The sequence below is a fragment of the Dermacentor silvarum genome, chromosome 1 (assembly GCF_013339745.2).
Source record: "Dermacentor silvarum isolate Dsil-2018 chromosome 1, BIME_Dsil_1.4, whole genome shotgun sequence".
In the NCBI taxonomy this organism is placed as follows: Eukaryota; Metazoa; Arthropoda; class Arachnida; order Ixodida; family Ixodidae; genus Dermacentor; species Dermacentor silvarum.
This window is the reverse complement of record NC_051154.1, coordinates 198,203,367-198,347,545: the sequence shown is the minus strand read 5'-3', so window position 1 is coordinate 198,347,545 and position 144,179 is coordinate 198,203,367. Positions and strand designations below refer to the sequence as shown.

Below are 144,179 nucleotides of genomic sequence, written 5' to 3'. Positions count from 1 at the left end.
CTCGCGCTGTGAACCTAACCGGTCAGCGCTGCAACCGCTTGTAAATACAACCTGTAAATAGTTGCCCGTCTTACTGACTCGTTCTTCGCGTAACATTCTGGTGGAGGTGGAACGTTCCCCGTCCTCGCCACGGAGCTCCGAAGCGGCCGCACCGTCGTCTTCTCAGCCATGGCTTCCGATGGAAACACCCCGTCGCCACCTACACCTGCGGCGCCTACCCCAACGTACGTTACGGTTTCTAGTCTCCGTGATCCTGGGACATTCTCCGCCCAAAATGGCGTTGACGTCGACGACTGGCTCAGCATGTATGAGCGTGTTAGCCGAAGCCACCACTGGGACCCTACCATCATGCTTGCCAATGTGATATATTATCTGGACGGGACACCGCTTGTCTGGTTTCACACCCATGAGGTTGGGATATCCAGCTGGGACACTTTCAAAGAGAGGCTTCGCGACCTCTTTGGCAACCCGTCAGGTCGCCAACAGGCTGCGCGAAAGGAGCTTGCTACCCGTGTCCAGTCGTCGACAGAATCGTATGTCGCCTACATACAGGAAGTGCTCGCGCTTTGCCGGAAAGCCGACGAGCACATGACCGAGGTTGACAAGGTGGGCCATATCCTAAAAGGCATCGCGGACGACGCCTTCAATTTGCTCGTCTATAACGACGTCTCTACTGTCGACGCCATCGTCAAAGAATGCCGCCGCTTCGAGGTAGCCAAAAGCCGCCGCGTCGTCCCACAGTTTTCCCGGCTCCCAAACACCCCTGCCACGTCCTCTTGCTCCGCTGTTCCTGCCACACGACCTTTTCAAGAGAACGTCACTCGTATCGTTCGCCGTGAGATTGAAGCGGCGAGTCCGGCCCCCCTTCATCCACGACCCCTCGACGGTACCTTTGACCCAGCAGCCCCTACTATTTCCGTCATACAAGCAGTTGTGCGGCAAGAAATTGCAAACCTTGGCATCCCTACCACCTGCTCTGTCTCCCGACCTGATTCGGCACCCAATCCTATGTCCTCAACCTTTCATGGCCAGTATTTCGCTCCCAGACCACGCAATCCTGCTGAATGGCGAACACCTGACGACAAACCGATCTGCTTCCGCTGCCACCGAGTTGGTCACGTATCCCGCCACTGCCGCAGCACCTGGATGCCGCCGTACTGGAGCTCATTCCCTGCTCCTCGCCAATACGCCGACGCTCGCCGTTACTCACCTCGCCGTCCGTACTCTCCTTCTGATGCCCCTGACAGCCGCTCCTCCGGGCGATCGCCGTCGCCTCAACGCCGTCGCTCCCCGTCACCCCAACCTCGCCGCTTTTCCTCGCCAAACCGCCGGACGGAAAACTAGGCCATGCAGCTCTTGGAGGTAGTGCTGCATCCCGTCCGTCCTGTACAAATCATCCGCTGACGCTCCTCACGAACGCGAACCTAATTGACGTAGACGTGGATGTTGTTCCATTCAAGGCATTGGTTGATACTGGAGCCCAAGTGTCCATAATGAGCGCTAATCTTTGTCGTCGCCTCAAAAAAGTTCTTACGCCTGCCATCACTCGGGCCGTAAGCGTCGCCAATGGCGCCACTGTTGCCGTCAGTGGTATGTGCACTGCGCGCGTAGGAATTGCTGGCCGCCACGTTCCAGTCCTGTTCACCGTGCTGACCAGTTGCCCTCACGACCTCATCTTTGGGCTCGACTTTCTGACGACGCATTCTGCCCTCATCGACTGTTCCACCGGTACGCTGTGCCTCGAGCTTCCTCTTGTTTCCGACGTTCGCCCCGAACAACCGAACACCCTCTGCAGTACAGCGTTTGTTCGGTTACCTCCAAAAGCCCTAACCTTCGTCGAATTGGCCTCAACGGCAACCGTGCCTGATGGCGACTATGTCGTTGCACCTATTCGTGACGTCCTCCTGGCGCGCGACGTCTCTGTGCCACAATCCGTCGTTACCCTTGCCGCTAATCGGATGTGTCTCCCCGTCATCAATTTTGGCTTGACGAAGCAAGTGTTACCTGAAGGCATAGTGGTGGCCACGCTCCGGTCTGTGACAGACGACCACGTCACTGCTTTTGCAGCCGACGCGTCTCCAGATCCTCCTGATTACCCACAGGATGCCTTGAACCTCGACGGCCCATTACGTCCCATGGTCGCTCCGGACCTCGCCCCTGACCAAGCAGCCGCCCTATATCGCCTTTTGTTGTCCTACCGCGACATATTTGACACTGAAAATCGCCCACTTGGTCAGACGTCCCTTGTTCAGCATCGGATAAACACCGGTGATGCTGTTCCCATTCACCGCCGACCGTATCGTGTGTCCACGGCAGAGCGGCAAGTTATTCAGCAGGAAGTAAACAAGATGCTCGCCAAAGGCATTGTTGAGCCCTCGTCGAGTCCTTGGGCGTCGCCGGTCGTGCTCGTCAAAAAGAAAGATGGCACGTGGCGTTTCTGCGTTGATTACCGCCACCTAAACCGAATCACTAAGAAGGACGTTTACCCTTTACCACGAATTGACGACGCTCTTGATTGTCTTCACGGTGCCAAATACTTTTCGTCCATTGACCTTCGATCTGGTTATTGGCAGATTTCCGTCGATGAGCAAGATCAAGAAAAAAACGCTTTCGTTACTCCAGATGGCCTCTACCAATTTAAGGTTATGCCGTTCGGTTTATGCAATGCCCCCGCCACGTTCGAACGGATGATGGACTCTCTGCTTCAAGGTTTCAAATGGTCAACTTGCCTTTGTTACCTCGACGACGTCCTCGTGTTTTCTCCTACATTTGAGACGCACCTTGAGCGCGTTGCAGCCATCCTTGACGTCTTCCGCAAGGCTGGGCTCCAATTAAACTCATCGAAGTGCCACTTCGGGCGCCGACAGATTACAGTGCTCCACACCACACAGACTGGGACCTCACTCTGCCGTTTGTCACCTTTGCCTATAATTCCTCGCGCCACGACACAGCCGGCTATTCCCCATTTTTCCTCCTGTTCGGCCGAGAACCAGCACTGCCCCTCGACAACTCTCCCTGTTCACGCGGCACCCACCATTGAATATGCCCTTGATGCCGTCGCCCGCGCTGCTCACGCAAGGGAAATTGCCCGTGTCCGCCTTCTGAACTCCCAAGAGAGTCAAAGGCGTTTGTACGACCAGCGACACCGAGACGTGCACTTCCGGCCTGGTTCTTTGGTGCTTCTATGGTCTCCGTCGCGTCAGGTCGGCCTGTCAGAAAAACTGCTGTCGCGTTACACAGGCCCCTACCGAGTGCTTCGTGCCGTGACTCCCGTCACATACGAGATCACCCCTGACGCCCCATCTGCTCCCCAGTTCAGCGATATCGTGCACGTTACACGACTGAAGCAGTATCACCCTCCCAGTGATGACATTTAGACGCTCCGGGACGTCGCTTCTGCCGCCGGGGGATTATGCTACACGCGTGTGGTATTTGATTGTTTGACCGAGGCGCGCGGGCGCCATCACTCGAGAAAAGAAGAGGAAGAACGAGCTGGGCTCGCGCTGTGAACCTAACCGGTCAGCGCTGCAACCGCTGTTGTAAATACAACCTGTAAATAGTTGCCCGTCTTACTGACTCGTTCTTCGCGTAACAATATATATAGAAGAATCACCCCGGCAACTGTGACTTGCGAGTCGCTACCCTGAAGTTGCTTGTAAGGTTGCCGCCTGGTTTCACGCTAAATAAAGGAAACCAGGCATCTCTGCTATTGAGTCTCATTTTCCAATAAAGTATAAATAAACATATTCCTACAGTCCAGACAGATAAGCCACGCCCGAATTTGCGTCTGCTATCTCGCACACGATTCCCTCTCGCTGTTCTTGCATTGTCCGTGGGCTCTCGTCACATAATTTCATAACGATCGGGCACTTCTGGGCACTAATTGCTGGAAGTCGGAAGAAAGAAAAAACAACAGATGCGAAGACAGATTAAAAAAGTTCAAGCACTGACTACCAATTGGTTTATCAAAGATGAGTGTCACAATATGTTGCAAACCCAAGAGCGCGACACAGGGCACAAAGAGAACCACAAGACAAAGCGCTGACTAACAACCAAATGCTTTGTTTCCAGAGGCGGTATATAAAGGCATGCGAAGGCACACATAAAACAGGGAAAATGATCAGCATGGAAGATATCTACTTCTTTAGTCAATAATAACGGGGAAGGGGAATGGTCGCGTATGATAGGGGCTTCTTGGGCACGTCGGTGGGCTCTGCTAAGCATTGTATTCGTGCGCAAAAGGAGATATATGATGGAAGGACACGCGCACAAAGCATCAACTATCAACTGATTTAATTATTCAAAGAGCACAACACAGGGCACAATATCTGCGCACGCGCAGGACAAGACACAGCTTGTGCGACAGTGCTATAGTTTTTACAAATTGAACACAAACAAGTGCATCTCTGCAGAACATAAAGTAATCGAAGTGTCACTGAAGCACGCGGAACCTTTCTTTCTCATAAAATGTGCCTCCATGAGAACGCGTGCTGTTTTATTGCCATTCTTGGTCACAATATTAACACTCGAAACGCACGGCTCACAAGCAGGCCTTGGAATGCGCGCTAAGATGAGCACCATCCAATTTATTTGAATTGTTTGAATGCTCTTTAAGACGATGATTTAAACATCGGCCTGTTCGTCCCACATACACATGTCGATAGAAAACCCTCACAGCACAGCGCACTAAGTGCTTGACGTGTTTCTCAAGACATCTTTGTGTCGGAGTACTCGTCGAGCTTCTCTTCACCTTATGAAGAATGGATTGCGCCACGGCACGCACGTGGCATTGCTTCCCTATGCATGGAGTCGGCGCTGCGGAAGTCATCTTCTCCCAGGATGCAGGCTAGCGTTTCAGATCGGATTAACAGGCTTTTAAGAGCCGGCTTAATTCCCTCAATCGGCCCTGCGTGCCGTGGCCGAATCACCGGGCACTTCAGGTTCTGGCGATGAGCTTTCACTGGTCTTTTATTGTCAAGAATGTGCCTTTCACTTGTGGCCAGAAGCTGCAGCACTCAAACGGGAGTCGCGGAGAAACAGTAATAAAACCGCTTCGTTGAGATGAAGGGAAAATAAAATCTATAAATTGTCCAAGTTTCATCTTGTGTCGGAGCACCCGGGAAACATAATATGATGGCTAGTTCCCCTATCACAGATCTTCAAGTTATCTTGCGACAGTCCTGAAGCGTTAATACGATACAGGACGGCACGCCTATATAGGTCAAAGTAAATGTTGTGGCAATATCATCGAAATTAGGCCATTGCGCTACAAAGTGCAGTGTTGCTCGCTGAACAATGCATGCTGTCGCCCCCGCAGGTACGGCGGCTTGGTGTCGGTGTTCGCGCGCGAGGTGGTGCGCGCCATGAGCCCGCAGAGCGTACTGATGATGCTGCGCAGTCGCTCGGCCTTGCACGCGGCCGCCAACGAATCGGCAGCGTGCGAGCCCAGCGAGTCTCCCTGGGACCCACCGAACTTGGAGCTGGCCGCGATGGAGCTCACCTTTGACATGTGGCAGTACCAGGGCGGAGACTCGTACCTCAAGAATGTCAACTACACGGCCGCTCAGGTGCACACGCTCAATTTCTCGCTATTTGTCCCTAGATGCATACTGCTTTTCGTTTCATTGGCGGTGCCTGAAAGTTCACCCTTTAATTTCCGGGCTACTATACTCCATCTCACAAGCTGGTTGCAGCATTGTGGGAGCTACACGATTTCTTAGCCAATAGGAAGGCCGAACGTCCCTCGAGATGTGCTCATCCGCGCCGCGTCTGCTTGCCATCCTGTTACATGCTCCATGCATGGTTGGTGGATTGACGCAAACAATTAACGTTTCGACGCCGTAACCATAATGCTGCGTTTACATGCATGCGACTGCAAGGCTTCGCTTTACCTCTACGCTTTCCTGGCAGTTACCGTGCAGCCTCCTTTGCAAGTAGTGCGGGCGAATGCCCTTACAAATGTTCACCTGCGCCAGAGCGTCTGTTCGGCGTCTACTTAGCGTTTACTCGCTACCGTCATCACGTACCAGGCTAGAGCGGGGTAGTAAATTAATGATGCAGTGAATAATTAGGCTTTTATAGCGTTCCACATCGTCAACGCATCACCAATGTTAATGCTGCGGTGCCATCTGCTAACTAGAAATCAAACCAGTTTTACTGCTTGGTGCCGTCTGTAGTCCTAGCAGCGTGAAAACAAACAGCCGATCTCAATAATTATGACAAAACATACGTAATGATTTGACCTCAGCTTGAGATGTGACTTAGCGATGACTGATTTTGCCGCTTGCTTCTTGCTGACAGGGCGGAGAGCCAGTAACAAACGCGAATTTGTATCGAAGCGGGTGGTCGGCGCTGTATGGGCGCTGTCATGTTGCCACGGTTAGGGTGGCTATTACGGTTACCGGTGGTAACTGCCACATTAATTCACGGTGTACGACGTGCATGCGCAAAGGTGCTAGCATGTCAGGTATCGCTGTCCGTCTCATGTTGTGAGCAAAAGTAAAACTCTCTAGTTAGCCAATAATCAGCCAGTTACGCTCGGAGCTATATACCGCTGCGCAAGTATATTGCCAGTGTACGCCTCGTACCTTCGGCAGTGCTGCAACGAGCTTGTGAAATGGAGTATAGGCACATCTACGGCGGTTATAGCCAAGCGGTTACAGCTCATGTCTTCCAAGTTTCCCCGGCGAAAACCACCATCGATCACGATCATAAAAATCTTCTTCTTCTTTCTGGGGTTTTACGTGCCAAAACCAGTTCTGATTATGAGGCACGCCGTAGTGGAGGGCTCCGGATTAATTTTGACCACCTGGGGTTCTTTAACGTGCACTACAACGCAAGCACACGGGCGTTTTTGCATTTCGCCTCCATCGAAATGCGGCCGCCGCGGCCGGGATTCAATCCCGCGATCTCGAGCTCAGCAGCGCAACGCCTTAGCTGACTGAGCTACCCCGGCGGGTGACGATCATAAAAATATAATGCGCACTAGTTTCTTCTACCTTCTCTTATATATATATATATATATATATATATATATATATATATATAGAGAGAGAGAGAGAGAGAGAGAGAGAGAGAGGAAGTTGTCCATATCACGGATACAGCGCTTGCACCTGTTACGGACTCTTCACCTTCATGCGTGAACTTGGCCATCGCTGTAGACTACGTCCTGCGTCCTGGTCACGAAGACGTTGTAGCCGTAACATCTAGTCAAATCGCCGACGGAGACGCTCTAGTCGCCCCTTCTTCCCGCTGTACTTCTTGCGGAATTCTCATTGCCGCCTGTCTCGTCCGGTTTTCACGTGGTCGCGCCCTTCTATCTGCTTGCAACACGACCCCAGATCCGGTGATGCTTCCCAAATGAATGACTGTGGCAACCCTCGCCGACACTCAACCTATCTCTATAGTCTCGCTTTGCCCTTCTTCATCGCCAGCACCAACCTCAGGTTTGGATGATTCTTTCCCTCCTCCAGCCGTTCTTGGTTCTGACCTAACAGCCGCGCAGTCCGAAGCCTTACTGGCGGTCTTGGCGAAGCACAAAGCCTGTTTCGATAGCTGTTCCCCTGTGTTGAGCCAAACTTCTGTGGCCACACACCGCATCAAAACCGATGGTTCCGCTATAATACGACGACGCCCCTATCGTGTAACGCCGTCCGAACGAAAGGTCATTGAGCAACAGGTTGCTGACATGCTTGCACGGAAGATAATACGACCTTCATCGAGCTTCTGGGCTTCTCCCGTTGTTCTAGTAAAGAAAAAAGATAGCTCCGTTCTCTTTTGCGTCGATTATCGAGCGCTCAATAAGATCACATGCAAGGACGTATACCCGATACCTCGAATTGACGACGCTTTGTACACATTACAAGGGGCGGAGTATTCTCCAGCCTTGATCTTCGATCAAGATATTGGCAAATTCCGATGAACGAGACTGACAAAGAAAAGACCGCATTCGCTACACCAGACGGACTTTATGAATTTAACGTCATGCTTTTTGGCCTTTGTAACGCTCCCATCACGTTTGAGCGCATGATAGATAACGTATTTCGTGGACTAAAATGGAAGACCTGCGTCTGTTATCTGGACGATATTGTCATCTTTTCGTCTAACTTCAGTCAACATCTTCATCGATTAGACGAAGTTCTCAAGTGCCTTGCAAATGCTGATCCCCAGATCAATACAAAAAAATGCAAATTTGCTAGCAGAACGATAAAAGTTTTAGGCCACGTCGTCTGAAAAGATGGCATCCAGTCAGACCCCGAAAAGATTAGTGCTGTTCTCCAGTTTCCTCGCCCCCAGCAGCAAAAAGATCTACGTAGTTTCCTCTCGATCGGCTTGGTGTCATATTTTCGTCGATTTGTACGCAACTTCGTTGCAATAGCAGCTCCTCTACACAAGCTATACTGGTTACCGGTGCCTCTTTCACATGAACTAACGACTGCGAGTCGGCTTTTCAAGCTCTTAAGCAGCATCTTACTTCCAGACCAGTGCTTCGCAACTTTGATGATCGAGCCCCCACCATACTCCATACTGACGCAAGCGCACAAGGTATTGGCGCAGTAGTACTGCAACGTAATGCAGCCTCGAAAGAGCAAGTCATCGCATATGCCAGCCGAGCACTTTCTCCAGCTGAGCGTAACTACACCATTACAAAGCAAGAGTGCCTGGCTATCGTTTGGTCGATTCAGAAATTTCGCCCATACCTTTACGGCCACCCCTCCACCATCGTCACCGACCATCATGCTTTGTGTTGGCTGTCATCAATGAAAAACATGTCAGGACGCTTAGGACGCTGGATACTCCGCTTGCAGGAATATGACTTTACAATAATATACAAGTCTGGAAAAAGTCATCTTGACGCAGACGCACTGTCTCGCTGCCCACTCTCGCTCTCTCCCGGTAACGCGCCGTCGTCTTCTCCACCACGTCGTTCCGATGCTACGCCTGCCTCACACGAGCTCTCGGTATCGCCCCTGGACCAAGTTACGCTTTCATCACGCTCTGATTTGGTGTTGCTTCAGCAGGCCGACTCCTATTGTCGAACTCTCATGGATCGCCTTAGCGGGTTCGCCGAACCACCCAACAGCCGCTTGCGACGCCAGCTTCGACAATTCCGCCTGCAAGGTGGCGTGCTACACCGCTACGTTTACCACCCAACAGGTCACCGGTGGGTTCCAGTTCTACCTCGCTGCCTTCGCCTGCGAGTATTAGAGGCACTTCACGACGAAGTATCGGCTGGCCACTTAGGCTTCCACAAGACTTACGACCGCATCAAGACCCGCTGCTTCTGGCCTGGCATATCCACAACGGTGGCCAAATACATTGCTTCTTGTGCGTCATGTCAGCACCGCAAACGCTCGACATCCCCTCCAGCCGGTTTACTACAACCTCTCCCTTGCCCGGACGCACCTTTTGAATTTGTTGGCATTGATTTATATGGTCCCTTGCCTTTGACACCCTCCTGTCACCGTTGGATTGTCACTTCGGTCGACCATTTAACCAGATACGCCGAGACTGCCCCTCTGCGATCCGATACCGCGTCTGAGGTCGCTGACTTTTTCTTACGCTCCATCGTATTGCGCCACGGGGCTCCTCGCGTTCTTCTGAGTGACCGCGTGAAGGCGTTTATTTCACAAGTTCTCGAGGAAGTTCTTCGGGCCGCTGATACCGTGCACAAATCTACTTCTACCTATCATCCGCAAACTAATGGCCTTACTGAGCGCTTCCACCGTACGCTGTCTGACATTATTTCTATGTGCATCCGTCCTGACCACACTGACTGGGATAAAATTCTTCCTTTTGTGACATTCGCATATAATACTGCTATTCAACGGACTACCGGCTACAGCCTTTTCTTCCATTGTGTATGGACGATCTCCTTCCACCATTTTCGACAGAGAATTATTTTAGCACCTTCTTCGCCTCATGCGTCCCTTCCTGAAGATTTTGCTGCCCGAATTGCACATTGCCGTCAAACCGCCCGGCAAATTAGGCACGGAAGTTACCCAAGCTGAGCGCAAACGTCGCCTTGACAACAAACGCCGCGACCTCCGTTTTCACCCCGGAGACCAAGTCCTGCTTTGGACTCCAGCCCGAACTCCAGGCCTCTGTGAGAAGTTTCTTCAACACTACATTGGCCCATACACCGTTGTACAGCAAACATTTGCAGTCAACTATCTCGTCAGCCCAGTACGTACACTCCGTCACTGAATGCCGAAATTGTTCATGTCTCGCGGATGAAGCCCTTCACTCCACGTTTAGACAATCTCTAATCTGCGGCCAGGCTGGCCGCTTCCATGACGGGGGAAGTTAGTGTAAGCACTATTAACGTACTTAGTCGTTTTCATTTGTAGATAGCCATCATCACCTTCCCTGTTCTTCTTCGCGCATGAGCTGGGGCGTTTCCATTTTGGCATAAAAAGCGCTTGACAGCTTGGTCGGTATCGGTCTTATAATATATATATATATATATATATATATGAACGAGAATGGAGCCGAGGGGCCCGATTATTATTAATCATATTGACGCGTGCTCTATGTAGACATTTAGACTACGATGACGATATGTGCTTTAACGTGCTCCGTGTAGTGGGACAGGGGGAACTCGAAGACGAAGAAGACGTCTGTTGTTCTGGTGGTCTTTCTCCGTGCGGGTGCGAGCCATGATAAAGGATCATCATCATCTTTTTCAACAGGCTGTTCCGCTGCCGTCTTGCTCCGCCGTTGTTTCTTGTTCGCGTTGAACCGCGACACTGGTGGAAGTGCTGGGTACACAACCCTGCCTGATGCTCCGGACTCCTCCTGGGAGCCGTTCATCCAGCCCATCTCCAATTACAACTCCTGTGCATAGCTTCAGTCGGCGGTTGCTAGGCCTTGCCCCCGAGCTCAACCCCCTACAAGAACGCTCGTCCGAGCCCTGACTACCTCTGCCAATGGCAACCGCCAGCCTGCCACAGGTTCCACGAGACGTACCTGTAACGTGCCGTAGTTGGAGTGATAAGACTGATTACGACCGATTGTGTCGGGAACGCACACGGGTTTATTTGTGCTACATCGCAGCCATCTTGGAAGCTCCCCTGCTCTCTACCAGGGTTGCCTTCCTACATTACAAAAGGTGCTATGCATGGACACTACATCATCCCCTCAGGGAAGGAAAATTCAGTTTTGTTCAAACACACAGTAGAAAAAGAAAAATGCACTTTTGTTCACACACAGTCTTTCAGGCGCTCAGGTCGTTGCCTTGTTCTTTGGGGGTACCGCTGTGAGGCGGTCTTGGTAGTTCCTGGTGGAGCTTCACCAGGAGTAGCTGTGCTGTGGCTTGGAAGGTCGCTGTTACTTGGCACAGCTGCATCGTCCAGATCTGGCATGTCGGGCTGGTCCTGGTGTCGTTCCATTTGAACTGTGCTCGCATCTTTGAAGAAGCTAGAGTTGCGACAAATCGACACTCCATCTCTGGATGCTGTGATTTTGGAGCCAGTGACTTTGGTGATTGCGTATGGGTGGGGGTCATAGTAAGACGAGAACTTGTTTGACCTGTCTTGTTTGCAGAGGACTTGTTGTCCAACCTGCAGCTGGTTGTGACTGGTGTGTCTCCGAGAGTCGACGTACTGCTTGTTGTACGCTTTTCTTTGGGTGTCATTCTGTCTCGCCTCAGAGTGAGCTGAGTTCCGAGTATCAGCAGCAAGTGTCGGTAGAAGATTCCTCATGGGTCTCCCAAATATAAGTTCAAACGGAGACTTTCCTGTGGAACCATGGGGTGTGGACCTGTAAGCCAGGAGGAACGACTGAAGCTCATTGGTCCAATCCAAGTGGCTGACACGACTTGCGAGTATTGACTTCTTGAGGGTGCGCATGAATCGTTCGGCTTCCCCATTAGCCTCTGGCCACCGTGGAGTGATGCGGTGATGCTTGAATCCGAGCTCGTTAGCGAACTCTGCAAAACTCTCACTCTGAAAGGGTGGGCCATTGTCTGACTTTACAATTTCTGGACAGCCGAACTGAGCGAATATAGTGCGCAGTTGCTTGATGACTGTAGGTGCTGCAAGAGTGTGTAAGATGCTAACGACTGGGTACTTGGAGAAATCATCCACAACTACCATGGCATACTTGCCATCAGGGAAAGGGCCAGCAAAATCTAACGCCAGTTCTGTCCACGGGCCTTGAGGAAGCTCCTGAATTGGCAAAGGGTCTCGATGGTGTACTCGGAAGTCCTTTAGACAGCCCACTCCCTTGAAAAGGTCTGGGTAGGCCACTCTCGGATCTAGTCTATTTGGCACCTCTCCCACACTGTACGTGATCTGGACTAGTCCTAGACGGGAAGCTCCAGAGAAACTAAGTAGTGGGGTACAGTCTCCGGACACAACATAGACAGTTTCATGGCTGCTGCTGTTCTTGTAGGTGATGAGAACGTCTAACTTTCCGAGTAGCGGTAAAGGAGAATTTGCGCCATAAGCAAATACTTTCTTGGACGTCTTGGACAGCGTTTCCGTGCTCAAACGCTTTTTCAAGCTATTCGAACCGATGACAGACATGGTAGCACCAGTGTCAATGGTAAAATGGACGGTCTCACCATCGAGTTTGAGATCCACCTGGGGAGAGGCCGTGATTGGGCGACAGTGAGAGGAAGTCATGAAAACGTGTTCCTCACTGTCAGGGCTGCTTTCCCGCACGACTGCATGCACGGTTTTGCGTGTTGAACGACACACACTAGCAAAGTGTCCAGTTTTGTGACAAGCATTACACTGTTTGCCAAGAGCGGGGCAACTGGAGCGTCCCTCACTATGAGGCCATGATTTTCCGCAGTTGTAGCATGTTGCGTCTGTCCTTTGATGGCGCGGAGGCTCGCGAGGCCGTGATGGCGCTTTCCCGTGGTACTTCGGTTGATGAGGTCGCGAGGTGTGCTTGGAGTTCACTGCAAGTGTAGACGCTGACACTGAGTTTTCTTTGTACTGCTGACGTTCTTGCTCGATCACAGAGATGTTGTGCTCGACCTCTTCAAACAACCTGCCTTGTTTGAGAATTCCTTGCAAGTCGAGGTCATGCTGCATGGCATACCGGCGTAGACGTGTTGACACTGTAGACAGGAGGATTTGATTCTTGATTTCGGTGTCGGCATCGGCGAAAGCACAGTGCTGAACTAGCTGTCGTAGTCTGGCGTAGAACGTGTCGAGTGATTAGTTTTCCATTTGCTTGGCTTGACGGAAGTGGTAAATCTCGAAGGTAGGGTTCACTCGGGGTGCAAAATAGCCATCGAGCTTCTTGCGTGCTGCGGTGTAGAGAGGCGTTGCGTTGCTGGAGCCATCGGTGCTTGAAACGGTAGACGCAGTTGCGGCTGCGGGTGAATCAGGTAGCGAACAGTAAATGTCATAAACTTCTTCACCAACGTAGTGTAGTAGTAGGGCCGTCTTCCGGGGCGTCGGCTGTGATGCCGCAGGCTACGATGAAGTTTTCGAAGCGTTTCACCCACTTCAACCATTCGGTGCCGACGTTATTGGCGTCAGTGGCACGCGCGTCGAAGAAAGGAAACGAGGGAAGCATGATGTGCGCCATACCGCAAAGTAGAAGTTCGGTCGATGTGTGCTGATACCTTCGTTCCGTTTAAAATAGTTGCTTGGCAGCCTTCACGTAGTTCAGACGCATCCTCGTCGCCATTGTAACGTGCCGTAGTTGGAGTGATAAGACTGATTACGACCGATTGTGTCGGGAACGCACACGGGTTTATTTGTGCTACATCGCAGCCATCTTGGAAGCTCCCCTGCTCTCTACCAGGGTTGCCTTCCTACATTACAAAAGGTGCTATGCATGGACCAATGCCTCCTATAAAAAGGAGGCGTTGGCATGGACACTACAGTACCACAAGACAGCTCTACTCACAGTTCGTCCCAGGTAACCTTTCTGCAACCACTGATTCCCGATCGCTTTCATGGTGGCGCACATGAAGATGTTGAAGACTGGCTTGACCAGTACGAACGTGTTGCCAAGGTGAATGGGTTGACTGCTCAACAAAAGCTCTCCCACGCGCATTTCGCCCTTGACGGTAGCGCTCGCACGTGGTTTGAAAACCGCGAAGCCAGTTTCGCTACATGGAATTATTTCCAACATCAGCTAATTGAAACATTTGCGAGTGTCGATCGACGGGACCGTGCCCAGCAACTAATTGAGTTGCGCTTCCAGAAAGCCAATGAAATTGTAGCGATGTTTGCCGAGGACATGGCCCGCCTGTGTCGTAGAGCTGACCCTCACATGCCTGAGGAAAAGAAGTTACGCTAGTTTATGCGTGGCATAAAAGAACTGTTCGCCGGACTTGCGCGCAATCCACCGACTACCGTGGCGGATTTTATAAAGGAAGCCACTGGTATTGAACGCGCACTCCATCTAAGATGCAGGCAGTACGCTCGCTTGCCCACCAGCACTCCTATCAACACCGCCGCAATGACCGTTAGCAATCAGAACTCCCTTCGTGATCTAATTAGGGAGATTCTTCGCGAAGAACTTCAGAAGCTCGGGATACCGGCAATGGGCACACCCATGGCGTCAGTCGCTGAAGTCGTACGTGAGGAAATTAGGCAAGCGTTCTCCGCAGGCGATCCTGGTCACGAGCAGCGTCCCCTAAGTTATGCCGATGCTGTCCGACGTCAACCAGCTGTTATGCCCATGCGGTCGCAACATCAGCCGCCGAGAGCCACACCTTGGTCATCACCACCAGAGGAACCTCAGACACCCACACGTCGTGCCGATCCCTTCCTACCGCCAGCCGTCATCCGCTGCATTTTGGTCACCGCCACAAGACGAGACTTCGAGGCGCCCGCAAATTCGAAAAACGAACGCATGGCGCACGGTTGATAGGCTCTGTAACAGGAAGCTCTGTTATCACTGCGGAGGCATCGGCCATATTTCCCACCATTGCTGGTACCGCGACGACTCATTTCGACCTCTTCAGTCCTGGTCTGACGGTCGACGCACCAGTAACGACTACATGCTACGCCGCGACGACGCTGCTTTTCGAGGTCCTCCGGTGGCGCGCACTCTGAACGATGACTCTCTGCCTAACCACCAGACCGATTTTGGCTGACGGTCACGCTCTCCGTCCCCTGCTCATTCATCTTCTCTGAATGGACGTGCCTTTGCTGACCTCCGGGGAAAGAGGTCGCCCAGCCCACGCCGGGGAAACTAACGGCGGCGACCTCTGGGGGTAAGGTTGCGGGCCGGCAACAAGACGATGAAAAATCCCCAATAATCTTGCCGCAAGACGCCGTGAAACCGACACACTCTGATACCGACGAAATTGTGAGCGCAGATCTTATTGTTTCCCTTGACGGACAGCAAGTGCGAGCGCTAGTCGACACTGGTGCCGATTAGAGATGGGCAAAACGGCATCACTTCAGTGAGCAGCTCGGAACGGCTCAGCTCACTGAAATGAACCGGTTCATTTCAACGGCTCACCGGTTCACTTAAACGTGTAACCTATGTTAAGACTATTCTATAGTTATCTGGTTTTGAAAAAAAAAACGATATATGCATAATTTAATAACCGTGTTATTGGTATTTTCGCTATGTTTAGAGAATATTTTTACGTATATTAAAAGTGTGAATTTTTAGTTGTAATGAAACTTTCTTTTCTGATATTGGGGATAAAATGCTTATGATACTGTGACAGGCAGAATGCGACGTACTTTTTTCAGAAAAAACATATTTAACTTCATCGTCATTACAGAAGCTTGTCTGTTTTTTGTGGTACTTTAAAATCAACTTTTGTCAAAATAAAAACTAAATGATTGTACATTATGTTTCAACTTTATTCATTTATTCACATACGTACGTTCACTATAATATGAGGAAGCTGTAACGCCATGCAAAATTAATGTAGAAATCATTTCTTGAAGGAATATACAAAAATCATACGAAAGATCCACAAAACTGCCGCACGTACCTTTCGTTTTTTTTTTTTCTCTAGTGCACGCGTGATAATGGCGATTATGCCATCATACGCCAGGACAAAAAAAAAGAAAAAAAGAAATGAAGTTCTATTATAACACAACAGATCATTGGCCTCATTTTAATGACGTGCTAATGATAGACGCTCAGAAAATGCACTGAAGTGGATGTCATAGGCGACATTTTCATGACTACACTAATCAGCACAAATGAAGACCAGGACGTAAACTGTACGCTCACCTTTTGTATTTAAAGACACGGAAGACCATCTTCGAAGTGTTATTGGACCAGCGCACGATGTGCGATCGGTGAGAGTCATCGTTCGAACAGCAGCAGGCAACGAACGGCACCATCCTTTGCCAATTAAGACTTCTTTACTTCTTTCCATTGGCGAACAGGCCGCCAATGGAAACTGAACCTGGCAACGTTCAACACGCGCACCCTCTCGACTGAGGCTAGCTTAGCAGGACTATTTGAAGAATTATCAGGCATTGCCTGGGATATTATTGGCCTTAATGAGGTTAGAAGAACTGGTGAGGCTTACACAGTGCTGACTAACGGCCACGTCCTCTGCTACAGAGGTCTTCCAGATAAGAGAGAATCCGGGGTAGGATTTCTAGTTCATAACAGCATAACGGGCAACATTGATGAATTCTACAGCATTAGTGAGAGAGTAGCAGTTGTCGTAATAAAGCTGAATAGGAGGTACAAAATGAAGGTAGTACAAGCCTACGCCCCAACTTCCAGTCATGATGATGAAGAAATAGAAAAGTTTTATGAAGATGTCGAATTAGCAATGAGAAAGGTGCAAACTCAGTATACTGTAGTCATGGGCGACTTCAATGCAAAAGTGGGCAAAAAGCAGATTGGTGAGCAAGCAATTGGCAACTACGGCATCGATTCTAGGAATGCAAGAGGAGAGATGTTGGTAGAATTCGCGGAAAGGAATAGGCTCCGAATAATGAATACATTCTCAGGAAGCGCAGCAACAGGAAGTGGACCTGGAAAAGCCCTAATGGAGAAACAAGGAATGAAATAGATTTCATACTCTCTGCCGATCCAAGCATAGTGCAGAATGTAGAAGTGTTAGGTAAGGTAAAGTGCAGTGACCACAGGCTAGTGAGGTCTAGGATTTCTCTCAATTTGAAGAGAGAAAGAGTGAAATTAGTCAAGAGGAAACAAGCCAACCTAGACGCAGTAAGGGTGAAAGCAGACCAATTCAGGCTGGTGCTCGCAAACAAATATGCAGCTTTAGAACAGGAAGATGAAGATAACATAGAGGTAATGAATGAAACCATAACTAGGCTGATCTCAGAAGCAGCAATTGAAGTGGGAGGTAAGGCACCAAGGCAACCAGTAGGGAAGCTCTCCCAAGAAACAAAGGACCTAATAAAGAAACGTCAAAACATGAAAGTGTCCAACTCAAGAGATCAGGTAGAATTTGCTGAACTGTCGAAACTGATCAACAAGAAGAAAGTAAGGGATATTCGAATTTATAACGTGGGAAAGATTGAGGAAGCCGTAAAATATGGACGCAGCATTAAATCAGTAAGAAGAAAGCTTGGAATAGGACAAGGCAAGATGTATGCACTGAAAGATAAGCATGGTAATATCATCAGCAATTTAGATGACATAGTAAACGCAGCGGAAGAATTCTATACTGACCTGTACAGTTCCCAGAGCACCCAAGCTAGTTTCATTCGAAGTAGCTAGTTTCATTCGAAGACTAGCGATGAAGTTAGAAGGGCCTTGAAAGACATGACCAGGGGAACAGCTGCTGGAGAAGATGGAATAACAGTCGATTTAATCAAGGACGGAGGAGATATCATACTTGAAAAGCTTGCGGGCCTTTATACGCAATGCCTCACGACTTCTAGTGTACCAGAAAGCTGGAAGAACGCCAACATTATACTCACCCATAAGAAGGGAGACGTCAAAGAATTGAAGAATTATAGACCCATTAGCTTTCTCTCAGTATTGTATAAAATATTCACCAAGGTAACTTCAAATAGAATCAGGGCAACACTTGACTTCAGCCAACCAAAAGAACAGGCTGGCTTCAGGAAAGGATATTCTACGATGGATCATATCCATGTCATCAACCAGGTAATAGAGAAATCTGCGGATTACAATAAACCTCTCTATATGACTTTCATAGACTATGAAAAATCATTTGATTCAGTAGAGATACCAGCAGTCATAGAGGCATTACGTAACCAAGGAGTACAGGATGCATACGTGAATGTATTGGCAAATATCTACGAGGATTGCACAGCAACCTTTGTTCTCCACAAGAAAAGTAGAAAGTTACTTATCAAGAAAGGGGTCAGGCAAGGAGACACAATCTCTCCAATGCTATTCACTGCATGCTTAGAAATATTCAAGCTCTTAGACTGGGAAGGCTTAGGAGTGAGGATCGACGGCGAATATCTCAGCAACCTTCGGTTTGCACATGACATTGTCCTATTCAGCAACAATGGAGACGAATTACAACAAACGATTGAGGACCTTAATCGAGAAAGTGTAAGAATTGGGTTGAAGATGAATATGCAGAAGACAAAGATAATATTCAATAGCCTGGCAAGGGAACAAGAATTCAGGATCGCCAGTCAGCCTCTAGAGTCTGTAAAGGAGTACGTTTATCTAGGTCAATTACTCACAGGGGACCCTGATCATGAGAAAGAAATTTACAGAAGAATAAAATTGGGTTGGAGTGCATACGGCAGGCATTGCCAAATCCTGACTGGGAGCTTACCACTGTCGTTGAAAAGAAAAGTATACAATCATTGCATTCTACCGGTGTTAACATATGGGGCAGAAACTTGGAGGTTAACAAAGAAGCTCGAGAACAAGTTAAGGACCGCACAAAGAGCGATGGAACGAAAAATCTTAGGAGTAACGGTAAGAGACAGGAAGAGAGCGGTGTGGATCAGAGAACAAACGGGGATAGACAATATTCTAGTTGACATTAAGCGGAAGAAATGGAGCTGGGCAGGCCATGGCTGGGCAGGATGGATAACCAGTGGACCATTAGGGTTACATAATAAATACCAAGAGAAGGGAAGCGCAGTCAAGGACGGCAGAAAACCAGGTGGGATGATGAAGTTAGGAAATTCGCAGGCGCAAGTTAGAATACGCTAGCGCAAGACAGGGGTAATTGGAGATCGCAGGGAGAGGCCTTAGTCCTGCAGTGGACATAAATATAGGCTGATGATGATGACTTCTCCCCTCGGTGGCATCGGGTGCCACACCACAGGACACAAAAAAAAAAAAAAAAAAACCAAAGGGACTGCTGCTCACACCACACACTACGAGCGAGTACCAGTAGCGCGAGTCTGCCCACACCGGCCACCATTCGTCGGTCAGAAATCGAAACCCAGCAGAAGACCCAGCTCTGACGGAACGGTTCGGCACGGCTCATTCAAGGAGAGTGAACCGGCTTCCTCACTCCGAAAGAAACGCCGCTCACTTACTGAACCACGGCTCAATCGCTCTTCAAAAGAGCGGCTCAAAAGATCCGGCTCGTTCCTGAGCGCTCAGGAGCGAGCCGCTCTTTTCGCCACGGCTCCCTCGCTCTTCAAGAGATCCGGCTCGCTCCTGAGCGCTCAGGAGCGCGCCGCTCTTTTGAAGAGCGAGGGAGCTGTGGTTCAGTAAGTGAGCGGCGGTTCTTTCGGAGAGAGGAAGCCGGCTGGGCTCTCTCTCGTTCAGTGAGCGTGAGGAACCGTTCCTAGAAAGCGCTCAGGAACGAGCCGGATCTTTTGAGCCGCTCTTTTGAAGAGCGAGGGAGCCGTGGTTCAGTAAGTGAGCGGCGGTTCTTTCGTTCTTCAGCCGAAGGCGAGGGGGTGAAGGTGGCTCTTGCGAGGAAGGGTGGGAGGGCAGTTGCTTTCTCGTACGGCTAATAGATGGCGCGGAAGTCGCACCCAGCAGAAGACACGGCTCTGACGGAACGCATCGGCACGGCTCTCTGAACGCCAGAAAACCGGCTCCCTTTCTCCAAAAGAACCGCCGCTCACTCGCTGTTTAAAAAGAGCCGTTCACCTTAAGAAAGTAAAAACGCCCTGGATGGGACCCCACATAAGAACTGCGGGTGGCCAACTGCTCATGCCTGCTGGAAGCTGTAAGTCGAGAATCACCATAGGAGGTTCTTCCTTCGTGGCAACTTTCGTCGTTCTTCCAACATGCTGTAAAGATTTAATCATAAGCATGGATTTTATACGGGAATACGGCGCCATAATCAACATCCCAGATCGCTTGGTTACGTTTAACAAGAGCCCTGATTTAATTCCCTGCTTAACGCCGCAACGCAACTCCTTTCGTCTAACCGAAAACGACGTGGTCGTCCCACCTCGGTCATGTATCCTTGTTTCGGTGGCATATGTGACGTACCATTCGATTGTGAAGGAGTTGCAGACCAAGTAATCCCCTAGTTATTTACTCACGGTATCTCCGTTGCACGAGGCATCGTAAATATCACAGATGGGCGCACGAACTTGTTGTTAACAAATTTTAGCCCCGAGCGACGGCACCCACCAAAGGGCACGGCTGTGGATTATTTTGACGATGTCGCTGATGTTCGTGGGTGCTTTTCAGTACTAGAAGAAGCGCATGCGCAAGACCCAACACATGTGCTTGACGTAAACGCTACTTTACCGCAGCACGAGCGAGAACGGCTTCTTGCGCTATTGGCCGAGTTCCACGACTGGTTTGCGTCGACGTCAAGAGTCGGTCGGACGCCCCTAACCAAGCACCGCATAATCACAGAGGACGAAGTGAGACCGATTCACCAAAACCTTTTTTATTGTGTGACCCCAAAAGAACGCGAAGCGATACAACAGCAGGTAAACTAAATGATTGAAGACGATGTGATTCAGTCTTCCAAGAGCCCCTGGGCATCGCCTGTAGTTTTGATCAAGGAGGACGGCAGCCTGCGTTTTTGTGTGGATTATCGAAAGCTAAATCAGGTTACAAAAAAAGACGTGTATCTGCAGCATGCTTCCCCGCATAGACGATTCACTTGATAGGCTTCGAAACGCTCGTTATTTCTCTTCCATGGACTTAAAGAGCGGGTATTGGCAAATTGAAGTAGACCCGAGAGACCGCGAGAAAACCGCTTTTGTCACGCCAGATTGACTATACGAATTTAAGGTCTTGCCTTTCGGCTTGCGCTCTGCACCTGCTACTTTTCAACGGCTTATGGATACCGTGCTTTCGGGGATGAAGTGGAAAACCTGCTTAGTCTTTCTCGACGACGTCATAGTGTTTTCCGCAACGTTTGAAGAGCACCTTGGACGCCTTGAAGCGGTTCTGCAGTCTAACGGTCCGCTGGCCTCACCCTAAAGCCGGAGAAATACCACTTTTGCTTTGCGGAGCTAGAGTTTCTTGGCCATGTCGTCAGTCATGCGGGAGTCCGCCCGGATCGTAAAAAAATTGCCGCTGTCGCACAGTTCCCTGTTCCTTCTGATAAAAAGGCTGTCAGACGCTTTCTGGGCCTCTGCAGCGGTTTATTGCAGACTTTTCTCGCATTGCGCCGCCGTTAACTCGCCTCACGTAAAATCCCTGTATAAGAAAAGTACCGCCATCTACTCTTTCCTCCGCCGCCTCCTCTCCTAATGCGCTTGCTTTTTTCTGTACTTTTTGCTTGCGAAAGCCAAGTCGACGGTGGCGCACCTAGTAAGTCCACGTTGAAGCTTTCAGGCCGGGCCACGGCCGGGCTCGACTGGCGCGCGCGCTCGTTTCTTACGGCCTTCTCACCCGTCGGGGAAACAATGGAAGAGTTTCTCAGCACGTTTCGCCACCCGTCGGCGGTAGGGGCGCTGCGACCCTGACCCTGCTAGACCCTGCTCCGCGTACATGCGCTTGCCTTCGCGCTCGCACGATCGTTTTCCCGCGCATTTTATTCGGTGCTCTGTCAGTTTCGTTCAATATGAAGTAATTTGTGGGCTCCGCGCCCAAAAGGACACTAATAAAGTTCTTCATCCATCCATCCTGAAGACGGTCGTACAGCCTTTAGTACGCGCGGCCACAGCCAAGACTTGGCGCCGTTCATTGCACATCCGTATATAACTGCTGTGTGATGATGTACTGCTGTCTTCCGTATTGCAAGTCCCGTTCCGGAAAAACACCCGGTGCTTCTTTGCACCAGTTCCCAAGCAATGAGTTTCTAGCCCGAGTTTCTAGCGCTTTTGGACAAGATAGCATCAACTAATAAAGGGGAATTATAAGATGGACATAACAAAGATCGTAGCCTTCTCCTCCGGATGCGCTACTCGGCAAATACATAATTTCACTATAACTCCTTTTTCCTCACGGAGCAACTATTTTAAGTATTCTTTTTTTCCGCGCACAGTAGTGGACTGGAACCAGCTGAAAATTATGTCGTCTCTGCGCCAACATTAACTTCTTTTTTATCATGTTTAAAGTGACATTTTTTTGTTTGTGCCATGTTTGCAGTGACAATGTTTTACTTCTTCAGAGTAACGTTGCGTGTGCCCAACCTGTACGCTTTGTATTTATTCAAATAACAGTTTTCTTTATTAACGTGTGCATTTTCTGTACATACCAAACCAATGTATTCGTTATGCTTGTACCACCCTGCTAAAATCACCGCATGGTGATTGCAGTATTTATAAAATAAATATAAATAAATAATAGCGTTTTCTATTTCGATAAAGCCTCCGCACACCTGCCACGCAGGAATGTACTAGAAGTTCTTGAAAGAGCAGTGCAGCCCTATTTACAACGCGCTCCCATCTTGAGCTGCCCTGAAGGTGTTGACGACAGTCATGCGATACGATCCGCAAATCGAGAAGTTTCTGAGAATACTCCTTGTAAATCAGTCAAACCAACTGACTGAAGAAAAGGACAATCCCTATGTAGTACACAAGTCACAGGAAACACTTTAGATTGTAATTGTGAATTAAGACACATTTGTGAGCTATTGTGCCCGCAAGTTTTCGCCTGAAAGTATGGCGACCATTGTAAGTGCATACGAGCAATAAATATTTATTTTCATTCCTAAAAATGCATTTGATGGCGCAGAGCTATTCTCCCGGCGCATGCAGCCCCAGTAAATTTAAAGAAGCTCGATGTATTAATACAGTTACACTGCATCCAATTATAAGAAGCCTAGATGGACCATTTACGAGTCCTCTACAATTAGGCGACTTGTTCTTGAATGCACGGTGAGGTAAGAAGCGCGCCGGACCCAATCTTCCAGCGTTGCGCGCGCTGCACGGATCGGCTGGGAGCAGCTGAGCAAGAGGGTGGGGTCGCAGCGCCCCCCTCCAAGCAGCGGCGATAGGCATGAACTAGCCCCGATGCGAAGGCCGTAAGAAGCGAGCGAGCGCGCAGCAGCCGGCGACTGCGGCTGCGCAGAGGACTTTCAAGATGGCTCTGAGGCGGAAAAAAAGAAAATATAAAGAAGTGAAAAGCGCGCGCTATCATTGTCCAATCGGAGATACAGGAGAGAGAGAAGCGGCGTTTATCAAAGGATGGCGGTACTTTTCTTATGTAGGTACTTTAGCCTCACGTAAAACCCCTATATATAAAAAGTAGCGCCAACCACTTCCCTCCTCCTCCGTTCCACTGTCACGCTCGGCGCAGCCAGTGCGATCAAGGCGCGATATCGACAGTGGCGCCGTCTACGTCGGGCCTGCCGTGGCAGACGACAGCTAACGCGCTACCAGAGGAAATCCGCGAAAAACTTCGATCGCGCCCTGCGGAGAAGTTTTTGAGGCACGATTTTGCTTCGTCAGTCAGTAACTGGCATGAATAATGCCGTTTTGGAAATAGCAACGCGACGATGCGAGACGGCGCAAGTAATAAGTGTGCAGCAAGCGTTTGCGCTCGCCGGATGGTAAACAAAAAAAGCCTTTTGCCCTCGCCTTGTCGGTTGCGGCAACTTAAGGCGCAGCAGCATGCCATCACAGTTCTTGTCCCTAACACGTTTGATCCGTTTGTGTGTTCAGCAATTTCGTCGCACAGGCCCGAGAATGGCGGTCGGGGCGCGCTGGAAAGAAAAAAAATATATATATATACAAAAGCGCAACGCTTCTTCCACGTGACACGGATTGGCCAATGGGGGAACGGAGGAGGCTGGGGCGACAGGAGGCGGCGAGGAGGAAACGCTGGGGTGAGCGCGGTGGCGGCAAGATCTAAGAATGGCGCTACTTTTTATATATAGGGGCTTTAGCCTCACGAGAGATGACGTTGCGTTTGTATGGGGCGACGAACAGCAAGCTGCATTTAACGATTTGCGGAACCGTTTACAAACGCCCCCTGTCCTGGCCCACTTTGACGAGACAGCTCCGACAATGCTTCACACTGATGCCAGCAATGTTGGTCTCGGAGCTGTTCTTGTGCAGTGCCAGGAGGACACAGAAAGAGTGATCGCCTATGCAAGCAGAACGCACTCACGCGCAGAAGCAAATTACTCTACAACCGAGAAAGAATGCCTCGCCGTGGTATGGGCGGTTACAAAATTTCGCCCTTATTTGTAAGGTCACCACTTCAAAGTTATCAGCGACCATCATTCACTCTGCCGGCTCACAAATCTGAAAGATCCTTCCGGGCAATTAGCACGTTGGAGCCTGAGACTGCAAGAGTTTGATATGACGGTGCTGCACAAGTCGGGGAAACGGCATACTGACGCTGACTGCCTGTCTCGGTCACCCATAGAATCAGCTCCTTCGACCGATGAAGAGGAAACAGCATTCCTCGGTCTTCTCGACACGTCTACCATTGCACAACAACAACGTGACGACCCTGAATTGCTTGGCCTGATTAATTTCTTGGACGGACGAACTCAGACAGCACCTAAAGCTTTCACAAGAGGATTATCCTCGTTTTGCTTAAGGAACAAAGTTCTATACAAAATGAACTTCTCATCGAGCGGATCAAGCTATTTGCACGTCGTTCCTACTGCTCTTCGTAGGGAAGTACTGGAAGCATGCCACAACGAGGTCACTTCTGGGCATCTAGGATATACGCGAACACTGAACAGAGTGCGACAAAGATATTATTGGCTAGGACTGCCCGTTGCCGTGAAACATCACGTTCGGACCTGCCTAGATTGTTAGCGGCGCAAGTCACCTCCAACGAAACCAGCCGGTTTGCTACAACCCGTTCAAGTATACCGCAAACGCCATTTGACCAGATCGGAATGGACCTCTTGGGTCCACTTGCTACCTCTACTACTGGTAACCGCTGGGTTATTGTAGCAACTGACTATCTTACTCGCTACGCCGAAACAAAAGCTATCCAGAGAGGCACGGCAGCAGAGGTGGCCCGATTTTTCGTAGAGAATGTTGTGCTGAGACATGGCGCACCAACCATCGTCATAACAGACCGAGGCACCGCATTCACAGCCGCACTTTTAGATCACGTCCTGATGCTCAGTGGCACAACTCATCGAAAGACAACAGCCTACCATCCACAAACAAACGGACTAACAGAGCGCCTCAACAAAACACTCGAAGACATGCTTTCCATGTACGTGAACATAGAGCACAAAGATTGGGACGAGATTCTGCCTTATATCACGTTTGCTTATAACACGGCTAAACAAGGAACTACACGGATGACGTACTCCATTCAGCCTTGTCCACAGACGCGAAGTAAGGACGATGCTCGACGCCATGCTACCACACGAACCTGACGACATTGCCATGGATGCCGATGCATTTACCCAACGTGCAGAAGAAGCCAGGCAGCTCGCACGCGTGCGAATACACCTGCAGCAAGAATACGATGCAGGTCGCCATAATGCCCGTCATAGGCCTGTAACTTACGACACCGGTGACAGAGTATGGGTCTGGACGCCTATTGGAAAACGGGGACTATCCGAGGAGCTGCTGAGGCGATATTTCGAACCCTATAAAGTGCTCCGCCGGCTAAGTGATGTCACATACAAGGTCGTTCCAGATAGCCCTTATTGCACAAGGCGCCGCCAACACCGTTCTGAACTTGTGCACGTAGTGCGCATGAAGCCCTACGTCAGCGAGTGACTGTACGAGGGACTTTCGTTTTCAGCAAGCGAACTTTTTGTTTAGCATCGGGGCGATGCTCTTTTCGAGGGAGAGCAAATGACGCGTGCTCTATGTAGACATTTAGACTACGATGACGATATGCGCTTTAACATATGCTCCGTGTGGTGGAACAGGGGGAACTTGAAGACGAAGAAGACGTCTGTTGTTCTGGTGGTCTTTTTCAACAGGCTGTTCCGCTGCCGTCTTGCTCCACTGTTGTTGTCTCGATCTTGTTCGCGTTGAACCGCGACAATATCATATATTCTGGCGATGAGCTCGGTTCCCTCAGTTCCCTTTCTTCTCGTTCATTACATTACGTACTCGTGAGTCGTGATGCCTGCGGCAGAAAGGATGTTCCCCATCCACCGCCAAGGTTTGCGAGTGGTGGCGCTGGCTAACACTCCCAGGGTTAGTTCTAGCAGCAACACATAAATACCCGAGAAAGTGGATGGGAAAACGGCACCGCGGTATATTTCTCACTTGGTAAGAGCATCGCACACGTAATGCGAAGACGTGGGATCGTTCCTCACCTGCGGCAAGCTTTTTCATCCACTTTCATTTCCATTAATTTAACATTTCTTTAATTCAATTAGTAAGTACTAGTAATTTCCCCTATGTTGTCCTTGGTGTCTTTGTTGGTTGGCTTCCTGTGATATAATAAAATCGGGCCCTTCAGTTCCCTTTCTACTCGTTCATATATATACAGGGTGTTTTTTTTTTAGCTGCACCAAATTTTTAAATTTAGAAAAATGTAAATCTTAGTCAAGTTCTGTTTACCATTCGAGTGTACGGATCAGTAGCGCACCCAGGATCTCTGCCAGGTGGGGGGGTTGACACTTGGCCAATACCATCTAAACAGCACTAATTTCAATTTCTTCACGGGAAATTGTCAAAAAATGCGCTTTTTGCGTACTCGCATACGATTTCGCCTCTTACATCTTCGTTGCAGTACTCAAAGACGCAAGGAAAGAAAAGGGCCGGGCTATACAAAAGGGTGGGTTAACTCGGCCTCAGGGGGGGGGGGGGTTACAACCCCCGAACCCCACCCCCGTCGGTGCGCCACTGGTACGGATTGGCGGCCTCTAGATACAGAGCAATTTCCGCACTTACGTGCGTAATTATCGAAGTTACGCTAATTAACTTTCTAATTAACAACAGTAGGTGGCTACAGCAAATGAGTACATTGGGGCCCATCCTCGACACTACCTATCCCAAAGATCAAATATATATATATATATATATATATATATATATATACAGGGTGTTTCACCAAACACTTTCAAAATTTATTTAAGGTTGCCTGTGGCAGATAGCCCAATTCTAGTTAATGAGCTGGTCAACTCGAAAAGGCGGACATTACTTGCACAAAAAATTGAAATACATAATCGACTAATCAACAAAAATTCACTAATTAACTTTTAACTAATTACCTGATGGCCCATATTGCAATTTACAAATTGTAGCCGTGGGGTTCGCAAGGCGGATCCACTTGGAATTAATTCTCAGGATGACAGCAGTTTCGAGATATTAATTCCCGAACTTTGCGGAGAAATGCATTGGTGTTCCAATTAATTTTGTGCTTCAATGCATAAAGCGACGTTTTGTTAAGAAACTAACTGAAACGCCAATGCATTTCTCCGAAAAGTTTGGAAATTTATGTCTCGAAACTGGTGTCATGCCGAGAATTCGTTCCAAGTGGATCCGCCTTGCGAAATCTACGGCTACAATTTGTAAATTGCAATATGGGCTATCAGGTAATTACTTAAAAACTTAATTGGCGATTTTTTGTAAATTATTCGATTATGCATTTCGATTTCTTCTGGAAGTAATGTCCGCCTCTTCGAGTAGACCAGCTCATGAACTAGAATTGTGCTATCTTCCACAGGCAACCTTTAAGAATTTTTGAAAGTGTTCGCTGAAACACCCTGTGTATATATATATATATATATATATATATATATATATATATATGACGTGGTCAGCTAGACTACCTGTGAGGCACTCATCTGGGCACCTTGACCACGTCACGCTTCCCACTTGAAGCGCACCATGGAGTAACGCAGCGCACAAATTGCCAGGGCTGCCACATCGCCAGATCCGAAAAGTGAAAAGTAGTGAAAACCAAAACATCATAAAGTAGCCAGCTGACTGCAGGTGTCAAAGAAAGTAGCCAAAAAGAAGGTGTCGCCATGAGCGATCACGTAAGAAAAAAGAAAGCAAGAAAAGCATTGCAATTCTGGAGCCAAGTGTGAAACTGCTCCATTTGGAGCGGTGTCGTTCAGAATTCTTTCGATTCGTTAAAAAAATGTCTAAAACACACGACATGCTCTCTTTGGCTGGAAAGTTCAGCCTACAAAAATCATTTAGGAGAAATGCCTTCAGGTTACAGTTCGTGGAACGTCTTGTTTTGTTGATCTGTAAACTACAAGGCGAAAACATCAGTTTTATAACACGACAAACACTATAACCTACCGCTCCCCGTGCTCCACATCAAAATTGAGGAAAGAAAGAGGAATACTAAGGGGTAGTAAACATATAGAATTTCGGAATTAACAAAGTGTAGCAATTGCAATACTTATGCAATAGTTCAACTATACAGTTTTTTTTTTAGCTGCACAAAATTTTAAAAAATTATCTTCTAACACCCTTGGTCTAAATTACTCGATGAGGCGACCATTACTTCTATGAGGAATCGTAATGCCTAATTAAACAATTAAAACAATTGTGCTAATTAACATTTCGATTAATTACTTTACGGCACATATTTCAATCTACGAATTCCAGCTAATGAGTATGCAAGGTATATCGACTTGGAACGAATTCTGAGGATGGCACCGGTTTCGAGATATGCGCCATCAAACTTGCGGTAAAAATGCACTGTTGTTCCACTTTTGCGAGCAGCGTCATGAATGCATGTCAAGAGCGTCACTGGCTTTGTGCCGCTCTTCAACTTGGGTCACCGAGTATGTGCCACTATACAACTTAAAAAAAAAACAGCAGTTGGCAACAAAGGCACACGGACCGCGCAGGGATGTGTTACTCCGCCAGCCAATCACAGAAGCAAACATATCGTCGTCATGCGACCTTTTTAAAATCGTGTCGTACTTGATACGACTGTACTTGTCGTACGTGTACGTTCCGCTACAATATACGAGTGAAAACGTATAAAAGTTACGCGCTCATAATTTTATTTTTGTGGTTACCGCCATATGTAGATAACAGGGAAAGGTTAAAGTACGAACTATTTGAAACCTCGCGGAGGAACAGTGACTGACGGTTATGAAGGCGTGGGCGGGGCTTCACTGCAGACTTAAGTTGTAAGCAAGGAAACAATTTTCAGCGTTCGCCATGGAGCGGCGCGCCATGCATTTCGCCCAGGCATAGGGCGCCTCGATGCCAGTACTGTCTTAATTATCAAAGTGTCAATTAGAAAGTTGTAGAGCAACATGAAAAACTCCCGATACAGCTTTCTGTTGCTCAATACGTACTACATAAAAGTGTTTTTTCGAGCATGAAAGAAGCCCGCGAATACACGCAAAGTGCCTCGAGAGGCCAGTCGTGCGGCAATTCTGCGTGTATTCGCGGTGTATTCGACCGATCTGGGCGCATGTGCACGCTCGTGCGTGTACTCGCGCTTCGACTCTTCATGCATTCACACAAAGCTTCGCTCTATACAGATTCCAACTCGTTGGACCGGCAGCAGTTTTTTTGTATACCTTTTTTAATTCTTTTATAATTCCGGCGGTACGCGTCCCTTACCTTGCGTACGCAAAATTGCGTACGCAATGCTCGGTACTATTGGGATGTCCTGGTCATTAGCTTTGAGCATGATTTGAGGGGGTGTGGTGACAGTTTTCCTGCCTCTGCACGTGGGTCTATGGAGAAGTAACTCTGACTTTTGCGGGGAGTAGGAGAGTCCTTTAGGTGTTACGTATTCTGTGACAACTTCGATCGCGCTTTGCAAAGTTTCTTGGATTTCTCCGTCACTCCCTCCAGTTACCCAGAGTGTCACATTGTCTGCATATAAGCTATGCTGTAGTTAAGGGATTTTAGCTAGCTTGCTTGGCAATCGTAGCATGGCCATATTGAAGAGGTAGGGAGACAGGACCGAGCCCTGGGGTGTCCCTCAATTCCCAAGCGAAATGCTCTCCGAGGTTACCCCACCAACGGTGATTGTGACTGTCCTGTCTGTAAGAAAGTCTTTTATATAATTGTATGCTCTGGAGCCAACACCTAGTTTGTTTAACTGGGTTAGGATGGCTTTGTGATGAACATTGTCGAAGGCTTTGGTTAGATCAAGGCCAAGAATGGCCCGGGTATCAAGTTCTGAGCTGTGATCACCGTCTATTATTTGGTGCTTAATTTGAAGCATAATGTCCTGCGTGGAAAGCCTGGGCCTGAATCCAATCATCATGTGAGGGTACAGGTCGTGCACTTCCATGTGTTTGTTTAGGCGAGTAAGGATGATGTGTTCAAGAAGTTTTCCTAGGCAGGAGGTGAGCGAGATGGGTCTTAGGTTCTGTAGCTTCAACCTCTTGCCCGGCTTTGGTATCATGACAATTTTAGCTTCCTTCCACTGTTGAGGGATGTGGCCAGTATCCCAACACTTATTGAGATACTTAGTGTTTCTATGGAGTCATCGTCCAGGTTCCATATAGTTTTGTTTGTTATGCCGTCCGGACGGAGCGGAGTGCGTTCGTGGACCGTGTATGACCTCGCGGACTTCAGCTTCCGTGATCGGTTCGTCGATTATTGGGTTTGGATCTCCCATGTATGCGGGTAAGGACATTTTGGAATGGTTTCCGATGTATAGATTCATGAGTTCGTTAATTAGGTCTGTGTCTAATCCTGGGTAATTATGGAGTATTTTGCCGAGATTATGCCCCTGCATAGTTTTACTGCTCTCGGGGATCGAGTCGACATGTAAGTATGCACCATGTTTTGGCCATGCCTATTTGCGCTTCCATTCCATCACATGCACTGTGCCAGTTTTGGCGGGTTAGCTGGTGAGCATAGTCTTCAATTTGTTTAAGATTGATATGCGTTTGCGTAGGGAGCTATTCAATTTGTGTTGCTTTAGTCGTCTTTCCAAGCTAGCTTTTGCTTCCCACATGTGGAGGACCTTGGCATCTGCCGCCTGGATATTAGCTTCTTCTGGTATGGTTATGGTCGCCTGCTTAACATTTTGTTGTAAGCTGTCGACCCATGCCTTAAAGGGATACGAACACAAAATCTGAAAATTTAACGAAAATGCTGCAAATGAATCCTCAGTGTGTGATTACACCAAAAAGTAGTCACTTAGCTCATTTTTGAGCCGATGGCTTTATTTTTGGCATTTTTGTGAGCGCGCGCCTCGCCGCCCGACCCGCGGGAGTTGGAAGGGATGACGTCACGACAACCTCGTCGGATAGCCAGCCGGCCGGCCGCAGTCATTCGAAGCGCGTCGACACCGCCATAGCGAGCATGGATTCGAGTTCTGGTACCTCTACCAGCGATGAGTACACGTCTGAAGACGAGGACCATTCCAACTTTGCAATAAATATTACCGCTTACGGTTACGAGCCTTCCGCATCAAGTGACGAAGAGCAGGCGGCCGTGGAAGTGCCGGTCAGGTTTTCGCGAACCGTAGCGTGAAGATTTCACTCTGCACCAGACACTTGTGCAAGAATTATTTGTCATTTCCTCTGTAAACTTGCTCTTTCAAGAGCGCACGCAGGCGAGGCAGCTGCGGGGTACTTCAGCACTGCGTGGATGACTGCATAGTAGTTTATGCCATCGGCGTGAGCAACTGTTGTGAGGTATCAGTACCTCCAAGCCTCTCACGTCCACTTCGCCAGCCGCCCGACAGATGGGAGCATCTGTCTGGCGTTCTGCCCATTTATTCTATGCTGTGGAGAAGCAGAGCTGTGTGTGTGTCTGCCCCGCTGCCATGTAGGACTGATCTCGTGAGTCGCGCTCGCTAGCCTTGTATTGTTTTACTATGCTTTGCCAACATTTTAAAAGGCATTACTGCCTCTGTGCCCAGCCTCGGGCATCTCGCCCCAGCCTCACCCTCACACTGCTCAAGAAGGCTGCAAGTGAATGAAAACAATACCGACATCTTTTCGCCTCCTCTTTTCAAACGTGCCACTGATCTTGCGTTTTCGTGAGAAGACCAATGGCACAGCATCAGGCTTTAGGCATTGCCTTTTGAGCGGCATGCTGAGGCTTTTCAGCACAGCCGGGCTGGTCGCATAATCATTGTCGACAAAGTGGTCCGTGTAAATGAAGTAATTTTTTAGAGGTCTCCAGGCTGGGCGTGATGGCTGACAGGCAGGTATCCAAGGTTTACGCACCTTCTCGTCTCTGGGAAACGTGTGCGACGGCGTGTCACGACCGGCGATGCTGTTATTTTGGCTTTAATGTGACGAGTATCTTTGAGTGAAGCCAGACACTACTTACCCCTATTGAGCAAAATGTGCCACAAGGCAATCTACATTGTTAAAATAAGAAAGTCTAACAGCAATTCCTGGGCATTTCCTTCCGCCGCGACGAACGCATCAATACCGAGCGATCGACGACCGTGGGAAGGCGCATGTAAGACGCACCACCTGCGTGGAGCGAAGACAGGGATGTTTCAGATGGACTACGTGCGAAGATCGCTGAAAGGGCTTAAACAAACGCTGCAAGGGACCGACACCCCCGGAAACACTGCGACGGCTCTGGCCGACCTTGGCTGCGCGCGCGGGTGGGTGTTACGACGTCAAATTTCAGCTTCTGCCGGTGGCCGCTTGGAGGCCAGGTGCAACAGAATATTGCAAAAAAAAAAAAGATGCTTCTCGTTCTTTTTTTCAAAGCAGCTTGTTGTATTCATCATATTCAACAGTTTGTTTGTTCCGACGGAAAAAACCACCCGCCAACTTTTGTGTCCGTATCCATTTTTCTCAGGTTCGTTTTTGGTTGGTTGTCATTGCTTAAAATGGTCCCAGTCCGTGATGTGGATTCATTTGCCGATAGGTTTGGCGGGTCCTGTTTGGATTGTGGTGGCCACTATGAAGTGGTCACTTCCCAAGTTTTCTTGCATGTTGAACCGTGTCTCAGTTTCAGATCCAGCGAAAGCTTCAACACTTAGCACCAATGGCGCAAGAAAGCGGCCCGAGTGTTATGCGACGCTTCTAGGTTTCGCTCAGCGAAAGTTCAACACGTATACGTAGCACCCATCGCGCAAGAAAGCGGCCCGAGTGTTATGCGGCGCGTATCGGTTTCGCGTCATACCGTCGGAGAACTGGGCCCGGACAAAGCGCGCGGGTTATGGAGCAAAATTACAGTACTACCGGGAGCTACCGGTACTACCGCCTCGAAAACGGCGTCAATGCGGTCGCTATATTTGACGGTGTTTTTCCCCGTCAGATTTGGCAGGCAGTCTGGCAATACTGGCCCCAAAGTCTGGCAACAGACTTCTACAACACCAGTCAGAACTTTGCCGGACGCATAGCCTGATAATTTGGCCTGACCCCCCGTCTCTTGGAGGGCAATTATGTCTGGAGCTTCGAAATCCTTAGTTTGTAGGAACTGCTGGAGATTCCCTCGCTTGCGGCGGAATCCCCAGCAGTTCCAATGCCATATGACGTACATAGTGCTTTTACCGCTATTCCAGGCCATCGTTGGTCGAGTGGTTGTAAGGCTTAGTTACTTTAATGGGCCCTATGCTGGGCCTCTCAACATTTTTTTCTTTTTTTATGAGCAACGTATATTATGCCGGGTCCTATTGTTACTCATCAATTTTTTCGATTAAGCAACCGGCGATTTTTTAGCAACATGTTACAAAAGTTGGCGACATTTTAGCGAATTGGAAGTTAGGAAAGTTGCTTTAATGGCATTTTAGGATGCATGTTATTATTCAAAAACTACAATTACACGGTCGAAAATGGCAGTACAGTGCATGGGCTCGGTGACCACGATGAAACAATGGTATTCTTCACATATGTGGTGCTCACACCGTGCTTTCGTTTCATTCACAGAGCGGTGACCTTCACATACTCCACACTGTGCTAACAAAATACTTTTTTTTTTAGGGGGGGGGGGGCGGTTAAAATAGCGATTTTAATGGGTTTTAATGCTGCATGTTCTGCACTTTCACTAAATATATTCAATTGGTAAACATTGGAAGCATAAATGTACCAAAACTAATGGCAATAAATTGTATATTGAGATTTAGGATGCAGCAGGTGCATAAACAGACAGACCAACTCTAGAAAAGCTTAAATTTCGGAGTGGCTGGGCTCATTCATGTGAATCTGAACACGCTGCTCTCGTTTCTCACGGCTTTTGGACAAATCAATACTGCATGAAGCTTCCAGGTGGATCAAGGGGCAGAAAAATAGCATTTGACCTACCAATGCCAGCCGGGCTGGAGCACGTGTGGCATCTGAAACAGTAGACATGCGTTCCAGACCTGCCGCTGACCAACATGAAAATAACGCAGTGGCCATTGCCATGTTAACAACATACAGCCAAGCCCATGTCAAAGAATATTGTTCTCCTTTCACGAATGCCGAGAACTAAATTTGCAGGGATGTAGTAGTCCAAGTGCCTTAATTTTCGTGCTAAGAAAATCAGCTTATCCCCGTTTTTTATTATAGCGAAATAGCTCAGACAACGGGACGAGTAAAAATGGACAGGACAGTGTGCTGTCCTGTCTGCGCATATTTTGGCTTGTAAACCCTCGCATCATATGGAAGTTTCTAAAGCAGTTTGTTTTGAGCATTAACACAGACACGTGTGGGCCTTTTATGATCGCTTTATTATACTGAATCATTAGCAACCTGCTCAGCATTATGCTGTTTTATGGCCATGGAGTTTGCATAGAGTGTTTGCCCTCATCAGAAACTGTGACTGTAGAGCTATAGAAACTCCAACGAGGGTTGGTGACATACTGGCAGATTGTTGCCATAAGGCTACGCATGGTATAGAAATCCAGCTTTCTCTCACATAGGTGTCTAGGTCTGATTTAGAAGGCTACAGCAGGTATGTTTCAAAATCACATCACGTGACTAGGAGAGTAAGTGTAATTTAAAATCAAGGGTTGGAAGTGACTCCTAACGAATTATTGTTTTGCAGATTCTCTTCATCACTGCGTGCCATGTGATGTGCAAGAGAGACTCACAAGGAAAAAAAACAGCACCTGGTTGCAACGATGCTATGCGTAACTTTGAACCATTTGCAAGAACTTTCCAGTGTGAGAATAATGCTCCTATGAACCCAGCCAGCAAGTGCGGCTTTTTTCGAGTGCCAAGCCGAACCCCTTTTTCAATGTTATAAACAGGATGCAGAGCACACTGCGCACACAGATACCCATGTGTGAAATTGACAAAATGGAGCCCAGAAATATGACTGCTGCTATAGCACTGCAACTGCACTGCAAAGACTATTCATCAAAAACACTTGATGTTCAGTAAGGTCAGTAATCTATAAAATCAGCTATATTTTTTTTGTTTCTTGAATCTTGCAAATTGAATATTCAAATGATGTATGTCAGACACACTTTGCAACTTGCTATGTGAATGTGCAATTTGAACAAGGGAAAATATACCTGTGGCTACATGGACTTTGTAGCCATGACACACTTCATAGGTAAGAAGTCATGAAAAGTGCCATCCCTGGTAAAACTGCAGTGGCTTATATGCTTCACATTGTGTACTATTGTCAAACAACTGCTCGGTCTTACCACCTTGAATGCACTTCTAATTAAGTGCTGAATACTTGATGCTTTGCAAATTACCTCTGTATGTGAAGTGGCTGAAATAAAGTTGCACGCATACAGTGAAATAATCAATCTGCAATAGATATATGTTCTACTATAATGCATAGCAACACAGAAAAAAAATGCATTTTGGGCTCCCTTGTAGGCGATTCGGAAAAGGATGAACAGGATACATATTGGACATATATATGAAGAATTTATGAAAACATAACACAATGAAGTAAGGGACATTCACAGTATTGAGGCGATAGGTGAGGTCTAGTTAGAGAACGCAGTTGGCACTACTGTCGCCAATTTCCTGGATCTGCTGCAGGTCTACCTAAGATCCACCATTGTTTTACACAATGAAGAGTTCTATATGCAAAAAACGGGATATGCATAGGCTCTCACATTGCACCCATAATGAGTGATTTATTGTTTTCGCACTATGATAGTATCCTCCAGGATCACCTCAGCACAGCAGGTCCTGTGAAAGTGTTAAGTTGACAATTTTTGGGTAAGCCTTTCTGTCCACCCAAATGAAGCCACATCTATGTTCGACCAAGTTTTTGAAAAGTTCAAAAGCATTTTTTGAGGGTTGACGTTTACAAGGAAATTTCCTGAAAAAGCCTGTAGTGCCTTTGTAAATGAAAGCCAGCGCCACCTAGGTGCACTGCCGGAGAAGGAAGAGGAGGGCTGGACCCGGAAAGGGGACTGAAGAAGAATGGTGGTATGGCATGTGCGTACTCTTTGTGCAAATAAAATAGGTTAGTCCATTTAGCATTGGCGTCAGATAGGCTTTTAAGGAGATGCCCTGACCGGGTTCCGATGCTACAAAACCTGGTGACGAGGATGTGCCCTGGTTGAGAAGACAACATAGGCAAGAAGCGCAAAGCCGAGAAGAAGCCACTGAGGTGCACAACGCGTGACACACAAACTACCTACGTGTTGCACGCAGTGCCATGCACAGGAGATACAAGTCCATTCACCGTGCCACGTTCCAAGTAAGCATGGAAACGCTCCTGCCCGCCTTTCTGCCTTTTGATCCACACTCAGGTCCAACATCGCTCGCACAGAGATGGCTAAGATGGCAAGCATGCTTAGATAACTTCCTGCTAGCCAAGAATGTCACAAAGACCGCAAGCAAGCGCCCCATTCTTCTCCACTACGCCAGAGAAGCTGTGTGCGACACAATTCTGACTCTGTCGGACATGGGAGAGAATTATGAAACCACTGTGGCATGCCTGAAGGACCATTACGCACTCAAAAAGAATGCCGTGTATGAGCGCCATGTTTTTCGACAAGGAAGACAGAACCCAGAAGAATCACTCGACCAGTTCCAAGTACGACTGAGAAAACTTGCGGCAACTTGCGAGTTCGCAGAAGTCGACAAAGAACTTGTTTCACAGATAATCGAAGGCACGACGTCCTCCCAGTTGCGGCGCAGCACACTGCGAGAATTGGACATCACACTAACGCAACTGCTGGCAATCGGCCATAGCCTTCAAGTTGCCGAACGCCAAGCAGCCACCACAGAATGTCCCGTGCCCAACGGTGCAGAAGCTCATTGTCAAGAAACAGAATTCTAGTAGAGGTGCTAGCCAGAAGTACTGGAAAGAGCAAGAAGAAAGTAGAAAGATGTTCATGCTATAGAGGTACATGGGCTCACAAGGGGGGCAAGATGAGATGCCCAGCCTGGGGAGCTATCTGCCACAGGTGCCAGAAGAAGAATCATTTTGCCAAACTATGCAAGAGCACACTCACAGAAACTTTTCTTGGACTCAGATACTGGACTCAGACGCAGGCGTTAATGTGATGGGAGAAGAGACTTGGTGAAACCAACTCTAGACCAGACTGGAAAAGACCACTACGCGGCTCGTCCGTATGGTGTCACACAAGAAATCCCTGTGATGGGAATGTTCAGCGCAACATTTCCTGCCAAGGAAACGAGTGTACAGGCAACGGTGTATGTAGTAAAGGGCGACAAGCATCGCTTCCGATTATAAAACAGCAACAGCGTTGGGGCTAATCAAGATAGTCCACACAGTCACAGAAGAAACTTCAGTGGATATAAAGAAAGAATTTACGAAGTTGTTTGGGAAACTCAGATGGCTGAAGAGCTTTTAGGTGAAGTTGGCCATCTCCAGTGACGTGAAACCGGTGGCCCAATAACATTGCAGAATCCCCTTTCAGATGCGAGATGCAGTGGAGGCTGAGCTGAGACGCCTGGAAGACCAGGACATCATAGAACGGGTAACTGGCCCTGCCCTATGGGTGTCACCCGTTGTAATTGTGCCCAAGCGAAATGACAAGGATGTGAGAATATGCGTAGACATGCGAGAAGCGAACAGAACCATTGTTCGAGAGCAGCACTTAATGCCTACTGTTGAAGATGTGATCAGCACCCTAAATGGCGCAGCACTGTTCTCCAAGTTGGATCTCAAGGAGGGGTACCACCAGCTAAAGCTGGAAGAACATTCAAGAATGATAACCACTTTTTCCACCCACTGTGGACTAAGAAAGTACAAGAGGCTTCTGTTTGGAGTCAATGCTGCTGCGGAGATATTTCAGGATGCCATAAGACAAGTGCTGCCTAACGAAGATAGCATCATCAACATCAGTGATGACATCCTTGTCTCAGGCCGCACAACTGAAGAGCATGATCGGCAACTGCGGCTGGTGCTCAGGCACTCAGAAGAGGTTAGGCTCACTTTGAATGAGAAAAAGTGTGTGGTGGCATCGAGGAGTCTGAAATTCTACGGTCACGTGTTCTCTGCCAGCAGAGTCAATGTTGACCCTGAGAAAGTAGAAGAAGTGGCAAAGATGACGCCACCAAGAAATCCAACTGAAGTCGTAAGCCTATTTAGGATGGCAAACTACTGCAGCCGTTTCATCCCTCACCTGGCCCAAATAGCTGAACCACTAAGAAGCCTCACACACACTGATGCAGAGTTCTGTTGGATGAAAACAGGAGCTGTGAAGACCTCGTGCCCTAGCATATTTTGATGCAAACAAGGAAACGTATGTCATCACAGATGCTGAACCTGAGGGAATAGCAGGAGTATTGGTACAAGAAATGCCAAAGGAATGGGCATGCAACACCTTAGCATATTACAGTGATGGGAATGGCCAGAAGCATTTTGGAGCAGGTTTTGTAGCAGGAAAAATGGCAATTTGTGGCAGCTGCCCTCAGTTTTGTAGAAGTTGCAAAAAACAAGAAAAACAGGATGAAAATCGTATTGCTTTTATTACCTGGCTGCCTATTAAATGTATCATACATGCCCTTTAAAAAATGACTAGCCTTAGTATTGCAATAAAATGAAGTGCTAAATCTTGTACGAGCATGAGTTCACTGACATCATAATTAATGCAAGCTTTTATCAAAGGAGCACCAAAGTATGAAACATGATGTGAACAAAAACAAAAAACATAAATGTCAGTTGCATGAAACCTCACTATGCTTTCTTCCATCTGCAGCATCCAAGTGAGAAATACAACTTTTTTTTTTTTTTGTCTTGCTTGAGCAAGTATTGCCTGGCCACTCTCAATATCTGAGAAGCTCTTCAGCTTCATGCCCCCCTGAATCAACCATTCAGCATTTTTGAACATTCGTTCTGTCTCAGACACTTCTTTCTTAGCTTGATTTTATTGCAATAGAAATTATATGGACCCTCCAAACGCATTTCTGCCGTCGCCGTCACCATGATGTTCCGTAGAAAGTGCAAGCCCGATAACATTGTCGCTGTGCGCCACATGCTGTATGTACAAGTGAAAGCTTACGAGGGTCGGCCGACGATAGCGGCTCAATCTTGCGTGTGCAAGGGAGGGAGTGGGGAGGAAGTGCGCTGTTTTCCCTCGCACGTGAGGCATCGGGCGGAGGGGCGTTCTACTCCGGTGGCTGCTGCGTACGGTACGGCCACCCTGGCACCATATCTTGAAAGCGATCTGTGACCTGCGCTCGCGCGGGCCTCATCTTCAAAGCGATCTGAGATGTGGGCAAAGTGCAACTAGTGCCGGTAGAGTTGTGTGCGCTGTGCTTTCGACGTTTAGTTCGCGTTGAAGCAAGACGAAAGACAATGCAAAGGTCAATTCGCTCGCTGCTGTTTCCGCGCTTCTTCACTCCAGCGTTTTGACAGCAAGTTTCCGCGGTCATCGAGGGAGATGTGTTCATGTTTACCTGTGAGCGCGTTACACCGTGCTTGTTAATTTAGTAAGCGAATGTTTAGAAGTTTATACGGCTGATAAAACTAATATACTTACTTCGTATAGCTGTCTACTAATTTGCTATCGCAATCGATGCTTGGCCTTTCAGGCGAAACTTCGAATTTTTTACTCACGTTCCCATTGGTTGAGCTTTGCTCTGCTTCTGTACAAAGGCGCTTTGGTGCTCTCTGTTCAACTGCAATGCACTCTGTATATCGCTCTGCTCACAAAGGTCATGCTGCCGGTGCGAATGCAAGGCCGCAGGGCACGGCGAAAACACAGAATGGGCCGAAGCGCACGTACAACGTCGTAAACAGTCCCACTCTAGCCTAGCACAACCCACGCACTGGATTGTATTGGATTAGCTCGGTTTTTGAATGGCAGGAGATGCAAAGGCACTCTGCGCATAGGGGTAGTGGTAACTGTCGCTTGGCATCGGCGACGAGTACTCTCGGTTGTGGCCTCCCAGATTGTGCGGCGCGGTGCCAGGTAATCTCAAAAGATATGCCTTGGCGCAGCTTTGCCAGTTTCGCTCATTTGTAGCATGGATGTAGCAGCTTTTCCATCAGTGATATTACAGCAGAGCATTAACGCCAACTGAGAGGAAGTACCCTCAGATTGACAAAGAGATGCTGCTGGCCATAGTGTCAACCATTGAACACTTTCGCATGTACCTTGCTGGAGGCAAGTTCACAGTAAAGACGAATCATCTAACTCTACTGTCGATAATCAAGAACCCGAGTGCAAAGCTGTCAGCAATACTTGAACGCCTCAGCCTTAGGCTACAACACTACTCCTTTGACATCCAGCACATACCTGGAAAAGAAAACCCTGCCAACTACCTTTCCAGACACCCACCACCACGAGAGAATGCAGATATGCCCAGAGAGTCAACTGCAACAGAATAATATGTTTCTTTCGTCCTGAAATTTGCTGCGCCTAAAGCTTTGACAATGTAAGCAGTAGAAAAGGCATACAAAAGGGACATGCAAAAAGCAGCTGCTCATCACAGCCCAAAGGATGGGTGATCGGACGTCATCTGATAAACTGTGGAAAGATGACAAGCTCAAGCCCGTCATCCAGATCAGAGATGAGCTAACAGTTGCAGACAATGATGTTGTCTTGAGGGGACCAAGGCTGGTGATCCAGAGAAAGTGCGGCTACAAGCCATCAAGCTGGCTCATAGGGGACACCAGGGGATTATCAAAACCAGGGCTTCTCAAATATGTTCGTTCCAAGGAACCCTGCTAAGCTCCATGAAGCACCAACCCCCCCCCCCCCCCCCGAATTAACCGAATTAAAATGGCCTAATTAAACTAATGTCGAATTATCCAGGGTATCAACAAAACAATAAATGAATGTTTACTACGTCAACACGGTTTTATTTATTGAATGCATCAGCAAATCTTGTTTCTATTTTGCACAAAAGCAGTGAGGAAGCTGAAATTCTTGTCATCTCATGACTGATTAGAGCTAGCAGCGGCGAAGGCCTCGCAGCATCCTTCGCAGCGCGGCCACGGCGCGCATTTTCATCTGAGACACGCTTTTCACTACCGCGCGCACATGCGGTTATTTTTTCGGTAGTGAGCTGGTCGCCAACAAATTGTCCGTCCATCGCGATGTAGCCGGTGCTCTTAATCTTTGACATTTTTGCACTGAGTCAAAGCGCAACTACTGCTTGCCACAACCGCCGCTGACTAAACCGCGGCCGTTATCGACGCAATCATGGACCGCGACCTCGCGGTTCAGAAGGCAGGCGGCCGACGCACGCACCAAGTCAAAACAAAACTAGTTGCCGTAACCGCTGCGGACGAAACTGTGGTGGTTATTGACGCGATCACAGATGGCGACTACGCACTTATGGAAGCACGCGGCTAGTCGCCAACGCGGTGTTACGGGCGGCGATTAACGCAACAATAAGGGCTTTGAGGGCACAAATAAGCACAAAGCATTCCGGCGTTGCTGTCAGTCACGTATCGTGTACGATTGCCGCTGAGGACCATGGTGATGCGGACTGCGCCGCTTCATTTTTGGAAGCAAGCGCCGTTTTTGCTCTTTCGCGGCGCGCATTTGTGGTGCTCCACGCATTAATTTTTTTATTCCTCCGACGTATACGTCAGTGCGCACGCTATCGGCACCTACCCTATCTACAAACGGGAGAAATGCGAATGTTGGTAAGTTACGGCCTCCGGTATTCAAGTGTGAATGCTTAGGCGCGCTGCCCATTTTCGGAGGTTGGGTGGCTACAAGCTGCTTGCGGATTCATTGCGCAGTGCACGCACTGCCGTTACACACTGTGATGTGCTTTTTGACACTCTGGGCATCGGTAATGGAAGTTCTGTGGATCGAGCACACTCTTGTTCTCCATTTTAAACACTTGGCGAGCGCGGGACCACGAAAAATTTATCAGTTGCTCGCGGAACCCCGAGCGGGGGCCTGTGGAACCCCAGGGTTCCGTGGAACCCACTTTGAGAACCCCATGATCAAAACCAAAACCAAACAACTGATCAAAAAGAAGATATGGTTCCCAGGAATTGACAATAAAGTGGAATCAGAAATCAAGGTCTATGAAATGTGTCAGAGGACTGTTGCAAAGAAAAAGTGTTCAGCTTTGTGTATGACGCAACTCCCAGATGGCTCTTGGCAGTCACTGGCAGCAGACTTCGCTGGCCCTTTGCCTGGCAATAAATATGTGTTAGTGGTCGTGGATGAATTTCCCTGTGATTACAACACCGTCTTCATTGAACACGGAAAGTGTCACAGCAAAGCTGAGTGACATGTTCTCCTTATACACGCATTTCTTCTCTGTTTACCCCCCTGTCAACCATATCAGGACAACAAGCATACAAGCCTATGTGAAAAAATCTCTCCTTATCAAAATCTTTTATAAAGCTGCACTGTTTGTCAGCTGTTATTTAACATCTGAGTAAGGAGCTAACATGGCCCTAAAAAGTCAGGTATAATAAATCCTATGTTGTGGTTGGACATGTCACTTTGTATTTAACACAACCAGACAGGTAACTCTGTCAAATGTTTACCGAGGTATTTTTTCGTTCAGTCCAGAAACATAAACCAACCAATGTACTACACCAAAAAACATCACTCAAAGCATCCACAGATTAGAACATACATTACAAAAGTAAACTTTTACTTTTATTCTGGAGTCCAAAGCTTAAATGTGCGGTCAAAGGATGATGTCGCCAAGTATTTCCCATTAGGTGAAATGTCAGCACCCATAATTTTGCCATCATGACCGCTGAGGCTGTGTATTGGAGTCCATTCAGGATTGGACCAGATCTGAAACAGCAAAGCAATATATCAGCAGTAAAAATTGAAGCCTTCGGCATTAATCACAACAGCCACTACTTGCTTTTGCTTAGAAAATTACTACCACATGACACATAATAATTCTATAATACAAAAATTAACTGCCCCATTATTAATTTAATAATAAGAGGGTACAGCTCTGATGGCAAATAACTGCAGCATGAAGAAGTGAGCAGGTGACAATTTTTTGTATTATGTCGCAGGTAGTTTGGCAAACGGACAAAGTATTGATAAACCCATTTAAAGGGACCTTGCGATGTAAATTAAGCATGTTTTTTATTTCTAGTTTGCCTACTATATGACGACAATGCTTCAGCAGCAGTGAAAGTGCCAGGATTAAAGTTCATAACATTTTAGTTTCGCCTAAGAAATCGGTTCCCGCACCGACCTCCGCATCCCACACCAATTTTCGGCAGAAGGCCCACACCACAAGTTTATGCTGCTCATTTTGATTGGTTGAGCATGAAGATCTTACTTTACATTTTAAAGCCATACATGCGAAAAAAAAAATGCATTACTATGTTTTTTCAAAGCTGTATAGTGGTCTCAGCTTTGCACAATATAAATTAAGAACATTTTACAACTGACATATGTGTGCCTGGTCTACATGGTCTACATGAAGCATGTGCTTCACCTTGTGTCGCATTAAGCCCAGTGACGATTCAGGTTCTTCCAAAAGTGTTTCATCGTACAGGACGGCATATAGTGCCTCACTAATTTGCAGGATATTACGTTACAATTCCGTCATGAGAATAACTCATCAGAGCTTTAGCTTGCCGATAAATATATTGCAGCTGTTGGTACATAAGAGACAGGCATGCACAACAGCACTAGCAGTGCTACTTTGTTACACTAATGTCAAGTACAGCACGCCTTTAAACGGCCATCTTTACAGCCTTGTTCTACCTATCCTGCTACTGCAAAGGCGTCAGCAGCAACAATCATTCATGTATACGTATACAATGCACAGTATGTGCACTTACTGCTTCCCCTACTTCCTCTATTTTTGTCATACCACCCATGTACTGCTGGTGAAGTGCAACTTAAGTGTGTGATAACTGTTGTACACGCTTGAGTCCCAGCACTAAATGCTTCAGAACTCGACAAGTACACAAATGGAGTGAACTTCTGCCTATTCCAAACTTGTTTTAAAATATTCCATTAGAGATAAATACTTAAAATACACTGCAATATGCTGTGGCAAACAAAGTTGTTTCTAAGCAATAATTCATCGCTTACATAACTTCAGAGTTCTTATGCAAATCTTTGTGCCAGTCACATACTGGCTTCACATTAAAATCGAGCCTGGTGGAATACAATACATAAGCTGCTCACAAAGCAGTGGGAAACTGGAGCCCACGTGTTTACTGTGGTTGTAGGCAGCACTGTTCCACTTTGCGATTTAAGCTGTTACTAACACTAGATGGTGGAACCAATCTCAGTAGTACTAAGCACGCTGCACATGAAAGAAAGCAGTCTCAGTGCAGCAACATTACAACTGAATCCGCATGCCATTGCTTTTCTCTACCACTGTGGAGGCAGCATTTGCAAAGAAAATTGTTCACTGTGCATACAACAGTCATGAAATGAGACAAGGGCTGGGATAACGCAGAAATTCTATTCCAACACAATTCCTTTTCGCACATCCTCAGTGGTCTGAGCGGCAACCCGCCTAAATTATCACTGCAATCAGTCAATCGCGAGGGATGGATCATAAGGAAGGCATAGAATAAAGTGAAATTAAAATGTACACCATGCCAGCCGAGCTTTCTTTCCTAGCATTTTAGTAGAACAGGCCTAAAACAATGTACCCTAAACTCTTAGTGTACTATATAATTAACGTGTTGTATTATTGTATTCTTGTATTTGTTTTAGCCGTACATGCGCACTCCAGATGCCTTCCCTAGAGATTGTGGGAATCCTCGGGTCCCATGACCGCCACACATGCGGCAAACGTCGCGTTGGGCGCATGAGCGTCAGGCAGGGTGGGGAGAGGGGAAGCTTTCCTTTCGCAGGCAGCGCACAGGAATCGCAAGCGCTATCAGCGCCACCGGGTGTGTCACGTGAGATTCCGCTGACATCGCCCAGATCTCTATCGTCCCAGCAAGCGGCGACGGTGGAAGTCCTCGCCGCCGCTCTCGTTTTCCCGCACGTGGTTAGTCAACCGCGTTCTTGTAGCGGCAATCGTCGCGACTACCCGTATTCCCCAGTTCGTAAGTCGGAAACCCTTCTTTACCTAGTGTATTATTCTCTTCGAGGGAACCCTCAGTGATGTCAGCTATAGCTAGCTGGCCTGCTCGAAGTGTTAGTTGCCGTCGTAATAAATGCTTTCCAAGTGTACACATGGCTGTCGTCTGTTTCTTGAGCTTGTACAGGACCGCGGTTGATGGGCATGCGCCAACCGCGAGGTTCGGGGTGCCGAGGCAGAGGGCCGTTGGCATCTTCCCCATATCCCGCCAAGATATCTAAAGCGAAATGAAACCCTCGTCTGGCCAGAAGGGAGAGTGGAGATGGCACCACCTCCACGGAGGCAACCTTTGCCCTCGGTGATTGGCGAAGAGCAGGGCATCGCTCCTGTTGTGTTTACATCTTGGAGGTAGGGTGGAGTTTCGACGACAAGAGGGGAGGGACTGTGTGCGTGTGTGTGTGAGAGACAGACAGACGCTCTTTACAGACCTGACAGAGCAGACGTTATGTCTTACACTGCAATGTTTTCGTTAGTTCTCCTGTATTGTTGAACAGAATATAGGTTTTCTTTAATTTTTATCTTTAAACCGAGTTCTCTGTCATCAATCTTTCACACATGGCACAATCCAGCAGATAGATAGCCTCTGCTAACACATGAATACACAAAAGATATGCCAAGGCTTACCTTAACAGTGTTGTCGTACGATGTTGTGACAAGGTATTCCCCAGACAATTCTGAAAGAACAGGAGGACTTGAGAACCAATTTTTGAGGTGCACATAAATTTGCATGTTTCATTTGCACGTCCTGAAGGTCTAACACAATTTAACAATCTTTGATCAAACAAAATTTATTACAGTAGAACTCCGCTGATACGTTTTTCACGGGATTGTAAAAAAAAAAAAAAAAACACGCAAGACCCGAGAAATGCAAGATCAGAGAAAGAGGAAAAATTATTTTAATTCTTACATTTTAAAAAATGTCACAGTTCCACACAAAAGCTGAAGCATCAATTGTGATAGCAAATTAGTAGACAGCTATACAAAGTAAGTACAGTAGTTTTATCGGCCGTATAAACTTCGAAATATTCACTTACTAACTAAATTAACAAGCATGGTGTCAGTGCATACAGGCAAACATGAACACATCACACTCGATGAGCACGGACACTCACTGTCAAAACACTGGCATGAGGAAGCGCGGCAGCTGCAGCGGGCGATGTGACCTTCGTGCTGTCTATCGCTTAAACGCAAACTGAGTGCTGAGAACACACAGCACGCACAAAGCTCAATTCAAATGGTCACAAAGGCGAGGCTGAAATACAGTCCCAAGCCAATGAGCAGCGACATTAATTATGATCGTGCGATTGAAGCTTGACTACATCTCACGGGGCAAAACACTAGTAGAAAATTATGCATCCAATACGTCTACAATGGAAGCATTTGAACAAGTACAGACAATTTCATTAGGATAGGAAAATGTGAAGTCACAGGCTCCTTGCTTCCATCCACGAATAATTATGAATACAAAACTGTGCAGGCTTTCTGAAGTTTGCTCATGGCGATGCATGCTCAGATATGCCGAGGTTGTATTACCATATTTAACACTGCAATGTTGTCAAAACTCTCTTATACGCGCGTAGCCATAAAAAGTAATGGCTATGTATATATATATATATATATATATATATATATATAGTGTCAACCTTATAAGATTTGATCAGCAACTTAATTTCAAACTGCCTTTTCACTAAATATTACGTTTTAGCTAGTACCAAAGAAAAACTACAGGTGGCAAGCATGCTGTGTTAGTGAAAAATAAAGTGTGGTTTTTGTGAATCATTTCAAAGCAATGTTGTTTTATCTTAACAGCGAAATAAGAGATGTGTGTTACTACTTATGACACATGGATATGCTACTTCGTTCAAAATCTTAATGAACCCATTGCTTTGAATTCATGTAAAACTCTCAAGGCGTTCTTTTGTAGTGTAATGTGTGCAGTTATAGAATGAGGTCTATAAATATGGATGGGAGTATTCACGGTAGATTGTGACGCGAGATTGTGGCAAATGTTCTCACTTACTACGCTTCATTTGTATTGTTGTGTGCTCAGTATTTGCGATGTCATAGCTTTGTGATGTGAGCTGCCACAGTAGACTACTGCTGCCACAGTAGCTACGAGCCTCCGACGCACCTACACTGCCTAGACTCTGCCCCCAACACAGATCACTTTCAAGATACAGCCCGCGCGACCTGGCATGGCCGCGCAGTACACAGTTGATGCTAGAGTACAATGCGGCCCCATTACTCCGCGGTGCCTCGAACGCGACGCAAGAAGGCACGCTTCCTCCCCGCTTTTCTTTCTTGCGCGCGCGAGATTTAGCTGCGGCCGTCCCCTTGCACACTTTCACTCGCACATACAGCATGCGGCACGCGGCGACGGCGTTATTGCCCTTGGACTTTATACGAAACATATATGCACCAAAACCAATTTTAGATCCCCGGCGCGTCATACACACCATATTTAGATAGCAAATACGGATCTCAAATGCCATGCTTTTGCTGACGGAAACCGAAAATACATCATAGGTGTCGCCCCCGGCACTTTGGGCGGCGAATCCCATCGTCAACCCACCAAGCCAAGTGACCTGAAAAGTCAACATGGCCGCTCGAGCTGGCACAGGGTGGCAGTTCGCAACGCATGATGCGCGGAATGGTCCCACAGTTGCGACGCAACAGCGGGGTTACCAATGCATTGGTCCTATGGGAGCTATGCTGGGACCGACTGAAAACAATGTAACAGCCAGGAAAACGCAGCACCCGGGAATGTAACAGCGGGGTTCTACTGATATGATGAATTTCTTCATCTCTCTAGAGCAGGGCTTCACAACCTAAAATCAACGAGGGCCAAAACCAACACGTCTGGGAGCCTAACAGGCCGTACTTAATGAGGAACGTTGCATCCTTATGGAACGGAGTTCTGTTTGGTGTCATTCACTGACGTCTTCAGCAATGACAGATCCAGAGAGAATGGCGAGTCCTGTAATGCATGTCACACCGGTCCTTGAAGACCGAATATGGCTCTTCTGAGTAAAAAAAAAAAAACTTTCACCGACTTAGGTAATGCCGAAAAAAGGCATCAGTTTCAATGCATTGTTAGCAATGCTTCCGTATTTGATTTTATCAAGGTTCCTACAAAACCGAAGCAGTAGCTGGTTATTCTGCATGCCTTCTTGGTCTGTTGAACACTTCAGGTCGATGCAGCACTATCCACACTGCATAGCAGTTGCAGTCTTCTGGCGTCACCGAGAAAGTGTCGCAAAACAGGTTGGCTCTGTTTCTCATCTTCAAATGACACGAATCACTTGAGTGACCATTGAGGGTTATTGAGCTGTTCTAAAGATTTCTTCACATGCAATGAAGTTTACCTTTGAATTCAAAAACATCTGATATTGATAATTCAACTGATACGAGTCAGAGAGGCAGCATAAGAAATTAGCCTACCAAGCCTTGCCCACTCTTTCCCTAATGCACCCATTAAGCATTGTTGGCCCGCTATCAATGGTTTGAAATGGCGCTTTTCAGACATTCCGTGCTGCTCACGGACACACTGTGGCATCGGATGTGAAGAACTATGTTTTTGTTTCCTAAGCAGTTTACGTTTTTTCCTGCTTGGCGGTGATTTTTGAACACGCTCCGAAGTTTCGTGATCTTCAAAGCAAAGAGAAAAAAATGCCCGCCTCCAGGAGCGGCGTGCGCCCTTCGAGAAATACCACATCTCCGATTACACTGCAGATGTGGCTGATTTTATCGATGGATCAAGCAGCATCGAGTCTGAGGCTGCCTTTTTGTCGGACTTTGACTGTGAGAGCGACGACAACTTAATACAGCCCAGAACATTGGTGGCCGCAGCCCGCCCGGCTAGTTTCGCTTTTTGCTTTGGCCTGTCTTTGCTGTCGTTTGGAGTGCTCGAGAGAACTTATATAAAATGCAAGAAATGCTACAACAGGAAAACCAAGTAGAAAAGAAGAGTTTACTACAAGACATGCAACGTTCCATTATGTTTTACATCCAGCAACTGCTTCGCCACATGGCACGACCAACTGTAATGCTTGCAGTTAAATTTTTGTAGTGGAAGAGCTATTCAATGAAAAAATTAATTTTTTCGGTGAAGTGCCTATTAGACGGCAATACATTTTGTATATCTCATAATTTTTGTTGCATTTTTTTCATAGTAGATACCAAGCGTGTCTTTACAAACTTTGTTCAATTTTATTCCAGAATCTTCATTCTGGAAATTTATATTTTTTTATGGCAGGGGTTCTCAAGCATGTTCGTTTCAGGGAACCCTGCTAAGCTCCATGATGCGCCAAGGAACCCCCCCCCCCCCCCCCCCCCCGAGTTAACCGAATTAAAATGTCCTAATTAACCAAATGTTGAATTATCGAGGGTATCAAGAAAACAATAACCAAATGCTTAACTACGTCAACACGCTTTTATTTACTCAATGAATCAGCAAATTCTGTTTATATTTATATGGCACAAGACCAGTGCGGAAGCTGAAATTCTTGTCATCTCATGAGTCATGACTGATTAGCGCTAGCAGCGGCGAAGGCCTCGCGCGCGTACATCCCGATTATTTTTTCACCAGTCAGCTGCTCGCCAACAAATTGCCCGTCTATCGCGTTGTAGCCGGGGCTCTTAATCTTCGACAGCTTTGCACTGAGTCAAAGCAAAACTACTGTTTGCCGCAACCGCTGCGGACGAAACCGCGGCCGCTACCGACGCGATCATGGACGGCGACCTTGCGGTTCAGAAGGCAGGCGGCCGACGCACGCACCAAGTCAAAACGAAACTACCATTCGCTGCAAGAAGTGCGGAGGAAACCGCGGCCGCTATCGACGCGATCATGGACGGCGACCTTGCGGTTCAGAAGGCAGGCGGCCGACGCACGCACCAAGTCAAAACGAAACTACCATTCGCTGCAAGAAGTGCGGAGGAAACCGCGGCCGCTATCAACGCGATCATGGACGGCGACCTTGCGGTTCAGAAGGCAGGCGGCCGACGCACGCACCAAGTCAAAACGAAAGTACCGTTCGCTGCAAGAAGTGCGGAGGAAACCGCGGCCGCTATCGACGCGATCATGGACGGCGACCTTGCGGTTCAGAAGGCAGGCGGCCGACGCACGCACCAAGTCAAAACGAAACTACCATTCGCTGCAAGAAGTGCGGAGGAAACCGCGGCCGCTACCGACGCGATCATGGACGGCGACCTTGCGGTTCAGAAGGCAGGCGGCCGACGCACGCACCAAGTCAAAACGAAACTACCATTCGCTGCAAGAAGTGTGGAGGAAACCGCGGCCGCTATCGACGCGATCATGGACGGCGACCTTGCGGTTCAGAAGGCAGGCGGCCGACGCACGCACCAAGTCAAAACGAAACTACCATTCGCTGCAAGAAGTGCGGAGGAAACCGCGGCCGCTACCGACGCGATCATGGACGGCGACCTTGCGGTTCAGAAGGCAGGCGGCCGACGCACGCACCAAGTCAAAACGAAACTACCATTCGCTGCAAGAAGTGCGGAGGAAACCGCGGCCGCTATCGACGCGATCATGGACGGCGACCTTGCGGTTCAGAAGGCAGGCGGCCGACGCACGCACCAAGTCAAAACGAAACTACCATTCGCTGCAAGAAGTGCGGAGGAAACCGCGGCCGCTATCAACGCGATCATGGACGGCGACCTTGCGGTTCAGAAGGCAGGCGGCCGACGCACGCACCAAGTCAAAACGAAAGTACCGTTCGCTGCAAGAAGTGCGGAGGAAACCGCGGCCGCTATCGACGCGATCATGGACGGCGACCTTGCGGTTCAGAAGGCAGGCGGCCGACGCACGCACCAAGTCAAAACGAAACTACCATTCGCTGCAAGAAGTGCGGAGGAAACCGCGGCCGCTATCGACGCGATCATGGACGGCGTTGCGGTTCAGAAGGCAGGCGGCCGACGCACGCACCAAGTCAAAACGAAACTACCATTCGCTGCAAGAAGTGCGGAGGAAACCGCGGCCGCTATCGACGCGATCATGGACGGCGACCTTACGGTTCAGAAGGCAGGCGGCCGACGCACGCACCGAGTGAAAACGAAACCACGGTTTGCCTGAACCGCTGCGAACGAAACTGCGGTGGTTATCGACGCGATCATGGATAGCAACTACGCACTTAAGAAGGCACGCGGCATGCCGCCAACGCGGTGTTACGCGCGGCGATAAAAGCAAGAATAAAGTCTTTTAAGGGCGCGATTAGGCACGAAGCGCTCCGGCGTTGCTGTCAATCACGTGCCGCGCACGCTTTCCACTGAGGACCATGGCGATGCGGACTGCGTCGCTTCGTTTCGGTTGGACGCTAGCGCAGTTCTTGCTTGCTCTTCTGCGGCACGTAATTGCGATGCTTCGCGCATATTTTTTCTTCACTTTTTTTTATTCCTCCAACGTATACGTCAGTGCGCACGCAATCGGCACCTACGCTATCTACAAACGGGAGAAATGCGCGTGTTGGTAAATTACGGCCTCCGAGATTTAAGTTCGAAAGCTTAGGCGTAATGCCCGTTTTCAAAGGTTGGGTGGCTACAAGCGGCTTGCGAATTTATTGCACAGTTCGCGCGTTGCCGTTACGCAGTGTGATGTGCTTTTATTGCGATAGCAATTATATGGACACTCAAAAGCAGATTTCTGCCGTCGCCATGAGGTTCCGTATGACGTCAATGGAGATGAAATCGTCGCCGCGCGCCGAACGCTGTATGTGCGAGTGAAAGGGCGCGAGGGGCGCGCGCTTTCACGGGGAGTGAACGCACGGCGGAGAACAAACGCGCGTTCTGCGCCGTGCTCGCTTAAGGGCTGCAGAAGTAAGCGTCTCTTTCCTCCTTTACAATCACCATATATGTAGAGCAAACGCGCCTTCTTCCGACGCGCGAGAGGCCGTGGTGGAGGGGGGAGGGAAGGGAGGCGACGTTTAGCTGCGGCACCAAGTGCCTATTTATATCAGAGGCTCCGGCAACAGTCACCAACGCCGCACGCATTTTGAGCGAACGCGGGCAAAACGCCGACGGCGTCGACAATAGTTCTGCGTGTTGCCGGTGATGCTGCATGTCCAAGTTTATACAGCTGATAAAGCTAATATCATTACTCCGTATAGCTCTCTACAGATTTGCTATCGCAATTGATGCTTCGCCTTTCAGGTGAAACTGCGACAACTTTTTTGACACTCGGGCATGAGTAACGGAGGTTCTGTGGATCGAGCGCACCTCATTTTCGCCGTTTTAACCACTTGGTTAGCGCGGGACCACGGAAAATTTGTCAGTGGCTCGCGGAACCCCGAGCAGGGGCCTGCGGAACCCCAGGGTTCCGCGGAACCCACTTTGAGAACCCATGTTTTATGGCATACATCTCATTAATTAACTAGAAGGAAGGAAACCGAGGGCCACATCTTTTATTTTTAAAGCATTTGTGTGTGATAAGTGCATTCATTCTACTTTTTGTTTATGTATTACATAAAATATTGAATACAGTAGTTCATGCAGAAAAAAAGAAATCTGGCGTAACCTACAAAAAACACCTATTTTCCCCCCGGGAGGGAAAGAGTTAAAATGTGTCGATGAAGAGTAGCATGTTATTTGTATCAGCCTAGCAGAAAGTCTCAATCGACGTCATTGGCGCCAATGTTAATAATTCTAATAACCTTGACTGACGCTTACTCCAAATGTGCCACAATGCGAGAAAATATTTGTCTCTGTTGAAATAAGGTTGAGCCATCAACAAACAAAAGCATCTATTTGAAGCAGGATGTCGAACCGAACACGAAATGAAAACCGTACTGGAACCACACTTCTGGGTGGAATGGAACCCGAACCAATATTTTTTCAACATGCCTAACCCAAAATGAACCTGAACCAAAAAAAAAAAAAAAATAAGTTACCAGTTTGGCACGAAACGGTTCAAGCATGTAAGGCGGCAATGGGTGCTCAATAGTTTGCACAATTGTTCGAATACAGTAACTACTTCTTCAATTGACGCAACTAGCAGATTGTTACGACTCACGAGTTTCGGTGTGTGAGAATGGGGATAGACGATGGGTATGTGCTGGTAACTACAGCCACCTCGGCAGAAACATTTGGACTTCTGAAGTCAACAACGCCAGTTGTGTAACGCGGCCAAAAGCTCAAGGGGCTTCGTAGAATCAAAATTTCTGTTGATGCTCTCAATTCGGTCGCTAGGTCAACTTGTTATGTACTAAAAGTAGGTAAACTAGATAAACACAGAGATCAGAAAAGGTGTCATTGAGGAGTGACATGAACGAGTTTAGCTGCATGACTTCTTGTAAGCATAACACTGCGGTTGCTTATGAATGCCGTCACCTTCTCAGTGAGCAGTAAACGTGGCTGCACACAGCACGTGAAATCTGGTTTTGTTATGTGACCATGGTTCAACGCACGCTAGCTGTTTAACCAAGCAGAGTACAACGCTCTTTCAGTTGTACAACTTATTCGTGGAGCACAATGTGCATACTTTTGACAACTTTGTCCACCCTTAGCCAGCACAAGACTATGTGCCACGCGAAGATGCACAAGAAAGATCAACATATGGTTCAGCACAAACCGTCTTTGTTCATTCTTCAGAAACATCAATGTTTTCACCTGCTTCTTAAAAAGCAACAAACTGAGTCAAATGTCAAATGCTGGCTTCTTTCTTTGCTGCAGAGTAGAAGTTTGAACTTGTAATTTATGTAATACAATATGAATTACCATAGGTCACATGCTAGAGTTCACTCACCACCAGTCCTGTAGAGAAGACCTGAAGAAAAACGAACATGAACCGACTCTGCTGCTGTCAAAGTAGCGAGTATGGAAGCTACATAGACCTCACGCTGATGCAGAGATTCTCACTAATTATCTCTGTCTTTAATGTCACATGAAATTCCCCTAATATTTGTGTAATTTGCAAATTTCAGCCTCCTCTTCACAAAACTTCCGCATGCGCCATGCAGAATACGATAGTGCGCTCTACAGTCTTGCAATACGATAGTACTTTGCAACATATTGCCATGGGGCAGGATAAAATCAACTGCACCGAACTGCTTTGTGGACCGATTCAGTGTTGGAAACTGCTATACTTTTTTATTTCTCTGAACCAGTACTGAACCGGAATGAAATTGGAGCGCATTGAACCTGAACCTGAACCGAAACTGTATTTTTCCAGTTCAACACCCTGATTTGAAGTCACTATCGTTCACAATCACTGTATCGAAACATGTTGGGAAAAGCGCATATTCAATTCAATTATGGACTCTGCGCCAATACAGTAGAACCACGTTAATTCAGATGTCACGGGATCGAAAAAAATGTCTGAATTAACCGAATGTTTAATAATCAAGGGTATCCAGAAAACAATCAGCAAATGCTTACTACGTCAACACGCTTTTATTTTGTACAAATAGCAACACCTGTTGCTATTTTGTACAAAAGCAGTGCAAGCTGCAATTCTCGTAATATCATGACACACTAGCTCTCACAACGACAATCGAGGCCTCACGACATCCTTCACAGTACGGCCGCAGTGCGCGCCTTTATTTGCTACACACTTTGCACTACCGCATGCACATCCCGATTATTTTTTCGCCAATGAGCTGATCGCCAAAAGATCGTCCGTTCATCGCGAAGTAGCCAGTGCTCTTCATCCTCGACAGCTTGGCACCGAGTCAAAATGAAACATCTGTTTGCTACAACCGCTGCGGAGGAAACCATGGCCGCTATCGACGCGATTATGAACGGCGACATTGCGATGCTGAAGGCACGCAGCCAATGCACACACAGAGTCGGAACGAAACTACCGATTGCTGCAACAAATGTGGACGAAACCGCAGTCGCTATCAACGTGATCATGGACGGCGACTATGCAGTTCTTTAAAGGCAAGCGGCCGACGCGCTTACCGAGTCAAAACGAAGCTACTGTTTGCCGCAACCGCTGCGGAAGAAAGCGTGGCCATTATCGACGCGATCATGAATGGCGACTACGCAATTATGAAAGCACGCGGCCAACATGATGGTAAACACGAGAATAAAGGCTTTAAAGGCACAAATATAGGCACACAGCATGCCGATGCTGGTGTCATTCACATACATGAAGGAAGATACACGTACGATTTCCGCTGATGACTATGGCGATGCAGACTCCGTCGCTTCATTTCGGTTGGACATTAGCACCATTTTTGCTCTTTTGCATCGCACATTTGCAGCGCTCCTCGCTCGCTGAGCTGCGAAAGCTGTCCGAATTAACCGATGTGCGGCCAAGTACGTCCGAACTAACAAGAGTTCGATTGCGTTGAATAATGCATACGCCTGCCGGGACGCGCATTTTGCTTTCCGCGGATAATTCCACACACGAAAGAAAAAAAGGAGGGCGAGGAGGATGGCACAGGTCACGCTGGGAGCCCCTTACGCACTATTGGTTATCACCTTGGAGGTCACGTGTTGCCTGCCTGGCTCTTACCATTAGTGCCGGCAACACCGAACTAAGCCGTGACGCGCGCATGTTTGGTTTGGAGAATGCGGATGCTGGATGCCCTGCTTCGGCGCTACCTCTTTCATATGCGCTGATAGTGAATCAAGGGCAATTTTGCCGACTCAGTATTTCTCGACCTTTCTAACGTATTTGATACAATTGATCACTTCATACTTTTTAAAGCTTGAATTAATCGGAATTTGGGGTCCTCCTCTGCTACTTTTAAAGTTACTTGCATAGCCGAATTCAAATTGTCAAAGTTTCTGATACTGTTCTGGATATGAAAATGACTAATTTAGGTGTACTACTAGGGTCCATTCTTGGTCCCCTTCTCTTTCTAATTTTTATAAATGATATGCCGAACTGTCTTACGTACTCCCAATGCATGCTATATGCCGATGACTCGATGATACTAAATTCTGACAATTGCATTTCAGCACTGGTAACTAAAATGAACTCTGACATTGCAAACATTAAGGAATGGTGCAATAAAAATAAACTCCAAATAAACCCTCTGAAATCAAAATTTGTAGTTTTCAGCTCTAGCCAACGTCTCACAGATAGAATACATTCTGCATAATTGGCCAGCATCCAATATTACCGCAAGTGATTATGCCACATACTTGGAAGTCAAGTTAGACAGCAATCTTAAATTCCATCATCATATTGCATGCGTAAAAAAGAGAATGGCTTACGGCATGCGAGTCCTCATCAGAGCACGTTCCCATTTCAATGCTAACACATTATTATCGCTCTATTACGCATTTATTTATTCCCATATGAACTATGCTGTGGCGTCTTGGGGAAACACATATAATACTCATATCATCTCGTTGCAAGTCATTCAAAATCAAGCCATCAGGGTGCTAACTTATAGCTCTTACAACCCTAATGCAAGAGAACTGCTCAGAAGTAATAACATGCTCACTGTATCTCAGATAATTAACTATAATTTGGGCATACTGTTTAATAAACTGATAAACCAACAGCTCCCAGTTGACCTAATTTCAGAATCATCTTTACTGAATGCTAACATTACGAGATTTGCATCTAACAAAAATTTTATCTTGCCCAAAGTGCACACTAATCATGGTAAATTCACATTTCATTTTTCTTGCATTTCATTGTGAAACTCTTTGCCTTTAGTTATAAAAGAGTGTAACACCACATACAAATTTAAAAATGATCTTAAAGTGTTTTTGATTAATTTGCTCTGACAGTTGTGTGCCTTTTTATTGTTCTTGCTCACGTTTCATATTGCTTTTGAGACTTTCTTCTACATTGGCACCTTAGGCTATTTCCACGTATATTTCTAATTTTTCTTTCTTTTCCTTTTTTTTTGCAATTGATGCACTTTTGTATTACAATACATCTAGTATGTACTTTTTTGTTGATGTTGTGCCTGCCAGTTGTACGTAGTTCACGTTTTAAATACATCTGTTCATACTCAGACACTTCACTTTTTTTTTTCCTTGTTGTCTTTTTTCAGATTTTTTTGTGTATTTCAGCTCAACTTGTCTCTTATAATTGTTTTACTTTTTGACCTGTATGTTAATCTCATGATATTGCTTTATTTCGCTGCCATATAGTAATTCCTCTCACCACCTAACCTTCACCGGAGGTCCTAATAGTCTTTGACTATGGGACCTCCTTTTGTATTTCATATTGTTACGGGGAGTACAGTAAAAGCTCGATGATACGATCATGGCTAATACGAATTTCCGGATGATACGAATTTTTCTGTGGTCCCGGCCGAGCCCCATTACTTTGCAACGTGCTAGAGAACGGTTGTTACGAATCGATTTTCAGCCTGCGTCGGTTGATACGAATAAACGCCGCCCCACCGACGGCCGCGAAAGAGAACAGCGCGCAGTCACGCACTTTCTCTCCTTCTCTTTTGGTGCGGAGGCGCGGCGCCGGACAGCGCGGACTCCGCGACTGGGCGCGAAGAGTTTGAAGCGGTGGCGCTTCAAGAAATAAATGCTTTTTACGTACATGTGCCTGAATGAGTTCACCTCTGACTCTTTAATTTAGCTACAGTCGAATCTCGTTAATTCGAACACGCTTATTTCGAACATATTGCGCACCGACAATGCTCTTAGCAGCGCGCCAAATAACGCGGCGGCGCCTCTGACTGGCATTGCTCCGACACCGCCGTAGAGCAAAAGCTCAGGAGAGACCCCTCAATGCCTGCGCGCGAAGGAACGGGGAAAAAAACTGAACCAGCGGCGGAAATTTCCCCCTCTCTCAAATTGCAAGGTCGCCGTTTCTGCATCGCGCCGGAACAAGCGTGTACATGCCGACTAGAGTGTTCTAGACAACCGTATTCTAGCACACAATAGTGCCGACGTTTCAGCCACGCGGATAAAATGGCAGTAAACCCTTCTCCTCTATTTTCTAGTCACAAGTTGACCTTGCACGCTGCGGCAGCAGCGCAGAGGGAAGCAGCGGCGGAGGCACAGTCGGGCCAACGAAACTGCCACACCCGCAAACGCTCGCTTCCCGATAACGGCAGAAAACGAAACTTCAGGGGGCGGCTAAAATAAGCTGGCGCCAGCACGGCGGTGGGCGCGCACGGAGATGTGCGCACGGAGTCGAAGGTGAGAGAGCTACGAGGGAGTTGAGAGGGAGGGCGAGGGGAGCCACCGAAGCGACGGAGTTGACGCGGCCAAATCCGCTTCCCTGCCGCCCTCCTCCCTCACCTTCGACGGTCTCCGCGCGCACCCGTGTGCCGGTGCCAGCCCGCTCGCTCCCTGAAGCTTCGTTTTCTGTTGTTATCGGGAAGCGACCGTTAGCCGGCGTGGGCAGTTTCGTGGCCCGCGCTTGCTATGCGCTTGCGCGCCGCGATATTTCACGACTCGCACCGTTCGTGCATCGTGCTATGGTGCACGAATACTTCAAAAATACGTCCTTTTAATTCGAACAAATTTTCGGGCCCCTTCGAGTTCGAATTATCGAGATTCGACAGTATCTTTAATTGTGTTTCGATGATACGAATTTCGGCTAATACGAATATTTTTCGTGACCCTGTGAGATTTGTATCATCGAGCTTTTACTGTATTTATTTAACAGTAAACGGCTAGCGCTTGTCTAGTCAAGACTGCACAGAGCGCAAAGGTTCCAGCAGGTTTTCAGTCTGACAGGAGAGCCTCTGACCCAGCCCCACTACAACATCTTTGCCATTGCTCGTGACATTATCCCCAGCCGGTGAAGCACCGTCCCATGGCTTGTTGTGGTCAAAATGGATTATCACAGTTGTAACGCGTGAGGCGGGAAACATGTACGATGTCACTTCGTGGTGTGGCAGTCGATGAGGTGGATGCCATGGGAGATATCTCATAGTTGACAGGAGTCACCTGGCACAGCACGCGGTAGGCCCGATGTACCGTGACATTAACTTTTCACAGAGGCCGACACGACGAGATGGGAGCCAGAGAAGAATCAGAGAGCCTGGTGGAAAATCAGTATCCCGGTGTCGACGATCATAAATGGACTTTTGTGCGGTCTGCGATGACGAGAGCCGAGCACTGGCTACTGTGCGTGCGACGAGCGCACGCGTGATGGCCTTGCACATAGGAAGTCGTGGACGTGGAGGTCGAATCAGAAGGGAGCAAGGTGTCAAAGGGTAATAAGGGACGGCGTCCACAGAGAAGATAGAAGGGCGAGTAGCCGGCAGTTTCATGATGCGATGAGTTGTATGCAAATGTGACGTACAGAAGCGCAACATCCCAATCGCGGTGGTCATCAGAAACGTACATGGAAAGCATGTCGCTCAGTGTATGGTGTAGGCGTTCGGTGAGTCCAATGATTTGAAGGTGATATGAGGTGGTGAAGTTGTGATAAGTAGCACAGGATCGAAGTAGATCATCAACCACACAAGACAGGAAGCAGCGACCGCGATCTGCGAGTAGGTGGCGTGGAGCACTATGTTGGAGGATGACGTCGTACAGTAGGAAGTCGGCTACGTCTGTGGCGCAGCTGGTTGGCAACGCTCAAGTAATTGCATATCGAGTGGTATAATCCGTAGCGACTGCAATCCATTTGTTGCCTTTCGTGGAAATTGGAAAGGGACCGAGCAAGTCCAAGCCCACTCGATAAAACGGCTCGGTTGGAACGTCAATTGGCTGAAGGAGACCAGCAGATTGAGTCACAGGTTTCTTGCGACGCTGACACAGGTCACAAAATGTTACGTAGCAGCTAACGGACTGATAAAGGCCCTTCAAGAAATAATGTCGTCGTATGTGATCATAAGTTCTGGAGACGCCTAAGTGCCCGGAAGTGGGGGCGTCATGAAACTGGATGAGGACATCGCTGCGCAGATGATGCGGGACAACAAGCAGGGGTTCTGTATCATCGGGGTGCATGTTGCAGCAGTAAAGAACGTTAGTTAACCTAAAGCAAGAACATGTTGAGTGAAGGGTCAAGGGTGGCGGATTGCAGATGGTCAATAAGAGAGAGCAACGATGGATCTCTACGTTGCTCGTCGGCCACATGATTGAAGTCTGCTATCGCTAAAACATAGGTGTCGGGATCTGTTTTAGTGGAGTCGGATGGTTCAACTGGGTGAGCGGGGAGGCAGTCGGCGTCATTGTGCAACTTGCCAGATTTGTACACCACTGAGAATGTGTACTCCTGTAATCGTAATGCCCAACGGCCGAGCCTCCCTGTAGGTTTTAAGTGTTGAGAGCCAGCAGAGCGCATGATGGTCTGTTATGACCACGAACGGCTATCCATATAGGTACGGACGGAATTTCGCGACCGCCCAGACAAGAGCTAGGCACTCCCGCTCAGTAATGCTGCAATTCTTTTCCGACTGTGACAGAAGACGACTAGCATACGCTATCACACGGTTGGCTCCGTTCTGTGTTTGGGCGAGGATAGCACTAATGCCAAGGCCGCTTGCGTCGGTTCGAAGTTTTGTTCTAGCAGCCGGGTCAAAATGAGCCAGTACAGGTGGTGAAGCGAGGGCAGAAATCAACGACGCAAAGCAAGTCACTTGGTCCGCGCCCCAAGAAAAGGCCACATCCTTTTTGAGTAGGTCCATGAGGGGTCGAGCAATGTCCGCGAAGTTGAGAACAAAGCAGCGAAAGAAGGAGCAGAGCCCAAAAAAGCTGCGTACTTCATGCGTGGAACCGGGAACTCGTGGATGGCACGGACTTTGTCAGGGTCCACTTGGACACAGTAACGTCGACTAGGTGTAATTTAATCTGGCGGTGCCCAAAGGTGCATTTAGATGAATTGAGCTGGAGGCCAGCCCAGCGAAATATGTCGAGAATGGCCGACAGACGAGGGAGGTGGCTGTCAAAGCTAGGCGAGAGAACAATGACATCGTCCAGATAACAAAGACAGGTCGACTATCTCAGACCGCGTAGAAGAGTGTCCATCATGCATTCAAAAGTTGCAGGGGCATTACACAACCCAAAAGGCATAACCTTAAATTGGTAGAGGCCGTCGGGTGTGATGAATGCGGTCTTCTCGCGGTTGCGGTCATCGACGGCAATTTGCCAGTATCCCGAGCAGAGATTTAGCGACGAGAATATTTGGCACCATAGGGCCTCGGTCGAGCGCATAATCAATTCGAGGGAGAGGATACACATCCTTCTTCGTTACCCGATTGAGATGGTGATAATCGACGCAAGACCACCAGCTGTTGTCCTTATACACAAGCACTACAGGGGATGCCCAAGGGCTAGAGGAAGGCTCTCCTTTTGGATGACTTGGCACTCAGCGTGAGATACTCGGTAAGGGTGCTTGTGTCTCCGGTGTCGATGCGGTGGGCCACGACATGTGTACAGCCTAGTGGATTGTTCTCAACATCAAAAACGTCAAGGTAAGAAAATAGGACACCACGGAGTGCTTCACTTTGGGAAGGTAAGAGGGCGGGAGATATCATTTTGTCCAGAAGTGCCTTGGTTGGCGCCAGTATGAGAGGTTGGGTCACGGTCTCAGCGAATGCAAAAACAGTACATTCTTCCAGAGGTGACAGTTCGGCTAGTGAAATTCCTTGAGGAAGAATATGGATCGAAGTAGAAAAGTTGAGGGCTGGAAGCAACGTTCTGTTGTTGGTAACAACCACTACGATATGAGGAAGTGCGATGTTGCGCGAGAGGATAAGCTCTGTGAAGGGAGCGACCACATAGTCACCACCAGGGACTGGGGGAAACGGTGACCTAAGGACGTAGGTAGCAGCTTGAGCGGGTAATCGTAGAAACTCCACGGAACGTAGGCGAGTGTTACTTGATGCGGTGTCATCAGGACACAATGACAGTTCGAGCCGCAAAATGCCAACAGAACAATCAATGAGGGCAGAGTGGGCGGTTAAGAAGTCAATACTAGGGATGGGCGAATAGCGAATTGGTCGAATACTTTCGAATCAAATAGTTCGAATAGTATATATTACATTTTACAGTAAAACCTAGTTAATTCGAATTTCGCGGGACCGAAAAAAAATGTCCGAATTAACCAAATGCCGAATTATCAGGGTATCCAGAAAACAATGAGCAAATGCTCACTACATCAGCACGATTTTATTAGTGTATTGCTATTTTGTATAAAAGCAGTGTGGAAGCCGCAATTCTCGTCAGCTCGTAACTGATTGGCTCACATAGCGGCGATCGAGGCCTCGCGACTTCCTTCGCAGCACGGATTTCAAGGACATGTGCACACCCTGTATGAAATCCCGCGGCCAATGCATTGTTATGCGCAGCAGTAAACGCAATAAAGGCACAAAAATAGGCACGAAGCGTTCCATGGACGTATGATTTCCGCTGATGACTATGGCGATGCGGACTCCACCGCTTCGTTTCGGTTGTACACTAACGCCGTTTCTGCTCTTTTGCGTCGCACATTTCCGGCTCTTTAATGGAAAAACGTATAGCTTTCGACATTTATGATGTATGTATGGCAGCCATGACGTGAAGCATAGCCTCCGAGATGTGTACCGGCCGTTCGTGCCCTTTGGCTGCCTATTTGGGAGCGCCGAATAATTCGAAAATATTGAATCCTTGAATTCGAATCAAAGGGAATAACGAATATAGAATTATTCGATCGAATACTCGACAATACCGAATATTCGTCCATACCAAGAATGACCTCATGTGGGCAAGCATCGAGAACAGTGAAGAGAACTGAAGTGTGATGGCTGGCAACAGTAACGCGTGCAGTGTACATACCAAGAACCGGTGTTCGGGTGCCATCAGCTACTCGCACAGTACGAGAGACGGCAGATGTCAGCACTTTTCGTAGGCGGCATCTGAGCATAGAACTCATAACAGATATGTAGGCGCCAGTATCGATGAGAGCAGTAACGGTCACGCCATCAACGAGAACACCGAGCAAATTGCGTCTTGAAGTAGGGGTCAATAGAGGTTTTGGGGTCCTTGTCGACAATGCAGCCTCACCTTCCGGAGCTGCACTAGCTAGTTTCCCGGGTGGTGTCTAGAGTAAGCCGGAGAGGGAGAGCGACGGCGTTGAGGGGAGCGCGAATGACGACCCTGAGGTGACGGCGATCGGCTAGACCAGTGTCCTTGTGGCGGCAATATTGGCGTAGAGGTCGATTCAGAGCGCGAAGATAGATGATGAGGTTCACGGGCCGGAAGGTGGTCGTCGAGAATAGATGTGCTAGAGTACGGGCCACGATCTTGGCAGCGGTCACCGAGGAAGCTTGGTCAGTAATTCCGACGAGTGCAGCAGTGGTGTGAAATGTGGCCGACGCGAGAGCAAGAAAAACAGATTGGTCGATCTTCAGGCGTCCTCCACTCAGATGGGTTTCGGTAGCAGGGTGTGAACCGGGGAGTGGAAGCGCACATGGGCGGAGAGGCGTGACTGGTGGCTTGTGGAAATAGGATGCCCATATCTGCAACCTCTTGACAGACGAGGGCCTGAATGAGGGATACTGTCGCCACATGGTTGTGAGCAGGTGCCTGATAAGCGGCTGGAGCCATGGCTTCGAGCTCCTGGCGAACAATTTTGGACAAGTTGTTAGGCGTGGAGAACAGAGGGGGCATCACGGGATCTTCGCCCGAGGAGGTCACAGCTGTGTTCGCGAGTCTGTTAAGGTGGTGGTCCCACTCTGGCGGCCTGAGCCCCCCGTTTTCAGTACTTTTGGAGCAACCGTGGCGGCTCTTCTACTTAGGATATAAAGTTGTCATATATACCACAAAAAAGCTTAATTCTTGTAGATTCCAACTATATATAATATAAAGAAATTGATTAATGTGATTTAGAAATAAATGTTCAAGAACAAACATGAGATACATGATTTTTGCAAACTGTGTCTCAGTTGTGACCATACTTAGAAGAAACTACCGCATTTACTGCATTGCGGCTTGCTCTGTAGCTTTAGGACATAATTATCTATTTCCTATATGCAGCTAAATAATGTTGAATTTTTACTTTTGGGATAATTTGCTTTTGAAGATTTCCAAATATCGCAACTTCTGGTGTAAACAGCCCGGCAACTACATGCTCAAGGAAGCTAAATTTTGGATAAATTAGAGTTCAAGGAATTTCCATTTAGGACGCAAAATTTCATTCATGAACCTTTATTAGTTTTCCGAATTATGCGGCCGAAATTAAGCAATATGTATTTAGAATTCAGGTCCTACTTTTGCCCATTTTTGCAAAAAGGTACTAAAGCTATAAAGCTGCTGTTTAAAACTTCCTTTTCAAGCTATCTGCTCCCTAAAGGAGATTGTACACTCCAATGCATTTTTTGTTTTATTGTGCCTTCAGCTGCCAACATTTCATGATGAGAACACTGTCGTTTTTTCTCATCATATGGTAATGCTGATTGCAGCAATGGGCACACCATAGATGTCAGAGCTTGACTGCATGCCATATTTTGTGCAGCTCAGCATTAGAGCATGCGTCCATGCGCACGCACATGCATGCATGCACACACAATCTTTCTCTCTTCGGTAGCCTCTCCGAGAGAGCTACCCACAAGAAAGCACTGAGAAAAATGCCTTACGACACTCGTTTCATTTGAAGTCTCGGTACCTTGCCAGCTCTGGTACCATTTGTGTTCCATTTGTGCTGAATGGGTGCTTGGAAAAAGCAGATGATGACAGAATCTGTGAGTGGCAGCAACAGCTGAATCTAGCAGTGTTGGTGGCGTTTGGTTGACCTTTGTGACTGACATAATGGTAATAGGGGTTCAGCACTATATTAGCAGACAACTTTTCTAGGCTATGAAGCGAAAGCTATGGGGACAGAGCTCCTGCACATGATTGTATTCATACTCAATGTAGTCCAGGCGAGCTCGGCACCAGTTTCAGTTTCTCCGACCTCGCACGAATTCTTTACTTTAGTGAAGGCAGCGACAATTACCTTGGCGTGAATCAATGAATGTTTATACACATCCGATATGTTGGTAGAATTAGCGGAAAGGAATTGGCTCATAGTGCAGGACGTAGAACCGTTAGGTAGGGTAAAGTGCAGTGACCATAGGTTAGTGAGGTCTCGGATTTCTCTCAATTTAAAGAGAAAAGAGTAAAATTAGTCAAGAAGAAACAGGCCAACCTAAGCGCAGTAAGGGTAAAAGCAGACCAATTCAAGCTGGTCCTCACAAACAAATATGCAGCTGTAGAACAGGAAGATGAAGGCAACATAGAAGTAATGAATGAAACCTAACTAGGCTGATCTCAGAAGCAGCAATTGAAGAGGGAGATAAGGCACCAAGGCAACCAGTAGGTAAGCTCTCCCAAGTAACAAATGACCTAATAAAGAAACGGCAAAACATGAAAGTGTCAAACTCGAGAGATCAGATAGAATTCGCTGAACTGTCGAAACTGATCAACAAGAAGAAAGCAAGAGATATCCGAAATCATAACGTGGAAAAGATTGAGGAAGCCGTAAAAATATGGATGCAGCACGAAATCAGTGAGAAGAAAACTTAACATAGGACAAGGCAAGATGTATGCACTGAAAGAAAGCAGGATGATATCATCAGCAATTTCGATGATATAGTAAACTCGGCAGAAGAATTCTATACCGACCTTTACAGAACCCAGAGCAGCCACGCTACCTTCATTCGAAGTAGTGATGAACAGGATAGAGAGGCTCGTTCTAAAACTAGCGATGAAGTTAGAAGGGCCTTGCAAGACATGAAACGAGGAAAAGCAGCGGGAGAAGATGGAATAACAGTCAATTTAATCAAAGATGGAGGAAACATCGTGCTAGAAAAGCTTGCGGCTCTTTATACGCAATGCCTCACGACTTTTAAGTGTACCCGAGAACTGGGAAAATGCCAACATTATACTAATCCATAAGAAGTGAGACATTAAAGAATTAGAGAATTATGGACTCATTAGCTTGCTTTCAGTATTGTATAACATATTCACCAAGGTAATTTCCAATAGAATCAGGGCAACACTTGACTTCAGTCAACTAAGAAAACAGGCTGGCTTCAGGAAGAGATATTCTACGATGAATTATATCTATGTCATCAATCAGGTAAATGGAGCTGGGCAGGCCTTGTAATGCGTAGGATGGATAACAGGTGGACTATTAGATTTACAGAATGGATACCAAGAGAAGGGAAGCACAGTCGAGGATGGCAGAAAACCAAGTGGGGTGATGAAGTTGGGAAATTTGCAGGTGCAAGTTGAGATCAGCTAGCGCAAGACAGGGGTAACTGGAGATCGCAGGGAGAGGCCTTCGTCCTGCAGTGGACATAAACATAGGCTGATGATGATGATGATGATATGTACCGAGTACCGAATAGCGAGCAATGCAGCCTGCGTTGAGAGTCCTGAAGCAGCCATATGACCTCGACATCGATTTGGACTTGGATGCGCAACCTACACTGGTGTCGATAGAGCCGGCACTGCAGTTAGCTCGCTCACGTGTTCATACAGCCTTCTGCATTTTTAACTATATCGCGCGAGAACACTATAATATGGTTGACGTTGTCCTGAAGGGAACATCACGTTAGACGACTCTTGCACAGGAGAGTGCTTAGTGCACTTGAGAGTACTTCTGCTGGTCTAGCTGATTATCGCCGCTTAAAGGCACTAAAATGATGCGTGATGGATGCTCGCGCGATATAGTTAAAAATGCAGGAGGCTGTACATGCTGACCACTGCGATTTCCAGATGGGTTTGCTTAGCTTCTACGTAGATGCTGCAAACACTTGTTTTGTGTGCTTTGACAATCTTTTGTTGCTGAAATTGGTCAACAGTCTCTCAGGGAAATTAATTGGTGGGACAGAAAGTGACAAACGCTCACCAGAAGACGCGGGCACCATTTTGCCTTTGAGGAATACGTAACACACACAACAGTCTCGGATGTGCAAAAGCTCGAAAGGGCAAACTAAAGACACAATAAAATACCAGACACTGACTGGTGAATGCTATGTATCATTTCAAATTATTAGGTGCTGCAAAAAACAAAAATATTGTTTTCTATTTCTCACATAAGAAAATGTGAACAATAGTACGAGACTACTTCCAGTAGCGGTAAAAGAGGCATACTTTGGTTTTGTAGCCTTCACTTTAGAGCCAAGAAAAGTTGTCCACGAGTATGGTTAGTAAGCAATACATAGGTAGCTTCTTGCTTTACAAATGCCAGCATTAGCATGGTGAAGTTTCTGTGTTACATGACATGCTTTTACAAATTTGTCAGTTTCTTCATTAGTGAGACGAAAAAATGTGACCAGTGCCTATTAAGATGCAATTTTGAGTGCCACAGCAATATTAACTAGCTATGAAATTTATATCCACAAAATAAATTGCCTTCACACCAGCAGTGCTTCCGTTTTTGTTCCAAGCCATTTCCAGAGATCAGTGGCCAGTGCATTAGCAGAAGGGTCACCATTGTTGTTTGTTCATTAGAAGGCAGGATACCAGCATGCACTGCATGCTGGTGCACGCAGCACATTTCCACAAGCAAAAGGTGCCTTTCGCACAGCTTTATTTTTTTCAAAAACCATTTCCAATTACCGATATCTCACCATCTCATGCTTGGGCCTCAGTGGACTGTTTTGGTTATGCCTTTCCAGCTAGCGTTTGTATATTGATTGATTAGGTGTGGACACTGACCAAATTTTTGTGCAGGTCTCATGCATGTCTCATGTTGGCAACACTGACGTGTTAGCCAACAGTTGCTTCATAGGAAACATAATTATTTACACTGTTAACAGCACTGAAACCTTTACTTCATAACATTTTTTATGTGAAAGCTTTTTTGGCTGCAAGCAAAACTTTGTTAAGTGATGTTCAACTTCTAATACAGGGGTTCTCAGGTACGTTCATCCCAGGGAACCCTGCTAAGCTCCATAAAGTGCCAAGGAACCCCCCCCCCCCCCCCCCCGATTTAATCGAATTATCGAGGATATAAAGAAAACAAACAAATGTTGCACTATGTCAACACGCTTTTATTTACTCAATGAACCGTCAAATCTTGTTTAGCACAAGACTAGTGCGGAAGCTTAAATTCTCTTCGAAGGCCTCGCGACAGCCTTCGCGGCGCGCGTTTTCATCTGAGACGCGCTTTGCACCAACGGGCGCACCCTCCGGATTATTTTTTCGCCACTCAGCTGCTTGCCAACAAATTGTCCGTCCATCGCGATGTAGCCGGTGCTTTTTATCTTCGACAGCTTTGCACTGAAAGCGAAACTACTGCTTGCCGCAACCGCTGTCGACGAAACAGCGGCCGCTATCGACGCGATCATGGACGGCGACCTTGCGGTTCAGAAGGCACGCGGCTGACACACCAAGTCAAAACGAAGCTACCTTTCGCTGCAAGAAGTGCGGACGAAACTGCGGTTGCTATCGACGCTGCCATGGTAGGCGACTACGCAGTTGTGAAGGCACGCAGCCGACGCGCGCATCGAGTGAAAATGAAACTATTTGCCGCAACCGCTGCGGACGAAACTGCGGTGGTTATCGACGCGATCAGAGATAGCGACTACGCACTTACGGAGGCACGCGACTAGCCGCGAACGCGGTGTTACGCGTGGCGATAAACGCAAGAATAGAGGCTTTAAAGGCACAATTAGGCACGAAGCGCTTCGGTGTTGCTGTAAGTCACGTGCCGCGTACGATTGCCGCTGCGGACCACGGTGCAAGCTGAGGACCATGGCGATGCGGACTGCGCCGCTGCATTTCGGTTGGACGCTACGCCGTTCTTGCTCTTCTGCGGCGCGCATTTGCGGTGCTCCGCGTTTTTTTTTTTTTTTTATTTTTCCTCCAACGCATAGGTAAGTGCGCACGCTATCGGCACCTACCCTATCTACAAATAGGAGAAAGGCGCATGGTGGTAAGTTACGGCCTTCGAGATTCAAGTGCGAAAGCTTAGGCGCGCTGCCCGTTCTCAGAGGTTGGGTGGCTACAAGCTGCTTGCGTATTTATTGCGCAGTTCGCGCGTTGCTGTTACGCACTGTGATGTGCTTTTTGACACTCGGGCACCGTAACTCGGGCATGAGTAATGGAGGTTCTTTGGATCAAGCGCACCTCATGTTCGCCGTTTTAGACACTTGTCGAGAGCGGGACCAGGGAAAATTTATCAGTGGCTCGCGGAACCCCGAGCAGGGGCCTGCGAAACCCGTAGGTTCCGCGGAACCCACTTTGAGAACCCATGTTCTAATATAAACAGGTTCCATTGGAAATATAAAAAAAAGCAATAAGTATATTCAGCTAAGAGAGGTGAGCAAAGACAATGCATACTTTCAAAAATTACCCTTGACACAAGGTTGTGATGAGCGGGAATGGTGTATTCGCACTTTCGTTGCCTCAAGTCCCACAGCTTGATTGTGTTGTCTTCACTTCCAGTGGCCAGAACATAGCTGGAGTCCAACACAGTCAGGTTAATACCATACAAGGAAATTATATATGCTTCACTCTTTAACTCAAACAATTTAGTTTCCATGCTTTAATTAAATATTTGCTCACACAATAAGTGTTCAATAATTGTTCTTGCACATAAACTATACATTTTTATACTAACATACTGTTATTCTGATTCCCAATTCAATAAAGTACAATTGTTGCAACTTTATTAAGATTGTAACATAAGTCATGTCACTTAACCTGCCTCCAATGCTTTGCGCATTTGTTGGCAATAAAAGAAGGTCAAAACAAGCGTAACAATGCTTTATCTATTGTACAGTGAACAGTGCATTGTACAGATGATGCTGTTTACTGAAGGCACAATGCTCAAGTTTTGGCACCATAGAAAACAGTAGCAGAGACTGCAATGCAGAAATTGACAGCAATAGTTATACAGGAAGTTCCTACGAAGACTAAGTAATATTTCAAAATAGCCCTTTTGAAATAAAAGGATGGTTCCTTTGGAGACATGCCGTCAGTGGTGGTGACCACGGGGTGACAGGCGATATGTGGTAATTAGTAACTAATTAACAAATATTAATTACATTTTAAGCTTTTAGTTGCAGCGGGCTAATCGTAATTGGGAAATTGAGGAGAGCTCTCCATAAAAGTGATAACTTTTGGATCTGGAAAAATTTGATTACCCGCAGAACTGTGGCAGGACAAATACTTCAGCAAGCGCAAAGAAAGCCATGCCCCTCGAGGCAACGTTCTGCTTACGTCACCCAGGCGTAGGCAACGAGCACATTGCGGCTCCATACTCACAGCTGTCACAGCGCGCTGGCTGTGAAAAAAATTCATTAAAAAAATGAAACTACAAGTTTAAAGCTAATTATTAATTTGTGTTAATTAGCGACTAATTACCACATATCACCCATCATCCTGTGGTCGCCACCACTGACAGCATGTCTCCGAAGGAACAGTCCTTTTATTTGAAAATGGCTATTTTTAACCTAAAGTCTTCGTAGAAACACCCGGTATTATTATGCAACAGAAGGGACACCTAAGAAACATGCATCACCGCTTCCACTCACCCATTGGGCGAGAAGCAGAGGCTTAGCACAGATTTCAGATGACCATCTAGAAACATGATGCAACGCCCGGTACGGAGGTCCCAGACACGCCCAAATGCATCCATGCCACTAAAATAGATGAAGATAAGTGTAGTTACTTAAACAAAAGATATACTGCAGCTTTCTTAGAAGTTTAGGAACCTAAGATTAGCCAAATGGACAACTGCTTACTCTTCACAGGAAACTTAGGAAGAAAATAATGCTGTCTTGAGGGATATAACATTTCACAACCCTGCACTACGAGTAGACTGTGATGTAGCATTATACCAGTTCATAACTAGTTCATAACTAAGAGTTTTCCTATATTGTTTTTCATTACTCTTACTTCAGTCACAGAAACAAAAAAGATTAATTGGGTTGGCATGTCTGAGACAAACTTCACATAACACTAAAGGCATTGAAAAGAATAAGGAAAACAGGTTACACTGCTGTGAGAAAATTAAAATAAAGCAAGCTTTCATAGAGCAAAGCTTGTGTAATTGCAAAGACTTGAGGTGCAGGCTTCATATGTTGCACAGCAATACACAACATGGCAAATGCTGTGGTGAGCTTCAGTGAAAATGGGAATGTGCCACCTCTGTAGCAGGGCAATGAATGTACAGCCTGGTTATCAGCAGTAAAGTGGTGCCACTTTGCTACATAGAAAACAGCACCACATTATAAAATGAAAAGCCTTTCAATGTCACAGTAAAACCTCATTAATTCAGATTTCACAGGACCGCAAGAAAAACAAAAAAACGACCCAATTAACTGAATGTTGAATTATAAGGGGTATCAAGAAAACAATAAATAAATGCTTCCTACACCAATCTGTCTTTATTTACTGAATAGATTCGCAACCCTTTCTTCTATTTCACAGAAAATCGGTGCAGAAAAGTGGCAATTCTCGTCATCACATGACTTCCATTGCAGTGCGAGCAGTTTGGCCGTGGCGCAAGACCCGTGTCTTCATCCGAGTAGACATGCTTTTCCGAACTGCGCGCACATCCCGATTATTTTTTCGCCAGGGAGCTTGTCGGCAAAAGATGGTCGGGCCATCGTGATGTAGCCTCAGGTTTGATGCCAGCGTACAAGTCACACTAGAATAGGGCTTCATCCTCAACAGCTTCCGTTGTGTTTCTGACATAGTGCCCAGTGAAAACAAAACTACTGCTCGCCTCAAAAACCTATAGCTGAAACTGCGGTCATTATCAATGTAATTGTGAATGGCGACCATGCAGATCTGAAGGCATGCAGCCAACGTGCACACTGAGTCAAAACGAAACTACTGTTCGCGGTCGTTATCGATGCAATTAGGGATGGTGACTACGCAATTCGGAAGACACGTGCGGCCAACACAAAGTCATGTGTGGCAGTTGATGACTATGGTCGCTTGGTTTCAATTGGCTGTTTTTGCTCTTTTTTGTCGCACATTTCGGGCGCTTCACACTCGCCGCGTTACGAGAGTTGTACGATTTAACCGGTGTGCAGTAGACCCAAAGTAACAGGAGTTTGATGCCGTTAAATAATGCATACGCCTGCCGGAACCAAAGTACGTGTCTGAATTAACGAGGGTCAAATTATTGAAGTTTTACTGTATTAAGTCCACTGCAGGACGACCACCTCTTCCAGCAATCTCGGTAACCCCTGTCCTGCATCAATCAACTCTATAGCCACAGCCAGATTCTTCCACATGCCGATGTGTCAATTCGTGTATCTGACACCTATGTCATCGATACAACTGTTAAACAGGTCACACTTACCCAGTAGCAGCCAATGAACCATCACATTGGAAGCTGATGTCATAAACAGCTTTGCTGTGCCCTTCTTGGTGCAGCACCTCTGTTTCAGTTTCCAAGTCTATTAGACGCCAAGAATGATCAAATCTAAAAGAAAAGACGCAAGAGATTTGAGTGTGCATACAGACTAGGAAGAGGAAATGAAAGGTTACATACACACAGCATGCTAAGAAGCGTCCGGAAGGGTGGAACGCCACTCTGGAGACCCTGTGTGGGCACAACCCTCTCAATGTGCTGATTGGTTCTTCACTAAAAACAGAAAAGAGAAACATATAATTGCATAGTGACACAGCTCAGCCTTTAATGTGTGAAGCACTGAGCACAACAAAAGAGAGCAAAAGAACACGACATTAAAGGGGCCCTGAACCACCCCTAGAGCTTGGTGAAATAACATAGTCTGCAGGTGGCATATGCTGCTGTGAACATCTCAGCCATGTTTTGCTGTCGTACGCGGTGCTCGCAAGCGGAGCGCGAAGTCAGCTTTCTTTCAAACGCTCTCTTTTTAACAGAAGCCATGTTCTCCACTCTTTTCTCGATGATTTATTTCATAATAAAGCGGATTCCCATAAGCGGCTTCTACTGCTAGCTGCGGTCGGCTACGTAGCATAGATACCGCGGCTGCCATGGGGTGCTGCCACAAGTCCAATGGCTAAGCGCACTGCAGTACACTGAGAACAAACGTGTTTGGCTTATATTTAGCACGTCGTAGGCACCAAAACCTGAAGTTGTGGCGTCTACGTTAACATCCAAAATGAAATTTGAACTGTGCGCCACGGTGACATTCAGAAGGCGGAGCGTTGTGATCACGCCCCACTCCGCCGTAGCTTTCACAATGCAAGGCATTGAATAAGGAACAGGAGCACAGCGGAGGCTGTGTTTGATTGCCAATAACTCCGCTTCTGCTGAACGCACTGAAGTACTTTTTGCGGCTAAGTATTTCTGAAACAGCCTATTTTCACTTCAAATGCCTATCTCCATTTCGATAAAAATTTGTTCAGGGCCCCTTTAACACAAAAGCCAGGACTCTGTAGGCTGTGTATAAAAAGTGGACTGAAGAAGCGTAAGAGAAGCACTCGGAAGGTATAGCCAAATTTATCACAAAAATCCACACTATCCACCCAACATGCAGACATAAAGGGGACATCCTGGCTAACATTAGATGTTTTAAATGAATGCTAATGATGATGTCCGTACAGATGAAACTGATGCAGTGCTCTTCTCAATTATCGTGTGAAATTCAGGGCAGTTTATTTTTGTATTCTATGGAGTTAGTCAGTTGGCTATGGTTAACTAACAAAAAAATTTTTTTCCAGCTATAATTTCACGTACAACTTTTAAACCATAATGGAAAACATGAATTCTTTGTACCACACTAGCATTAACAAATTTTTCTCTTTTTTCTGTGGAAGAGAAAATTATGGAATGCGATGACAGTAATAGTGCAAAAACGAGACACAGATAGAGGAAGCGAGACACACAAGCAATTGTGTGTCTCGCCTCCTCTGTCCATGTCCCATTCTTGTGCTATATTACTTTGTCATTATGTACCAACAAGCCCAAAACTACTCTTGTCAACTTGAATGTGAGAACTGAATGAACTCAAACAATTAATGAACTCTACTTAGTGCCTAGTTCAGCATCCCCATCAAAGTGAAGGACCTCAATATTTCTTGGCAGCAAGTGACTGTGCGCAATAGCTGCTTTTTAATCTATCTACAGTCAGTACTGCATGCAGTGTACCAATCTCATTCGAGAAATCTCGTGCATTTACTTTGATGCATATCTCGCGCATTTACTTTGATATTACACAGCTGCACATAAACTGAAAAGGGGATGCAAGTGCTCGAAAAGTTATTAAAGACTCGACTCAAGCTCCACATGAAAATTACAACCTTCATTTATGCCTTTCACAGCTAAGACTGCTCCAAAAATCTAACGTTCAACCTAACTGCCAGGCAGCAATACAACAAGCTTTATTTAGCAGGTGTTCAATAGTTTGGCGGATTTGTATTCAACTTCAAATCAAGTTTCGTGTAGGAGTAGCTTTTTGGCACATCTGTGGTGCTGCTGCTAGTGTTACTGAATGTTACATTTTCCTGGAGCATGTCTTCTCTTCCCATGGCCCTCCAAACATTAATTGGTATTTTTTTATTAGGTTAGGTAATCCATAACTAACCAAATTTGTGGATTTATGTACAGAGGCAAAGAAATTAAAAGCCAGTGATTTGTCACGATACATGCACATTTAAGAAAAAAGAAACAGTGCTATTTGAATTGACAGTTGCCTTTATTATTACTTAAATGACACTCTGCGCAAATGGACATTCCAGCAAGTCAAACTCAAGTCAAATAAAACCACAGGTCCAGCTGCGGAGGCAAAGAAGGCTGTTAACATTCTCTGGCAGTACAGAGTTCCTTAGCTCATTAATAGTCATGCCAGCTACAGAGAAGACAAGCTAGCATGGTGTTGATGTTGCCAGGCTGCACATCACCATCTTGACAAACCGTGTTATGTTTGGTAGAAGGTAGTCCTGCACTCACCACCACTACAAAAGGTCCAAGTCGTTGTCAGTTACTTATGGCATCAAGCAATATATAACACTCAGCTTGGCACATGGGATCTGTTTGACTGATAATTCATTGTCTAGCCTCGAAAACAGTTTCCACACATTCTCGGAGGCCCCAGAGGCTTTTGTCGATGCATGCCAGGCTCTTGAAATTTGTAGCCAGCTCAAGCCACAACAAACAGCCAGCTCGTAAACATTGTAGTGTTGCCATGCAAAAAATTTCTCATCAACGGAATGCACCAACAACGCCTTGAAGTAGAAGATAAACGCCAGATCGCAGTCATTCCTCATCATGGATTTCTTGAGCCTCCTTCCTCGTTCAAGCACCAAAGAAAAGTAAAATGCCTCTGATTATTTTCCGTATTCCTGGCTAAGAAAAAGTGCTGCACACACAAAAAGGAATAGTAAAACCAAGCATTTCAACAGATTTTGCCGCAAGTGGAGTGTGCATATGTGGGCGCAGTGGGAACATGTTCCCTTTCATGCAATTGAGCAAGAGAAGCGAGGGCGTCAATGCCGGCGCTTGGCTGATTTTGGGTATGTGAGCTTAACCGATTAATCATGATCAGAAACGTTAGTCCCACTTGAAGCTTTACTCGATTAACCTTGTCTTATTCTCAAGGTTAATCGATCAATAATGCAGCCCTGATCAGATGAAGCCTGCAACTACAGCGATCTGTGAACCTGTGTACACAAGTGGGATTTCGACACTGCTGTCATGGACATAAAAATCATTGCAGTTGTAATGGGCACAAATGACAAAGAAGGAATTGTGGAAGAACCCCAAGAAATATCCTCAATGTCAGAGACCCAAACCATTCTTGGTTTCAAAACAGGCTCAGCATAGTGCTTATGATATGCATAGGAACTTTGGAAGATAAGACATCTGGTGCATGGAAGAAATGTTCAACAGCCACTACTTGTGTCCTTCTTTGCTCCAAAATAAATGCTGTAAAGTTGTTACTATCAAGCACAGCTTTGTTTCAGTATGTACATTTTATGAGCTCCAGCACTGTTGGAGTGCAAGATCACTTGCAAGATTACTATGGCAGTCTCACGAAATCTCCACTTTTAACAAAGTACCACTTACAGTAAAATTCCATTTCCCAACCCAATGACTTCATTAAATAATATGTAGGTAAGCCATAAGGCACAAACAGAATTAGTACCAGTTTATTTGTTAGGGTCACAAATATGCACACAATGTGAAGTCCGACTCCTTGATCATTGCCACGCAGCTTTACTGACAACTTTTACTTTACTATCCCCACACACTGGCCACGAGTAGTGGTGATTGTCGTAGCCAGGGAAGGGAGGGGGGATCGACCCCCCTCCCCCATTTTCCCACGGAACACACACACACACATGTATCCGTTTCAAGCGAGGACGTACAAGTTTAGCACAAAATTAAATACGTAATAAGAAAAAATGGCGTGGCGCATGCGGTCGTGATAGTTCCGTAGTTTCGTTTTTGCTCCATGCATCATCGCGCGCGCCTTTTCCTCTCTACAGTGTTGCAGTATTTGGTTGCGTGTTGCATGGCTCGAAAAACGGCGACTTTGTGGGAAACAGCCAGAAAATGCCTCGTGTGTAGTGTTGAGGGCCGTATAAACGGCGCAAGGTGCTCGCTCAGGGGCAGCAGCATTGTTGACCCGACTGCGTCTCTTCATGTGGTGCCGCGTGATGATCCCCGGCGTTCGCAATGGCTCAATGCTCTGCCGGCAAAAGAGCCAGAGAAACCGATGGTGTGCTCTCTGCATTTCTCGCATTCGGATTACGCATATAAAATCCTGCACTCTGAAAGTACCTTGGCGTGCCCCAGAGGCCAGTCCTTTCTCGAGCATCTGTCCCATCAATGTCGCCTTCATGAAATCCCCTACTGATGCCCCTGCAGCAACAAACTGGCGGCTCGGTGAGTGCTGAATGTCATTAAAAAAAGACACGAAAGAACCATACTGAGTTCGAGCGCAACTTTCTACGCTTGTTCTGTTGGGAACATCGTCGACTGGCGGACCGGCCGCCTCGCATCGACGAAAACAAGGCTTCGCTTTCCGTAGGCGCGGCCGGCTGCTCACCGCCATTGTACGCGGAAACACCTACCGCGCGAGCATGGAGGATCATTTCGTGCTCCGTTTCACTAAAGTCGCACAAATGCAGTCCTGCTTCCCTGGCGAGCTCTTCGTTGCAAGGTTCAGCGTCAGCAACGGTATCCATCGCGGCCACAGAACACCTAAGCAAAAGTCGCAGCCAACGCAAATGCAGCGGCCATGCAGCCTATGATGGAGCGAGCGCCTCGGCCGTTTACACAAGCGGTGACGTATCATGGCACCCTCTGATTCGCTGAGAGCAATGATATCTGTGACGACACTGCTTCAGCGCCGAATCTGGGGTGAGAGAAATTGAGGAAGAGATATTAGGTCTTTGTTTAAGAATTTCTCCGCTAATAACTCATATTTTTGCACCCAACAAAAACTGCATGCATTCCTTAAGGTCCCTCTTTTATTCCAGCTGAACTTCCTGTTTCTCTTTAGTGTCTCTTTAAAGGGCCCCTCACCAGGCCTGGCAATTTTGAACTGACAAGCACAGTGCATACAATGCATGCTAATGATCGTGCCTGAAAAGTATTAGATCACTAAGCACCGCGAGAAGAGCTGACATCTCAAACCAAACACCCTGCACCCTTCTCGTCGCGGGCGCCATGCTCCCAGCCAGAGAGTCAACGTCAGTCGCGTTAGTACCCCTCGTAGACGTAGTTCGCCGTGCTGTGACGTCACTCACAGTGACATGTGACTGAGAATTAATCAAGGAAACAGCAGTTATTTGTTTGATCTGTTGCTTCAATAGATGGATTAAAGTTTAGAAAAATGATAAAACCTACGAACCGGTTGTCTGCACCTCTTTGTTTTACTTCGTACTGTAGCAAGAGAGATGTCCTTCTGTTTCGTCTGCTTGTTCCCATGTCATGCAGTCGCACGTGCAGATAACAAAACTATGTCATTTTCTACCTTGTTCCAGCTCGCGATTATGCTCTGTGGTCCGCTTGCGTATGCCTCAGTGTTCATGTGGCACTGACTTATGCCGCTAGTCAGGTGTTCTCGTGTACAATGCGCAAAATCGTGAGCTGCACGAAACAAAACAAACGCAACATCTCGCGCACGAGACCGTCACCGGAAGTGCACCGCACAGCCAAAAAGTGATAAGAAAAAAAACAAGGCAGGGCCCGTGACGTATGCGACACGCAATGCTCCAGCTCTGGTATGGAACAACGCAGGGAAGGAATTTCACTTGTGAGTGCTAGACGGGGGCAAGTGGAGAAGGTGTCTTTGGTGGCAGTGACGCTCACCTCCTGAAATCGTGGCTTTGCGGCAGAGTTCTCCACCTCAAAGCAGAGTTCACCATGCAAAGTATCGTTATATACTCGGGAACGCCACCCTCTCCACACCCCTGCGTGTTTAAACTTCCTCCTCCTTTCCTTCACGGTCACCAATTCTCCTCTTTACACGTCACCATTTTGAGTTTAGTAGTTAGCGAATAAGCCATCGCCGCATGGACAACTCATACGTCGCCCATTCCCATGGCGCTCCCTCAGTCGGCACTTCGCAATATGGCAGAGTCAAATCTCCATTGGGATTTTCAGCTCGGTCACGTTTGCTTAATCGCCATTGCCCATGCGAGGGCTGCTCCGTCCGAGCAGTCATCCTATAGCTGCGAAGTGATGCGATTCATGTCACATGTCACGTGACTCATTCTTCCGCGATAATGCCTGTTGTGTGAACCTAGCTTCATCAGCATCGCTGAAGAGGGGGGGGGGGGGGGGGGACAGGGCCACTGGCAGAAGATACAACATGGACAAGTAGTGCATCTGTGAATGAAAACTGTTCTTGAAAAGATTTTAGCATTGTTGTATGCAGTTATTTGCATGGATTCTATGCACAGATTTTTCCTTGTTTTTTTCTTGCGGCTGGATGTAAATTGGTGGTGCGAGTCATATGCGGTGGCGGGTTATACGAAAAAAAATTACTTACTTCGATACACAAAGGTAAGGAGACCAAATCTCAATTGATAAAAATGTTGCCCTGCCACTTACAGTAAAAGCTCGATGATACGATCACGGCTAATACGAATTTCCAGATGATACGAATTTTTCTGTGGTCCCGGCCGAGCCCCATTACTTTGCAACGTGCTAGAGAACGGTTGTTACGAATCGATTTTCAGCCTGCGTCGGTCGATACGAATAAACGCCGCCCCACCGACGACCGCGAAAGAGAACAGCGCGCAGTCACGCGCTTTCTCTCCTCTTTTGGTGCGGAGGCACGGCGCCAGACAGCGCGGACTCCGCTGGGCGCGAAGAGTTTGAAGCGGTGGCGCTTTTGGTGCTTTTGTACTTTTCCTCCTTTTCTGCGAGCCGTCAGATGGAGTGGCTGCTGCGCTTCGGGCCACGTTCTTCGTGTTTGCACCATTTTGCCTAGTCGCAGCGAGCTATGTCTCGCACGTGGAAAGCACTCTCCTTTAAAGAGAAATTAGACATTCTTCCAAAGGTCGATGAGGACCCCAAGAGGAAGCGGACGGAGTTGGCTAAGGAGCTAGGCCTCGCAACGTCAACACTGAGCACAATTGTTGCACAGCGAGACTATCATGAAAAACGTGCTTTCGTTCAACGTCAATGCGAAGCAAGCGAATTCGAACACGCTTATTTCGAACATACCGCGCACCGACAATGCTCTTAGCTGCGCGCCAAATCACGCGGTGGCGCCTCCGACTGGCACTGCTCCGACACCGCCATAGAGCAAAAGCTCAGGAGAGACCCCTCAATGCCGCGCGCGAAGGAATGGGGTAAAAAAAAAAAAGAACCCGCGGAGGAAATTTTCTTCTCTCTCAAATTGCAAGGTCGCCGTTTCTGCATCACGCCGGAACAAGCGTGTACGTGCCGACTAGAGTGTTCTAGACAACCGTATTCTAGCACACACTAGTGCCGACGTCTCAGCCACGCGGATAAAATGGTAGTGAACCCTTCTCCTCTATTTTCTAGTCACATGTTGACCTTGCACGCTGCGGTAGCAGCGCAGAGGGAAGCAGCGGCAGAGGCACAGTCGGGCCAACGAAACTGCCATGCCCGCAAACGCTCGCTTCCCGATAACGGCAGAAAACGAAACTTCAGGGGGCGGCTAACATAAGCTGGCGCCAGCATGGCGGCGGGCGCGCACGGAGTCGAAGGTGAGAGAGCTACGAGGGAGTTGAGAGGGAGGGCGAGGGGAGCCACCGAAGCGGCGGAGTTGACGCGGCCAAATCTGCTTCCCTGCCGCCATCCTCCCTCACCTTCGACGGTCTCCACGCGCACCCGTGTGCCGGCGCCGCCCGCTCGCTCCCTGAAGCTTCGTTTTCTGTCGTTATCGGGAAGCGACCATTAGCCGGCGTGGGCAGTTTCGTGGCCCGCGCTTGCTATGCGCTTGCGCGCCGCGATATTTCATGACTCGCACCGTTCGTGCATCGTGCTATGGTGCACGAATACTTCAAAAATACGTCCTTTTAATTCGAAAAAATTTTCGGGCCCCTTCGAGTTCGAATTATCGAGATTCGACAGTAGTTTTAATTGTGTTTCGATGATACGAATTTCGGCTAATACGAATATTTTTCGTGACCGTGTGAGATTCGTATCATCGAGCTTTTACTGTACTCCCTTTCACAACTCATATGTAATGAATAACTGCCAAAGACACACAAGTCTTACATACAGTCATTACTTTCAGCTCTAAGACATGCATTGTAGTGTCTACTGCAAAAGCTATTCGCTGCCCCAACTGTGGTCTTTCTACTCATACTTGTTCTAGTGAATTCTTTTATGCAATTGCTATTGGTCAAGCATCAAAATGCGTGCAGCCATTAGCAACATCACATACAGACCCTTTTAACGGATTCCTGTGGGCGCCGCCATGTTTGATCACGTGGCAATGCTTCCATCGCTTCCTTTAGCTGCCTCCATTGCCTCTGGGTTTACAATGTATGTGCATGACGCCTGGTGGAGCTCAGTAAGCGTCCTTTTTGGCAGATATTCTAGACGGTGACTGGGTGGACGACACGAAACTTTGGCTACAGCTTCAGAGGACATGTAAGCTCTTTCCGAGTTCATTACGGCTCGTCTAAATGGTGCGAGCAGTGTACAGTAGACTTCCGTTAATTTGACCGCGGTTAATTCTTTTTGTTGGTTAACTTCATCTCAGTCGAAGTCCCGGCCAGCCCCCATACATTTCTAAGGGCCCAAACTTTCGTTATTTCGATCCTAAAATTGGCCTTCTCGGCATAATTCAAAATTGACCAGTCAGCATGCACATGCCCGACCCCTAGGTGATCCCAATAGCGACCCCTTTAGTGGCAACGTCTGTCTCAGTGGACCTTTGGGGACAGTAAATGTGTTGAACACACATCAAATGTCCTGTCAAAGATGCCTATTTCTGACCTGCCCTAGGAAGATTTTCAAGCGAGAACTATAGCTCAAATGTCTGATAACAGTACAGTTGAATCCCCCAACAACGAATGCCGCTACAACGAAATTTCCGCCACAACGAAGATTTTACGATTCCCCAGTCAGCTGCCCAAAGAAAGTAATAAAAAAAAAGTATCTTCATAACGAAGGCGTTTTATTCGGTATTTCCGCTTCAACGAACTTTTTGAGAATGAAACTGGGTCTGAATTGAAATTTGAACTGCCGAGTAGTCAAATTAGAAGGCCCTTCAAAAGCTGTGACAATCGTAAGTCCGCTTGAACGAGGTTTTCGTGAAGGAAATCAAATTCAAAGTATCAATTTAAGCCACTGCAATCCATAGCCACGCGTGGTCATCACACGCCTGCGCGAGACTGCACGGGATCACCGCAATCGCTCCCGTTTTCTGTCGTGTGTATCTAGTCGAAATGGCTACAGCAAAGAAGAAGCGTAAATTTCTCTCTCTCGAAGAGAAGGCGCATATGATTGCCAAGGCAAAAAGCAGAAAGAAAAAATTTCGCAGTTTCGCCCCAAATGCAAAGCATCGATTGCGATAGCAGATCAGTAGACAACTATAACTTTATCAGCCGTATAAACTTGTAAACATTCGCTTAGTAACTAAATTACCAAGCACGGTGTCACGCGTTCACAGGTAAACATGAACACATCTTGCTCGATGACCGCAGAAACTCGGCGTCAGCACGCTGGAGTGCGAAGGCGCGGAAATAGCAACGAGCAAATTCACCTCCGTGCCGTCTCTCGCTTCTATGCCAACTAAACGTCAAAAGCACAGTGCACACGACTCTACCGGCACTAGTTGCACTTTGCCCACATCGCAGATCACTTTGAAGATGAGGTCTGCGCGGGCGCGCACTTTCTGCACGTCGCAGATCGCTTTGAAGATACGGCGCCTGCACGGCCGCTGTTGTCAAGATGCAAAGAGCATTGCCCTCAGTACTCTCTGCGCCTGCGCGACACTTGTTGCAGCCGCTGGCCGGCGGTGGCGCCGAGCAGACGCCACGCACTCTGGTGTTCCCTATAACAGTGGACCGCTCTGTATGAACGGTGCAAGTCGTGAAATATCGCGGCACGCAAGCACACAGCGAGCGAGGACTATGATACTGCCCACGCCGGCCAATGCTCGCTTCCCCATAACGGCAGAAAACGAGACTTAAGGGAGCAAGCTAAGCTGGCGCCGGCACGGCGCCGGGCGGGCGTGCGCGTAGACCGTCGAAGGTGAGGAAGGAGGGCGGCAGGGAAGCGGATTTGGCAACTTCGCCGCTTCGATAGCAGTGGCTTCAGTGGTTCCTCTCGCCCTCCCTCTCAACTCCCTCGTAGCTCCCTCACCTTCGACAGTCTCCGTGCGGCCCGCCGACATGCTGGCACCGCCGGCCCAGCACCAGCCTAGCCCGCTCTCTGAAGTTTACTTTTCTGCCGTTATCGCAAAGTGAGCGTTGGCCAGCGTGGGCAGTTTCGTGGGTCAGACTAGGCCTCTGCTGCTGCTTCCCTCTACGCCGCAGCTACAGCGTTCAAGGTTAACACGTGACCAGAAAATAGAGGAAGCATAAAGGAGAAGGGTTCACTGCCATTTTTCCGCGGTAGCGTTAAGGGCCCCGTGTCCAAAAATCCGGTGTCGGCGTTGGGGGCATTGCCCGTTTAAGAAAATAATTCTGAACCACCCAGTCACGCAGTTGCGGCGCAAGGCGTTAATGAACAAAAATTGAATTTCTGAAAGTAATATCCGTCAGAAAATCGTAAAGTACGACTTACCACAACCTGCAGAGATGATAGCGTCGGATTATAATTTGAATGTACGAGAAAACATAATTCTGCTACGAGGAAACTCAAACGCAAACCCCTTTTCCAGCATTTCTACCATAAAACAGCGGCGCGCCCGGGTAGGTTACTTGCTAGAACATCATCCAGATGGCGCTCACGTCCTCGGCAGGGTACTGGGACTTAGCCTGCCTAATGTGTTTTGGACACACGCGCGCCTCGGGGCAACAGCAAACCATTAATAAAGTAATAAACAAAAATGGCCCCTGGAAAAATGTCTTCCCAGCAATGCATTTGTTTAAAACTGAAGCCGACTTCAAGGGGATGGGTGTAAGCTTGGGTCTTTCTAAGCTGGCTTTCCCACGTTGTTGTTGCAGTGAAGCCTATTTAAAGAAAAATGTGATGCGAACGGGGCTCGATAACGCTATCGCGTTCCACTTTAAAAGGCGAAGCTTAAGCTCCTCCAATTTTTCTCCGCGTGGCTGAGACGTCGGCACATACACGCTTGTTCCGGTGCGACGCAGAAACTACGACCTTGCCATATGAGAGAGTAAATATTATGTCAAGCGGTTGCTTGGAGGACAGTTGAGACACACGTGCGTGCGTGCGTGCGTGCACGTGCTTATTAATTCGTCAATAGCGCATAAGCTTTAGCGTCATACCTCATGTACATATACAGAGGAGAACTCCTGTCTCGGGTACGGCAGCCCACCTCTCGACAAGTTATAATGATCCCCGCAGTCACAGCTAGGACGGCAGAGTATGGGACCTATAGCTATAGCTTTCCACGTACCACTGATGTATCGCTATATCTTCTGCTGCTCTTACTAGAAAACTGGCCTTTAATTTTTTTTCATGCTGCTATAGATTTGTTCGGGACCATATAATAAACATTTTGGGTCCTGGAGAGTGTCTAAAGTACATTGTACTGTTCAAGAAAATCTACAATCTGCAATAAAATTCCAAAGCCCAGCGTGCAAGTCTTGGCACCATCAACTACGCATTCTAAGCTCTCATTGAAGATTAGTGGTGGATCTGTTTCAAAGCCTGTCATTCTATGACAGGCTTTGCAATAGACACGCGTAATGTATAGAACCGAGGACCATTTACTTACTGCATATAATTGGACGGAATAATGTACGTGCTTGCACCTCGTTACACTTTTTGCTAATTACATGCGGCTCACTTTTGGTACGGCAGGCACCGCACGTGCACATAGAGTACAATGGATAGAAGTTTTGAAAGCAGTGCATCTTGCCTTCAGTCTTTGTGTCAGATTCTGGCCTAAAAGCATCTCAAATGAAGTAAAGGCTACATGCTTCCAATGTGAACTTGGATGTCAGGCTGTTAAAAGAAACGAATAAATAATGAAGACGTAGGCGATAAGTCACCTTCAGTAATAGTTTTTTTTTTGTTTTTTGTTTTTTTTTTTGCGGCACAACTTATTTGCACGAACGTTTGCTGCAAAAATATTTCGCGCCATCCTTGCCTTGCATGCTTGCAACGCAAATTTGACACCTACGGTGAAGGAATTCGGGAAATGCCACTAAGTGAAAATAAATGTATGGGTACATCTCGTTAATCATAGAACACGTACATAGAACAATTTAATGCTTGTAGCTGCATTTTCGGCACACCAAATAACACTAGGGCAGCCCCACCTTTTCTAGAAACTGCATGCCTTGATCCATTTTATCATGCACATGCCTAAACTGGGAACTCAATTTAAAGCGTATGCCAGGCGTCTTACCTTGTCATGATTTACACAAAGACACGCAGCAGTGCAGCATTGTTGCCGATTTTGCTCGATCAACGCACTTTTGCTCATTTTCTTTGTCGTAGTAAGTGCATACCCATGCAAACATCGTGGCTTGGCGCGAGCAGATGACACCAGAAGTGCGGCGCAGGTGGGGTAACTGCTAGCGCCATAAGGATCATAGTGGCAGAAATATTAGCTAGAACAGGCACACTGGCGCGTTGCTCACTTATCAGGTAAGTAGTACAGTAGGTCGTGGCGATAACGACAGACGGCAGGAAGCGGCGGCCAGCAACCTGGACGACAGGTCTGGTGGTTTCGATGCATGGTGAAGTGCAATAAAAATGCTGTCATAGATGTACCGGCAGGATTCCCATAGAGCTAATGCATTTTCGAGACCGATTTTTCGGACGAATCTAGGTGCCAATGTTCGATTTTCCAGACTAAATCGCTCGCTCCGAGCCACGCTACCCGATCTTGGAGGCCGCCATGTTAGATTTTCCGCTGGCTTGGCCGGGCTTGGCTTCCAGTGCCCCCCTGTATAGCCTTCAAGATCAGTAGGCGCACGCTATCCTCTCGTCTCCGAGGCCAAAGGTTCCAAAAAGCGGCACTTGCTTTTTTTTTTTTCGGTCAGCTCGGCACTATCGTCATATATCACTTAAGTGGAATCCCGTTTTTTTTTTTTTTTATTGTTTTTCAAGTTTCGGTTGCGCCGTACGCTGTGTGTGGGTGAAAGCTTGCAAGGGTCAGCCGGCAACTGCAATTTAATCTCACGTACGCGAGAGAGAAAGGCGGCCAGAGGCACGCGCGGACTTCGTTCGCTCGCGCGGCACGGGGAGAAGGCGGCGGAGACGGTGGGGAGTTGCATTCAGCTCTTGCGGCTGCTGCCGACGGAGCTGCCGCACAGGCACCGTATCTTGAAAGCGATCTGCTATAGGTACGTTCGATTCGCCTGCACCGCCTGAACCAGTTCACGAGGTGCTGCACCCTGCCATTCGTTACAGCGGTGCAACAATGGCGTCCGCTGAACCACGCCGTTCGTTTCAAAAGGTGCAGGAAAGGTGCAGGGCTGGTTCATGGTTTTGCTGCACCCACTCCACTGTCGGTGCTGCCTTGGTGCAGGCGTACAGGTGCGCGGCAGAAGCGCAGCAGACGACACAGCACACGGGCGCGATCGCCGTTAAAACCCAGCTTATACACGTCTGATGTATCTACGCAAGTGTGGTGTGTATTTACGCCCCAGAAGGCGATCACACCTGTAGTTCAAGACCTCTCAAACTTACGCAATCCGTGCATATTAGTCCGACATAACATAACGCCTGCACCACGTCTGCACCTTGACATTCGTTTCGAGTGTCGCGCTGTGCCTGCACCACAGAAATCGAACTGCACAATTTCTGAACTTCTCGTGAACCGCCATGAACTGGTTCACAGTGGTGCAGGCGAATCGAACAGACCTTATGTGGCCGAAGTGTGCGCCCGCGATCTGCGATGGGTACAAAGGGCGTGCGCCGAGTGCCAGTAGCTTCGTATGCGCAGTTTTTTTTTTTTTCGTTTTTTTTCGACGTTCGCATTGAAGCGAGAGAATAGACAGCGCGAAGGTCAATTTGCTCGCGGTCATCGAGCGAGATGTGTTCATGTAACCTGTGCTCGCGTGACACCGCACTTATTTAGTTAGTAAGCGCATATTTACAACTTTATACTGCCGATAAAACTAACATACTTACTTCGTATCGCTGTCTATTAATTTGCTATCGCAATCTATGCTCCGCCTTTTGGGCAAAACTGCGACATTTTCCTTAAGCCGCTCTAAGCCTCATAACTTTTTTCTCTTGGGGGGGGGGGGGGGGGGAGTTTTTCGGGCTGTTCGGTTTTTCGGACAGCTCGATTTTTCGGACTATTTTTCAGTCCCCGCGAAGTCCGGAAAATCGGTCGGCTACTGTATACTAAAATTGGAACGACGTACTGCAAAGATAAGCTATCTAATGCATTTTTCAAATCATTACCGTCTTAGTTTTCAAGTTTTACTGTTTTGAAAAAGTTTTCATAAAATTTACCCCGCATAATAAACGCACCCCCAACTTTGCTTCGATTTTTTTTTTAAAGTGCGTTCATTACGCGAGTATATACGGTAGTCAGTGAGTGAAAATGTCCAAGCAGATTAGGGCTGTCAGAATGTAAAGGTGAACAAGGCCCCACATCTGTATATCTTGGAGAAGAACAATTTTTTTCTTTCATAGATCACCACTAACCCTTTCATGATCTCGCCAGTCAAACAGTGCAGCACAGTTTATTTGAACGATTCATGGAGCTTAACGTTCAAAAGCAACACTTGGGCTACAAGAGCTCGGAATTAATTTCAGGGCTCTTTAGCGTGCACCTAGTACACGAGCGTTTTAGCATTTTGCCCCCGTTGACATGCCGCTGCTACCACATATAATTAGGGGTGTGCAAATACCGAATAGTAGATTTCGAATCAAATACTGAATATCAGAAAATTTAACACAAACGTTTATGCTCGCATATATTGTGCAAAAAACACAGTGCTGCATGTGCTCAAGAGGCTACTTATATTACGTAACAACAATGTAGCTAGCTATCAGTAATTTGGGTGCCTAGGAATCTAAATGTATACTCTACTCTGATTAAAGCGAATGCAAAATTATTATGCCAGCACTAATAACTCTCTTCATACATGAAGGTTTGGAAAATGTTTTTATAGAATTTCAGTCTAATAAAATCAAGTGTTCTTTTTGCCTATGAAGCTGAAGAAATAGGAATTTGACCTAAATATCAATGAGGTTTTCATTTGAACAGTAGGCCATTTTGAACCCCACTTGATAAAAGTTGGCATGGTTGTTCAGTTTCTTCTCTTGATTCTAAAAATGCAGTTATCTCTCCTGTGGATTCATTATTTCATTACATAATTAAGAAAGCAATGTCTTTTGTTTATACTACAATAGACAAATAACCGCCACACAAATGACATATGCATCAATAGCAGAAACCTCAAGACTCACAACAATGGAAGCACTTTTATGATTGGGTCAATATTTCGTACTTTATAGTACACTGAACTTCACTGTTTTGAACATGGCCATGCACTGGTCACACACAAGACATTTTATAAACCTAAAAAAAAAAAAAAACTTTAAAAGTGCTTCCTATGTTGTGTGCTCCAAACATCCAGCTTCATGCTGCAAAAAGAATTATTATTCTAAGTGTTATAGCTACTGATGTATCACAGTAAATGTCTTGATGCGTGTGTAAAAGTAGTCTTTTGCGAAAATGAACAACAAACAAATCCCCCCCCGCCTATAGTGGTAAAATTAATATATTATGGTTTAAATATCGACAAACAAGATAAGAAACCTGACAGATCAAGAGAATAATAGATTCAGAATCCGAAAATGCAATCTTACAAAGCTCGATTTTTTGGTAATACAGTATAGACCACTTATAACGTAACCGCTTATAGTGCAGTACCGGATATAGTACGATCGTTTCATACTCCCGTTAATTTTCCCATAGAACTCCATGTATACACGTGTCGCTTATAGTGCAGTTGCGGGAGACGAAATACCGGTTACAGTGCGGCTGCCTGGAAGTTTGGCAGTCAACTGAGACGGCGAACGCTCCCCCTCAAGCCGCAGATATACTACAACGTAACGCGAGTGCGCACGTCGAGTTCCACGACATCACGGTGGCGAACAACCGGCGCGTCTCACGCCATCAGGCGTGTTCCAACGTTGCTGGCACGTGAATAGCTCCGTTTATATTTTTCGCCCAGCGCACCAAGCCGCGCCGGCCACGCATCCCAGCATTCCTCACGAGGTGCTGGTAGAATGATGTAATGGCGGGAGCGCTCGAAAGCATGTCCGTCGCCGCGACTCTCGGCTCTCTGCACACGCCCGCCCCTGCGAACGGGCGTGCGCGCTCAGAGTATACGCAGCCCCCCCCCCCCCCCCCCCCCCCTCCGAGCCTTGCACGCGATGGAAGACAGCGCGCTACCTTCCCGCTTTCCTCCCTTGTGTGTGCGAGATTGAGACGCGATCACCGGCTCACCCTCACACGCTTTGACATACTACCCTCGCACACTTTGACCCTTGGACTTTATACGGAACCTTGCGGCGACAGCTACGGCAGCTAGAAAGGCACCTGGAGTGTCCATATAATGCTATCGCAATAAAATAGTTGTTTTGGTAATAGTGTGGTATCGCTTATAACGCAGGCATTCGTGACTCCGGTGACTTACATTATAAGCGGTCTACACTGTATTTAGGCCTAAAGAACCATGTCCCCTCTTAATAGCAGTCTTCTATTGCTGAGGAAGTTTTGCTTCCCAGTTTTATTCCAGGAAACGGGAGGGTTTTTCCATCTTTATGGCAGATGGTTTCTGTGGGTTATCAGCTTGTTAAGGCCAATTTGTGTGACGGACAAAAGCGGGGAATGCACATCACATGACGATTGGCACTGCTCCACGCGGTCATCGGGACTGCACGAATAGAGTGCATTTGGTGGCAATGATAAAGAGCTCTCAAATCGGGAGGTCCACGACAAGTTCGTGCCATTGAAGTGGCATTCAGATTCGCGGGCAGGAAACTACTGCAAGCATGCATGCCAAGTTTCTCTGCGTGCTCGCATGTGGGCAGAAAGCTCCAAACTGTGCAAATCTGGGTGCGTGAACATTGAACACTCATATCCAATATGATCAGCGTGCCTTCTGGCGGCTAATTGAACCAATCTTCGCACATGCTTCTGTGCTTTCCATACATGCTGCTTTTGTTGTTTCCTCTGTCCGCATAGCATTAATGATTTCGATCGGTCAGGTCGACCTAGTCGAACCTTGTACCGATAGAGATTGCGTGCCGTGGGAATGCTGCACACGTCAAGACACCGAAAACGGCCTGGTCATTCACCGTATACAGTCAAATGTCGATATAATGAACCTCATTTAATAAAATTCGTGATGTAACAAACAATTTTTATTTCCCAATCTTAGTTCCATTGAAAACAGTTTATTCTTTTCCGCAATTTAATGAAGCAATTTCGTCACACAGTTTTGATTTAACGAAGTTTTCGGGCATTTCAAAGATGTACTAGGACCCTGTATGGCTGATAAACCTCGCAAAAAAAACTATAAAACGTCTGCCAAGGAAAAATTTATTTGCAAGCGTCCTTCCAGGCATTAAAAGTTCAAGCGGCAAAAACACGGTCAAAGCGCGCGCGTCGTGATTGCAGGAAACAGTGCTGCGCCATTTGTTGCATAACTTGCGGAGGCCACGGGACGGCCGGCAGCTCAGAGAAACACAAGAGCTGACGATTCCTTCAACCCAAGGAGGGTGGGGAAGAGGTGAGTGCATGGTAACGTGATCAAGCACATGCTAGAGGGGGAGGGGGGCAGGGAACCCACGCCTATGGGGAGAGGGTGGATAGGCGCGCGTCCTCTACCCCCCTCCACCTACTAGCGCACGCATCTCTTCTTCTCTACCCTTGCTGCAGCTGCGCATAGCTGTCAATATGCGGGCCACGTGCTGTATTTTGGAGTTAATCTTCGGCAAGTGCAAAGGTCCAGCCGAGATATCTGGTGCCTTCATGCGCATTTTGTTCCCATGCATCTAGTGTTGGTGGTCGCGTAATGTCAAGTTTCCAAGGTATGGTGCGAAGCGTTCGCTCGCGTTGCGACAGCGAGTGTTCTTTGCCTGAGCGCGCGTGACACCGATAAAACTACAAGCCTTACTTCGTGTAGTTGCATCTTTGCTATCACCATCAATGCTCTGCCTTTCTGGAGAAACTGCAATATTTTTTTTTCTGGGGACGCATACCCGTATTTTTTTTTCACTTTTGTTTTTAATTGAGGGTATCATCTGACGACGGCTGTGGGCATTAAGCATGGCATCCAAGATATACTGCGCCGCACGACGCAACATGCTAATCTCCGACGCCGTGAGCCATGGCGATGAACTTTTCTCCGTGCGATCTGCACCGTGTGCGCTGGCGCTCATAACCATGCTATTATGGCCCGACCTTCTTGCAATCTGTTTATAAGTGATCACTGACAAGATACTATCCATCAGGAATGGTCTGGGAATTTGTGAAATGACTTTTACTGCTGAAACTTTCAGACCTTGAATTTGCGATCTAAAGAAATTTTTCACTGCAAGAACAACTTTGTTACATCGAGGTTCGACAGTATACGGAATATTTGATTCACGAATCGAATTATTTGAATGTTCACCATTCAATCTGAAATCGAATATTCGAGTATTCAAACACCCCAGCATATACAGTGCACACCACTTATAACGTAAGCGCATTTGGCGTGGGACCGGTTATAGCGTGGGTTTTTTTGACCACCGATATGTCTATCATAGAACTCAATGTATAGGCGGACCGTTTATTGCGTAGGCGCGCGAAGCAGAATACCGGCTATAGCGCGGTTCCCTTAAGCTCACGACCATGAAATATGCGCACGGAGCACGGCCTTTTCTAGGATGCGTTGAGCACGGCCCACGTGTAAGGCAGCTCTATCTATAAAAGTAGCGCCATTCTTCATCTTGCCGCCACCGCACTCACCCCGGCATTTCCTCCTCGCCGCCTCCTGTCGCCCCACCCTCCTCCGCTCCCCCAATGGCCAATCCGTGTCACGTGGAAGCACACGTCGCGGTTTTGTATATTTTTTTCTTTCCAGCACGCTCCGACGGCCATTCTTGGACCTGTGCGATGAAAGTGCTGTACGCAAAGACGGATCAAACGTGTTAGGAACAAGAACTTCGTTGTGATGGCGTGCTGCTACACCTTCAGTTGCTGCAACCGACAAGGCGAGGGCAAAAGGCTTTTTTTGTTTATCATCTGGCGAGCGCAAACGCTTGCTGCACACTTGGTAATGCACCGTCTCGCATCGTCGCGTTGTTGCTTCCAAAACGGCATTATTAAGGCCAGTTACTCACTGACGAAGCAAAATCGTGCTTCAAAAACTGCTCCGCAGGGCGCAATGAAAGTTTTCCGCGGATTTCCTCCGGTAGAGCGTTAGCTGTCGTCTGCTACGGCAGGTTCGACGTAGGCAGCGTCACTGTCAAGATCGCGCCTCGATCGCGCTGGCCGCACCGAGCGCCACAATGGAATGGAGGAGGAGGGAAGTGGTTGGCGCTACTTTTATATTGAGGGGCTTTACCCACACGGCCGCACGGTTGCCGGGCAGGCAAACCCGGAGAAGGGGGAGTGTGGGCGCACGCGTGAGGACCAGCGGCGAAAAGCAAAACAAAAAGGAGGAGAAGGGCAGGAGACTTTAGAGGAAGGAGGGCGAGTTTTTTCGTCACTATAGCAGCGTCCAATCAGGGTGCGCGCTGCGTGGAGTGCGGGGTAGAAGCAATAGCGAACTCCTTTTTTTTTTTCAGTCTCTTTGTTGCATTTGGTGTGTGCACGTCGTGATCTCGTCGTGTCATAGTTGTCCTCTGTGCACATGTGTTGCCGGGCTTTTGTCACCATGGCGGCCAAATACGGCGTTTCCGACACAACCGTGTCGACCATATACAAGAACAAGGACAAATTGCGGCAGCAACTGCAGCAAGATTAGTCTTCCCTGTCACGGAAGAGAATATGTACGTCGAAGTACGAAGAAGTGGGCGCAGCGCTCCTTAGATGGTTCCGTGAAGTTAGGGTTCGGAGCATACCAGAGAGTGGCCCCATGCTCCAACAAAAAGCCAAGTCCCTTGGTGCTCCTTTAGGCCACAACGACTTCAACCCACTTAATGGATGGATCCAGCGATTCAAGGAACGCCATGGCATCAGCTGCAAACTGGTGTGCAGTGAAAGCGGTGATGTCAACGACGAGTCCACCAAAGTCTGGCTCACGGTGTAAGATATATACTCTTTAGGTGGGGACAGTTCTCGGCTTGCTTGCTAGACGCGATCGACCAGATAAAGTAGCAAGGGCGCGCGTCTATCGGGGGCGGTGACGGCAGCGGATACCTATCGGCGGAACGATGCAACTTCAGTTAAAACGCAGGCGAGAGCTTGTGCCGACAAAGAACGCGCTCATGCCCTCTCCCCGGTGACCTACTTTCGCGCGTCACTCAGTCATTTCGGATTTCCCGCGAACCGCCGGTTGCTATAACAACGGGAGATTAAACCAATAAAAAGTTTTCTGTGTTGAAGTTGCGTCGTACTGCCGATAGGTATCCGCTGCCGTCACCGGGTCGGTCGGCGCACGCCTTTGCTACTTTATCTGGGCGATCGAGTCTGGCGAGTGTCCTCACCTAAAGAGTATATATCTTACACCGTGGTCTGGCTTCACTTAAATTTGGAAGCCATGCTGTCCACGTATACGGACAGAGACGTATACAATGCCGACGAAGCTGGTGTATTTTATAACCTTCTGCCCAACCGCACTCTTGCGCCGAGAGGCGAAGCCTGCTCTGACCGCAAGGCCTCAAAAGAGCGCATAACTGTGTTGTTGTGCGCTAACATGGATGGAAGCGACAAGCGCCGCCTGTTTGTCACTGGAAAATCAGTGAGGGCACGTTGCTTTAAAAAGCGAGAGTGCCTGCCAGTGACATACAAATCCAACAAAAAGGCGCGGATGATGCAAGACATGTTCACAAGCTAGCTTTGCAAGTTCGATGAAGACATGGTGGCAGAGAAGCGAGAGATCGTGCTCATTCTCGACAATTCTGCCTGCCAACGCGACTGCAAAATGTCAGCCGCTCGACCAGGGTGTCATCGCAACCGCAAAGGTACTTTACAAAAAACGCATCTGCGAAAGAGTTTTGCTGAGCATGCAGCAGCAGCAGCCTCTTAAAGAGAATTTAAGGGGCGCGATTGATATGGTTGCCGCTTAGTGTTGGCAGGTAAAAGCCACTACAATAAGCAAGTGCTTCAACAAAGCAGGCTTCGTGCGCAATGCAGAGGCTCTTGATGCCGATGAGCCGAGCGACAATGTTGCCAATAAGACGGTCAACACCGAAGACATGTGCATGTCCGGCCTCATTGAAAGCAAGTTTGTTTCCGCCACAGACACCTTCCAAGAATATGTCGATACCGGTGAGTCGGAGCTACCTGTCTGCAAGGAAGCGAGCACAGATGATGAGATCGTCGTAGCGGTGCTCGGTAGCGCGGAGCTTGCAACCGAAGACGAGTCGGACGATGATGTCGACCCGACGCCAGACCCAGATGTGCAAAGACGCTTTGGAATACCTCAGCAAAGTGAAGATGTACTGCACAAAGAACAGTTTGAGTGAGAAAGCGCTTCAGTGCTTAAGCCTTGTAGAGGACGAAATTGTTCGAAGCGCTGTTAAAAAAAATGTCCAGACGAAAATAACAGCATTCTTCCGCTGATGCCGCACTTGTCAGGAGAAGTTGGTTTCTGTGCTGTGTTGCGATTGTGTTGCATGGGTGTGTGAGTGAAGTATGTAATAAATTGTGTTTGAAAGGTGGGTGGTTCGTTTGGCATAGGCAAAAGCTGAAAGAAGCATGCTTTGGCTATAACGCGGTACCGCTTATAGCGCAGATTTTTACAACTCCCGCGACTTAGTTACAAGCGGTCTACACTGTAATTTAACCAGTGACCTTGTGCTCAGCAGCAGAACCCCATACCATCTGCACAGCTGCAGAAGGGAAAAAAGGCAAACAAAACACTAAATAGCAAGGCGAGCTTGCAAGCTTTTTAAACAAAGGCAAGTGAAGCTGGCCTGGCAGTTGAACTAATGTATGTTTCAAAATGACATCTGTAAGACGGCCACATTAGCCCCTTCATAGACAAAAAGAAATGTACACGGTACTTTTTTTTTCTCTCTTTTTACTACGCGCTCAGGACCAGCAAAGCCCTATTCAAAGGAAAAAGGGCATCAGAACAGTAAAACTAATGATCACTCAGCTTTGAAAGACATTTGAGAAGATGACTGCAGCACCACTGTACCTCTTCAAGTTCCACAAGTTGACAACGCCATCAGCAGAGCAAGAGGCCATGTTGAGTGCATTCTCAGACTGCAGGTAAGTTGACCGTGGATGGAATGTGATGGCACCCACATTGCAGTTGTGTCCTAGACCAAACAGAAGGTTAAATATGCAGAACAGTCAGTACACTTGCACACTGCATGTTAAAACCCTGCTTGGCATGCCAACATGCCACTTGGTGCCCTCCACAGAAGAGCTAACAAATGTGTGAAAAAGAAAAAAAAAATCTGTACAACTAGTAGTATAGCAGTCCACTGGGACACACTAGTATCCACGCAGCCCATTATAAATTTTTGTCTTGCTTTTCTCTTGAAGTATTTCCTGGATGGCTTCCTTGTTTTCAGTGCTAAGGTCACACTTTGGAAGGTCCACATCAAAGGTCACATACAAGTAGGGAAGTAGGGTTACCAACTCTCAAGTGGACGAAGTCAAGAGAAGTCAAGGGACACACGACGACTGACCCTGTAAATGCCAGGAGCTGCCAGACTGTATGTGCAACAAAGTTCACCAAATTTTTTAGACCTACCATATCGCGATTTACAAGTGCACCTAGTTACCTGACTAACATGGCAACCAATGCGGATAGAGATACTATGAACGATTAAGGCCTATAAAAGAACTAGAACCAAACAAAAACGAATGCGCCTTTGTGTTTATGACAATACAAATGAACAAAACAAAAAAGACTATGCAAATGAGCTGTCAAGCATTATAAAAAGGAAATGTGGTCTAGTTATTGTTATCCAGTAGATAAAGAAAGCAAAAGTTGAGGCATTTGGCCATCCCTACAGGGTCAAGTTGGGACTGCCCCGCTAGATACAGGATGGTTGGCAACCATACATATGAGGTTCCTTTCTGGTCGTTTTCATAGTTTGGCATGCCTTCCACAGAAAGGAGATATATAGGCTGCATAAAATGACTGAAGCTAGTCGTAGACACTGGTCACAAAGCCCTGCGGCTGTGCGAGACTCTCAAAATAAAAACAAGTTGGCCTGACACGTTTCATGGCCTCCAAGTAAAGGCAAAGCAGTGAACACTTGTTCAGTTGGCAGGATGTCACAAAATGTTCCGTGTGTGAATCACTAACTGGAAGATGCATCACCATTTAAATATGATAAACAAGCCTCAAACCCAATTACTTTCGCCCTAGTGAAACAGTGCTCACGCATACTGGTAAATTTATTATATTGCTAAACAGCATAGCCGTTATTTCACATCTACTTATGCATACCTAAACAAATCTTGTCCAGCCATAGCTCTAACTATGCCTCCGACATCCTGCAGCAGGACAACTCTGTACATTAAATACAGCCAAGTACAGTAAAGACTCCTTTTGAGACAAAATCTGTTAAAACAAATTCTGTGATCAAGTAAAGAGTTCGGGGACTCTTTTAAGTTTCCTATACATACAGTGAACATACCTTGAGCTCAGCTTCTGCTAAGATGGACATATTAGCAAGATGTTCTACATATACAGTAGGACCTCATTGATATAATCCCGTTTCATACAATTTCCCGGCGCCAACATTCACAACCGAGAACACAAAAAAAACTTGCTTCTCTTTTACCCATAAATACGTTACTAGAAAACACGACTTTTCGGCACCAACGTTCAGTACACAGTGTAGACCACTTATAACGTAAGTCGCCGGAGTCGTGAATATCTGCACTATAAGCGGTACCGCACTACAGTTAAACCTGCTTATAACGAACCTCCATATAACAAATTCCTGGATATAACGAAGTTTTTCTATTCCCCGCCGTTGCTCCATAGAAGCACATGTATTTGAGACCTCTACGTAACGAAGTGGCAGCGGGAGACCCCCTCGAAATAATGAATTTTCCCCGCCGACAACCTAGAGATTTCGCCCCAAATTTTGTCATTTTTGCGCGAGCAGCAACCGGAAGCACCTTCTCCGCCACGACGGAAAGCGAAGCGAGCGCACGTGTGTGTGCGTGCGAGCATGTGCGAGGCGGGCCTGCGTCCCTCGACCCGGCGATCTTGCCGCCGCAGGCGTGACTGGGCGCCGAGAACACACAGCACGCACAAAGCTTCGAGCCGCCGACGCACCTACACCGTCTAGACTCTGCCCCAACGCAGATCGCTTTCAAGATACGGCCCACGCGACCGCGCCGCCGCGCAGTACGCAGTTGATGCCAGAGTACAGTACAACGCCGCCCGCTATCCCTAACTCCCTCGCCGGTGCCTCGAGCGCAACGGAAGGCGCGCTTCCTCCCTGCTTTTCTTTCTTAAGCACGCGAGATTTAGACGCGGTAGTCGGCTCCCCTCACACATTTTCAGTCGCCCATACAGCATACGGCGCGCGGCGGCTGCGTTATCGCCCTTGGACTTTATACGGAACATCTATGAGCCAAAACCAATTTTAGGGCCACAACGCGTCATAGACACCATCTTTAGATAGCAAATACGGATCTCAAGGGCCATACTTTTGCTGGCGGAAACCGAAAATACATCATGTTGTCGCCCCCGGCACTTTAGGCGGCCAATGCCATTGTCAAGCCACCAAGCCAAAGCGACATGAAAAGTCAAAATGGCTGCTCGGGCCGGCGCGGGGTGGCAGTTCGCAACGTATAATGCGGGAACGGTCCCACAGTTGCGACGCAACAGCAGGGTTACCAATGCATTGGGTTCTATGGGAGCTGTGCCGGGACAGGCTGAAAACGACGTAACAGCCGGGAAAACGCAGCACCCGGGAACGTAACAGCGGGGTTCTACTGTAACACTATACGACGCCATTGTGACACCCGCTCTTCGTTTCCGATGCCTCGCGCTTGTGCGAAACGACATGCGTACACGCATCCAGTACCTGGTGTGACATTCCAAGGATGAATGCTTCGACAAAAATGGAAAACGGGTGCGCGTTACAATCAAGGGCGCGTTAGAATCGAGTAAATACGGTAAGCGTTGCTTTTTCGAATTTTCATGCCGAACCTGCATATAACGAAATCCTCTTTATAACAAAGTTTTTTGGAAATTTGTGAATTTCGTTATATCCAGGTTTAACTGTATAACCAAAACAACGATTTTCAAGCCCTGCACATATGCAAAACATGTAGACCAAGCAGCCGCGCGTATCCGAGAATCGAAGCATGCGACTGGGAGTTTTGCATCCGTTTAAATTTACGAACATTGAAAGGTTAATGTCCCAAGTACCCACGATCTTTGCATGAAGCAGACAAAGCAATAATTTTTTTTTAATGTCTCAGTTTCACCCGAAAGGCGAAGCATCGATCAATTGCGATAGCAAATTAGTAGAGAGCTATAAGGAGTAGGGATAGTAGTTTTATCGGCTGCATTAACTTGACACATTCGCTTACTAACTGAATTAACAAGCGTGGTGTCAACGCACACAAGCAAACATGAATAGACTCGATGACCGCAGACGACCACTGCCACAACGCAGACGTGGGGAAACGCGGCCGCCGCAGCGAGCGAAGGTTCGTGCAGTCTATTGCTTCAACATAAACTGAGCGGCGTAAGCAAAGCGCATACAAAGGTCAGAGCCGTGTGGAGATCGCTTTCAAGATACGGTGCGCACGACAACACTGACAGCCTGCACAGGTGCGAACGCATTTGTTGGCAGAGTAAAAGCCGCCCCCCCCTCCCTCCCTCCCGCGCTGCCTTCCCGCTTTGCTCGCAGCACAGCGTCGGCCTCCCCCCCCCTCCCTCCCTGCCTCCCAAACCCCCAAGGCCTTTCGCGTGATGGAAGTCGCGTTTGCTCTCCGCTGTGCGTTCGCTCTCTGTGAAGGCGCGCCCCCCGCGCGCTTTTACTCGCACATACGGCAGGCGGCGACGATTCTATCGCTCTTGGACTCATGCTCCCCGTCTAATGCTCCTCCTCCTCATCGCACTCATTGATCTCCTCTCGCATCGGTGGGTGCACCTCGTTGAGAAGCGTGCTCGCTACCGCTCTTGTCGGCGAGATTTTCCCGCAGAAGCCGCATTATAACCAGTATTTCGTCTCACGCGGCTGCACTGTAAGCTGTATGCATATACATGGAGTGCTATGAGAAAATTAACGGGAGTCTGAGAAGACCGTACTATAACCGGTCCTGCACTATAAGCGGTTACGTTATAAGTGGTCTATACTGTATCGCCAAACTGCGATTGCATGATATGTTTCCGGGCCGCTAGATCCCGTGTAAACAAGAAAAGGTCCCAGGCACGCGGGATCGAGAGCAGTAGGCACTCACAGCGGCAGCTTCCCTGCGGTACTCACCCAACCGTGTAACGTAAAGTGCTACCATGCACTCGGTTTCCTATTTCGGCACCAGCAAATCTCCTTCGCGTCACACTTCGCCCATTCACAGCTATCGCCACCAACCAATTGTGATAAGCTTCTTCACCTACAACTCTTTCACCGTGCATGTGGAGTAGGAAGCGCACTGCACGTTTTTAATAGGCGATAACCCAAACACGTCAATGTTCCCTGCTGCAGGTGGCAGAAAGTGAGCGTCATGTTTTGCTCTGCCAGCGTGGTGGCATCGTAATCCAGCATTGCCCCCCAGCTCAATTTCATTTCAGTTTCCAATCTCTGCCTTAAAATGACAATGAGCATCTTGGGTCACTCGAGCCCCATGAGCTCATCGCGCATCGGCATCTCGTTCTGCAACAATTCTCACCCAATGGGCACGCCAAAATTTCGCGCCAAATGCTTCGAGCAAATAAGCTGCTGACCCAGGCTGAATTTGAAGATCGCTTTAAGAATGTGAAAGGCCTCCCGGTCAAATATAAGCATTCCACAAGAAAGTGTGGATAACATCTTTTCAGTGATTGGCTCTGAGCATGGAATGCCGAACCAGAGATGTTTGTCCCACCAAGTTTGTCTTCTTGTAGACAGGAGTTTCCAGAAATGGGATTTCAGGGTTTCACGAGTGGGCAAAACAATTCCGACCGCAAACCCCATTACTATTGCAAGCCATATGTGCACTTCAGTAGTCTTCGCAGAAAGACCGTCGCAGCAGCTGTGTGCAAGGCTTATGTTGTGCGATTCACGGGTCCGTGCTAACGTGTTTCATTCATTATCGCAGGGTTACATGCGAGTGATAATGTACTCGGATGTTCTGCAAGCTAAAAGCCACTTCCAAATCTGGCAGCGGCTGCCTGAATCGACACATTGCTGACGTATGATGAACCGTCAAAAACGGTGCACTCTAACGAACATGCAGGGCCCGTTCATGCCCAATTCGCAGTACAAGTGCACTGGTGGCAACACAGCACATATTACTGGCTGCTTTGCTTCCATGCTGCGTCAATTTTTACTTTACCTTGAATAAAAACATGCAACAAGCACTTCGACCCAATGCTGTCACTGCAGTCTCGCTGCCAAGTCGTGATCGTTGGCGCCGTGATCAGTGTATCAGAGACCATTCCGCAGCCCATGTGACTTGCAACATTTGTGTGCAAAAAATAAACTTCTGCGCGCTCAACGTGGCCTTGCAGAAACAAATCGGTGAATCAAGATCTTAGAAAACTGTCCAAGATGTGTAGAGTTTTCAGATAAGTTTCAGGTAGGCATATTTAATATTTTGAATTATCAATATGTCGAACTATACTGCGACCCGCTTCGAGTTTGATATATCCAAGATCGACTCTACATGCAATATCATCTATCGCATTCTTTTCTCAAACACACACATGAAATTCAGTTTCAGGAAGTAAATCTTAAGCATGATAAAAACAATTTACCTGCATGCGTGGCAATGCCTGTTATTTTAAGCATATCTCGTTTGGCATTTAAAAAGATCAAAGACATCATACAGCTGACAAATAACTACAAGGTGATTATCTTGGCAAAACCCTGCTTCACGGAACGGGGCGGAAATTTGAAATTAGCAGTGAAGTTGGGGGGGCCTCTTCGACGGGTGGGGTCGCTTGCTTGGAATTTTAGTTTGTTTCATCTTAATTATATACAAATAAACATGGTGCTGTATTTTCGAAAAGTACACTGGGCGCTAATGGATTGTGCCAACCACAAAAACACAGGCAGTGTCTTCAGATGGCTGCTAACAACAAACAATTGGTTTCATCTGCATAGATGGCCTTCTTTTTAAACATTGTGCATCATAGTTAGGAGCATCCTGGACATGTATTTAACGTATAAAATGCGGCGGAAAGAGATGACAAAAAAACAAGTAGTACAGATGAAATTATTCTGAATGAAACAACAGAAATACCAGAAAAAATCAAGCTACTACCTCTTAAGGTCCTGATGGGATTGCACTCTGGGATCGACCACAGCTTGCACAGCCCACTCCTTTAATGAATAAATACGACATTGTTGTATTGCGGCACAAACAGTCTGTATGGCTGCACTAGCAACATTGAAGCAAGTTTTTCACATCCAGTCAGGCTGCATAACAGTTGCAAATATTAGTTGCAACCAGTGGCACACCGACGGGGGGAGGCTCGGGTGTTGTAACTCCCCCCACGCGGGACGCCCCACCAGTCCAACTTGCACCTGCAGTGCTCTGTTCACATTGTCATTACAATTCAGGAAGTGGCTTGAGGTCGAGTTTTCCTGATTAACAAAAACACTCTATCACTGTCTTGTATTTATTCATTCACTCTTAAATTACTTTGAGTAAAATGCTAAAGAAATAAAGATCGTCATCATCCTTGGTGTCATTATATTATTATAATTATTAGGCATATTATTTGCTGCAGGATTCCTCTCGCTAAAAAAAAGAAATTGCATATTATGCAAAGTGCTTGCTTCCCCCCCCCCCCCCACAAAAATTCACCCCCCCCCCCATGGCAGAGATCCTGAGTGCGTGTTACTGGTTGCAACTTTGAAATAATACAAGAAAATGTTCGTGCACCCTTAAAGCAATATTTTTTCTCAACACATGCACACACATGCAAAACTTGAAGCACTAATGCTGACCATCCACAAATCACAATACAAAAAAACAGCACACCAAGGGTAGCACCATGATAAAGTTATAATTGTAGCTGCCATGCCTGTATGTGTGTAAGCAACAGTGGCATGCACTTATACGAATGAAAACACTTACCAGGAAGACGTTGCTAGCATTTGTGAGTTGGGACTAAATTCACAAAAGGAGATTGGGCGTGTATCCCCAATTTGGCTGCAGTTGATATTCAAAGACTGCAGAAAAAGAAAATTGCATGGAAGTTCAATAAAGATGGAGTGCCTGCCAAAAGAGTGCAAAAGTGAAAATATTGTTACGAAGCGGAAGTCACAGATGAAGATGTATTTACAATATATACAAGAGCAGCAACGACACATAAACAAGATGGCTGTCGATACCGATTCCACCTCCACACATCAAAGCTTCTTCTGACTAGTGCCACTCTTGGTTGCTCCGTAACATAACCCCCACCTGTAAAGGCGCTGTCTCGGTGCTAACTAGAAGGGACATGAACTCGCAGCAAAGTAAGGCTTCAGCCGAGACACATGCACAACATCAGTGGGTACAAGTGAGTCCAGCGGGGCGATCTCATAGTTGACATCGCCAAGCTGACGCAATATCGTGTAAGGCCCTGTGTAGCGTGGCATCAGCTTTTCAGACAAGCTGATACGGCAACATGGTGTCCATAGGAGGACAGTGGAGCCAGGAGGAAATCGAACGTCCCGATGTCGGCTGTCGTACCGGATCTTCTGTGCAGTTTGAGACTCAGTGAGCCAGGAGCTGGCAATCTGGCGCGCTGTGTGAGCCATGGCGAAAACGTCTTGAGCATATTCAGTGGAAGCGTGCGTCGAGGAAGGAAGCAATGTGTCAAAGGGCAGAGTAGGGTGGTAGCCAAATACAAGATAAAATGGTGAAAAGCCAGCGGTCTCGTGACGGGACAATTATAGGCGAAGCTCACAAAGGGTAATGTGCTGTCCTAATCATTCTGGTTGTCAGAAACGTACATAGAAAGCATTTCTGTCAACATGCGATTCAGCCGCTGCGCGAGTCCGTTTATCTGCGGGTGGTAGGCGGTGGAAAACTTGTGCTCAGCAGAACAGGAGCAAGTAGGTCTCCTAACAACTCGGGACAAGAAGGTGTGGCCGCGATCAGTGAGGAGCTACTGGGGTGCTCGCCATGATGGAGGATGACGTCATGTAAAAGGAAATCCACCACCTCAGTTGCACAGCTTGTGGGCAAAGCTCGTGTGATCAAGTACCAGGTAGCGTAGTCAGTCGCAACAGCGACCCACTTATTGCCAGATGTCTACGTCGGAAAAAGGCTGAGAAGATCGAGACCGACTCGAAAGAATGGTTCGGAGGGCACATCGATGGGGTGAAGACGTCCAGCAGGAAGCAAAGCAGGTTTTCTGCGGTGCTGACAGAGCGCTCAGGCTACAACGTAGCGGCGCACAAAGCGGTACAGGCCTGGCCAGTAGAAGCAGCACACCATACGCGGTCGTAAGTACGAGACGTCGAGGTGGCCTGCAGTAGGTGAGTCATGCAACTGCTCAAGCAGAGATGTCCGGAGATGGCGCAAGACAACGAGTAAAAATTCTGGTCCTAGCAAGCGTTAGCAAGCGTACAAGGGCGGTGAAGGCTTTGGTCTGAGCAAGGCCCCATGTGAAAGCAACATCCTTCTTAAGTAAGTCGGTAAGTGGGCGAGCGGTATCGGCGAAATTGTTGATGAAGCGACGGAAGTACGAGCACAGTCCTACAAAGCTTCTTAGGTCTGCAGTGGAAGATGGAACAAGAAAGTTCTGGACAGGGTCAGGTTGAACGCCAGCAACACTGACGAGATGGCCAAGAACAGTATTTTGACGACGTCCAAAGTGGCACTTGGATGACTTCAATTGCAGGCCGACTCATCGAAAAACAGCAGGAATGGCCAACAGACGTGTTAGATGACTCGAGAAAGTTGGTTGAAAGACTATCACATCGTCCAGGTAACACAGGCATGTAGACCATTATAGCCACGGAGTAATGAGTCCATTCATTCTTTCAAAAGTTGCCGGATATTACAAACATCAAACAGCATAACCTTGAATTGGTAGAGGTCGTCAGGTGTTACGAAGACAGTTTTCTCGTGCATGTCATCTACCGAGATTTGCCAATAGCCTGATCAAAGGTCTATGGATGAAAAGTACTTGGTTCCACGCAAGCAGTCCAAAGCGTCATCAATACGCGGCAAGGGGTAGACATCCTTGCACGTGATTTTGTTGAGGTGTCAGTAATCGACACAAAAGCGCCAACTGCCATCTTTCTTCTTGACAAGGGCAACAGGGGACGCCCACGGACTGCAAGATGGTTCAATAACGCCTTTAGTCAACATCTTATCAACTTCTCGTTGTATCACTTGTCGTTCAGCATGTGAAACACGGTACAGCCGGCGGCTTATCGGATTGGCGTCTCCGGTGTAAATACGGTGGTTGAGCACCAATGTCTGGGCTAAAGGGCGGTCGTCAAGGTCAAAAATGCCGCTGTAGGTTTCCAAGAGACGGTGTAGATCAGCAGCTTGCGCAGGAAGGTCAGGTGCAATCATCTTGCCAAGTTTCAAGTTCGTCTGTGACTAGAGTAGGTGAATCGGAGGTTCCTGTAGAGGGCGACGGAATTGCTGCGTCAAAGGCCAATATCTCGCAATCGTTGACAGGCAAAATGTTGCCCAACGACATGCCCCTGGAAACAATTTGATGTGAGCAGTTAAAATTAAGCAGAGGGAGCGAAGTCTGATTGCCTGTAATAGTGAGCACGGTATGGGGAACGGGCAAATTCATTTCAAGAAGTATGTCAGCGGTGGGAAAAAGCACATAGACGCCGTCACGGACAGATGAAAATGACATGAGAGTGACGTACGTAGTGGCTTGAGGCGACATAACATAGTCAAAGAGGGCTGAATGGAACGACAAAGAGACTAAGCCAAGCATAACGTCGTAGGGGCATTGTTCCAAAACGGCAAGCAACACAGTGGTTAGGCGCCCTGCGATGCCAATGCGAGCAGTGCACATACCAAGCCTGGTAGGCATTCCTCCGTTGGCGACGCGGAGGGTGCGTGATGCAGCGGGTGTGAGAACTTTGTTCAAGCGTCAGCGCAACTGGGCACTCATCATGGATATGTGCGCGTCAGTGTCAATGAGTGCTGGGACACTGATGCCATCGACTACAACATCCATCAAGTTCTGTTTGGTCGGCAAAGTGATCAGAGGGTTTTGCGGTCGAGTCGTCAATACAGCATAACCATTGGGAGCTGCATTGCTTAGTTTTCCGGAGACAGGCGTCGGGGCTGCATCGGGGACAGTGCGCGATGAGCCTGCGGCGATAGGGATGATGGTCGACGAGCTGGTGGCAAACAGGACTGGTGGTGAGGGACTGATGGCAAGGGAAAGGGACTGAATGATGACGAGGGACTGTTTCAAGCAGCATGAGCGTCACCGTTTGGCTGTTGCGGTTCAAATAGAGGCTGGTAACGATGCTGGCTCTGGTCGGGGTGATCATAACTGGCAAATGGCAGTCGTCGAGGAGAGGAGACAGTGCGGTTATCACAATGGCAAGCAATGTAACCGATATGCTGGCTGGCAAAACAGATTGGCCGATCGTCTAAGGTTCGCCACTAGGCTGGATTTCGGTAGCGTGCTGGATACCGCTGACCAGTGGATCGACAAGGAGCATTGGACAGCTAAGAAGGGGCAACGGCACATACAGAATGAACTCCAAGATTAGTGAGTTCTACACAAATGGCACCATAGGCAAGTTTGGCTCATTGGGGCAGGAAAAGGGGGCTGCAGGAGCCATGGCTTCAAGTTCCCGCCGCACTACTCACGTCAGGTCGTTTGCTGATGACGGTCGTTGCATTCCGAGCCTGTCGTCACAACAGGATGTCGCAGCTGTGTTCGGCAGACGTGCAAACGGCGTTGCAATGCAGCGGCTCTTAGCCTGCTCAAAGCGCTGGCATTCTTTTATGATGTCTTGTACTGTCTCACAATTTTTACACATGAGCAGGTTGACCACATCGTCAGCGATCCTCTTCGGTGCATGGCCAACCTTGTCTGATTCAGCCATATCATGGACCGCCTGGCGGGACGGCCGAACAAGTCCCTCAGCTTCTGCTTGCAGGTGTCCCAGTCGTTAAGCTCTTCCTTATGGTTATCATACCACACGTTTGCCGTGCCTAGTAGGTAAAACACCAAGTTAGCCAGCATAATCATTAGATCCCATTTGTTGTGGGCACTTAAATGCTCATACATGGCGATCCAGTCTTCCACGTCAAGGTGGTCGGTGCCGCATATAGTTCCTGGATCCCGCGGATGAGCCAGGACAACCATCAGGGTTGTAGGTGTTGATGTGGGCCGCGCCATTTCGGGTCCTGTTTCGTCCGTTATATTGTCCAGTCCGAGGCGACGACCACTGCGGAGCTCCATTGTTGTCTCTCATGGTTAGCCAGCACCTCCACCAATTTGTTACAATGTGGAACTCGCAGATAAAGATGTATTTACAAAATATACGAGAGCAGCAACGACACATAAACAAGACGGCTGTCGAGACCGATTCCACTTCGACACGTCAAATCGTCTTCTGACTGGCGCCACTCTCGGTTGCGCCGTAACAATGTGTAAAGTAGTAGTTGCTACAAAAATATACTTTCCAGCATGGCATTATCAGATAGGGAAGCACAGCCTTCCACTACCATGCAACTAGCTTAAAAACCAACCAGCTCCAATTTATCGAGTGTTTTCAATGTACAAGTCACAAAAACCTTACAACCAGAAAAATAACCCTTAGGGCTAAATTACAAACAAACTTAGTACAGTTGACTTTTGTTATTCGACCCTGACAGGATCAACATAACTGATTGAATTATCCGGCAGGTTACATTAAACCAGATGCACAAAAAGTTCCAAAACAAGCCACTTTTTCATGTCGCGGCATTTGTCTGATTCTAACACGCAACCGAATCAAACGGGCACCCACTTTGTGCGTCCAAAGCAGAAAACTATCATAGAAATAACACTGAAGCTCCTAAACAAAGTAGAAATCTAACGTGCACCAGATTTCTTAGCAAGAAAAATGACCAAAGGTTTAATATGTGTTGCATAATGACTGCCAGATTCCTAAAAATTAGCTTCACCGCAATACAGTCGCCAACCGATTTTTCGGACTTCGCGGGGACCGAAAAATCGAAGTTCGAAAAACTCGTTCACGCTAAAAAAGAAAATTGATTAGGCTTATAGTGGAATAAAAAAATATTTAATAATGCCCTACCTCGTACTACGCTTGGAGGTGATCAGATTTGCTCGGATTTGCGCAAGACTGACGTCGTTTCCGCATACAGTCGAAAAGCGTCACTGCGTTGGCGATCTCCGCTAGCGGAGATGGCTATTGAGATCGAAGAAACGAGCCCTGTTACTTCGCACGTGACCTGCCGCAGTTAATCGCGGGATTAACTGCGGCAGCGCGTCATTCGCTCCGGCCTCCCCATTCGGCAGGACCTTGAATAAAGTTCATTTATTCATTCATTCACATTCCGCGCGTAGCCTAGCAGAGAAGTCGAATCTTGCTAACTCCAAAACGGCTCAGTAACGGCGTGCTGCCGGAGCTAATCACGGAGGCTACGCTTCGCACCACTTGGCTCTCGCGAAGGCACAGGTGGTGGCGCCGATCACACAAATGCGAAGCCACACACGTGTCCGAGGCACGCACACCACGTGCAAAATAGCAACTGAACTTTAAAAAAATAATAATAAAAAACGGATTTCACAAAAAGTGATTATGACGATAGTGCAGACCGAATAAAACAAAAAAGTGCCATCCCCTAGAGTGTTTTTTCAGCTAAGGAAGAGCGGATATGGCCTCCAAGACTGGAAAATGGGGCGCGCTCTCGTGCGTCTCCCAATCTTGGAGACTATACAGCGAGCCACTGGAAGCCAAGCCTAAGAAATCCAGCCGAAATTCCAACATGGCGGTTTCTAAGAACGGGTAGATTTGATCCCGCACCGTCGGGCTTAGCAGCGCCACGCCATAGCCACTACACCACAACAGTGGGTGTAAACAGGTGTAAACGGGCCGTTGCAATGAAAAATCGCCGACTGTGGCACAAAGGGTAAAAACTGCTGCATAACTAGACTTCAAAAAACACTAAATGACAGACTACAAGCAAAATTCATGGTTGTCATATAGGCTACCACTGCGAAGTCAAAAACAAAGGTTGCAATAGCCATTTCTTATCTGCATTGCTTCAAAAACTTTAGTCGTTGTTTCACTTCTGATGATTTGTAATACCTTTTTTATAGACAGAGAAGAGCAGCAAGACTTCAACAGTAGGTTGTTGCGAAATATTTGGTTAGTTTTAAGTATTCGAAAATACCGAATAGTTCCTTTTACGAATAGTTAATGTGTAATAGTCAATTTGTATTCGAAACTTCGAATATTCACCCGCCCCTACTGCCTTCACTTTCACTCTTTGTTACGAGCAGCTTGTGCTGCCAGCTTTTTGCCCAGCAATGTAATTAAACATTTTGGTCTTTGTTACTCCGCCTTGTCTCTGCCTGGGCCCTCTCTGTAGATCAACCTGGTCAAGCCGCGGAGCCAGCACTACACGAGAAACTCAAGAGCTATTTTGCAACAGTACACTATCACTGCTTTTTAGGGGCTTTAAAGTTAGGTCCATATATACAACTACTGATATAACGACCTATTCTTATGGAATTATTGTGTTCGTTACAGGTGAGTTCAACCGTATTGCTTATGCATTTCCGTGCACATTCCTGTGCTTCACCTGAAGTGCGAGTCCAACGCCATCCCGCATTCAGTCAAATATTTTTATGGCAAATCTCATCTTTCAAAGCAGGTGCTGGCATGAAATACTTTCGCCAGCCTGGAATCATTTACATTTTTAAAGATACTCAGGTACACAGCCAACATTTCTCAATGCTTTCAAATATTCATATCAATCTCCATGAACATATTTCTGAGCACCTCACATGCACATAACTACATGATTAGTAGATACACCAAAACACACAAAAAATGGTTAAATGACACAGTTAAGAAATCACATCATAAACATTTCACATAAAGGCCATGCATACATCTACTGGGTGTTTGGGGTAAATTTGACAGCTGATATAATTATCTATAAATCTGCATTGTGAATACATATTGCTGTAATTTACATATACTATTTGCTATATTTTGTATCAGATAAACTCACGATGTCAAACAGAGCAATGGACGCATGAAAGCCACCTAGATAATAAAAAAGCATGACCTGCATCATGATAATTCATGCTGGGCAACTAAATGTGTTTTTTCTCTGATGACAAAAACTTATGTCAGAACCAGGTACACGTCCCCCAGAGCAACAGATGGCTTGCCTACAATCCATTGAGTCTTCCACATGTGATAAAGACCAAATTTCCCCAAACGTTTTCCCCAAAGCGGATGGTGTTTGGATTTGTCTCTAGTAAGGGTGATGTGATGCCTTTCCACGTCTTTCCACATGGACTCAGGATCAATTCAAATGGGTATGTGGAACTGTTGAACCCTGAGCGGGTGGCTGCCGGACAACCCTGCATGTGGCAGCAAGTCTTATCTCGCTGCCATAATGTTTTAAAATCTCAGAAGTGGATGCCTAAATATTTTCGCGATTTCAACAGTCGCAACAACTAGTGCCCTAACAACCCTGATTGCAATCCCATAGATTAGTATGTGTGGGGCGTGGTTGAGCAGGTAATCAACCGCACTGCCAGTAAAACCAATACTCAGCTGACTGACATGATTTAAGGCGACTTTTGCGGTTCTCCAACACTGTGAAGGCCACTACTGGTACCAGATTCCGAAGTTGCCTCAAGGCAGTTGTAGATGCCTGAGTGTGGCTTCATTCGAGTGATTTCAGTTTCTCATCTTTTCACCTTTATGTCCTTTTTCCACATGTCCCATATACTTTTCTTTGCAGGGTTATGGCCACTTTTTGCTTTTCACCTACAAGTGTCAAATTTATCTCGAACACCCTGTATATTAAAACAATTACTACTGGCATGGCTGCCCCTAAAGAGCAACCTGTACACTGCCATGTTCTATGCAAGCCTTCATGATGGCAGCATGAAACTACACCATTTGTGTCTTTCAAGGCGATCCTTGTCAGAACATACACAATATGAGCAACTGAAGCTGCCTTCAAGCAATACAGTTGAAGTCATATGAAACTCTTGCTATTCCAAAACTACGGAAAGTGACAACTGCTAAACTCTTCTTTTGAGCATCATAAAAATAGTAAACTGAATACTTTTGACAAATGCCACACAGGACTCCAGAACCCCTTTCTTACCACACTGGACACTCGCAGTTTGTATACTCACAATTTCAAGCAAGGCACAAGCGTCTCTTGCTCCTGTAAGCCACAGCAAGAAATTGAATGCAGCTTACTCTGAGAGTCTTGTAGAGCTCCTGTCGCTTGGCATGCAGCTGTGAATCTGATGCAGCGGGACCTTGGGCTTTCAGTTTCTCTTTAGCTGTGGCGATACGGTGCCGGGCACGAGGTAAGGAGAAACGTGCTATCCACAGACGGCACTCACGCAGCTTCTCATTACTTTCATGATACCTGCATCGGCGAGAAAGTGTTTGGATTTGTAACAAGTCACTGTCCGACACACAACACAAAGAGCAACAAGTGACAAATTACCTGAGCTCTTCTGCTTAAAGATTCTCAACAGCATCACACTGTGAGAGCAAAAAAATTTTAAAAGCGCAAAAACGAAACAAGAAAGCAGACATGAACACAGTGTTGACTAATAACTGTCCTGTCAATTGCACTGATGGCAATATATACAAGGAGAAAAAAAAAAGAAATACAAAAGCACGAGACCCTGAGAAACGGAAAAAAAATAAAAAGGGGGGTCATTCTTGTACGTATATAGTACTGCCTTCTACGCAGCCCGTGTCTTTTTTCTTGCGCCGTTCTGTTGCAGTTTTTTTCATTATTAGCTGCTCGCCAACTAGCTCACTTTTGCATCCCACTTTAGGACATTTCCAAGCATACTTTTTTTTTTTCATGCTAAAGCAGCTCAACTTCAAGAACAAAAAAAACATGAAACAAGTAAAATTATTCCTTCGGCTGGCTACAGTCGTCAAAAGTAACACTGAAGTCTCAAATAAAAGACTTTGCAAGTCAATATTATACAAACACTGTACTTAGGAACTACTTGTTCGCAATTACATTGCAAAGCATTATTCGGTGCATCTTTAGATCAAATTAAATCATTAATTTCATCTTGACATATTGCAGCCCTATTGGGTTACAGAAGGAGTGGGGAGGAAAACAAACATTAAAATGTTAGTGGACATAAAAGAAACAAACATGTCAAGGCACTACTTAGGCCAACAAAGAAAATATGTTATGAAAGCAACACATCAAACACCACAGCTCTTAAAATTGAAATGCAAATAAAAGAAACCAAGAATGCAGACAGGATGGTACCAAGATGTTAAGTGCCAATTTTTTTCAATGGAGTTTGCCAAAGGCAAGAAACAAGTGGAACCAGGTAAGCAGTTGCAAATGCCAATGGAGAGAGGAAAAAAGAATCTCATTTAAGTATCGTATTTACTCGAATCTAACGTGCACCTTTCTTCTGATAAAACAAGTCCAAAAATTGTGCGCGCTTTAGAATCGAATACGACCCTAAATCTGTGTTACCATATCGCCATCGGCATTTCAAAATGGCTGCCTTGTACATGCTTTGAGCCTAGCTGCCGTAGCTTCCTCCATGTGCTGTAGTGCATGTGCTTAGGCATTAGTCTACCGTCTGTCTTCCCGTTTTCTATGTTTGCTCTATCAGCATGAAGTGCCGAGTTCATCATAATGCCGCATTTAAAAGAAAGTGATGTGTACGGAGATGGACAGACATCAGGCCGCATCACGGGCGCTCTGAGAAACCGAAACTTGCGTGCAGAACTGGCACAATCAGAAGGAGAGTATTTTCGCCAGCAAAGCAACATGGAAGGGTTTCAGTGGACCAAAGCGACGTATTCTGCGACAATCCACTTTCACGATAAGATCGCATTGGCCCTATCTTGAAAGTGATCTGCAACGGGGAGAGAGTCCCCCCACATGCTCTGTTTTCGCCGCTTATAGTTCGCATTGACGCGAGAGGTGTGGTACAACGAAGGTCAATACGCTTGCCACTGCTGCCGTGCTTCGTCACTCCAGCGCTTTCACAGTGACTTTCCACGGTCATCGAGCGAGATGTGCTCATGCTTGCCTGTGCGGGCGACACCGTGCTTGTTAATTTAGTTAGTAAGCGAATGTTTACAAGTTTATACTGCCGATAAAACTACCATAATCGACGCTTAGCCTTTCAGGCCGAACTGCGACTTTTCAAGCCAAGCTACACTAGCCTGCTCCGGCGATGTACTGCTAAAAAAACCAGCTGCTCTCAGAGCTGCACAGGTGGTAGGCACACGCTCGTGCCACTGCTCCCGCATTTGTCGTCTGCTTCTACACCTGGCTGCATTGCTACTAATCATTCCAGCATATAATTTCACTTCTGTTGTCGTAATGGGGAGGCCGCGTTTACAGGGGTATGAGCCGTTCATTGCCTTACGTGACAGACAGATTTAATTTTGAAGAAATTTCACGGAAATCAATCCAGAATGAACGCGCTCAGGAAAGGGCTCATTGTCGATGTGCCGATTCTAGCGTGAGGGCTTCCGAAGCCCAGGCGAAACGTCAGCAAAGAGCTGTGGACCCCGAGTTGCGGGAGCGTGATGTTGAGGCCAAACGTCAGCGTCGCTTTGCCATCCAGGAACCAGACAACGGTGGTGCAGGCTTCGGCAATGTTAGTGCCAACTTCCCCGGTTCGACAGCCAGGTTTCAATGAGAGTTTCTCAACCAGAACTTCTGAGCCAGCTTCAGTGCGTGTGACTGGTTGTAGTTCGAGCACAACGTGGTACTCGTCAGTGCTATTCGTTTAGAGGAACACCGAAGAAACACACGACATGCTTCGCTTATCCCCATTTCCTCGACAGGGGAGGGGCAACTAATTTTTTTTTTTCTTCGCAACTTTAGTGCATTGGGAGTAAATCTTTGTCTTTCCAAATAAGAGAGTTGTACTTCTGTGTGAAAACATGAGGTGCACTGCACTGTAAATTACTTTTTTCTTCTCTGTTTTGGTCACGGAAAACGGGTGCGCGTTACAATCGAGGGCACGTTAGAATCAAGTAAATATGGTATATTTGAGGATAGAAAGGAGTGACATCAAGATTGGGAAGTCGATGAGCTGCGTGCGAGTTATATTTGCTGTCAGTGATGGGGCAAGCTTTTCTATTAATTGAATGTAAAATGGTTAATGAACAGACATTCTGGCGACAAGAAAGTGACAGTACATTTACAGATTAGAGAACTGATGTTAGCAAAAAATTGCAGACATAACTGTGGAAAATGAAACGATACTTTTCTTTGCTTTCCGTAACATATTGATTTAAATGTCCGCACAAAGGTTCCAAATCGCCAAACCACATTCTAGTATCGGGTGGACTAAGAATTTATATAAAATCAGCTTAGCGTCTTTAGATGCTGAAGTGAATCGGCGACGAAGATAACATATTTTTTAAAGCTTTATAACAAGCCTTCTTTATCTGTTTATACTGTTATTTTTATACAAAACAACATTACAGGAGTAATCAAAGCTTGATGGGATTAGTTTGATGGCAAATTACATTATAACTGTTTTCCTGAGGTTTATATTCATCTGCCACAGATCACACCATGTACCAAAATGTGAGAAAGAATCATTGAGACAATCATGATCAGTTATACAAATAATTATGTCAAAGAACATAGTCATTAGCACATAGTAGAATATTAGCTGTGACTTCACATGGGAGGTCGTCAATATAAATTAGAACAATAAAAGATTAAGGATTGATCCCTGTGGTACCCTTGAAGACAAGTTACCAAACAAAGACTTGATTGAATCGAGGAAAATGAACTGGGAACAATTATAAGAAAACTAGAAATCCAAGATACTAACCACGGATTATTCAGGGCAGTGTCAAGCTTTATGAGTAATTGGAACATATTATGGTATCAAAGGCTTTAGAGAAATCTACAAAAATATTGTCAATTCCTAGGTCCATGTCTAAAGAAGTCTAATGATGTCAATGTTTAATGAGTAAATTCAATGAGTTGAGTTACTGTGCTGAATCTGCTGTGGTAACCATGCTGAAAATGCATTAAAATTTTGGTTACTTCTAGGAATTCCATAACATGTTTCTGACTAATGTGCTCCAACATTTTACATAAATAAGCTGCAAGGGGAATAGGTCTATAATTAGAAATACTTTTCTGCCATTGGCTTTATGTAGTGGGAGGGGAGAATATCGACACACTTCGAAATAGATGGCACTAAGCCTGAATTTAATGATTTGTGAAATATGATAGCCAGACAATAGAAGGTCCATAGCAAGTAGACATATCCGTCCAGGGCCCGTATTCTATAACGCTTCAGTTTTCAAAGAATTCGGTTTGGCGGTGGCGTCACATTGGGGCGGTCCATTGATGTAATGAAAATGAGTGGAAGGACAGAGGCTAATAGGCGCGCAGGTTTTTTTGTGGAAGTGAACGTCGCAAACCGAGTGAAAATACAGCAATTTACGAGCGCTTCTTGGTAAATAAAAAATAATTTGTTGATGGTATTGATGAGGTTTCTATTTTTCATTATAAAACATGTGAGTTGTACTGGCGGTGAGTGACTTAGTGAATTTTGTTTACTTCGGTTGACCCATATATCACTAGGTGGGACGTCGTACGCTAACTTCCCGTTGCAGCCCCAATACACACTCAATTTCCTCGCATAGGCGGAGCGCCGTCTCCTTTGAGAGTGTGAATGTCGCCTGAATTCCTCGTCTGTCATCTCAAAGGCGTCTTGTCGATGTCGAGGTCATTGCTGTCTGTCACGGAGGCTAGCTAAAAGCACGATAACAGGCGCCACAGTCTACGCACACGCCGTCATTTTGCTCCGAGTGCTGCGATCTCGCCCATGCACACGGCACGCACAGGCTCTGCACAGGGCACACCGCGCTTCGAATTAGAGCAAAGCAGCGCGCGCGGCTTCGCTTCGTAGCAGACGACAAATTCGGTTTCCGCGTAATTGACATGTGCGTGACCTCATCAAAAAAATGCGTTCGTGCGCGGAGGCGATGGCGTCACCCAGCCGGTGACCAAACGCAAACCGAATTCTTCGAAAACCGAAGCATTATAGAATACGGCCCCAGGCCTACGCATTATTTAGGATATAAGTTTAAACTTAGACATAGCAAGACTGCAGTGTGCAAAAAGGACGAAGGAGACAAGAAGTTAACAAGCTCTGACTCGCAACTAACACTTCCTCTGTGCACACCTGCAGTTTTACCATGAATAATTATCAACTCAGCCAGCTTTCAGTACTTCTGCAATTAAAACTTAGATTTAAGATGCCTTTAACACTAAATACAATATTAAAGAAAGAAGCTTGACCCTCATTGATTAATATGTGTCTTCATTATCTAGGAGAAAAAAGACTGAAATAGAAATTAAATGGATTAGAAATCACAATGGGATCACTAGTATTATTATTATGTATTGTAAATGGGGTAGGAGTAGCTTCGCAAAGTAAGAGTGAAGCCAAAAATTTACAAGGATTGTATTTAAATAATTTAGGCCAGCTGAACTTTCTATAAAACATTCTTAACTGCAACAGTTTTTAAATAGATTTCTGTTTAATCTGAAGAACAAGTCAGATGTATCACAGTAGTTAAGACGACTTGAGTGCCTTAATTTATGAACTCATTGCAAAACATACAATAAAGTGCAAGTTAACCAAAGAATCTTACCATTTTTCTTTTGTTTTTAAGAAATGAAACAATCAATGCACAATTTCACAATTATCTTGAAGCAAATGAAGGCTTCAATATATTATGATATTATTGATGCACTAAATAATAGAAAATTACACCCTTTCGCAACAAAGAGCTACACAAAGTTATACAGGTCACAGTATCAGCAATGCCATTATTGTTCAATTCAGGTAGCAAATTTCCTTGGGGCTAAAAACAAAGGTTGCATGAACATTATGTCTCAAGAATTAAAGAAAAAAAATGGGGGGGAGTAAATGCAGTGTTACATAAATAATGCAACTAAATCAACTTCTGAGCAAACCAAAGTTGATAGTCATCAGACTAATAGTAAAACTGCATACATATGCTTTTCATTTGCTATAAGCATACATAAGAATTTATATGCTTGCCTGAGAATATATCCTATATGCATACCTGCCAACATGTGCAGTTTAAAATTCATAAGAATCCTGCAGACATGATAAGGGGGGGTGATAGCATGCATTTTTTTAACAATAATTTACCTTTAGACACATAACACAAGCAGCAACCAACTATAAACAGCACAAACTGAAAAGCAATTGACACACTGTTTATAGCTCACACTGACTACAGCAACATTGCTGTTGCCTAATTTGCCTCCTTCAGGAACTTTTCTGAACAAGCTTGCTCGAAGCACATACCCCTCTAGTATATGGCATCTTGCACTACCACAAAAGGGTGGCGCAGGTGCCCTCACAATTTCTTTCTTGTATGCATTTTTTCATTTCATTTCATTTCATTTCATTTCATTTATCTTTAATCTTTCACCACCCAATCCTTCAACACCTTTAAAACTTTTTCGGGATCACAATCTATCTTTTGTAAAGCTTGATACATCTGTAAAATTGTAGAATGAGTACAAATTCATAAACTTTATGAAAAATTCACAAAGTTGGCAGGTATGTACCTGCTCTCAAAAGTTTACTTGAAACTCTGTGCACTGAAATTTTTCTTGCAACATAAACTTGAGCATGAAATTTCTCATGGCAGCAATTCCACAAAAGGATGTGCTGCTTTTGTTGCAACAGTCAATGTTCAGAGTAAGGCACATGACCCGCACAGCATTGGGCAACCTTATAAACCAGCTGCAAGTTTTCCATTTTCAAAAAACTAACTTTCTAACTTACTAATAATTCATTATCATCGGCGTATTTATGTCAATGCAAGATAAAGGCCTGTCCCAGCATCAATTACCCTCGTCCTAATCAGGCAACCTTTCTGTCATGCTAGTAGACCACTTATCTGCTCTGCACATTACATGACTTGTTTAACTCCACTCATTCCTTTTAATCTCAACATGAACACCAGCTACACCTCTATGCTATCTAATACATGCCGCCCTCTTCCTGTCGATTAATATTACGCCTACCAATTTTTTTTCCATCGCTCGCAAGGTCCTTAGCTTCTCAAGCTTCCTTGTTATTCTGAAAGTTTGTCATACTGGTTAGAATTGGCAGGATGCATCGACTGTACACTTTTCAAGGATATTGGTAAGCGGCTACTCATGTCTGCCCATATGCACTCCAACCCGTATTTACTCAGCTGGAGATTTCCTTCTCATGATTCGAGTCCAATGTGGCTACTGGGCCAAGATAAAACTACTACTCTGCAGCTTCAAGAGGCTGACTAGCAATGAATTATTTCCTTGCCAGGTTACTGCACATTATTTTGGTTTTCTGCACACACTAATATTCAAACCTACCCAAACCATGCCAGTTCAGGTCCTCAATTATTTGCTTGAAGTCACTTCCAACATTGCCAAACAGGACAATGTCACCTGCAAACCACAGGTTGGGAAGATATTCCCTGTTAATTCTTACACCTAATCCTTCCTAATCTGGCACTCTGAACACTTGGATAAAGTCAAAGTTGATTATATAAAAACCCTGTACAGAGAATTATGCTCCAAGTGAAACACGCAAAATACCTCCCTTATAACAAACTTGACACTGGATTTATCGAACACTGAATGCCTACACCCAGCGCCCTAAAGCTGACTGCCACATGCGCACATTCTTTTTAGCATGCTTTTTTATTTATTTATTATAGTGTTTTACCATTTGAACGGTGCATTTCGTTGCATTGCCTACACGTGCTGCTGTGACAGTCAGGTCACTGGAGTGTTTCAGCACGGTTGCATTTCAACACGCTTGCGCACTGCACCTGCAACTGGGTCGAGCCTAGTTACAAGTAATGATCCAGTGTATAACAAATGCATTGTATTAATTCACTATAAATGGGTTTGGATGTATTGAATTACTTCATATATATCTAACTATTCTTGGTGCACTAAGCAGTTTGTAATAATCAGGTTTGACTGTACTTCTTGTCCCATAGCTTATCTCTAAACATGCGCAAAGCCAAGCTCCTTTAGAGTGCGTCATTTAAATAGCAGAACAAGGCTGAGCGCACCAAGTATGCATAAGCGCGATGCTTTATTCACGGGTCATGCTTTCAATCAATCCCTTTCAGCAACATCACTTTCACAATGCGTTTATTGGCTATGCCAACCTAAGTTAATGAGACAAGAGGAATGGCACACCTCCATTCAGCATTATTTTCATATCACATAGTTGTCAACTGAACTTGAAAGGATGCCCATCACATGAGTAAAGCAAGTTGCCGAACTAAGTCCCGAAGAATTAAAAGCACAGCCAAAAGTGATAAATCAAGAATAAGGTCCCACGAATTCATGAATTCAGTGCCTAACCGCCTAATCCTTTCTTCCATCAAAATGACAACTGTACCAAGTTGTTTCGTATGTGTCCTTCCGCAGCTCTCGCTCTCTCTCACGTTCTTCTTCCTTCTTGCGCCGTATTGCATCTTGTCCAACAAGTGCCAAAAGGTGACGCAAGCGTTCCCGACGGTCTGCAGGGCCCTCACCAAACAGGCCTGTCAAAAAAAAAAAAAGAATAGAGCCAGCCGATTTCAGTCAGGTAAATGAGCACCTTTACAAAGAAAAAAATGTTTCAATTTGAAAATGCTCTAATCCCACATGCTTCATGAACGTATAAATACACTAGCCTATCCTCTGCCCATTAAATAGTGGTTTCAACAAGCTCCATTTCATGCATGTTTGCAAGTAATATGACACAACAAAAGTAATTTTGCAGCAGTTAACACGTGTCACAGGTAGTCCACACTGAATTTTACTTGCAGCAAAGCACAAACATTAGGTTCCTATAAACCTCCCGAATGGTTTTGTTCTAAACTTTACTCTGCATGTAACATATTGTCTAACATACACAGCTATACCCCCATTCAGATACTACAAAGAACTCACTCTGGGCAACAATAGGAATGCTTTTTTTTTTTTAGCAGCCCTGCTTTCAGAAAGTTTGAATTAAAGCTTATTGTACAAGCACCTTATTTTCCTACCTTCACATTAACAGATATATAATGCCATTCTTCAGAAAGCCAAGAACAACAAAAGAGAAATGCATATTTTGGGATATCAGAGGCTACACTCACAATTAACCATTTCCATAAATACTGCTATCTGTGCATGACCAACTGGATTAATCAATGTAAAAATGCATGATCAGCTGGTAAAAAGTTTCAAAGTTGTGAAAGCCAGACAACAATTGTTTTGGACACTTTCGGCCTCCTAATACAGTAGAACCTTGTTTATACATTCCTGTTTGTAACTTTTTCCTGGCTCTTACGTGCTTAAGCACCAGTCTTGTACAGCTTCCATAGGGCCATGTGTATTAGCTCCTGTTACATTTGTCTTCCTGGTTGTTGCATCCGAAACCTGCTACAAGACAGTACTGGTGTGGCATCCATTCACTAATCTTTATTTTTCATGGTGCAGGTGACACTGACAACCAGACCTGGTTACGTTGGTGTTACATTTTCCTGTATTATGTGTTCTTTTTCTGTGGTCCCTAAAAACACATCAATGGGGTTCTACTGTTATACTGTTCTACTGGTCCGGTAACTACGGCCACCTCGGCAGAGACGACTGTGCTTCTGAACTCATCTACAGTCGAATGCCCCTACAACGAAAGCCGCTACAACTAAATTTCAGCCACAACGAAGATTTTTTGATTCTATCAGCTGCCCATAGAAAGTAATACAAAAAAAAGTATCTTCATAACGCAGGCGTTTTATTCGGTATTTCCACTCGAAACTGGGACTGAATTGAAATTAGAACTGCCTCGTAGTCGAAGGCCCTTCCAAAGCTGTGACAATCATATGTCCACTTCAACGATGTTTTCGTGAACGAAATCAAATTCACAGTACCGATTTACGCCACTGCAACCCATAGCCACGCGTGGTCGCGCCTGCGCGAGACTGCACGGATCACCACAATCACTGCCGTTTTCTGTGGTGTGCGTCCGGTCCAAATAGCTATGCCAACGAAGAAGCGTAAATTTGACTCTCTCGAGGAGAAGGCACATATGATCACCGAGGCAGACAGCGGAAGGAAAAAAAGCCGCATTTTAGCCTTAAAGGCGAAGCATCGATTGCGATTGCGGAATAGTACACAGCTATACGAACTAAGGATAGTAGTTTTATCGGCCGTATAAACTTGTAAACATTCGCTTACTATCAAAATTACCAAGCACGGTGTTACACGGGCACAGGTAAACATGAACACATCTCGCTCGATGACTGTGGAAACTCTGTGTCAACACGGTGGAGTGAGAAGGCACGGCATTGGCAGCGAGCAAATTGATCTCTATGCCGTCTCTCACTTCAACACTAACTTAACGCCGAAAGCACAGTGCACACGACTCTACCAACACTACAGTCGAGTCCCGCTACAACGAAATTCAAGGGACACGCGAAAAATTTCGTTGTGGAGGAACTTCGTTGACGCGAAATCAGTATGTACATACATACACCAAAAGGCAAAGGCGCAAACGAAACCAAAACCATCATCTGGGAAATCTTCGCGATGGTGTGGGGGCACAGGTTGAGACGTATCGAAGGCAGTCATTAGTAAAGTGTCAACTTCCCGAGAATGCATTTCGCAGCACTGTTACAGCATTTTCGTACATTGCGGCTGACACCAAACCCAACGCGCGTGCCCAGCTGACTGCGAAACACTCACTTTGCGGCACATGCACCTTAGCAATGAAGCAGTTTGAATTATCACAATTTCATTGCATATTTATGACAAAGTAGGCAAACTTGGCAAGCTTGCGCTTACCAGAAGTTTTATTTCCAGAAGTCGGTCAGCCTGGATTTCTGCAACGACACACCATATTTCTGAAGACAGATTAGAGAGCTTTAGGTTAGGGGGCCTCAAGCGCTAGGGGGCACCAACGCTTGCGTCCCCCTAATCTAAAACTCTATTAATCATCTTTAGTGGTCATTCTGAGATTTCCATTGCTTCGGCTATATGCGACATACACTGTCTCCGGTATCAGCCCACTTCTGCTACGACACTCGCTCGCTAGGGCCAGCCATCGCCATGACGGCATAGCGACGACTGCATTACGATGACGCATTGATGGCAATGGAATGACGAAGATGGATAGACTCAAAGTGTCTGAAATAGGCAATGAATGCTAATCACATCAATCACATTCTAATCACTGCCCAAGAAGGTGCCTTTACCTGTATGCATGCTGTAGCTGCATAACATTAAACTTCATTAATAGACATAGTGTAAAACATCAATTGTTGTGCCCTCCTTTTCACCATTTGTCAGGGGGCCCATCTCTGCCTCCCCCTTGATAAAACTAGCGCATGTGCCATGCGGAGTTGATAGCACTCTGCATGGGGCAAGATAAAATGTACTAAACTGAAGATTCAGTCTTGCAAACTGGTTGCAAATTAGTATCAACTGAACTGTAACAATGTCAGAGTGCGTTGAACCTGAACTGAACCGGTATATCCTTCAGTTAAGCACCCTGGACGTCAGCAATTTCAAAGTATTTTATCAAATTTTGGACACTGTGACTTTGCAATAGTTCTGAAAACTTGCTAAATTCCATCTCTTATTCTTGCAGAATACAACTCGGTCTGTCTTTACCAACAAAACATCAACTAGCCTGAGCAGACACCGTAAAAATCCATTACGTCACGAAGGTCAATATGTCACTGACATACTGCAGTGACGGACCACCAAGACTATGTCGCCACTCGCCTTTTGTTTTTGCGCCCTTCTCTGGCTTACTAAGATCCTCTCACAGTAAGAATGTTTCTTTTCGGTACGGTAGAACAGTAATTTATTAATACAGCCCACATTATTTGTCTATTCAGTGTCCCTTTGCGCTGCTCCCATAAAATTTACACTACCAAAATCCCAGCTTGACTTGTTTGAATCAAGCAGCTTCTTCAAAATGCATTACAAACATAGCAGGTCAAGCAAGTAGCCAGATTTGTCTGCAGCCAAAATTTCGAATTATCAGTTTGAATTATTGCAAGTCTACCGTACGAGAACTCAACACCGCATCTGACTGGCAAGCATGTAAAGCCACATTCTACATAAATGAAAGAGGACATAACATACAAATAGGTTCTCCCATATCACGCAAAGTTGACTTGACCTCAGTGTCATCAGTCGATACGTTGATCTGACGAGCCTGCATGAAAAGAAAAAAAATCATGTAATGCATCACAAACAACAGAACAGGCTTAAGGAGCCAAAATATAAGAACATTGCCTTTTTTCTTCTCTCAAACTCCTCCAGCAGCTGCTGTTTGTCTCGGCCACCTTCATCCTCAATCTCCATGTACTCTGCATGTTAAAAAATTCACTTTAGGTGGTTACCATAAAAACAAATAGTGACAGTTTTGTTACAAAGAGCAAATGAAAGTGCCTAAAATATTACACTTAGATAGCACAAACATCTGCACATGGGGCTAAACGTAACACAGCTTATGATACATATGACTGGATATTCTTTAACTTGTGAGTGCGAATTTGTGATAAAGCCAGAGGTTTCATTTTTAAAGGCACAATAATTTTGGCATTCCTTGTGCGTACATAAGAACTAAGACTTGGCACAGCATTACTGACATGTATTATAGAAATGTGTACCAGTATTAACTGCCTGTTGCATCTGTTGTTCTGACGCTAGAATGCAGCTCCCATCAAGTGATAAAGAAGTGTACCCTCAGATATATGAATGTTTCCGGAGGCCAGGGCTGCTTTGAGGTCCGTGCTTTGCGAATCATCATCACTACCATCTTCAGCTTCTCTATCTGCCAGTCTCTGACGCTCTTTCTCTTCAAGGCTTCCATAGTGAACAACTTTCTGGCGCTTGACATATGCTACATCTTCATCGTCGGACATCGTCACTTCGCCAAGCTCGCCCGAGGCTGAAAAAAAATGATTCAATATGGCATGAAATGATGCAGTTCAACACCTACTAGTTTTGCAGCCATACTAGTATAGCATCCAAAAAATTTCACAGCACAAATTTTCATGGATGAAAATATGTCGCAGAAATCAACCCACGCACCAGCGGCCGACACAAAAAGCCCTGCAGGTAAATACAAGTTAGCAGGGGGCGGGGTGTATTCTTTAAGAGTCCACCTAGAGGACTGTCCATTTCAGCTGTCGTCAATGGGCTCCAGCTGCATGAGCGAGGAGGAGACTGGCTGGCTCCTTCTAGCTCATACAGCTGGAGCCAATCGACGCCAGCTGAAATGAACAGTCCACTAGGTGGACTCTTTTACAGAATACACCTCCAGGCCACCCAATGTAAACATTTAACGCACACACGGCAAAACAATAATAATAATATTAATATTGTGGGGTTTTACGTCCCAAAACCACGATCTAAATTATATGAAGCACGCCATAGTGGGGGGCTCCGGATTCTGACCACCTATCGTTCTGTGGGAAGACGTGTGGTTTGTGATCTCCTACATATTTATTTCCTCGGTCGAAAGCAGACGAAATCACCGAACGCTGCTGCCGTTCCTTGTTCGAGCTTTGGTTTGGTGTCTATAGATATAGCACAACCCACTACGGGAGATTGGCCATGAATCGGGCAGCAGTGGGTAGAAAAAAGATGAATACTTAAATAGGATTTTCTTAAGAATGAGATATTAAATGAATTCTAATCGTTGATATTAATTTTCATGCTATAGTATCTTAAAATTTGAAATTAATATTTTTGTTTTCTTGTGGAAAGTAACAGTAAAATTAGCATGGCAGTCTCCTTGTTTCCATTACAAAATTAAATATGGCATCACATACGTTCCTATTGCAGTGTCCTAGTGCCGACGCCCCCAGAGACAATGATAGGTAGCGTAACGACTAATCCAAGTTGGCGGAGGGGACCTTCTAGAAGTCGTTTTCTATGCACGGTGAGCCTACAATACTCTATGAAGAAATGATCCATAGTTTTGGGTTCATTACAATAAAAACATTGAGGGGAAGGTGCCAAACCAGACCTATGGGAATAGAACCTATGGAATGTGTTGCCTTGGTATTCAGCAACACATTCGCGTAAATGAAACTTTAAATTTTCTTGTTGAACACTATCTGCTGTGCCAAGGAAATCTAAGGTGCTGAAAATCGATGTTATTTAATACACATCATTTGGCATGTTCTTCTTGGACGAAATTTTTTTTTAATCTTGCAGAAGTGACGTATGCCGAAGGTCTCAGAATCCTCAGTACCGGGCCTTTAAGAGATGCCGCTGCTAGTGCGTCTACTGACTCATTAAAGTGAGCCCCACGTGCCCTGGCACCCATACCAGATGGATGAGGCGTAAATGTTGAGGGATGGATGAACGAAATGATAGATAAATTGGGCACTGATACAGCAGAGCAAACAGACAAGGAGTCGGTTAAGATTACGGCTAAAGAAATAGATGTGGGAAGCTTTTGTAGAGCTAGGATGATCGCCAATAACTCTGCCTGAAATACTGGCGAAGAGAAAAGAGAGAAAGACCAATTTAATGATGCCGAAAAATGCCCACTCCTGTCTTCTCTTCATTGACAGAAGCATCTGCGGCTACTACTGCATTTATTTGGAGGTTCTCGAGGTGGTCATCTAACAAACCTTTTAAGTATTGAAAAGGCAGGACCTTAGCGTTATTGGGAAATATATCACCGAATAAATCACTTACTGTCGCAGTAGGTAAATATTGAAATGCCACATCACGGATTGATATTTGTAATGGCTCTAATAGCTTCTGCACAAAATCTACCTGGGGACAATGCAGTCTGGACCATTGATTCTCAAAGAATGCAGTCGGTTCTAGAATAAACATATAGCAGGAGCGTCTCTGGGGAGAAGCACAGATGTTGAGTAATGTTCTGACTGTCAGTATACGAAATCGAGTTTGATGAGAAGGCAGGTGAGTTTCATGATAAAGAATATTATTCGCTACAAATTTTGGAAGGCCGAGAGCTCTGGCTCGAGCGCGCGGAGCTGCGTGCCTTGGCGCCACTTCGTTGTCGTCGGTTAAACGCTAATGGCTCGCCAGAGTTCTCTAGCGTGCACCTTAATTTAAGTACACAAGCGTTCTTGTATTTTGCTCCCGTCGAAATGCTGCCGCCGCGAACAAGTTCGAACCCACGACCTCAGCAGCGCAACGCCACACAATACCACCCAGCAATAAACATTCCTGTTACGTCTAGAACAATAAAACGTATCTACTGTCCGGGAAGACGCGGAAGTATACTGGGAATACATGCGGCGTGCATTTGTGTGGTCTAAATATTATTCAAATCGCAGAACATGTTTGCCGCCGGCCCTACGACACACAAATCGCATTTAGTGCACACACACAGAAACAAAACACTCCAAACGAAGGTAGGTATCCAGACAATGCTACAATGCAACCAAGGAATAGAAAGCGACTGCAAGATAAGCACTACCAAACTGCTGATACTGCGACAAGGTTCCCACCACTGCCTCACTCGGCACAGGTAGGTGGTACACGACCACGGTAAGAACACAACACACCGGCACACAAGCGTGCGCATAGAATTTAAATGCGTCTAATATCGTACAGAGTTGCCAACTTCCAAAGCTAATGTTTCTCTAACTCCGTTTAAAAAATTCCCTAGATTTCTTTATATTTAGGCAAAATGCTGTTATTTACATACATGGTTATTTAGTACGTTCTAATGCCAAAAAAAGAAAAATCACATCATTTCTCCCTACGGGCAACCATGGTGGGATGCGAAAGCATCGCGGGGGGGGGGGGGGGGGGGGTGCGCATCGAGTTTCTGTTTCGTTTCACTTGGCAACACAACCCAATGAAAGTTTGAGTGAGAGAATGTATTGAGAAGAGAGGAGACGTTTGTACGGGGTTGTTGCGTCTATAAATATTTAGAGATCGTACGTGATTCCTAGCGTCGGTGCGCGCGGTATCTTGAAGACGATGGCTTTGTGGTCGGTGAAGTGTAGCGTGACTGGGTCTTGCTGCAGAGTGTCGAGTTTGAAATTTGCGAAGACGAGGTCTATGCACGTTCGCCTGATGGTGGTGCGTGGCTTGTGATCTTGGGAAGTGCATCGCAAAGAGTATACGTCCTTCATGTGCTGCACCAGGCCAATCGGTTGTCAGTATGTCTACGTTGAAGTCCCCTGCGAGTATGAAGGGCGCGTGTCTGTAGGTCTTGGTGTACTCTACCATGCTCCTTGCGAGGTAAAGTTCGACGCTTTCTGTTGAGATGTTGGGTTTGAGATACAGCGTCATGATGACGATGTTGTTGTCACCGCGGAAGGGTAGTCGGACGGCCGAGCCCGTGTTGCTTCCGTACAAGTTTCCTGCCGACGTTGACGTTCGGCTTCCCTGGCCCGAAGTTCGGGGTCCGCTTGCCGACGCTGACGTTTGCGTTCGGCTTCCCGAGCCTTCCTCTGCTCCGCGGCGGTGGCGCTGCCGCTGCAACTAGCGCCGACGTTGACGTTGTTCATGGCGTTTCGCACATCGTTGAACAGAGAGAATGACGGAAGCACAGCGAACGCGAGCTTTATACTGCGCCGCGACACTTGCGCCGCCTACCGGCGTACCCTTAGAGAGAGAGTTATATGCAATGATTTGCTGCGCCGCACCTGTGGCGGAGAGGAGAGGAGGAGAGCACACACCTGCGTAGGAGAGGAGAATGAGGGAGAGTTGCGCATGCGCAGTATGGGTGCGGACGCAACAGAACGGACACTGCCCCGAGCATAAGATGCTCTCGCATCTAAAAAAAGGCTTGAAAAGATAGCTGTTCGAATAACGCAGACTGTAGCACAGTGGCGCACCGACGGAGGGGGGGGGGGGGGATTTGGGGGTTGTAACCCCCCCACCCCCCCGAGGCCGACCTAACCCCCCCCTTTTGTTTAAGCCCTTTTTCTTTCCTTGCGCATTTGAGTACTGCAACTAAGATGTAAGACGCACAATCGTCTGCACACCCGCAAAAAGCGCATTTTTTTAGAATTTCCCGTGAAGAAATTGAAATTAGTGCTGTTTGGAGGGTATTGACAAACTGTCAACCCCCCCCCCCCCTGGCAGAGATCCTGGGTGCGCTACTGCTGTAGCAGCAAACGGAACTCGTGCTAGTTTCCTCTTGCATCTGCCAAGAGCAAACGGAACTCGTGCTAGTGCCAGTTTCTTCTTGCATCTGCCAAGACAATCGCACACTCGTCGACCGCATTGCAGATAAGCGGCATGGCCGTCTCCCCCTCGCGCATCAGCAAAACCATGGAGGCAGTTTTTTCCTTCCTTCGTGGCAAAACCGTTGCTGCCACCGTACCGCTGCCATAACAGCATGCTTATTTTTTATCTGTTATTTTCCTCTCAGAAGCATGGCCTACCAAGCACTTAGAGCAGAAACTGGCGCTCGTCACGCAATTCCCGTTAACCTGGGGGTATACCAGCTGACATAGCCGTGCCATTCATGGAGGATGGTGCCATTACATTCAAGTCTGGAACACCTAGGCCTCCGCGCCAGAGGAAGCGAGATGTTATCCTTCGTATCTTCGTTAACAACATCAATTAAGTACATATAAAAGACATCTACAAACATCGTTCACTTCCTCTTTGTTGTTGGTTTTCAGTGACAGTTTAGCCATTACTGTCTTGACTTTATGATCACCTACTTGCAAGAGGGGTATACCAGCCGACATAGGTGTGCCATTACATTCAAAAGCGAAATATTATCCTTCATAGCTTCGTTAACATCAAGTACATACAAAAGACATCTACAAAGATCGTTCACATTGATGACCTCCTGGCCAGAGGGCATACCAGCTGACATAGACATACAATCGATTACATTCAAGTATGGAACACCTAAACAGTCTTAACCACCTCAATATAACGGCAGTTTCCCCATATCTCTCTTTCCTTTTACGTGGGCCTCCTTGCTATAGGAAGCGATATATTATCACTTTTTTTTTGTGTTCTAATATCCTCGTAGCTTCGTTTACAACATTTGACTTTGCATTACAGTTTTTTAAATTGAATCATGCCTAGCTGCACTTGTAATCTCATCTCACGCAGCCTTCGTTGTTTTTCTCGTGATTTGCATAGTTCTAAATAAAATACTTGATAAACGCTCAAAACAATTGCAAAGAAGACAAACTATACGTAAGTAATTTGTTTACTACGTGTGTCTTTTATCTTGTCCCTTCATGATAACAATCAAAGCTTAACAGAATTGTATGTTTTCATGATGAGAAATTATAATTGTTAGTGAGTCTGGGATGGTGCGCGTTCGAGGGGTAGGGGGAATACCAAGCGGGGGGCGGACCGTGCATGGGAGTGAGGAACGGTGAAAAAAACAATTCTCGTACTGAGAATAAACGAAGCCAGAGTATTTGTTAGCTGAATGTCTGAGTCTAGAGCTATTTGTGTCCACTTGGTATGTAAAGGTAGCGCCATTACCAGCGGGTGGACAGTGGGGCTCGTTTCGGTATCGGCAATAAAGTGTCGCCATGACACTGTTACCAAAGAAAAATTAAGTAACTTTTGCATATGTGGCTCTATCTTTTCATCCTACATAACAAAAAAGTAAAGTCATACAATTATGTGTAGAAACAAAATGTGTTTTTGGCTATTTTCTTTTTTGGCATGCTATATCTTTATTTAGTCACTTCGCATGTTGCGCCAACGGGCGGCGCTTTCGCACTTATCGCATAGATACGGTGGCTAGAAGAACCCTTCTCCCTTCTAGCCACCGTAGCATAGAGAAAGGAATTCAATTTCTTTCTCTATGCTTATCGCTTCGGCCATGGCTTCCGCGTGGCTTCGGTTCGTTATTCTATAACCCAATATTCTATGTGTAGTTATTCTATGACCGCAGGACGGTGGCTAGAAGTAGCTTCGGGTGTCATTCTGTTCGTCTGCTCCTGCCGCTCTCAGCACCTCTGCGCACGTGCATGCCTTTGTCTTCTACTGTGCGCTGCAACATTTTGTTTCTGTATCGGCCACTGCACCAGCTATATATGAATAACAGAAGAAAGGCCACAAGACATTCTGCGCGGTTCTATGGTGGGCCAACACGGGAAGGGACAGCAGGGCCCCTTTTTTCCGCTTCCGAGAGAATGAAAGGTAAGCACGCTTTTTATGCAGTTATGTAGCGAATAGCAGCTAACCGTATCGAAACAGCTATAAGACGAAAGAAAGGGTATTCCGTACGCGCTAAATTTCTCTGTGGTGTGTAAATACATCGAAGCTACCTATCGACAGCAGCTCCTGAGACGAGTGAGTGCTAGCTGACCCGGTGACGGAAATTGCGTTTCGTTATATCTCGGCGGTCGACTGCTGTTCGCGTTATGGATTAACAAGAAACTGATAATTTATTTTTGATGAAGATGTTTGAATGCTTGCTGCACGGACGAGGGGCTTAAGTTAGAGAACATTCTGCTTGCCTGATCTTGGTTAGACATTGCGAGTCGCCTAGTGCTTCACAAGGTGCGGAAACCAATTGAAGGAGCGTTGTGCTAGTGCAGAAAGCACTGCAAGTGCTGTTTTCTTCGCGTTACTGCTACAGCATCGGGTGCATTTTACGTTGCGCAGCGAAATGTGTACCCCCCCCCCCCCAAAAAAAAAAAAAAAAAAAAAAAAAAGCGCCTGCTGGTTTGTTCTTCTTTATCGAATATTCATCTGCGATGTGCGGTATTCGCTGTAGTTAACTGAGAACTAACCAGCCGAGCAGATTTTGTTCAGAACGAGCGGATTTACCTTCGTGTCAAGTCGCGCTGGTGCGCAATGCGTACGAAGGTGCTTACGTCGGCGCTTATAGCGAGCCACGCGCTTCGGTGTTCCCGCGAAGTATTGATCCCCCTGTGCAAAACAAATTCTTATAGAATAGGAAATGCTCATAGACCGTTGACCAGTGGCTTACAACTTTTGAAAAATAGTCTTCCAGTAATAGCCATTCCGCACAACTAGGAATAGACAAGGAGTATACAAAAAGGTTGAACCAACTAATCCGTCAGAACCTTATTGACAAGTGAATAATAAATTAAGGGATCAAGATAATTTCGCTGTCAGCAATTGATCAGTGCTTTCAGACAGCTGTTGAGAAAGCAGCATTACGAAACCTGTTACTTCAATATAGTAGCAGTTAAAATAAGCATTTGAATAGTGAAATTGTTGTGCCTATTTTTAGCATAAATCCCACAACAAGATATAATAGTTGACGTACATGAATTGAAAGCCCTGTTTTGCGGAAAGAGCGCTGAAATGCGTTCCTGCAATTGCGTTGTAAGCATAAAATTTGTTACTCCATTCTTTCTTTTTTTCAGACCACAGCTCCATCACGGACAACTCCACCTCGTCTGTTTTTGGGAATGCAAAATCTGTTGTCTTCAGCCTTTCAACCGGTCTCGCTTGATAATTTCTTGCATGAGTAGTCACAGGTAACTGTTGTGACAAACGATTTCCGTTGGTAGGATTGTCTCATGCAAAGCAAAAAGGGCCTTACTTTCGCTATTCAGAAATTGTAAGAAGCTTTATGTATATGCGCCTATAGAATGTGCAGTTTGTACTTTAGATGCGAGATACTCAGGTCTGCAATATTCTTTTGTGTATTATATGTCTTGCTGTACAAACGTTGCTAATAAAATTGCAAAATAAAGCACATTTCACTGCCTGTTATTGTCCTGACGAAACACAGTAGCCACGCACTATGGCATGCTGGCTCACGTATCGTAACAGAATAGGGTAAAATTTTAGCAAACACAGATGCACTGGTGGCGTTTATTCAATACATGAACCACACACGCAAAAGAAAATTGTCATTGCAAAAAAAACTCAGCCCTTCCACTGGGGTGGAGGTGGAAGACCAGCGAAGCTGTACTATGGTGGGAATAATGTATTTCCAATTGTGACTATTAAGATGTGAGGGTGTAATTGGTTATTTGAATTATTATAGAATGACAATATATATGATCCGGCGGTTTTAATTTATTTAGTGACCACGGGGACCATGACCTAGCTTCCCGCTCCCCTACCACTGGGAAGTCGCGTTTGCTCTCCGCCGTGCGTTCGCTCCCCGTGAAAGCGCGCGTCCCTCGCCCTCGCGCGCTTTCACTCGCACATACAGCATACGGCCAATGATAGTTTTTTTTTTCTATTGCCGGACACGTCCCTCGCAGAGTGAGCCCTTAACAACTTCGCTGTAAAAAAAAAAAAAAAAAAAAAAAAAAAAAAAAAAAAAAAAAAAGCTTGAAATGACAGCTGTTAAAATAATGCAGACTGTAGCAGCAAACGGAACTCTATGTGGGCCTCCTTGCCAGAGGATGCGAAATATTATGTTCATAGCTTCGTTGACAACATCGAGTAAAAGCTGGCAGATCCCATTCCCTGTGGCAATCGATGTTATGCGAAGCAGTGTGGGGGGAGCCTACCAAATTAACGAAACGTCCATGGGAGCACCGAGGCGTAGGCGGCTGTTTCATGACCTACATGACACGCATGTTATTGCATTCATGTCATGACCTGTCATTTACGTCCGAACCCATTCCAGTGGTTTTTGATTGTTAATAATTTTTTCTGAGTCATTGTTATTTTTGCTGAGTCACGCTCATGACTGACTTCTACCATCATTCTTTAATGTTTCCATCACTTAGTGCCCACGTCCGAACCCATTCCAGTAGTTTTTCAGTGTTAATTATTTTTGACGAGTCATTGTCATTTTTGCTGAGTCATGCTCATGACTACGACTTCTGCCATCATTCTTTAGTGTTTCCTTCCCTTAGTGCCAACGTCCGAACCCATTCCAGTAGTTTTTCAGTGTTAATTACTTTTAAAGAGTCATTGTCATTTTTGCTGAGTCATGCTCATGACTACGACTTCTGCATCATCATAGTGTTTCCTTCCCTTAGTACCAACGTCCGAACCAATTCCAGTGGTTTTTGAGTGTTAATCTTTTTTGCTTAGTCATTGTCATTTTTGCTGAATCATGCTGATGTATATGACTTCTACCATCATCCTTTCGTGTTTCCTTAATCTTTATTGCTTAGCCATTGTCATTTTTGCTGAGTCATGCTGATGAATATGACTTCTACCACCATCCTTTCGTGTTTCCTTCACTTAGTGCTATTACGGGCCGGGGTTTGGGTGAACCCTCCGTTTAGAGCTCGAACTAGGTTGACCATCGGAGATGGTCCGGTAGGGAAGACGAGGCGACGTGAAAACAAGTAACAGAAGTTTAATACATGGTTACTGGTGAGCGGTGTGCTCCAAAGAAAACATACCAGAAACATTTGGCGTGCATGCACCTGCACGCTAGGGCAAAGCAAAAGTTTTCTACGTGGCTGCTGGCTGGCTTTCTTATGCCCTCCACCATCCGGGCACTATCCCCCTCTCCTCTCCCCCACTGCAGGGCATGGGGCAAACCAGACGTAGTAGAGATGGTGGGTGATCGTAGTGGGATAAACGTCCTCAGCGGGGGAGGAAGGGTTGCAGGGCGGCACGACAGGTTTCGTCTCTGACCCTCGCGACTGACACGTACTGTACGTCTATTCATGTTGACAAGCGAGATCGTTAAAGGGACCTCGAAACGATTTTGTACAAACGTACTGAGCCGTTAGAGTAGGTCCTTCTGATCATTAATCCGCCTTTTTCATTTTCCTGTGCTGCCCTCTGCCGCGCGCCGCTGGAAACGTTTTGGTAGGGGGCTGGGGCTTTCGCCGGTTGATTTGTGAACCTGCGCCCGTGTTAAGTACGCATCGGTTGTGCGTTTCGTGGATTGCGAATAATTATTAATGGCTTCTGGGGGGGCAGCATGTCGTTCCTGGCAGCCATGAGCAGGCCTGAGTGTACTGTTTTGTTTACAGTGCGGCCGATAAAGGCACGCTGAGTTCCCTCTACCGTAGCGGCTGCTTTAGAGTTTGTTGGCGCTAACTCCTGCACTTGCACCTCGCTTTTTTGTAATTCTTTTTACACATTCTTTAGACATTTCGCATAAATAAGATGTTTTCGAGTGCGCAGCCTTCCGCGTCGGATTTAGCAAAGCGATGCACTTGTTTACATCGGCATCTACAGCCACAGATCGTTGTTAGCCTAAAAAAATGGGGGAAAGGTGCATATATGAAAAGGCGCTGATATGAAAGAATGTCGAAACGTAGAATAAAACACACATATCTGCTCATATGAGCCGCGTTGTTCCATCGTGAGACGAGTCAGTATGAGCGGCTGAGCCACTTAAACAATAGCGGCTGTGATCCAGTTACAAATATTGGGCTGTTAATTTATTACTGATTCTCGCTTTTCTTTAACTTCGCGATAGTTAGTTTGCGCGTGTGATAAAACATTATTAGAGTAAACTGTGCTCGCATAAGCGCTCATTTAAAGGCCGTGTTGTTCTCCTGCAAAAACGCGGATGCCATCGCTGACACCGTTGGTATATAACTGAGCGAGGCGGCTGTTTATGCTGCTGTACCGAATGTACCGTCTCTTGTTTCGGGTTTGACGCAGAGATAAAGAGTACATCTCAGGAATTAAGAAATGTTTCAGCATGCCAACACGTAAAAACCCACCCATATACGTTGCGAATACGACCGGCAGCCTACGGGAACGGTGACGTACAGATGTTGGCACAGGCAGGGGCGGATCCAGGTTTTTTCTGAGGGGGGTGGTCAGCTTCTGTCAATGATGATGATGATGATGATGATGATAGTAGCCTTCCTGATTTACCGAAATGCACCGTTTCTGCTCACGATAAACCCGCGTTTTATACGGCTAGAGCAACACCTCTAGCCCGCCGTGGTGCGCTGCAGCTCAGGTGTTGCGCTGCTGAGCACGAGATCCCGGGATCCAATCCCTGCCGCGGCGGCCGCATTTCGATTCGATGGAGGCGAAATGCAAAAACGCCCGTGTGCTTGCGTTGTAGTGCACGGTAAAGAACACCAGGTTGTCAAACTTAATCCGGAGCCTTCCACTACGGCGTGCCTCATAATCAGAACTGGTTTTGGCACGTAAAACCCTCGAAAGATGAAGAAGCCCTATAGCGAAGCCAGATATCGGTTTCTCCGAGCTTATAGGAAAATGACATTACCCAATACAGCCATGTGCTTGGCGGCTGTGCCTGATAATACAGGGTGTTCAAAACTAAGCTTGATGTTTTTCTTAAAATTAGGCACTGGGAGGCACGCGAAGACCACCTGTGCAAATAAGTTATGTGGCCAGGGGGGCACAAAGTGAGATGATAATTATCGCTGTGAGCAGCCGAATTAACTAAAGTTGAACAACTATTTTTTTTTCGACTGCAGTAAGTGGGTATGTTTGTATTGAAAACTTAGAGACAGTCGTGTTTCTACACAGTATCGGTCGGAATAATTATTCTAGCGTGTTCGTGCTCCGAGATATCCGACTCCAAATTTCAATTGTCTTACTGCGCAGAGTTCTCGACTCGACGCACGAGCGGTTTATGCTTTGTGTTGCTGTGGAAGGGAAGCATTTTAAAGATTTTTTAGGGCATTCACATCTTGATGGGTGAAGTGTTGTCATGAGATTTGTGCATGACAACACCAAACTTAAAGCGGCAGTATGTATGAAATATTCGTTAGCATAGCTAAAAAGGTTTCTGCTGTTGATGGTGTAGTTGTTGCTTTTGATTCCAATAAAACTTACAATACTTGGAAATCAGCAGTCACTTTATTTGCGTAGCCCAGGCAATGACCATGCCTGGTCGTCTAGTCACCATTACGCACGCGCATTACACTCCGGCTTCTCCGCTCGCGCCATTATCTCGGCATGGCAGCTGCCGCCAGCTTTACAGGCTGCGCGGTCGCGTGTTACGACAGCGGTTACGGGTTCTTCGATTTTTTTTTCGCCAGCCGTGAGGCGAAGGGGGACAGTTATTATCTTTGCTAATGCCTCCGCCGCGTTGTCAGACTAAACGCTGCACTCAACAGCCGCGTCACATCATGGAGGAGCTTTGCGCCAATCCTCACTCTCTTGCATGCGTAATCATGCGAACGACAATTAAAATTTGGAGTTGGATATCTCGGAGCATAGACATTCTAGAAGAATTCTTCCAAGTGAAACTGTGTAGAAACACGACTGCCTCTAACTTTTGAATACAAACATACAAACTTACTGCAGTCAATGAATAGTTAATTATTCAATCTTAGGTAATTCGGCTGCTGACAGCGATAATTATCATCTCACTTTGTGTCCCCCTGGCCACATAACTTATTTGAGCAGGTGCTCTTTCCGTGCCTCCCAGTGCCTAATTTTAAGAAAACCATAAAGCTTAATTTTGAACACCCGGTATGTCTAGCCTGTATTGTTTCTTAAAATAAAATTTGGGATGATCTGTCGCAGGTTTGTTATGCATGCGTTAGCACGGGTCCGTCTTTGGAGTTCTGTTGGGACACCTTGATTTCCTTAAGAAGATTCTTTGTGTTCGGCTGAGACACCTTCGTTTGCTTTGGAGCTCCGACGCAGCAACCACTACGCTAGTTGTTTACGATATGCGGATCACCTCGTATGAAGAAGAGTCACGACGCCACCTGCAAGAACGATGTGGCCTAGTAGCCGAGAGCGCGAGCCAGCGTCTTCATGTTTTGTTTCCCACGCGACGTCATCCTTTTACACAAGGCGCGCATCTGCTCCCGTTTCTCTAACCACGCGACGCCATCCTAGCCGCGTGCTGGCGTTGGCCGCTGACATCACGCTCCCCCACTTCGCAGCCGCTCCGCTGCTCGAGGCTTCGCCCCGCTCCGCGAGAACGGCCACTCAGGTAAACGGATCCGGCGGCTTTGAGCCTCCTATGCTTAATGTACGACAATAAAACTGCGAAGTTATAATGAAAAACTTGTAGCGTACGAACGGTACTGTGCTCGTACTGGATATTGTCAACGTGTAACTGTGATCACACAGCCCGCCGAGGTGGCCCAGTCAGCTAAGGCGTTGTGCTGCTGAGCACGAAATTGCGGGATCGAATCCCGGCCGCGGCGGCCGCATTTCGATGGAGGCGAAATGCAAAAACGCCCGTGTGCTTGCGTTGGAGTGCACGTTAAAGAACCCCAGGTGGTCAAAATTAATTCAGAGCCCTCCACTACGGCGGGCCTCATAATCAGAACTTGTTTTCGCACGTAAAACCACAGAAAGAAGAAGAAGAACCTGGGATCACACTGAGTGCTACAGTTAAAAAAAAAGTTGCCTATGCGTAGTTCTTAGTTTAGCTGTTAGTTGCAATGTTATTATTTATATATGAACACTTCAGCGAGAGATCTCTTTCATTAAGGAGGTTGGTCGCGGAACCGATGACAGCCAAGGAGGCAACCGATGACACCTCAATGGGGAACAGAGTTGATCAGGCGCGAAGGCGCTCGCGCGGACATCTGCGTGCTTGGCAAAAGGGACGTCCCCTCGTTCATTCGACGCCACCGAAGGGACGAGTAAGGCACGGCCGGCGCCAGGAGGTCCAAGGTGTTCATGAGAAAAAATAACTACGGCAACTTCGCCACACCACACCCCTACGGAATACAACTAAGCTTGTGAGCGAGCTAGCTTTACTTCTACATGGCTCATACCACTGGTCTCGCGAAAAATAATTTTGAAGAATGCTGGTGGCCGTATTTTTTTTTTTTGCGACAGGGCCATCCACCATGTCAGCGAGGGGGCGATGCAGAAGTTTGAGGGGGGGGGGGGGGGGGGTCAGGACATCCGGACATCCCCCCTGGATCCGCGCCTGGGCACAGGCGTTGGGCACAGCGCTGTGTCCCCGCTTGCAGCTTATTGTGTACGCGGCGATCGACGCGAAGCGTAGTTTATTTCAAATCGCTAAAGCTAGAGCTGGACTATAAAAGCACTTTCCTTCATCCTAACTTGCTTACTTTTCAGTACAAGTCCGCCGGTAGCGGGTGCGCGAACTCGACGGCGCCAGGCCTAACCTCCGCTGAACAGGATCAACATTGGCTCAAACTTTTGTGCACGGATTGAGAGGGTCGAATCTTGTGCATTTCAACTTCGTAGGCATGTATTGACTCATTTTGAGCACGATTATTTATATATACCAACGAAGGCGTTGCGGCTATCGCGTTATCGGTTCGACGGCCGATCGCGCGGGGTTCGGTCGAATGATGGTCGGCACGCTGATTTTATCGGTGCCGTCGACAAGAAAGCCCGTCGCAGTACAACTCGCGCTCGTCGGTTACGTCTTGTAGGCCTGGTATGATAAAATGGTCTCCGCGACACAGTGCTGAATGGTCGGCCAATCGTAAGCGTCCGCGTCGATCTTGTCGGTCTCGTATGGACCCAGTGTTACCGCGTCTTGAACGAGTACGTGAAGTCGGGCACACGCTGCCACTACCAGCAAGCGAGGACCGACGCTGCAAGATGTCTTCGTCAGCAACGTGTTTTTAAGTGTGGTCGAAGTGTAACGCAGGGGTTTATCGATAAATTTGCTATTACAGCCATCAATGCAAGGCGGCAACTACGTGGTTCCCTGTGCAGTCTGGACGAAGCCCTCGCCGCTTTCTGTTAAAAGTGGAGTTGCAGTCTTACGCTACGCACGTTTTCGGTACCGCACCGACGTCGAGCTACCAGTGAAGTTTCAACGAGGTACACAGCACGAGTTTGCACTTGCAGTAGCGCGCGTGCGAGCGCATTTTTTTTTTTTTTTTTTTCGGGGGACGTTTCCTCGAGACGGGGCCGCACGGCCGCGCGCGCGACCCTTCCAAAACGTTTCGCGACTAATCCGCCAGGGCAGGGCGCATGCGCCGTAGCGCCGTGAAAAAGGCGGATTGACGCATCTAAGCGCTCCACGTAATGCGTGTAATTTATTATAAGGTTTTAAAAAGGTACACTCGGCCACAAAATATTGCGGTGGGCGCGAGCGCGTGGCGAAACGGTCCTCCTCTCTTTCTAGCGACGCGTCCCTCCGTGACTGCAAGCGTGCATGTTCACGCGCTTGCTCTTTGCGCGCCGGCGATATCCGAGTGTAGTCGCGAGGTGGCGGCTTCGACGGGCATAACTTTGTGAACAGCGAGATGGCGTGCGTAGCTGCGACCGCTTTTTGTCGCGTCACGAGCGCGGATGCATATCTCCCTGTCGCGAACGCAACAACAGAGTTCTTGCTTCTGCGCTGCGCCTTTTCGTGGCCCATCTTCGTTCTTTTTCTTTTTATGAACGGGGCGTTCTCCCGCGGAAGAGCGTGGCAGAAAAGGCGCTCTATAGAAGGAGACAGGCAAGACGAAAATGAACTCTTTATTTCCCTTGTATAACCTGAAAATTAAAAAAATAAATAAAAAGAAAGTCCATGCTGTAAAGAGGGAGGCGGAAAAAGAGGTGATATGGCTGGGAGAGGGAGCATGCCTTGGACACGGTAACAGTCTGATTTAGGAGAACACCGAAATTATTTTGTGGTTGGATGGGCGAGCAGTGTAAGCTGTAATTGCGTTCGTCTTCCGCGCACGAGGCAGCGGGGTTAATCATGGCAGCAGCGGCCATATCTCAGTGGAGAAAATTGAAAAAAAAAAAATATCTCCCGTACGCTTAAGAAGCCCCAGGCCATCAAAAGGTTTTCAAGAGTCAATCGTTGCGGCTTTCTTTACAGTCCCGTGCAGTTTGGAACTCCATGCTCTTCAGCAGCCCTCAGCGTTTGGCGTTTCGGAGGTTTAGTGACCGATCCAAATTCTGATTAGCTTCAGCAGCTTCTGAGAATAGCGCAATCTTGCAGCATGACATGGTCTATAGAAGAAAAAAGAAAAACATTAGCAAAATGCTTCGCGTTTACCTTACCATCTCTAAAAGAAGGAATTCAGGTAAAGTTAGGCCAATATTTGACCTGAATCTTATAGAAAATATTTAGGAATGTAGTGCAGTTGATCAGGCAATGAGACATCCCGGCTTTCTTTGAGAGGTGATGGCCCTAGTAAAGCGTGAAGTTTCTGTTCACAGAAATGACTTCGGCCACCCTTCTTGGCATAGAGTCATAGAGGGTGGCCACTATTTCTGGCCGAGCGCGAAGCAGCTCCCATTCTTCACTTATGGCCGCCCAAAGAGCGTAGGCCGCGGCTCTGGAGAGCTTACGTTTGGAAAGTCGCAACTTGATGAGACCATTGATTCTCAAAGAATGCAGTCGGTTCTCGAATAAACATGTAGCACGAGCGTCTCTGGGGAGAAGCATAGATGTTCAGTAATGTTTGGACTGTCAGTATACGAAATCGAGTTTGAAGACAAGGCAAGTGTGTTTCATATGGTATATGGTATGATAAAACTTTATTACGGTCCCTCGGAACGGGCGTCAGCACGTAGCGGGCCGCTTCCACGTCGGTACAGACAGGCCGAGCCTCTCTGCTGCGTCGCGGGCCCGATGGAAAGCCCATAGCTGTGCTTCAAGATCGGGGCTGCTTAGGGCAGCCTCCCATTTGGACGACGTGACATCGTCGCCGTCGTGTAACGCGGGGCACCGCCAGAGCATATGTTCCAAATCAGCTAGGTCTGAGCATATAGCTCGCAAACATTGGTCGATTGTATCTCTGGATAGGTTCTGTGTAACAGTGCGGGGTTATGGTATGCCCCGACCTGGACTAATCTGAGTGTCAACGCCTGTGGTCTGCCTAGTTTTCGATGTGGCGGAGGAGATCGTCTCCGTCCCATGTAAAAATGTTTGGTAAGTTCGTTATATGAGGAGGGAGGGTCCCGATTGTACATAACCTCAGCGCCGCGCCACCCGGTAGCTATGCGGTCAACGACTCCTCGCGCAGCTCTGCGGGCCGACTCGTTGAGGTTGGGCGGGGCGACCTCGATCTGCCCCATGTGTGCGGGGAACCAGGTGAGTTTCATGATAAAGAATATTATTCGCTACAAATTTTGGAAAGCCGAGAGCTCTGGCTCGAGCGCGCGGAGCTGCGTGCCTTGGCGCCACGTCGTTGTCGTCGGTTAAACGCCGATGGCTCGACATAGTTCTCTAGCGTGCACCTTAATTTAAGTACACAAGCGTTCTTGCATTTTGCTCCCGTCGAAATACTGCCGCCGCGAACAGGTTCGAACCCACGACCTCAGCAGCGCAACGCCACACACAATACCACCCAGCAGTAAACATTCATGTTACGTCTAGAACAATAAAACTTATCTATACTGTCCGGGAAGACGCGGAAGTATACTGGGAATGCATGCGGCGTCCATTTGTGTGGTCTAAATATCATTGAAATCGCAGAACATGTTTGCCGCCGGCCCTACGACACACAAATCACATTTAGTGCACACACACAGAAACAAAACACTCCAAACGAAGGTAGCTATCCAGACAATGCAACGAAGGAATAAAAAGCGACTGCAAGATAAACACTACCAAACTGCTGATACTGCGACAAGGTTCCCACCACTGCCTCACTCAGTACAGGTAGAACATTGTATAGCACAGGTACACGACCACGCGGTAAGAACACAACACACTCGCACGCAAGCGTGCGCATAGATTCTATAAATCCGTCGAATGTCGTACAGAGTTGCCAGCCTCCGAAGCTAATGTTTCCCTAACTCGGTTAGAAAAATTCCCTAGATTTCTTTATATTTAGGCAAAATGCGGTTATTTAGTACGTTCTAATGGCGGAAAAAAAAAGAGGCTTGAAATGACAGCTGTTAGAATAATGCATACTGTAGCAGCAAACGGAACTCGTGCTAGTTTCCTATTGCATCTGCCAAGGAAATCGCACACTCGTCGACCGCATTGCAGATAAGTGGCATGGCCGTGTCCCCCTCGCGCATCATCAAAACCATGGAGGGAGTTTTTTCCTTCCTTCGTGGCAAAACCGTTGCTGCCACCGTACCGTTGTCATAACAGCATGCTTATTTTTTATGTGTTATTTTCCTCTCAGAAGCATGGCCTACCAAGCACTAGGGCAGAAACTGGCGCTCGTCACGCAATTCCCGTTTACCTGGGGGGTATACCAGCTGACATAGCCGTGCCATTTATGGAGGATGGTGCCATTACATTCAAGTCTGGAACACCTAGGCCTCCTTGCCAGAGGAAGCGAAATATTATCCTTCGTATCTTCGTTAACATCAAGTACATATAAAAGACTTCTACAAACATCGTTCACTTGCTCTTTGATGTTGATTTTCAATGACACTTTATCCATTACTCTCTTTATTTTGACCCCCTTTGGCAGACGGGTTTCCAGCTGACATAGACGTGCCATTACATTCGAAAGGGAAATATCCTAATACCATCTGCATATTCTGTGCAGTTTACAGACGTGATCAGTCGCCGCCGCCGTTGCAATCTCATCTCACGCAGCCTTCGTTGTTTTTCTCATGATTTGCAGAGCTCTAAACAAAATACTTGATAAACGCTCAAAACAATTGCAAAAAACTACAAATTATACGTTGGTAATTTGTTTACTACGTGTGTCTTTTATCTTGTCTCTTCATGATAACAATCAAAGCTGAACAAAATTGTATGCTTTTATGATGATAAATTACAATTGCTAGTGAGTCGGGGATGGTCCGCATTCGCGGCTTCTTTATACAGGAGTAGGGGCAATTCCAAGCGGGGTGCGGACCGTGTGAGTGGGGAACGGTGAAAAAAATGTGGTTGATCCCTCTTATATAGGAATCGGTATAGAAGACGAAAGTGAAACGTGTCTTCACAGAAGTAGTGTAATGTTTATTGCACATTGATATATAATGTCTATTGGTGTTTTGTGGCTAAAGCGCCCTTAGGCGTTGATGCACCCACGCTGACGCCTGGTGGCACGTCTCCTCCATCACGACTACCAACGTCGATGACCATGAGCAACCGTCGTGCATATGGAAGCTGCACTACGCTGCACACGCTAGCACAACGCGAAAGACGAAGCACGTAACTGACACACTAATACAACGCGCAAGACAAAGCACGTAACTGAATCGTCACCGAGTCAAATCAGCGCGTACAGCGCGTCGTAATTGCAGCCTCCGCGATCAACTTCAGAAACATTTTCAGAGCTAATTTCGGAGGCCACGCTCCGCTGTGCTGAGTACGGTGAACGCCACCTAGGTGGCGTTGGTAGTGCTTCTTGATGTCAGCGTCCCTTCGAATGCTGGCATCGAGGCGTCGTAGTGCTGAGACCACCGAAGCGTTCACTGTCGGTGCGCGTTAGTGTCATAAAGCAGTACTTCTCTTTTCTGCTCGTAGGCGGCGGCACCGCCCCGAGCAAGAGCGCGGGTACACGGAGGAGTGTTAGATATATAAGGCGCGTCTGTGTAGCTCTCTGCAAATGCGTTTGTGGCGCAATGGGTTAAACGCTCGGCGATCTATCGTCGCGGACCGAGAGGTCGTGGGTTCGATTTCCAAATTTTGCATGTTTGTGGAACTTTTTCTTCTGGTTTCTTTCTTAGTATTATGTTCTATGACGTATTTCCGTGACGGAAATACGTCAGTGAAGTCTTGGTGGACCCCGGCATAAAACACTTTCGTGTTAAAAAACAATTCTCGTACTGAGAATAAACGAAGCCAGAGTATTTGTTAGCTGAATGTCTGAGTCTAGAGCTATTTGTGTCCACTTGGTATGTAAAGCTTGCGCCATTACCCGCGGGTGGAGTGGGGCCAGTTTCGGTGTCGGCAATAAGGCGTCGCCATGACACTGTTACCAAAGAAAAATGAAGTAACTTTTGCATATGTGGCTCTATCTTTTCATCCTGCATAACAAGAAAGTGAAGTCATACAATTATGTGTAGAAACAAAATGTGTTTTTGGCTATTTTCTTTTTTGGCATGCTATATCTTTCGAAATAGTGATGAACCGGATACAGAAGCTCCTTCTATAACTAGCGATGAAGTTAGAAGGGCCTTGAAAGACATGACCAGGGGAAAAGCGCCTGGAGAAGATGGAATAACAGTAGATTTAATCAAAGATGGAGGAGATATCATGCTTGAAAAGCTTGCGGCCCTTTATACGCAATGCCTCACAACTTCAAGTGTACCAGAGAGCTGGAAGAACGCCAACATTATACTTATCCATAAGAAGGGAGACGTTAAAGAATTGAAGAATTACAGACCCATTAGCTTGCTTTCAGTATTGTATAAAATATTCACCAAGATAATTTCCAATAGAATCAGGACAACACTTGACTTCAGTCAACCAAGAGAACAGGCTGGCTTCAGGAAGGGATATTCTACGATGGACCATATCCATGCCATCAATCAGATAATCGAGAAATCTGTGGAGTACAATCAACCTCTCTATATGGCTTTCATAGATTATGAAAAGGCATTCGATTCAGTAGAGATATCAGCAGTCATAGAGGCATTGCGTAATCAAGGAGTGGAGGAGGCATACGTGAATATCTTGGCAAATATCTACAAGGATTCCACAGCTACCTTGGTTCTCCACAAGAAAAGTAGAAAGATCCCTATCAAGAAAGGGGTCAGGCAAGGAGACACAATCTCTCCAATGCTATTCACTGCATGCTTAGAAGAAGTATTCAAGCTCTTAGAATGGGAAGGATTAGGAGTGAGGATCGATGGCGAATATCTCAGCAACCTTCGGTTTGCAGATGACATTGTCCTATTGAGCAACAAGGGAGAGGAATTACAACAAATGATTGAGGACCTTCATCGAGAAAGTGCAAGAATTGGGTTGAAGATGAATATGCAGAAGACAAAGATAACGTTCAATAGCCTGGCAAGGGAACAAGAATTCAGGATCGCCAGTCAGCCTCTAGAATCTGTAAAGGATTATGTTTATCTAGGTCAATTACTCACAGGGGACCCTGATCATGAGAAAGAAATTTACAGAAGAATAAAATTAGGTTGGAGTTCATACGGCAGGCATTGCCAAATCCTGACTGGGAGCTTACCACTGTCGTTGAAAAGAAAAGTGTACAATCATTGCATTCTAC

The 144,179-nt window shown here is 46.7% G+C and overlaps 2 protein-coding genes across 3 annotated transcripts; one reads left to right on the top strand and one right to left on the bottom strand.

Annotated features, from left to right (window-relative positions):
• Window positions 1–37,869: 37,869 nt before the first annotated feature.
• LOC125940869 (uncharacterized protein K02A2.6-like) lies at window positions 37,870–41,130 on the top strand. The gene is made up of 2 exons (XM_049657520.1): window positions 37,870–38,529; window positions 40,879–41,130. The coding sequence occupies exons 1-2, from the start codon at window positions 37,870–37,872 to the stop codon at window positions 41,128–41,130; spliced, it is 912 nt and encodes a 303-aa protein (XP_049513477.1).
• Window positions 41,131–43,010: 1,880 nt separating this feature from the next.
• LOC119436624 (U4/U6 small nuclear ribonucleoprotein Prp4-like) lies at window positions 43,011–140,803 on the bottom strand. Of its 2 annotated transcripts, none has more exons than XM_049659263.1 (15): window positions 140,648–140,803; window positions 123,059–123,265; window positions 122,608–122,681; window positions 122,455–122,527; window positions 118,736–118,880; window positions 110,502–110,676; window positions 102,187–102,281; window positions 101,368–101,426; window positions 95,111–95,234; window positions 72,774–72,866; window positions 72,582–72,704; window positions 70,801–70,908; window positions 69,605–69,723; window positions 46,079–46,128; window positions 43,011–43,176 (listed from the first exon to the last, which is right to left on the bottom strand). In XM_049659263.1, exons 1-15 carry the CDS (start codon window positions 140,769–140,771, stop codon window positions 43,033–43,035), a joined length of 1,713 nt encoding a protein of 570 aa, XP_049515220.1. In that variant the 5' UTR covers window positions 140,772–140,803; the 3' UTR covers window positions 43,011–43,032. The 2 variants fall into 2 exon arrangements, with proteins under 2 accessions (XP_049515220.1, XP_037559472.1); XM_037703544.2 differs by lacking the exon at window positions 140,648–140,803 and adding an exon at window positions 125,783–125,902.
• Between the last annotated feature and the right edge of the window lie 3,376 nt (window positions 140,804–144,179).

Coding starts and splice junctions, on each gene's coding strand:
- LOC119436624 (XM_049659263.1), bottom strand. CDS start 140,771: ATGCGCACGCTTGCGTGCGAGTGTGTTGTGTTCTTACCGCGTGGTCGT. Junction 101,427..102,186: donor ATGCTAGCAACGTCTTCCTG/GTAAGTGTTTTC, acceptor TATTCATTAAAG/GAGTGGGCTGTGCAAGCTGT. Junction 70,909..72,581: donor GGTTCATTGGCTGCTACTGG/GTAAGTGTGACC, acceptor CATCTATTTTAG/TGGCATGGATGCATTTGGGC.
- LOC125940869 (XM_049657520.1), top strand. CDS start 37,870: ATGCGAGATGCAGTGGAGGCTGAGCTGAGACGCCTGGAAGACCAGGAC. Junction 38,530..40,878: donor CAAGAAATCCAACTGAAGTC/GTAAGCCTATTT, acceptor TGCAAAAAGCAG/CTGCTCATCACAGCCCAAAG.